The sequence below is a fragment of the Aotus nancymaae genome, unplaced genomic scaffold, assembly GCF_030222135.1.
Source record: "Aotus nancymaae isolate 86718 unplaced genomic scaffold, 86718_ANA_hifiasm-v0.15.2.pri h1tg000046l, whole genome shotgun sequence".
Classification (NCBI taxonomy): Eukaryota; Metazoa; Chordata; class Mammalia; order Primates; family Aotidae; genus Aotus; species Aotus nancymaae.
This window is the reverse complement of record NW_026988460.1, coordinates 6,703,376-6,847,554: the sequence shown is the minus strand read 5'-3', so window position 1 is coordinate 6,847,554 and position 144,179 is coordinate 6,703,376. Positions and strand designations below refer to the sequence as shown.

General features: G+C 39.5%; 1 protein-coding gene and 2 pseudogenes across 2 annotated transcripts; 2 read left to right on the top strand and 1 right to left on the bottom strand.

The window, feature by feature from the left end:
- The first annotated feature begins 5,003 nt into the window (after positions 1–5,003).
- LOC105732170 (26S proteasome non-ATPase regulatory subunit 12-like) lies at positions 5,004–6,362 on the top strand (annotated as a pseudogene).
- A 27,306-nt stretch (positions 6,363–33,668) lies between these two features.
- Positions 33,669–138,049, top strand: SHQ1 (SHQ1, H/ACA ribonucleoprotein assembly factor). 2 transcript variants are annotated; one of them, XM_012474185.3, is made up of 11 exons: positions 33,669–33,914; positions 37,208–37,272; positions 38,988–39,110; positions 40,155–40,309; positions 49,394–49,506; positions 58,081–58,208; positions 65,882–66,036; positions 67,840–67,893; positions 70,482–70,605; positions 91,509–91,629; positions 136,500–138,049. In XM_012474185.3, exons 1-11 carry the CDS (start codon positions 33,772–33,774, stop codon positions 137,041–137,043), a joined length of 1,725 nt encoding a protein of 574 aa, XP_012329608.2. In that variant the 5' UTR covers positions 33,669–33,771; the 3' UTR covers positions 137,044–138,049. The 2 variants fall into 2 exon arrangements, with proteins under 2 accessions (XP_012329608.2, XP_064217983.1); XM_064361913.1 differs by having other exon boundaries at positions 33,669–33,944.
- On the bottom strand, positions 109,180–110,448 carry LOC110567416 (U2 snRNP-associated SURP motif-containing protein-like; annotated as a pseudogene).
- Positions 138,050–144,179: the final 6,130 nt, after the last annotated feature.

Below are 144,179 nucleotides of genomic sequence, written 5' to 3'. Positions count from 1 at the left end.
AAGAAATATAGATTGATATTATAAAATATTTATTATATTTGTGTGTGTGTATATATATATACATATATTCCTATTTTTGAAGTTATAAATGTACTAATAGTAGTAGTCATCATTAACATTCATTATGTCTTACTAATAGTAGTAGTCATCATTAACATTCATTATGTCTTACTAAATGCTAGTTCCATTCTAAGAACTTTTTACCTGTGTTAACTCATTTAATCTTAGGGGTAGATACTAGTATGTCATTTTATCGATAAGGAGTTTAAGACACAGAAGAGTTACAGAAGAGTTAGCTAATTTGCTCAGCTAAAAAAAAAAAAAAGTAGATAGGACTTCTGGTTTTCAGTCTGGCATATGAAGAGTTTGTACCTCATTATTCTGTCCTAACAACAAGTGAAAAGTTGCACAAACTGCAATTAACAACTCTTTTTAGGTCCATCAGAGAAGTAAGGTCACAGAGCAAACCATTGTCTCAGAATTTGAAAAGCCAGGGAAACACAGAGAATTAAGTGCAACTTAACCCGAGTGGAAACCTCTCAGGAACCAGTGCTGGGGTAGGAAAACCTAAACTATAATTTGCAAATTGCTGAAGGCTCAGTGTGGATAAGTCAGAAAGTTAAGAACCCTGGTCGTTGGGGGTGCTCAGTCTTACGAGGCCCACACTCTTGTGAGTGTACCTCTGCCAGGTTCTCACAGTGAAAACTAGAGGAAAATCCCCTCCTGCTCTGGCAAGGGGAGGAAAAAGTAATCATTTTGAAATACATCAGGCCTTCTTAACAAGGCCTGCCCTCAAGAGGAATTATTTTTCATTAGAGTCTAACCTATTGGGGTTTATCAGAGCCTAACTGAACTGGGGAAGGGAAATGCCCAATTCAGCTCCCTTTAACCATCCTGTCCCACCCAGGGAGAGGGGACTGGGAAGCATTTGTGAAGTTTCCAGCCAAGGGGCATAGGCTCACTAAAAGACAGCAACATAGGACTATAGAATGCTTCCCCTCCCCCACACCCTACGGCCACATCACTAAAAGCCTATTTACCATAGTTTGTTTTCTCCGTTAGATCGTTAGATCGTGTACAGCATGTAACAAAAAATTACATGGCATACTAGAAGGCTAAAAAGACAGTTTGAAGAGGCAATGCAAACACTCAACTAGACTCGGATATGCCACAGATGTTGCAATTATCAGACAGAATATTTATTTATTTAATTTGTTGGTAAATAGATTTTGTTTTACTTTTTAAAATTTCAATAGGTTTTTGGGGAACAGTTGGTGTTTGGTTACATGAATAAGTTCTTTAGTGGTGATTTCTGAGATTTTGGGCACCCATCACCTGAGCAGTGTACACTGTACCCAATGTGCAGTCTTTTATTCCCCACTTTTTCCCCCAAGTTCTCAAGGCCCAATGTATCATTCTTATGCATTTGCATCCTCATAGCTTAGCTCCCAAATATGAGTGAGAACATACAATGTTTCGTTTTCCATCCTTGAGTTACTTCCCTTAGAATAATAGTCTCCAGTCCCATCCATGTTGCCAAGAATGCCATTATTTCACTCCTTTGCATGGCTGAGTAGTATTCCAGGGTATACATGTACCACATTTTCTTTATCCACTCATTGATTGATGAGCATTTGGGCTGGTTCCATATTTTTGTAATTGCAAATTATGCTGCTATAAACATGCATGTACAAGTATCTTTTTTGTACAATGACTTCTTTTCCTCTGGGTAGATAACTAGCAGTGGGATTGCTAGATCAAACAGTAGAGCTACTTTTATTTCTTTAAGGAATCTCCACACTGTTTTCCATAGTCATTGTCTGAGTTTATGTTCCCACCAACAGTGTAAAAGTGTTCCCTTTTAACCACATCCATGCCAACGTCTACTATTTTTAAATTTTTTTTTATGGCCATTCTTGTAGGAGTGAGGTGGTATCACATTGTGGTTTTGATTTGCATTTCCCTGATAATTAGTGATGTTGAACATTTTTACAAATGCTTGTTGCCCATTTGTATATCTTCTTTTGAGAATTGATCAGACTGGAAACTTAAAACAACTATGATTTACAATCTAAGGGCTTTGTCATAGTCCATTTACTGTTGCTATAAAGAGAAACCTAGCTGAATAATTTATTTTTTATTTTTATTTTTACCTTTTTGAGAGGGAGTCTTACTCTGTTGCCCAGGCTGGAGTGCAGTGGCATAATCTCGGCTCACCACAACCTCTACCTCCTGGGTTCAAAAGATTCTTCTGCCTTAGCCTCCCAAGTAGCTGGGATTACAGGCACCTACCACAACATCCAGCTAAGTTTTGTATTTTTTAGTAGAGACAGAGTTTCACCATGTTGGCCAGGCTGGTCTCAAACCTCTGACCTCAAGTGATTCACCCGTCTTGGCCTCCCAAAGTGCTGGGATTAACGGTACGAGCCACTGCTCCTGGCCTATTTTTGAAAAAAGAGGTTTAGTTAGCTTACAGTTCTGCAGGCTATAGAAGCAGCATGACACCAACATTTGCTTCTGGTGAGGGCATCAAGCTTCTTCCACTCATGGTGAAAAGTTAAGGTAAGCCAGCCATGTGCAGAGATCACATGGCCAGAGAGGAAGCAAGAGAGCAAAAGGGAGGCACCAGGCAGAAAAAGAAATGGAACAGAATATCCAAGAAGTGTGGGACAACTACAAAGTTATATGTACAATGACTGAGAAGTTCTTCAAGTTAATGTGAGACATTGTCTGAGTTTATTTTGTGCTGATACAACAGACTGAGGCTGGATAATTTATTTTAAAAAAGAGATTTACTTAGCTCAACTTTTTTTTTTTTTTTTTTTTTTTGAGACAGAGTTTTACATTGTTGCCCAGGATGGAGTGCAGTGGCATGATCTTGGCTCACTGTGACCTCTGCCTGCTTGGTTCAAGTGATTATTGTCTCAGTCTCCTGAGTAGCTGGGATTACAGGAGCATGCCTCCATGCCTGCCTAATTTTTGTATTTTTAATAGAGACTAGGAGCTGGGCACAGTTGCTCATGCCTGTAATCCCAGCACTTTGGGAGGCCGAGGTGGGTGGATTACCTGAGGTCAGGAGTTTGAGACCAGCCTGACCAACATGGAAAACCCCATCTCTACTAAAAATACAAAATTAGCTGGTATAATGTTACATGCTTGCAATCCTAGCTTACTCAGGAGGCTGAGGCATGAGAATCACTTGAACCCAGGAAGCGGAGGTGGCAGTGAGCCATGATTGTGCCATTGCACTCCAGCCTGGGCAACAAGAGCGAAACTCTGTCTAAAAAAATAAAAAAATAGAGACTGAGTTTCACCATGTTGCCCAGGCTGGTCTTGAACTCTGACCTCAGGTGAGCCACCTGCCCCTCAGCCTCCCAAAGTGCTGGGATTATAGGTTTGAGCCACTGGGCTCAGCCTGTTTAGCTTAATATTCTGTAAGCCAGGAAGTTAAAAGTGTGTGGTTTCTGGCAAAGGCCTTTGCGCTGTATCATCACATGGCGGAGAAAGTAAAAGGGGAAGTAGACACATTCAGAGAGAAAACCCAAGGGGCATTCTAGCTTTATAATAACCCACTTTTGAGGGAACAAAGCCATTTTCTCAAAAATGAATTTAGTCTCACCAGAGTGAGCACTGACTCACTACCCCAAGAACAGCACCAATCAATTCATGAAGGATCTGCCCCCTTGACCCAAACACCTCCCACTAGGTCCCATCTCCCCATGCCACCACATCGAAGATTAAATTTCAACATGAATTTTGGCAGGGACAAACAAACCATATTCAGACCATAGCAGACGCTAAGCCACAGATCCAAGAAGCTTGGAAAACCAAGCAATATAAGTGTGAAAAAGAAAAAAAGGGACTATACCTAGGCATATCATATTTAAACTGCATAAAATCAAAGATAAAGAAAAAAATCTTGAAAGAAGTCAGAAAAAAAAAATCTTAACTATAAAGGAATAAAGATGAGAATTACATCTGACTCCTCCTCAGAAATCATGCAAGCAAGAAGAGAGTAAGTGAAATACGTGAAGTACTGAAGAAAGAAAACACCAGCCTAGAATTCTGTATTCTGAGAAATTATCCTTCAGAAGTGAAGGAGAAATAAAGAGTTTCTTAGACAAACAAAAATTGAGGGAATTTGTTGCCAGTATAATTGCTTTGCAGGAATTGTGAAAAGAAATTCTTCAGAGAGAAGGAAAATGATGTAGGTCCAAACCTTTGATCTACATAAAGAAAGGAAGAGCATAATGTAAGGTCTTTTAGGCTAACTGGCTGCACCATAGGCCATATCCTAAGTTGAGCCATGGTGACCCTTGTGACCGCACGTATACCTTTGGATGGTCTGCTGAAACTAGAAAGGCTGAAGTAACTGGAAAACCACCAAAGAAGAAATGGTCAAGCCCTGAGGCGCCTAATTAACTTTGAGACATTCTCTATTGTTCCTTATTCCCGCCTCAAATGATGAGACACTTGGACTTTGTAACCAACCTTGGTCTTCCTTGTGACTCCAGACCTTAAGACCCCCTCCCAGCTTGCAAAAACCACCCTAAACTATAACTTCTGTAACTTTCCACTGCCTACTCCAAACCTATAAAACCAACTCCTATCCCACCACCCTCCACTGACTCTCTTTTTGGACTCAGCCTGCCCGCACCCCAGTGAATAAACAGCCATGTTGCTCACACAAAGCCTCTTTAGGGGATCTCTTCATTCAGAGCATGTGTTTAATACAGAAGAGAAAGAATAGTGAAGATAAAATAAAATGCCTATTTTTAAAAATTCTTAATTGATATAACAAAAAGTTTGCTCAAAATAGTAACAATGTATTTGATGATTAAAGCTTATGTATAAGTGGAAGGAATGATAGTAATAATACAAGGGATGGGAAGGAAGTATTAGGAATATTTTGTTATTATAAGACATTTGCAGAACAGGGGTGGGGGTGGCTTCTGGGGTGGGTGAGGAGTGGTGGCCCAAGCAGGGGACATCAAGGGACATTCATGGTGGATGGCAACTTGGAGTGGGCTGACGGGCACATGATCAAGATGGAGGTGGACTACAGTGCCACGTGGATCAGCGCCTACCTGCGTGTGAGAAGCTGGCCGAAGAAGGAAGACTTCAAGAAGTCATTGAAACCCTTCTCTCTTTGGAGAAGCAGACTCGTACTGCTTCCAATATGGTATCTGCATCCCGTATCTTAGTTGCAGTAGTGAAGATGTGCTATGAGGCTAAAGAATGGGATTTACTTAATGAAAATATGATGCTTTTGTCCAAAAGGCTGAGTCAGTTAAAACAAGCTGTTGCCAAAATGGTTCAGCAGTGCTGTACTTATGTTGAGGAAATCACAGACCTTCCTATTAAACTTCAACTCACTGATGCTCTACAAATGGTTACCGAAGGCAAGATTTATGTTGAAATTGAAAGTGCTCGACTGACTAAAACATTAGCAACTATAAAAGAACAAAATGGTGATGTGAAAGAGGCAGGCTCCATTTTACAGGAGCTACAGGTGGAAACCTATGGGTCAATGAAAAAGAAAGAGCAAGCGGAATTTATTTTGGAGCAAATGAGGCTCTGCCTAGCTGTAAAGGATTACAATTCAAACACAAATCATCAGCAAGAAAATTAACACCAAATTTTTCCAGAAAGAAAATACAGAGAAACTAAAGTTGAAGTACTATAATTTAATGATTCAGTTGGATCAACATGATTTGTCTATTTGTAAGCACTACAGAGCAATATATGATACTCCCTGTATACAGGCAGAAAGTGAAAAATGGCAGCAGGCTCTGAAGAGTTGTTGTACTATATGTTATCCTGGCTCCTTCTGACAATGAACGGTCAGATTTGGTTCACTGAATAAGGGTAACAAGAAGTTAGAAGAAATTCCTACATACAAGGATCTTTTAAAGCTTTTTACCACAATGGAGTTGATGCATTGTTCCACACTTGTTGGGGACGATGCAATGGAATTAAGAAAGGGTTCCCTTGGGAGTCCTGCAGCTGATGTTTTTGGTTCTACAGAGGAAGGCAAAAAAGGTGGAAAGACTTGAAGAACAGAGTTGTTGAACACAGCATTAGAATAATGGCCAAGTATTATACTCGGTTAACAATGAAAAGGATGGCACAGCTTCTGGATCTGTGGATGAGTCCGAAGCCTTTCTCTCAAATCTAGTAGTTACCAAGACCATCTTTGCTATAAAGTAGACAGATTAGCAGCAATTATCAACTTCCAAAGACCCAAGGAGTCAAAAAATTTGTTAAGTGACTGGTCTCAGAAACTGAACTCATTAATGTCTCTGGTTAACAAAACTACACATCTCATAGCCAAAGAGGAAGTGATGCATAATCTACAATAAGAGTCTTACTTAATACTTTTAGAAAAGAGTTAAAAGGCCAGGCATGGTGGCTCACGCCTGTAATCTCAGCACTTTGGGAAGCCAAGGAGGGTAGATCACCTGAGGTCAGTTCGAGATCAGCCTGGCCAATATGGTGAAACCCTGTCTTTACTAAAAATACAAAAATTAGTCAGATGTGGTGGTTCACCCCTACAATCTCAGCTACTCAGGAGTCTGAGGCTGGAGAATAGCTTGAACCTGGGAGACAGAGGTTGCAGCGAGCTGAGATCTTGTCACTGCACTCCAGACTGGATGACAGAGCAAGACTCTGTCTCAAAAAAAAAGAAAAGAAAAGGTTAAAATTGAGAGTCATTTAAAAAAAAAAGACTGTTGAGAAAAGACATTTGCACTACCAGTGAAATGATATAGTGTTATTTGAAAATGGGCTAGATGTAGTGGTTCACACCTGTCATTCCTGAACATTAGCAGGCTGAGGTGGGAGGCTGTAATCCTAGCACTTTGGAGGCTGAGGCAGGACGATCGCTTGAACCCAGGAGTTTGAGACCAGACTGAGCAACACAGGAAGGCCGTATCACTACAAAAAATAAAAATAAATTAGCTGGATGTAGTGGCTTGTGCCTGTGATCCCAGCTACTTGGGAGGCTCAGGTGAAAGGACTGCTTGAGTTCAGGAGGTCAAGGCTGCAGTGAACTATGATTGCGCCACTGTACTCCAGCCAGGGCAACAGAGCAAGACCCTGTCTCTAAATGAATAAATAAATAAATAAATAACTCAGTCTGTGGTATTCTGTTGTAGCTGCATAAAATGAACTAAACAGTAGAGAATAGAGTATATGGAAAAATATATGTGCAAGTGTGAGGCAAAGAGCAGATGAAAACTCTCCTTTCTACTCAATTTTAATGTGAAACTAAAGCTGCTCTAATATTTATTTTTGGTTTTTCACTCAGGTATTCTGGCTCCACTGTCTATGGGTTTTTTTTTTGGGGGGGGGGGCAGTCTCACCTCACTTTGTCACCCAGGCTGGAATAGTATAGTGGTATGATCTTGGCTCACTGCAGCCTCAATCTCCCAGGCTCAAGCAATCCTTGCACCTCGGTACCTGGGACCACAGGTGTGCACTACCGAGCCTGGCTACTTTTTGTATTTTTTGTAGTGATGAGGTTTTGCCATGTTGGTCAGGTTGGTCTTAAACTTCTCAGCTCAAGTGATCTGCCTGCCTCAACCTCTAGGTGTCTATGTTCATTTTTTTTTTTTTTGAGATGGAGTCTCCCTCTGCCACCAGGCTGGAGTGCAGTGGTGGGATCTCGGCTCACTACAACCTCTGCCTTCCAGGTTCAAGTGAATCTCCTGTCTCAGCCTCCTGAGTAGCTGGGACTACAGATGTGCACCACCATGCCTGGCTAATTTTTGTATTTTTAGTAGGGACGGGGGTTTCACCATGTTGGCCAGGATAGTCTCCATCTCTTGACCTCATGATCTGCACATCTCAGCCTCCCAGGTGTCTATGTTCTTAATCATGCTCCCCAGGGGGTGTGTGTGTGTGTGTGTGTGTGGTGTGTGTGTGTGTATTTGCTTGAGCAAAGAGAAGACTGTAAACTGACATATACGAGGTAGTAGTTAATGAATACCATGAGTGGGAAAATATTTTGGGCTATGTCTATATTAGTTAGAATGTTTTCAACTGCACGGAAGAGAATACTTGAGTAACAATGGCTTGAACTAGGGTTTTCTAACTTTACAGTATGGATGAATTATCTGAGGATCTTATAAAAATGCAGGTGGCATGACCTGATATTCTGTACTTCTGACAAACTGTAAGCTGTTAGATGCTGCTGCTGTTGTTGCTGCTGCTGCTGGTCCAACACTTTCATTAGCCAGGACTTAAATAATGAAGACATTTTTATGTTATACAGTAAGAAGCCCAGAGCAGATGGAGGACAGGGGTGAAAGGAAATCTCTTCACTGTATACCTGCTGTGTACATCATTGCGTTTGTCTTTTGGTGAAAATATGATGCATTTCTGTTGGGTGTATACTTATGAGGGAAATCACTGTGTCTCCAAATAGGCATATACTTAGCTTTTGTGGATGCTGTGCAACATTTTCCCCAAGTGATTACATCAACTTACATACCCATCAGCAGGGTATGAGAGTTGTGGTTGCTGAACATCTTTTCCAATATTTAGTATTATTCATCTTTTTTTTTAAAACCATTCTAGTGGGTATGTAGTAGTATTTCATTATGGGTTTAATTTGCATTTCCATGATGACTAAGGAAGTTAAACATCTTTTCATTTATTCATTGGCCAATTAGATTTTTTTTTTTTTAAGATGGAGTCTTGCCCTGTCACCAGGCTGGAGTACTGTGGCACAATCTTGGCTCACTACAACTTCCGCCTCCTGGGTTCAAGTGATTCTCCTGCCTCAGCCTCCTGAGTAGCTGGGACTACAGGTGCATGCCACCATGCCCCACTAATTTTTGTATTTTTAGTAGAGACGGGGTTTCACCATGTTGGCCAGGATGGTCTTGATCTCTTGACCTCATGATCTGCCCACCCTGGCCTCCCAAAGTGCTGGGATTACAGGCATGAGCCACTGCGCCTAGCCTGATAGCTTACTTTATTTTATTTTTTTGAGAAATAGTCTCGCTCTGTCACCCAAGCTGGAGTACAATGGCATGATCTCAGCTCACTGCAACCTCCGCCTCCCAAGTTCAAGCAATTCTCCTGCCTCAGCCTCCCTAGTAGCTGGGATTACAGGCGTGTGCCACCACACCCAGATAATTTTTGTTGTTGTTGTTGTATTTTTAGTAGAGATGGAGTTTCACCATGTTGATCAGGCTGGTCACAAACTCCTGACCTCAGGTGATCTACCCACGTTGGTCTCCCAAAGTGCTAGGATTACAGATGTGAGCCAACATGCCTGGCCTAGACATCTTATTTTAGCTCCAGTCATCTGCCCATTTTTCTTTTGAGTCAGTTCTCTTTTATTGATTTGTAGGACTATCCAGAATATGTATAAATGACTCATATCAATAAATACAGTTTCATTTTTAAATTTAAAGCTTTGATCCACTTGGAGTGTATCCTGATGGAGGTATGGGCCCAATTTAATTTTTTTTCCAGGTGGTTACTCAGTTGTCTCAATACCAATACCATATAGTCTGTCTTTCCCACATCAATTTGAGATGCCACCTTTGTCATGTAATACACTCCCATGTGTATGTTGAAATACCTCTGGGCTTTCAATCTTGCTCTATTTGCCTGTCTCCCAGATACAAATGCAATTTTATGTATGTAACATTTTTTTTTTTTTTTGAGATGGAGTCATGCACTGTTGCCCAGGCTGTAATGCAGTGGCTCCATCTCAGCTCACTGCAATCTCCACCTCTTGAGTTCAAGCAATTCTCCTGCTTAGCCTCCCAAGTAGCTGGGACTACAGTTGTGCACCACCACACCCAGCTAATTTTTTTGTGTTTTTAGTAGAGAAAGGGTTTCACCATTTTGGCCAGGTTGGTCTCGATCTCCTGACCTCGTGATCTGCCCACCTCGGCCTCCCTAAGTGCTGGGATTACAGGCGTGAGCCACCGCGCCCAGCCTGTACTTAACACGTTTAATGTGTTTAAATAATTAGTAGAATAAGTCCCATAGTTTTAAAGCTTTCCAGGCTATTTTGTTTTTCCATCTGAACTCAAAACTAGTCTGTCTCATTCCAAACTAAAAAATAAAAACAAAAAAAACTTTACTCACACTGAGACAAATTTATAAATTAAATTAGGGAGAATTAAAATCTTCCTGAGGTTGAGTTTTTCTGTTCAGCATAATTACACATCCCTTATTCGTTCAAATTTTAGCTAGTGCCCTTCAGTGGTGCATAAACTTCTTTTAACATGCATGACTAAGCCGGTGGGAAAGTGAAGAAAATCTCTGAGGCCAAGAAAATATAAGAAAATTAGAAACCAGAAAGGTTATTCAGCATTGAAGCCAAACTTTTCTTTGAACAAGAGTCAGCTTAGATTTCAAGCAAGGTGTGAGGTTAGAGTTGGGATACTTAAAATGGGGTCCTTCAATGATTAAGAATATAGAAAACAGGCCAGGCGAGGTGGCTCACGCCTGTAATCCCAGCGTGATTACACTCGGCCTTGGGAGGCCAAGGCGGGTGGATCACGAGATCAAGAGATCAAGACCATCCTGGTCAACATGGTGAAACCCCGTCTCTACTAAAAATACAAAAAATTAGCTGGGCATGGTGGCGCATGCCTGTCATCCCAGCTACTCAGGAGGCTGAGGCAGGAGAATTGCCTGAACCCAGGAGGCGGAGGTTGCGGTGAGCCGAGATCGCGCCATTGCACTCCAGCCTGGGTAACGAGAGCGAAACTCCGTCTCAAAAAAAAAAAAAAAAAAAATAGAATATAGAAAACATTTCACAGAAGATGAGAGAAATATTGTCTGTGTCACCTATGTTTCTCAAAGGAGGCAAAAGGAAAAAAAAAATTTGAGAATCCTAATAACCCACCCTCAAATGGAGTTGTCTTGAGTTAAAAAGAAAATCTACCTCTGTAAAAAAAAAAAAAAAAAATCAGGCCAGCTGTGGTGGCTCACACCTGCAATCTCTGCATTTTGCGAGGCCAAAGTGGGAGGACTACTTGAGCCTAGGAGTTCAAGACCAGCTGGGGCAACATAGTGAGACCCTGTCCCTACCAAAAATTTAAAAGTGAACCAGGCATGGTGACATGTACCTACTCAGATACTCAAGAGGCTAAGGTGGGAGGATCTCTTGAGCCTAGGAGGTCAAAGCTACAGTGAGCTGTGATTGCACCTCTGCACTCCAGCCTGGGTGACAGAGTGAGACTCTGAATCAAAACAAAAACAAAATGAAACCCCAGAAATAAAAAAAAAAAAATTAAAAAATCCCTCCAAACCAAAAGATTAGGTTAAAACAGTTCCAAGTTGTTAGTTCCTCCAATTTCCAAAAGCAAAAACAAATTTTCACAGCCCATACACATTCTGATCTTCATTGTAGTGGGTTGAAGTATGTCTCCTTAAAATGTGTGTCTACCCAGAACCCTTAGAATGTAACCTTATTTGGAAATAGGTTCTTGGCAGATGTAATTAATTAAGGATCTCAAGATGAATCATCCTGGATTTAGAGTGGGCCCTTATGACTGATGTCCTTATCTTTACAAGAAGAGGAGAGGACACAGAGAGTCCTCTCTGTGAAGAAGGCCATGTGAAGATGGACAGACAGATTAGCATCATGCTACCACAAACCAAAGAATGCCATGAACCACAGAAGCTGGAAGAGGCAAGGATGGATTCTCTAGAGAGCCATCAGAGGAAGCATAGCCTTGCTGGCATTTTGATTTCAGACTTTCTGCCTCCTGAACTGTGAGAGAATATTTCTGTAGCTTAAGCCCTCTGGTTTGGGGTAATTTGCTATGACAGCCCCAGGAAGCTAGTACACTAGGTTTCAAGGGACTCCTACATATAAAATTTCAAGGACCCTGATTTCATAAACTAAAACCATAGAACACATGAAGAAATAAGCCATAATAAGCAAGAATGAGCAGGGATAACAAACTGCAGAGAACAACCTCCAGTAGGGCTGAGAATCGCCAGTATGGAATATTAAATAAGTATGCTCAATAGTTCTAAAAAAACTAAAAGGTTATAGAAACTATGATGTAGGTATAAGAGATTATCAAAAGGGACAAAGAATAGAAAAAATATATAACTTCTAAAATACAGAATATGTGATTAAAACTAGAAATAATTAATGGGCTAAATAGTACATAAAATGTAGCTAAGGAGGAAACAAACAACTGGAAGATAGATCTAAGAAAGTTACTGAAAATAGAGCACTAAGAGATTTTAAAAAATTAAAAATCAAGACAGTAAAGATAGTGGATAGAGTGAAAAGATTTAAAATACTTCTAATTAGAGTTGAAAGACTGGGGGTTGGAGGAAGGGGAGGTGATACTAAAAGTAAAAATGGTTTGAGAGGTCTATAGAACTGAAAAAGATACAAATCCTTAGATTGAAAAAGCAAAGGCTGGCATGGTGACTCATGCCTGTAATCCTAGCACTTTGGGAGGCTGAGGTGGGCAGATCATTTGAACACAGAAGTTCAAGACCAGCCTGGGGTACATGGTAAAACCCTGTCTCTACAAAAATACAAAAAATAGGTGGATGTGGTGGTGGGTGCCTATAGTCCTCGCTACTTGGGAGGTTGAGGCAGGAGGTTCACCTGAGCCCAGGAGGTCAAGGCTGCCGTGAGCTGTGGTTGCGCCACTGCACTCCAACCTAGGCAACAGAGCATGACTCTGCCTCAAAAAAAAAAAAAAGAAAAAAAAAAAGAAAATGAAAAGAAAGTGGTAAAATACTTTGACAAATCTAAAAACCACAAAAAATATTTTGGAGGTGGTTTATAATCAACATGTGATGGACATCTATAAACTAAAACATGGAAGATAGGTGGGAATAATTCAGAGGGGATTTTAAAAAGTTAAGGCCTGGTGCAATGACTCATGCCTGTAATCCCAGTGCTTTGGGAGGCCAAGTCAGGAGGACCGTTTGAGGTCAGGAGTTTGAAACCAGCCTGGGCAATATAGCAAGCAAGCAACCTTGTCTCACAAAAAAATACAAAGATGAGTTGTGTGTGCTGGCACATGCGTGTGATCCCAGCTTCTCAGGAAGCTGAGGTGGGAGGATCACTCGAGCCCAGGAGTTGCAGGCTGCAGTGTCCTAAGATCATGCCACTGCACTCCAGCCTAGGCAACAGAGCAAGACCCTGTTACTTAAAAGAAAAAAAGAAAAGCAAAAAGTTAAGGTCCTGTTCTGTTTGGAAGTAAAATAGTAATATTAGTTACATTTTTCCTAATAAAATCTGAAGTTAATTGTTTGGTTTCTTAAACAGAATGTATAGCTAATGATAAATGGAAATATTAAAAATTTAAGAAAATAGGTGAATATAGGTATCCATTGCAATGTTCTTTAGATTTCTCTGTATGCTTGAAAATTTCTTTCTTTCTTTTTTTTTTTTTTGTTTTTTGAGACAGAGTTTCACTCTGCCACCCAGGCTGGAGTGCAGTGGTGCAATCTTGGCTCACTACAACCTCCGCCTTTTGAGTTCAAGTGATTCTCCTGCCTCAGCCTCCCGAGTAGCTGGGACTACAGGCGTGTACCACCACAACCAGCTAATTTTTGTATTTTTAGTAGATGCAGGGTTTCACCATGTTGGCCAGGCTGGTCTCGTACTCCTGACCTTAGGTGATCTGCCTGTCTCGGCCTCCCAAAACGCTGGCATTACAACATGAGCCACTGTGCCCAGCCAAAAACTTTCGTAGCAAAATATTGGGAGGCATAACCAATGACGACCTATCTTTCAGAATAGCAAAAATGAAGAAGACTGATAATATCTAGCATTGGTGAGATTGTAAAGCAACCAAAACTCACACACTCCCAGTGGGAGTGTAAACTGGTCCAACCACTTTGAAAAACCCTTTGACGGAATCTATTAAAACTAAATATGTGCACAGTCTATGACTAGAAATTCCACTTCCAAATGCAATATATATTTAATAGAAATCATACTTAAGTGCATCCAAAGATACACAAAAGAAGGTTTAGAATGACTTTATCTATGATATCTAAAAACTGGAAATTATTCAAATGCCCAACAAAAGTAAAGTGGATACATGGTAGCATATTCATGTGATAAAATACTACATGTCAATGAAATTAAATAAGCTACTGCTATGTCCAACTGTGGGTGAACTGCATTAATCTAATATTGAGGGGGAAAAGCCAAAGACAAAAGAGTGCACACTTCCTTATTTTATTCATATAAAGGTCAAAAACAGGTCAGACGAATCTTTGGTATTAGGTCAGGTTATTGGTTTTCTCTGGGAAGGTGGGAGAGAAAGCATATTCACTTTGTGATATGTACTCTTGATATGCTTTTCTAAATCTAAAAAAGATTATTGTTTTAAATATTTCAAGATAATTTCTGAGTCTATTAGCCTATGCTAATTTCAGAAGAAACACTAGAATAGTGGCTCATGCCTCTAATCCCAGCATTTTGGAAGGCCGAGGTGGGTGGATCACTTGAGATTAGGAGTACAAGACCAGCCTGGCCAACATGGTGAAGCCCCATTGCTACTAAAAATACAGAAAATTAGCTAGGTATAGTGACAAGTGCCTGTAATTCCCAGGAGAATCTCTTGAACCCAGGAGGGAGAGTGGGAGATTGCAGTGAGCCAAGATCATGCCATTGCATTCCAGCCTGGGTGACAGAGCAAGACTCTGTTTCAAAGAAGAAGAAAGAAGAAAGAAGAAAGAGGAGAAGGAGGAGGAGGAGGAGGAGGAGGGGGAAGAGGAGGAGGAGGGGTAGGGGGAGGAGGAGGGGGAGGGGGAGGAGGAGGAAGAAGAGGAGGAGGAGGAGGAGGAGGAGGTGGTGGAGGAGGAGGAAGAAGAAATGCTAGAATGAATCCCCACGGTGTGATGAATACTATTCCAGTTATTTTGGGGAAATGGAGGCTAAAGGACACTTGAACCTGCTTTGCTGCTGGAGCCCTGGAAGGTGTTGATCTCATAGGTGTTCCCCAAGCTCCACAGAGTGAGAATAATAAGGTGGAGTGGATGGCTGAGATCTTCAGAGGAGAGAAACCTGAGGTAGCCTCTCATGGCCCTGGAGCAGGTCACAGGATGGCCCAAATTTCTATGTCCCCTGGAGAATATTAGGTTTCTGAACCAGAGTCCTATCAGGCTCATCCGTAGTATTTACAGAGTCTGGGGCAGAAGCACAAATGAAGGCCTCCTACTATGTGTTTACACAGAAATTATAAGTCAAACTAACCATTGTCAAATGAGTTATATGCTTCTGCTTGACGAATATGCTTTTATAATGACCTTGAAGGCCAGAATGCACATTGAGTTCTACGTTTGTACATGGCCATGGTGGAAGGCCAGTCCCCAGTCCCCAGCCTTTGTGCTATCCCTTTTCCCTCCACCTCAGGAATGCATGGACACCCCTGTGCACATGTCCAAGTTTCATCCGTATCTTTGCAAACAGCTGTTATACACCAGAGGCACAGTTTGCCTTTAGGAGAACCAGTTGGCAAAGAGGTCAACACCATTTCTGGAAATAGACTCAGGATCACTAATGTATAGAATTATATAGGGAATTATGGGGTATTGGGTATCCACAATGTGTTCAAGAAGGAGAATGGGCTTGATCTCTAGACAGGAGGGCACTTCCAAAGTAAGGCCAAAGTGGGGAGCCGGTAAAACATAGGGTCCACTAGGGACCCTGATATGGTTTGACTGTGTCCCCACCCAAATCTCATCTTGAATTGTAGCGTGGGAAGGACCCAGTGGGAGGTAACTGAATCATGAGGGTGAGTCTTTCCCATGTTGTTCTTGTGACAGTGAATAAGTCTCAGGAGATCTGATGGTTTTATAAAGAGGAGTTCCCCTGCAAAAGTTCTTTCTCTTTGCCTGCCACCATCCATGTAAGACATGACTTGCTCCTCCTTGTCTTCCTCCATGATTGTGAGGCCTCCCCACCCATGTGGAATTATGAGTCCATTAAACCTCTTTCCTTTACAAATTACCCAGTCTCTGGTATGTCTTTATTAGCAGCATGAGAACAGACTAATACAGACCCCTCTAGCTAGGGTATAAGGAATAGTGTAGGTCTTTGTGCCAATGAGGGACTGTCTCAGCAGAAATTGGAACAGACTGTAGAGCTATGAAATAGGACTTTGGTTGCCTCAGCAAACACTAGTCTTCATGCCTGGAGACCACACGGGACTGGACATTCCTGCAAATGTCTGTGTAAGACAGGACTCCAAGGATCAGATGTCCTTTCAGGCTACCCCACTCTACTCAACTCTGTAATTCTTTTAAAACTTCGCAGAAGTGAAATGGCACCTTGGAGCGAATTATAGAGGAAGAAATGAACCTTAGCTTTTTGAATGTACTCCAAAGAAATAGAGTAAAAACTCTGAAGTGATGGAGTTTACCATGAATTTACTGGCAAACTGCAGTTAGAGAGAGAAATTAAGTTCAGAAATGGAATATCAAAGTTACTTTTTTGCACACCTGAGTTTTTGTGCATTGAAAGTTCATACTTAATACACATTTTATCCATGTTGCTTAGGTCTACTATGGTTTTAAGATTCATCCACTATTTAGAGGCTGGGTATAGTAGCTCGCACCTGTAATCTCAGCACTTTGGGGGGCCTAGGTGCGTGGATCACCTACAGTCACGAGTTCAAGACCAGCTTGACCAATATGGTGAAACCTTGTCTCTACTAAAAAATACGAAAATCAGCTGGGCGTGGTGGTGTGTGCCTGTTGTCCCAGCTACTCGGGAGGCTGAGACAGGAGAATTGCTTGAACCCAGAGGGCAGAAGTTGCAGTGAGCTGAGATCGCACCAGTGCACTCCAGCTCAAAAAAAAAAAAAAAGATTCATCCACTTTTTAGAACAATTTGACTCATAGTTCATGTCCCTCTCATCACAGGGACAGGGTAAGAAGTTCACCAGTTTTGTCTGGTTAGAAGATGATGGAGAAAGAGGGAGGAGAAAAGACCATGATTATGAATGTTACACATAGATCACCCAAGAGGTATTTCAACCGTGAACTAGTGAACTCAGTTGTTCATCTGTCACTGGTTCTTGTCATGGTGAACACAGAACTCAGAATACAATTTTGCCCCCAGTTGTTCACCAGTTCACCAGTTCTTGTCGTGGTGAACTCAGAATACAATTTTGCAATTAAATGTGTAAATTTTTTTTTTTTTTTTTTTGAGACAGTCTTGCTCTGTCACCGAGGCTGGAGTGGAATGGAACAATCTCAGCTCACTGTAACCTCTGCCTCCCAGGTTCAAGTGATTCTTCTGCCTCAGACTCCTGAGTAGCTGGGACTACAGGCATGCGCCACCATGCCCAGCTAATTTTGTTTTAGTAGAGACAGGGTTTCACCATGTCAGCCAGGCTGGTCTCAAATTCCTGACCTCAAGTGATCTGCCTGCCTCGACCTCCCAAAGTGCTGGGATTACAGACGTGAACCACCACACCCAGCCTAAAATGTGTAAATTCTACCCCAAATTCCCAGGATATACATATAACTAAAATTAGACATCTTGGGATTTTTTTGGTGGGAACTAAACAATATGAAACGGGATAATAGTGAAGGAAAACTGATATTGCTATGTGCTAGTAATGCACTTGTTTGCTACAACAATTAAAACAAGATGCTATTGGCAAAGGTAGCTTCATGAGATAGCATAAAACCCAATAAAACAGGCCAGGTGCAGTGGCTCACACCTGTAGTCCCAGCACTTTGGGAGGCCAAGGTGGGAGATCCCTTGGGTCTAGGAGTTCAAGACCAGCCTGCGTAACACAGCGAGACCCACCTCTACAAAAAGTGAAAATTAGCTGGGCTTGGTGGTGTGTGCCTATAGTTCCAGCTGCTTGGGAAACATAGGCAGGAGGATCTTGAGCCTAGGAGTATAAGAATGCAGTGAGCCATGACTGCATGGAGCCACTGCACTCCAGCCTGGGTGACAGGGAGGCTCTGTCTCCACAAGCAGCAGCAGCAACAACAACCCTCCGAAAAAACTCCCAGAAAACATTCTAGCCAATATTAATATGTGCGGTACAATAAAGAATGTTGCTTAAGTTGGTGTGGAAGGATAGATTTGGGGTAAACTAATGCCAAAATGCACTCAGGATGAAATAAAGAGTTGCATGTAAACAACAAACTATAAGATAACTGAAAGAAAATAGAACTAAATAATTTTATAATTTTAGTTTGGAGACAGATTTTGTGAGTATAGCAACAGTCGTTGTTTATAATGACAAATTGGATATAACCGAATTATCTAATAATTGGAATTAGATAATGGATTAAGGCACATAACTTCAATAAAATGTTACTGACATAGACATTTATGACATTAATTTAAAAATAAGTTACCAGCACTTTGGGAGGTCAAGGCGGGAGGATCATGAGGTCAAGAGATTCAGACCATCCTGGCTAACACAGTGAAACCCCATCTCCATTAAAAATACAAAAAATAGTCTTGGTGGCATGCACCTGTAGTCCCAGCTATTTGGAAGGCTGAGGCTGGAGAATCCCTTGAACTCGGGAGGCGGAGGTTGCAGTGAGCCAAGATCATACCACTACACTCCAGCCTGGGTGACAGAGTGAGAATCCGTCTCAAAAAAAAAGTTATCAAAAAGTATGTACAATTTAGTCTTATACAGACAGCATAGATGCTTAGAAAACAAATGTAAATGTTAGTTAACACGTGGTTATTTTGAAAAGCTGAATTTAATTACTTTTTTGTGCTCTCCTGTGTTTTTTTTTTTTTTAATTTTAATAAGAAATTCCCTCAGAAAACCCAGAATTCCTTCTTGTTTTAAGAGATAGGGGTCTCCCCATGATTCCCTGGCTGGTCTTGAACTCCTGGCCTAAAGTGATTCTCCTGTCTCGGCCTTTCAAAGTGCTGGGATTACAACTGTGAGCCACCAAGCTTAGCCAAAATTTCTATACGTGATTTCTCTTACTAAGCAATGCTTACCACTTTTAAAACTTAATGGATGCAGTCCTATGAATAAGACGCAAAAACTAGGAATAAGCCAAACATCCCTCAAGTAGCAAATGGATATACAAAATACAGTACATCCAACCACAAAATGGAATATGAGTCCTCAATCAAAGGAAATGAACTATGGGCACATGTTATAGCATGGATGGCCCCTAAAAATGTTGCTATGTGAAATAAGCCAGAGGCAAAATACCACATATTGTATGATTACATTTACATGAAATATCTGGAAAAGACAAATCTACAGAGACAGAAATTAGATTAGTAGCCTGCAGCTGGAGGCTGGACCAAGGGTTAACTGCTATGAGCAGAGAGATTTTATTGGAGTGATGGAAATGTTCTGAAATTGGAATATGTTGATGATTACACAACTTGATACTAGAAATCACTGAATAGTAAATATACCTAAAACAGAGTGAACATTATGAAATGTAAATTATATTTCAGTAAAGTTGTTTTAAAAAACTTAATGGAGAATTTGGTGAAAGTTCAGAGATCTAAAGGTTTAGAGGTTTAGTTTTGTTTTGTTTTTAATATGAAGGGAGTGGAGGAGGAAAAATTGATAGAGACTTTACAACTACAAAATTAGAGAATCTTACTTTTAACATGATAGTGCCTGTACAGATGTTTAGAGTGGCTATACCACAGTATTTTAACAGCAGGAGAGAAAACCTATCTAGATTTAGACACGGAACAGCGATGCTGTTTCCCTAAGCAACTGTGGGTTCCTGGAGGAAAGAAACCACTGTTTGGTCTCAAGTATTAACATCTCTGGCCAGGCGCAGTGGCTCATGCCTGTAATCCCAGCACTTTGGGAGGCCGAGGTGGGTGGATCACTTGAGGTCAGGAGTTCAAGACCAGCCTGGCCAATATGATGAAACCCCATCTGTACTAAAAAATACAAATATAAGCCAGGTGTAGTGGCATGCGCCCATAATCCCAGCTACTAGGGGAGGCTGAGGCATAAGATCGCTTGAACTTGGGAGGTGAAGGGTGCAGTGAGCTGAGATTGTACCACTGCACTCCAGTCTGGGGGCGACAGGGCAAGACTCCATCTAAAAAAAAAAAAACAACAAAAAAAACTCCCAGTCCCAGCTGAGTAACCTTCCAGAGTCACTATCTCTAGCTTTCAGTTTAATCTGTTTATTAAAAAAAAGTGGGTTGGACTAAATGATCTTTATGGTTTTTATAGTTCCGTTCAGCTGTAGAGTTATTTTCCTTGGCATTCACCACCCTCAACAATTTGCCCTAGACTCCTTTCCAATCCTATTGCCTGTTGCTTCAGTTGCTGTATCCTTTATATTGGATAAAGTGACCTGGTTCCACCCCATTTATCTGCATTTTTTTCTCCCCAGAGCCTTTACTCAGGCCCCAGATTTTCTTACTAGAAATGCAATTTTTCTAATTGTTTCAACCCTCAAGCATTTCTCTATCTCTGTATCTCTCATTAATTTGTTCACTCTGTTGTTTCTTGCCACTTTGCCATTTATCAATTGCTACATTGTAAACCTCCTCCAAACCCACTGACTTAAAACAACAGCCATTTTATTATGCTCACGAGTTTATGAATTAGGAATTAGGTCAGGCACAGTGGGGATGGCTTCTCTCTCATCTGACCTAACTGGGACCTCTGCTGGGGTGGGTCCAATGACTGGAGGTGGCTGGGATGGGGCCTTAAGCCTGGAGCCTTGTTTCCAGCTGTCAGCTAGATTTTCTCCACGTGGCATCTGCTAGGGTTTGAATGTCCAGAATGGTTTCTTTACTCACCTGAATGGCACCTGGGCTGATGTGGCTGGGACAGCTGGGATGGTGACATAGCCTCTCCACGTGGCTAGGTTGGGTTTCCCCACAGCATTGTGGTTTTAGGGTGGTTGGATTTCTGATACCATGGCTGGTTTCTGTCAGAGCACAGTTTCTAAGAGTCCAGTATGGGAGCAGCAAGGCCTTCTATGACCTGGTCTTCACAAGTGACACAGCGTTCTTTTCTGCTGCATTCTATTTGCTTCACAGGGCCAGCTCAGATTCATTCTGGGAGTGTACAACACAAGCAGGGGTAAGTGTTGGTGTAGTGCTCATCATGGGATGGGGCATCTTTAGAAACTGGCTGTCACAACTGTGAATGCTTCTGTTTTATTTTCATAACTAAAGTCTAAGTTATTTGAGATTAGGAAAGGTTTCTTTCCTCTTTCATTATCTTCACTCTCTCCTCCTTCTCTCTTCCCAGACCCTAAAGAACAGAAACACATGTTTTATAGACTATAGGCAGGATGGCTGGGTGCAGTGTATCATGCCTGTAGTCCCAGCACCTTGGGAGGCTGAGGTGGGCAAACCACATGAGGTCAGGAGTTCAAGACCACCTTAGCAAACAGGTGAAACTCCATCTCTACTAAAAATACAAAAATCAGCCAGGCATGGTGGTGTATGCCTGTAGTCCCAGCTACTTGGGAGGCTAAGGCATGAGAAAATCACTTGAACCTGGGAGGGGAGGTGGAGGTTACAGTGAGCCAAGATTGTGTCACTGCACTCTATCCTGGGCAACAGAATGAAACTGTGTCTCAAGAAAATAAAAATAAAAAAAAGAAGAAAAAGAAAAACAATAATAAACAATACAGTCAGGGGATGAGATAAGCTCAGGGGTCCCAATCCAGGCTGTGCTATTTACTAACCATGTGACTTGAGACAGTCACTCAACCTCTCCACATCGAAGTTTCCTCATTTACACAATGGTGGTGGTGGTGGTGACATAATAACACTTTTTCCCATAGAAATGATGGGAGGATGAAATAGTGATATTGTTAGCAAATCACTTAGGAAAAAAGGCTACAACAAGGAACCAATAAATACCAGCTGTTATTGTTGTTGATTTAATTTATACCATCAATTTATCATGATTTGGGGCAGCATTGCCCAGAGGAAAAGGAAGAATCTAAGCATTGTTTTTCTGAAATGAAAAAAAACAAATTATCCCATAAACTGTGATGATGGAGGCAACTGGCTATGCAGTGTCTGCTCAGGCACTGCCCCAGTGGCTGGAGACTTCTGAAGCCAAGAAGACATGTTTAAATTTTCTTGTTTCTTTATGTCTTATCTAAAGATTTATTTAGATAAGAGAGTATATGTAGACACAAAGGCCTTCCTCCATGCCTCAACATGAGACAACTCTGAAAAGGCTGTTAATGACTGAAGAAGAAAAAAGCTATCCCAGCTCCAGAGCTCCCGGTAGAAATGGTTTCTTCATGTCTTATCTAAAGAGAGTATATGCTTAATTGGCTATACATTACAATTTTAAAATCACAACCCAGGGAAAAAAATAAAAAAAGAAAAATAAATAAATAAAACAACCAAAAGGCTGTTAAATACTGAAATGACTATGAAAAACAAGTGTAAATAAACAAAACCTATAAGGTAAAAGAAAATAATTGATGTGAAACAAAGAAAATGTCAATGTAGAGAAAAGAAGTGTAAGTGAATGGAAGGAGGAACGAACACTTGTAGAGGATATGCAAAAACCAAAGTGGAGAATGGAGCACAAATTAAAAGGAGAAGATTAGAAGAAGGATCTGAAGGCATGTTTTGATTACGTACAATTGACAATAACAAAATTGCTAACTGCATTTTAAACACTAGGGCATCTTGTTGAAAGGATTGGTCCTTATTTTGGAAAAAAACAACTAATGTGAACTCTTCTGGGAAAACAATATAAGACAAGCCAGTTATACTATTTTAACTTTACAGAGAAGTGCCTTTAATGAGTTTACAATACATATAATCTAGAGAAATAGTTTCAAATTGCAGGAGGGCCAATTTTCCTCCTACTTAGAGCTTGTTTTGTTTTGCTTTTTTCTCTCAACAAGATTGGCTTTCTTTTGGAAGGCTGCACTAATCAAAAGACATTCAGGGAGATAGAACGCCCTGGCAATGGATTTTTTTTTTCCCTACAGACAGGGTCTTGTGCTGCCTAGGCTAGAGTGCAGTACTGCAATCACAGCTCACTGTAGCCTCAACCTCCTGGGCTCAAGCAATCCTCCTGCCTCAGCCTCCCAAGAAGCTGGGATTACAGGTGCATGCCACCACACCCAGATAATTTTTTTTTTCTTTTTTTGAGACAGAGTCTCACTCTGTCACCCAGGCTGGACTGCAGTGGCACGATCTTGGCTCACTGCAACCTCTGTCTCCCGGGTTAAAGTGATTCTCCTGCCTCAGCCTTTCCAGTAGCTGGGATTACAGGCATGTGCCAGCATGCCCAGCTATTTTTTTTGGTATTTTTTAGAGATAGGGTTTATTCATGTTGGCCAGGCTGGTCTCGAACTCCTGACTGTAAATGATCTGCACAACTCACCCTCCCAAAGTGCTGGGATTATAGGTGTGAGCCACTGTGCCCAGCCCCATTTAATATTTTTAAAATATTTTTTCGTAGAGACAGAGTCTCAATGTGTTATCCAGGTTGGTCTTGTACTCCTGGCCTCAAGTGATACTCCTGCCTTAGTTCCCAAAGTGCTAGGATTACAGGCATGAGCCACCACTCTTGGATGGATTTTTAAAGTAAAGTCATGCCTCATGTAATCACAGGGACACATTCTGGAAAATGTGTCATTAAGTGATTTTGTCTTTAAGTGATTGTGTGAACATCAGAGTGTACTTACAAACTCAGATGGCCTAGTCTCCTACACACCTGGGCTGTGTGGTATAGGCTATTGCTCCTAGGTAACAAATCTGCACAGCATGTTACTGTACTAGATAATGTAGGAAATTTTAACAGAATGGTAGGTATTTGTGTATCTGAATATATCTAAACATAGAAAAGGTACAGTCAAAATACAGTATTATAATCTTATGGGACCACTATCTTATTTGTGGTCTGTTATCGACTGGAAAGTCACCATGGGGTACACGACTGTACAGGCAAACTCATGGCTTTAAGACCCCTCAGTGAAGAAATGCTGGGAAAGGATACAGCAGGAAAATCAAGAAGGAGTCTGCAGAATTAATTTGGGGAATTTCAGCATTGAAGGGAAGGTCAACATTCCAGTGTAAGATTCTAAGAAAGAGAGTTGAGTGCAGATGGTTTTGGGGGATGCTTTTGGAGATACACCTCTATGAAGAGGGAGGTGGGACTGGACATTACAACTGCAAGCAAGGCCTCCACCGTTTCTACCAGGAGCTCTGGAGCTGGGATGGCTTTTTTCTTCTTCAGTATTTAATAGCCTTTTCAAAATTGTCTCATATTGAGGCAAGGAGTAAGGCCTTTGTATCTACATCGGCCCTCTGGGGGAGGGTAACTGGATAAGGTAGTTCTCTGTAGGTAAAGGCAGTGTCCTGTGAGTAACACAGCTGTGAGCCAGCAGCACCAGCCTCCCTTACCAGCATCCAGGGTCTTCTGTTGCCCAGGCGTCCACAGCTTCTCTTTTTTATTGAGATGTTACACAGAGTAAAGTGCACAAATATTAAATTCATGGCTCTATGAATTTTTATGTATGAATACACTCATATAATTCCCATTCAAATTAAGGTGGAAACCCAATTTTCAGTACCCCAGCAGGCTGTCTCATGTCCCCTCAATAACCATTCCCACAAAAGCAATCACATCTATGATCATTACTGGTTTTGCCAGTGGAAATATCTAATATATACTCTCTTGGGTCTTGCCATCCTGACTTAATGTGCCTAATGTGATTCATATATGCTGCTATGCATTGCAATAACTTATTGTTACTGCTGTGTAGTTATATTGAGTGAATATACCACAATGTGCCCATTCTACTCTTAATGAGTATTTGAATTATATCCAGTTTCGACTATTATGAATAATGCATCTATGAACCCTCACGTACATGTCTCTTGATGGAACATTACCTCAATTTTGTTATGTATCAAAGAGGAATTTCAAGATACAGAAATGTTTAGCCTTAGTAGATACTGTCGAACAATTTTTCAAGGTAGTTATATCAGTTTACAATCCCACCACAATCTTTCAAGTCAAAAAAGGTGCATTTAAATCATTTCTTCATGAGGGACTAAAAATATGTTCACCCCCGTCTGTACTAAAAATACAAAAATTAGCTGGGCATGTCCCAGCTATTTGGGAGGCTGAGGCGGGAGAATTGCTTGAACCCGGGAGGTGGAGGTTGCAGTGAGCCGAGATTGTGCCACTGCATTCCAGCCCAGGCAATAGAGCGAGACTCTACCTGAAAAAAAATAAAATAAAATAAAAATATGTTCTCTCTGAATCAAGGAAAATATTAGTTAAGCTAAGGATAACTAGACTACAAGAACTTTTTAAAAAGTAAGATAAAGACTTGAATCAGCTGTTCTCGATGGGTACTGTAGAAACTTTTCTGCAGCAATTTTGCAGGGTGTAAAGATTGTTTAAGGTGTTCCTCAAGTGTGATCATAGGTCAGGTTCCCTAGAAGCAGATCCTGAGAGATTTTTTTTTTTTGAGACAGTCTTGCTCTGTCACTCAGGCTGGAGTGCAGTTGCAGCATCTGTCTCCCAGGTTCAAGTGATTCTCCTGCCTCAGCCTCCCGAGTAGCCGGGACTATAGGTGTGTGCCACCCTGCCTGGCTAATTTTTGTATTTTTTTTAGTAGAGATGGGAGTTTCACCATGTTGGTCAGGTTGGTCTCGAACTCCTGACCTCATGATCTGCACGCCTCGGCCTCCCAAAGTGCTGGGATTACAGGCATGAGCCACCATGCCCAGCCTATTTATTTATTTTTTGAGATGGAGTTTCACTCTTGTTGCCAAGGCTAGAGTACAATGGTGCGATCTTGGCTCACTGCAACCTCTGCCTCCCAGGTTCAAGTGATTCTCCTGCCTTAGCCTCCTGAGTAGCTGAGATTATAGGTGCCCACCACCACACTCGGCTAATTTTTGTATTTTTAGTAGAGAGAGAGTTTCACCATGTTGGCCACGCTGATCCCAAACTCCTGACCTCAGGTGATCTGTCTGCCTTGGCCTCCCAAAGTGCTGGGATTACAGGCATGAACCACCACGCCTGGCCTATTTTTGTATTTTTAGTAGAGATGGGGTTTCTCCATGTTGGCCAGGCTGGTCTTGAACTCCTGACCTCAGGTGATCTGTCCATCTCTGCCTCTGACAGTGCTGAAATTATAGGCGTGAGCCACCATACCGGCCAGATCCTGAGAGATTTGGATGCATGTGATTTATGAGGAAGGGTTCTCTGGAGAAACTTATTAAGGGGGAAGTGAAAGGGAATGGGAAAAAGGGAAGACCGCCAAAGAAAGATGTGGGCTCAGGGAAAATCTAGCCTTGGGCTGATCCCACTAAAAAAACAAAACAAAACTCTGGAGCGTAAGTCATGCTGCAGAGTCACCTTCCCCTTTGAGGTGGTCTTCTGAACCCCATTATCACTTCTCACGATTGCATGCCTGTGCAGGGGGGTAGTGGTGGTGGTGTTGATTATCTCCCGGAGGTTTTTTCTATCAATCTAGAGCAGCTGTTCTCAGCCCTGGGAAATTTTGTCTCCTCACAAAGTCTGAAGACATTCTGTGGTTGTCACATCAGGAAGACGGTACTTGTATTGAGAGATTAAGGGACAAGGATGCCGCTAAACATGCTACAATGCATAGGACAGCCTTCTGCAACAAATGAAACCCTGGGCTAGGGTGCTGAGAAATGCTGAGTGTATGATAAAATTACATTGTTTGCTAAGAAGAACGATGGCAAGGAAAACTGAGTTCCCCTGCCCCGCCCAAATGGAAAGTTACTTGGGGCATTCTAAAGTAGCAAAACGGTATATGTATATGATATACCGGTTAAAACAATTCTTTAAGCACAGGATATGTGACCCTGCCCCCGTGGCTCCCTCGTGGAGAATACTTTCTGGTTTGTTCTTGATCAGTGGTAAGCAGGCACCAGCTGCCTACCTAGTTTAGCTTGGTTCTATGAGAAAACACAGAACATCTGTTTGTTAATAATAATCACCTGTTCAGAGAGCATACCTACATGGGTCAGAGTCTGCTCGGAATGCTGTCAGCCCCCTGAGGCTCTTAGCTCTGAAGGCTGTTGGCCCCCAGATAGTTCCACTTTGCTGTTTTATCTAGGAGTCTGCTTCTTAATGCCTTAAGCTCTGCCTGGGTGGGGGTCTCTATGGCTGAGCTTGTCTAGGTACTAGGGGAATTCTTTGGAGGGATCAGTGGTAAGCCATTACGTTCACTGCTACTGACAGATGAGCTTCCTGGTTACATAAAGGGAATCTGGGCTGGGCATCAGAATAGTACCTTTTGCAGATGTCTTTTAAAAATATGATGTTAAACAATGAAGGAGGCTTAAAATGCTGTTCAGTTAACATTCTTTTGTGATCCTACATTTCATTTAATGGGATGAGACTAGCATCTTGAAATATATATCACAAAGTCCTTAGGTACATTGCTCAGAAATCTTGTCAAAAAACATTATTATGGAAGCTGTAGCCATTCTGGATTTTCTTCAGAGCTTTATTGAACTTGTGTAAAATTGGAATTCGGCTGAATCCTCCCCGAAATACTCATTACTATGCTACATTACTGCTAACAATGTGCTCCTTAGCAATTTAATTCTAACAACTGTAATGCGAATGGGCTAAAGGACTGGAGCAAAGAACAAAAATAGCTGCACTTAAATCCAAAAGGGTTTGAATACCATTGGAGATCACCAGTGTCAGACTCATGGTCTGCTTAGTCTATATCCTGTTGGGACCATCCCTCAAACCTCTTTTACAGTCCTGTATTTATCTGTCAGTTACCCATGAATTTTCTGTGTCCTCCTAGAAGCAGTTTATAGCTTGCAATTGCAAACCTCAGGGTATCAACGGCAGGAAATATTTGCAAATTATGCCTCCAACAAAGGACTAATATCCAGAATTTACAAGGAACTCAAACAACTCAACAAGAAAAAAAAAAGAAACCCAGTAAAAAGTGGGCAAAGGACATGAACGGACATTTCTCCAAGGAAGACATACAGGTGGCCAACAAATGTGAAAAAATGCTCAACATCACTAATCAGAGGAAGGTAAATTAAAATAACAATGAGACTTTATCTAACAGCAGTCAGAATGGTCATTGTTAAAAAGTCAAACAACAGATGTTGGCATGGATGTGGAGAGAAGGGACTGCTTATGCACTGTTGGTGGGGATGTAAATTAGTACAACCTCTACAAAAAACAGTATGGAGATTTCTCAAGGAACTAAAAATAGAAATATAATTTGAACTTGCAATCCCATTCCTGGGTATCTACCCAAAGGAAAAGAAATCATTATATATATCATGATATATATATATATATCTATATATATATGCACACACACACATACATACATATATATAAATATTTGGCTAGGCACAGTGGCTCATGCCTGTAATGCTAGCATTTTGGGAGGCTGAGGTGGGTGGTTTGCCTGAGCTCAGGAGTTCGAGACCAACCTGGGCAACATGGTGAAACCCTACCTCTACTAAAATACAAAAAAAAAAAAAAAAAATTAGCCAGACATGGTGGTGTCCACCTGTACTCCCAGCTACTCCAGAGACCGAGGCGGAAAAATCGCTTGAACCCAGAAGGGGAAGGTTGCAGTGACCCAAGAATGCACCACTGCACTCCAACCTGGGGCCTGGGTAACAGCAAGACTCTGTCTCAAAACAAACAAAAAAAGCACCTGTACTCATGTGTATATTGTAGCATCATTCATGATAGCAGTCATGGAATCAACCTAAGTGTCCATCAGTGGTTGACTGGATAAAGAAAATGTGGTGACTAGGTTCAGTGGCTCATGCCTGTAATCCTAGCATTTTGGGAGGCTGAGAGGTGGGATGTATCACTTGAGGTCAGGAGTTCAAGACGAGTTTGGCCAACATGATGAAATGTGTCTCTACCAAAAATACAAAAAATTAGCTGGGCGTAGTGGCACACACTTGTAATCCCAGTCACTCAGGAGCCTGAGGCAGGAGAATTGCTTGAACCCGAGAGACAAATGTTGCAGTGAGCTGAGATTGTGCCACTGCACTCCAGCTTGGGCGACAGAGCAAAACTGGGTCTCAAAATAAAATAAAATAAAATAAAATAAATAAATAAATAAATGTAGTATATATACACCATGAAATACTATGCAGCCATAAAAAAGAATGAAATCAAGTCCTTTGCAGCAATGTGGATGGAGCTGAAGGCCATTATCCTAAGTGAAATAACTCAGAAATAGAAAAATCAAATACTGCAAGTCCTTATTTATAAGTAAGAGCCTAAACAATGAATACACACGAACATGAAGATGGAAATAGTAGACACTGGGGACTCCAAAAGCGAGGAGAGGGAGAGGAATAAGGGCTGAAAAATTACCTAAAGGATACTGTGTTCACTATTTGGGTGATGGCTAACTAGAAGCATGACCCCGTCATTATGCAGTATATCAATGTAACAGACCTGCACATGAACCCCCTGAATCTAAAATAAAATAAATTAAAAACTCATGCTATCTAGTCCCATTGTATTACAACTGTTATACCAAAGGATTTTTTTCAAACTTCAAAATGTGTTATTTAGTTTGTATTCTAACTTTTGTATTTTTATTCGTTTCATGATCTCTGTTTATGATCCTAGTATTAGTTTTATGTTTTTCCTTTCTCAAAACGAATCATACCATGTTCAATTCTGTTTTGAAGAGTTACAACACTAGGCCAGGAGTGGTGGCTCACTCCTATAATTCTAGTGCTTTGGGGGGCTGAAGTGGCAAGATTGCTTGAGGTCAGAAGTTTGAGACCAGCCTTGGCAACATAGCAAGACTCCATCTCTACCAAAAAAATTAAAAGTCAGCTGGGTGTGGCGGAACATACCTGTAGTCCTAGCTATTTGGGAGGCTGAGGTAGGAGGATCACTTGAGCCCAGGAGGTTGAGGCTGGTAGTGAGCTATGATCCTTCCATTGCACTCCAGCCTGGGAAACAGCATAAGACCCTGTCTCTGGAAAAAAAAAAAAAAAAAAAAAGACTACAAATAGTACAATTATGGATAAATTTATTCTTGACAAAAATGCATTCAAATGGAAATACTGTAATGCCACATATATATATATTTTATATATATATATATTTTGAGATGGAGTCTTGCTCTGTCACCCAGCCTGGAGTGCAATGGTGTGATCTTGGCTCACTGCAACCTCCATCTCCTGGGTTCAAAAGATTTTCCTGCCTCAGCCTCCTGAGAAGCTGGGATTACAGGTCACGCCACCATGCCTGGCTAATGTTTTTGTATTTGTAGTAGAAATGGGGTTTTCCCATGTTGGCCATGGTGGTCTCGAACTCCAGATCTCAAGTGATCCACCTACCTCGACCACTCAAAGCGCTGGGATTACAGGTGTGAGCCACTGTGCTTGGCCCATAATGCTATATTAAGTCAAGAAAGCACAATACAGATTATGGTATTATTTTGTCTAAAATTCTTCCCATACTTCTATAAACAGGAGTGTGAAAAGATATATGCCAAAATAATAACAGTGGTTAAGATGTAGTTTGCAAGTAATGTGTAAGATTCCACCACCTCCCCAAAATGGCTCTAAGAAAGAACTAGAGCTATAAACAACTTATTCAGGAAGCTATTTTTCAACATAGGTTAAAACTCCATTCTTTGAGATAACATTATTTTAATCACCTGTATGCATGCCACCTTCTGGAAGCAAGGAGTATTTCACCATTAAAAGACATAACAGTAGAACTTGGTAATAAAGCTGAAATTGGAATTGTTTATAAAAACCATTTTTAATTTAACATTTAATTTTGAAGCTTATGGATTACAAGCAGGGTTGTTAGACCAGTGGAGGGGCCAATTTAATATAATAAAATATGATGGGTTATATACTTATTCTAAATAAGTTGGTCATTGAAAACCTTCATCTTGTTATTGTATTTTATGTCCTCTGTAGGTCAGAAGAAAAAGCTATTTTTAAAATAGTGGAAGGCCATCCAAAAGTAAGCTTTCAGAAAATGAAAAAAGAAAAAATGCTGCAATATTTGAATGCTCAAACATGATGAAAAATTACATTCCTATTTTTCCCCTCTAAACCAGAGCTAATTTAAAATATTAAAATAATGTCTTTATTCTCAAGCAATGTAAGTATTCAGAAATACAAACTCAATTTGATCTATGAATCAATATAGCTATGTCTCAAAAATGAAGCAAAGTAGGAAAAAAAGCATGTTGCAGAATTACATTTATAGTGTGAGAATGTGCCCACATAAAGTGAGTCTCAGCACAAAGCAACAGGGTCCATAGAAATGGATGTAGAAATAGAAATGAAATGATAGCTAGAACGATTGCCTTTGAAGAGGCAGGAGAAAGAACCACAGTTGCATGGCAGCCAAAAGAAACTTTACGTTCTTAAGTGAGAATGAATCTATAACTTATATAATTTACCACTAATTAGAAATGCAAAAATAAGACAACTATTGCCTGCAAGAAAACAAAAACCAACAGAAACCCAAAACAACAAAACCTTGTTATATACTTGAAACTATCAGTATTTTGTGATTTAGCAGATGCAATATATATTTCTTACAATGACAGCAGCACTGAACTGTGTCATCTATTTTTCTGTGTTGCAGTCCTGTGTGTGTGTGTGTTGCCAAACACATAATAAAGTACGCAGGAAATGTACAGCTCTAGTTTGCGAAGTACTTTCGATTACCGTTTCCTCATGGATAGCATTGCTTGTCTTAGTTCTCTGGCATTAATAATTAAAAAATATTAATGCTTGTGACCTATAGGAATGAGGTCCCATGGTAGATGTAAAGATTCTTTCTTTTCTTTTTTTTGAGATGGAGTTTCACTTCTGTCACCCAGGCTGGAGAGCAATGGCATGATCTCCGCTCACTGCAACCTTTGCCTCCTGGGTTAAAGAGATTCTCCTGCCTCAGCCTCCTAGGTAGCTAGGATTACAGGCACATGCCACCATGCCTGGCTAAGTTTTGTATTTGTAGTAAAGATGAGGTTTCACCATCTTGGCCAGGCTAATCTTGAACTTCTGACCTCAGGTGATTCACTCGCCTCAGCCTCCCAAAGTGCTAGGATTACAGGCATGAGCCACCACGCCCCGCCAAGCTTCTTTCTAAAGAAGCTAACTTGGAATAATTTAGTCAAAGGCCTATCTCAAGGGACCTTTTGAGGGCTTTACTAAATCCAAGTTGGCATTGATTCACTGTCAATATTGAGTGCCTATTACTTGCAAGGCTCAGAATGGTCTAAAGCAGGCGGCCTGGCCTTAGAATGTGAAACAAAGGAAGTAGGTGGTAATAACAGAGGGAGTCAACTCTGTAACAGTTTAGAGCCTGGGCCTAGGAATCAGACTCACCTGGGTTTCCATTCCCATTGCACCACTTACTAGCTGTAAGATCTTGTGTAATCCAAGGGAATATATAATGCCTATTTCATAGAGCTGTCAGGAGGGAAAATAAGATCATTATAGGGTTTGCTGCAGTGCTGGCACATAGTAAGTATTTAATTAATGTTAGCTCCTGTTACTATTAATTTTTTTTTGAGTTCTCATGAAGTTTCAATAACGTTTCCTTAGAATCATGAAACAATTGGAGATTGAAAAGGGTTTTGAAGTTTTCTGGTTATCTCCACTGTCCTAGAAGACGACTTTCATCCCTTTCCCACTGATACTTAAAACCACGGAATAAATACCACAACTGGACTATTCTAATTAGCGGTGGAATAACAGGAAACAACATGTGTGGGAAGGCCAAGGAATATGTGGGAGAAGATCCCTCTCACTAGTGGGAGAGGCACCGAGAGAGTATAAGGAGCACATTCTAAAGGGAGAAAATACAGGGAAGACAAGTAGAGAAAAAAAAAGAAAAGATGTCCTCAGACAAGTGTAAGGACAACAGTGAGAAAAAGGAAAGAAGGGGAATATCGAGGGACCTTAATTTGTGAGAGAAATCACTAACACGATTTAAGAGTCAAACGTTCTGAGTTCTAATCACTGTAAAATGCATGGTTATAAAACATACTGCTTAACGTCTCTGAGCCGTTTTTCTTTAGCGTTTGCAGCGCAGATTAAATAAGATTAGTGGGACGGACGCCCTGTTAAAGAGAAAACTCTTCAAATAAGCGGTTAAGAATGAGAGACAAAGCTGCAGAAAAAGGGAAGTGGAAAGAGAGAGAGAGGAAAGGGAGAGTGTAAGAGGAATTGTTGACAAGGCAGGTGAGAACCAAGGGAAACCACTGTAACGGCGCCGCTGTGGCTACTGCGGTGACTACTTCAGCACATCAAGCGCGGACAACTTGCCAGGTACGTTATTAGAGTTCTACATGCACAATTTCATGCTACCCTCACAGCATCTCTATGAGGGTAGGTTCTCGTATTATCCTCGTTTTATATAATATATAGAGAGGTTTTGTAACTTTCACAAGGTCTTAAAGCTGGGAAGTTGTGGCAGAGAAGGGATTCAAACGCACGTCTGTCTACCTGCCAGGTGAGTGCTGTTAAAATTGTCTCTAAGAACCTCGAAAAAGGCTTGGTGGCTAGTCATCCCCTTGGTTCAACTCATGCGTCCAGGCACCACTCGCCACGTCCTCTCTCCTCTTGGCGGTTTTGAAAGTTCCACCTCTTCCCGAATGGCGTCCCGATTCCATGGAGATAGGCGTGGGGCGGGACTTCCTGCCTCACGCACGAGCACTTCCGCCTCGAGCCGGAAGCTCTGTGGCTTACAGCGTGGGTTCCTGAGCGTGGGGACTCGGAGAGTTTTCGTGGTCGGGCCTCGGCGGCAGTGAGAGCTAGAGGCGCCTACCCTTGCGTCCGACGTGGCGATGCTGACCCCGGCGTTCGACCTCAGCCAGGAGCCAGACTTTCTGACCATCGCCATCCGCGTGCCCTACGCTCGGGTCTCCGAGTTCGACGTATACTTCGAGGGGTCCGACTTTAAGTTCTACGCAAAGCCGTACTTTCTCAGGCGAGTTCCGGGTGCCTGGCCGCAGGAAAGGTGCTTTTGGGGGTTTCATTCGTTAGATAACTGGTTTAGAGGGAGAATGCAAGGACGAGGTAGCACTTGGCGCGAACTGCCTTTTCCCGACGTTTCCGCAGCTTCTCTTGGTGCCAGGGAAGTGCCCCCCTCTTTCAGGGGTGCGTTCTAGATTCTGTAGAAGCCTTTCTCTTAAGCTTTTTAAAATCCCACTTCACAGGGATTGTGGAATCACTTTAAAAAGTGGTGTTTGGACCGTGTCACTTTCCGTTTCTGCCCTGTAGCCCTAGTTCTCGTCCCGTCCTGACTTGTTCTGTTCTTTCCTTTGGCTCTCCTGGTCTCTCCCTCTCCGGGAACGGCGCGCGCTGACATCCCCGAGACTTCCCAGCCCGTCGATCCTTTTAACTTTTCCCCGGCCACCTTTTGTTCATTTACCTCTTGGCTGACCGCTCCCTACTTCCTGAAGTTCTTATCCTTTTTGGACCTCTTGACACCAGATTAGCCTAGTTCTCCTGCTTCCCTGCTGTCTGCTGCTTCTCTGGTTTCGCCACTGAAATGTGGTTGTTTCCCCCAAGTCTCCGTGAGGGGCCGTCAGCACTTGGTGTGTTTAAATTATTCTCCTTGCAGATTCATAACCTTAGTAGCAGCTAATACTGATCGCCGGCCGTGTGGTAGACAAGCAGTTCCATTAAGTGCTTTATGATGCTGTATCTCATTTAACTTTGACAGTGATCCTTAGGGATAAGCACTGCTATTTATCTCATTCCACACGACACGCTGCCACATAGTCTTCCTAAAACACTGCCAATTCCTGTCCGTCTGTTTATCCATCCTTCTAATTTTTCTCAAGTGTATCTCCAGCCTACCTTTCCTGCCCAAGTGCAAAAGTGATACAAACCTTCTCCACCAGTCAAGCTGGTTTTTTCACTGTTCCTGAGCCAGTTTTGCTCAGATTTCCATTAGACCATATAACGTACCTACTTGAATATACTGCACTTTCCAGTTTTTAAATTCACATTTCTTTAATTTATTTATTGAGTTTCAGTGTTGGGATTATTGTGCTGAACAAGACAAAGTCTTGCCCTCATATACTTTACATTGGGGAGAGGAAAACAATAAACTAACAGTGTATCTAATTGTGGTAAGTGTTGTGAGGAGAAAGCAGTGCACTGATACAGAATGAAAAGGGGCCCATATTTTATGCGGTGGTCAGGAAAAGCCTTTCTGGGGAGGAGATATTTAAGCCAAGATGTGAAGAATAGGAAGAAGATGATTATGGTGGTAGCAAATATTTACTGAAGTTTTACTCCAAGTTAGTGCTTTATGTGGATTATCTCGTTTGATTTTAGGACAGTGTTACGATGAGGTTTTATTAATTTACCTGTTACCATGGACAGAATATTTGTGGGCCCTCCCCACTCTTGCTCCCACATTTATATGTTGAAGCTCCAGTTCTGGCATCACTTCTGCTTTATTGTATTCATCAAAACAGTCCTAGACCCTGCTGAATTTTAAGGGGAAGGGACATAGACCTTCATGGTTGGGAAGAGTGCTGTGAGATGGGCGTTCTTTGAAAATACAGTTTGCTGCCAGATGTGGTGGCTCTTGCCTGTAATCCCAACACTTTGGGAGGCCGAGGTGGGTGGATTGCCTGAGGTCAGGAGTTCGAGACCAGCCTGCCCAACATGTTGAAACCCTGTCTCTACTAAAAATACAAAAAATTAGCCAGGCATGGTGGCAGGCGCCTGTAATCTTAGCTATTCAGGAGGCTGAGGCAGGAGAATCTCCTGAACCCTGTAGGCTGAGGTTGCAGTGAGCCAAGATTGCGCCACTGTGCTCCAGCTTGGGCTACAGCGAAACTCTGTCTCAAAAAAAAAAAAAAAAAAGGCTCACATTTTCTCAATGCTCACCTGCTGTGCCTGCCACTAAGCTCTGTTATCATTTCATGCTCGTAGTAACTCTTGGATAGTTACTGTTATTTCCTCCCTTTACAAAAGAGGTATTTATAATTCTTGAAGATAATTAACTTGTCCAAATAAATTTACACAGCTGGTAAATGGCAGATCTAGGACTTAATTCAGATTCTGACACTCAATGTTAGTGTTTGTAACCATTGTAACAAACTCACCCATAAACTGACTCCTTATTCTGGCTTAGAGGGATTTTCATTCTGAAAATGCATTGAAGCTGGAGGAAACCTTGGCATTAGAGGACCTGGGCCTTTTGGGACTGTCAGGTGTTTTTGTTTTTAATCATATTTAGTAGGAAACAAGGGAGAGGGCCATGGGAGGAAAGGAAGCTCTAATTTCAAGTTTGGAATGATATGGAGTGGGCCTAATATGCTCTTCTGATGAGTTTAAATTATGTAGGCAACATCAGGCAGGCATAGACGCTTTTTAAAATAGAAAAGTGACAATTAGATTTCTGTTTTAGAAAAGTTCTTTTGGGGCCTCAGTGAAAGTACTCATTGAACTAGGGTAAAACTGAAAGCAGGGAAATCACTTAATTTCTTTTAATACTAAAGAGGGGTAAATCCCCACCTAATAGTAATGAGATTTGACACTTTTGCTTTCTGCTTTTTTTAAAAAAAGTAGTAATTTGCCTGATATAAGCAATTGGTTTTGTGTTTCTTTTATTGTTTCCCCTTGGGTATCCCTTATCTGTACAGATTGAGTGTTCCCTATCTGAAATTTCAGATTTTCTAGAGTTTTGGAATATTTGTACATAGTAAGATATCTTGGGGATGGAACTCAAGTTTAAACATGAAATTTATTTTAAATACACCATGTGTATTTACTTCATGGCACATGGCCAGAAGGTAGTTTTATACAGTATTTTAAATAATTTTGTGTATGCAACCAAATTTTGACTGCTTTTTGACTGTGACTCATCACATGAGGTCAAGTGTGGAGTTTTCCACTTTGTGGTGTCATGTTGGCACTCAAAAAGTTTCAGATTTTGGAGCATTTCAGATTTTCAGATTAGGGATACTCAACTTGTATTATAAAATTGTGATAACCATTTATTGTGGCTTTTCTTTTTCAGTATCTATTTTATTGGTGACTAGGGGTATTCATCTAGAAAGATGAGTCATTTCTAATTTCTGCTTTCTTAGTTGGGGAAAGAATCTAACTTGTTTAGTTTGTTAAAATGTGAAAGAAATACCGAGGTTTTTTAAAAAAATGATTGATGTATTTTGATGGTTAAATGTGTACTAGTATTCTTGGCCACTTATGTTAACGTTATAATTTAAGGACTTCATGAGACCTGTGTTAAATCTGCAGATTAACCCTTCCTGGAAGAATTGTAGAAAATGGAAGCGAGCAAGGGTCCTATGATGCAGATAAAGGTATTGTCTTTGGAAGTTTTGTTAGTTTCTTTCTTGGCATTTTTTGCATTAGAGTATTTACGTAATAATCTTTCAAGATACCATGGGGACCTTTTGATGTCTTTCAAGTACAGTCTGTTCCTATCACTCTTTCTTGTTTCTTAATGTCCAATGCCTGTTATTGATGGTGGGTTTTTTTTTTTTTTTTTTTTTTTTTTTTTGACTATTATGGTTTCCCCAGTCTTTTAAAGTATTTCACAGTATTCTTTAAAGTAAAGTTAAACACTGTGGTTCTATATCCTAGGATACTTCCTCTACGTTTAGTAGCTATTTAAAAGTAAAAATTAGAACATGTGAAATGATTAATCATAAAAAATGTAGATGATTTATGAGCTTATGAATGGAATCATTCTTGTATAACTTTCAAACTTGAATTTTAATAACAGGTAGATGAGAGAGAAACTATGCATGGGTGGCATTTAAAGGCTAATTGAATTTTCTTCTCATGAGTGATAAGCCAATCATTTCAGCTAGCCACAAACCCATTTATTTTCTCTTTATAGAAGCCACTGGCTTCCTTTGTCATTGGATCTAGAACACCTTGTGTACTCTTGTGTAGTTTATTCAGTGAATATTTATTCACCTCAGTGAACTAGGTTAAGGGTGGGATATGGGAGCATGGGTTAAATGACAGAGATCTAACCCACCATAATGCAGTGTAATTAATGTGTAATGAAGTATAGTGAAACTGACTTTCTAGATAGTAAACTGGCTTTTGGTTATAGGTAAGTTGCATACTGAAACAAAATTATTAAATTTTCACATACTGAAACAAAATTATTAAATTTTCAAAGTACACAGGAGTTAAGGAAGATTGTGTATGTGGAGGCATTTGGACTGAATTGTATTTGATACATTGGAATTCAGTTCAGTATACTGAAAGAGGCAAAATGTTTTAAAATGTAAGAGTGCTAAATATTGTAGTAAGTTCTCAGGGAAGCCTAAATAAGATTGATAAACTCAGTCAAGGAAAGAAAAGAAGTACATATAATTTGAGTCTGCCATAGACAGACTTTAGGGATAGATCTCCTGACATGCCAAAAACCTTGTTAAGCTATAATGGTTGTATCTAAGATTCTGTGTATTTTTAAAACTGCTGCAATTCTCTGTTGGATTAGGTATTCTGATTTTTTTTCCCTCCTTTTCCAGAAATCTACTTAATTAGTAAGTCCTGGTTAATTCTTAGCTATTACCTTCTTAAGCTATTGATTTTTAGAAGTTTTAACTTGGGTTTTTAATATTATTAGTAAGTGAAGGTTATACTGCATAAGACTAAAGTATTCTGTAGCTTTAACAGATTTATAATTTTTTATAGAAATGACAGCTTCTGAAAAACCCTATTAAGAACCTTTTTCTATCTTGACTTGTATTCACTGAATCCGTGAGGGCATCGTTTTAGAGCTCTGTAAAATAGAATTACATTTTACCAAGACATGTATTTCTTAGATATATTGTAAAGTCTTTGACTATTTTATTTATTTATTTTTTAATTAAAAAGATTTTATTATTTTCTGTAGAGATGGGATCTTGCTATCTTGCCTAGGCTGGTCTTGAAATCCTGGGCTAAAATGATCCTCCCGCCTCAGCCTACCAGAGTATTGGGATGACTCATGTGAACTATTGTGCCCAGCTTTTTGAATATTTTAATCTAAACATAAAACAAATTTATCTTTAAGGAATTTTTACCATTCGCCTGCCCAAAGAAACCCCTGGCCAGCATTTCGAAGGACTGAATATGTTAACTGCTCTTCTGGCACCAAGAAAATCCAGAACGGCAAAACCACTTGTGGAAGAATTAGGTATGTTTATTAAGATAAATAGAAATATTTGGAATGCTGATGTTTCTAGGGGAAATAGGATATAGTGAATAGGAAATTGAAGAAAATACTTCAGTTATAAGGTGGTCATGTGAAGCCATAGGAAAATTAATTCTTTGGTAATTAAGGCATAAAATATCCTATTGAACCAGAGCAGTCATATTTTTGTACCAATTGAAACAGCATTTTGTGATTGGCAAAATATTAGTGTCTTGAAGTAAGATCAGAAGTGCACAGTTCAGTGAGTTACGTAAAACAGGGGTCCCCAACCCTCCAGTTGCAGATCAGTACTGTCCATGGCCTGTTAGGAACCTGGCTGCACAGCAGGAGGTGAGCGGAGGGCCAGGAGTATTACTGCCTGAGCTCCGTCTCCTGTCCGATTGGATTAGATTCTCATAGGAGCACAAACTTATTGTGATTACGCCTGCGAAGGATCTAGGTTGTGTGCTCTTTTATGAGAATCTAAAGCCTGATGATCTGAGGTGGAACAGTTTCATCCCTCAAAACCATCTCTTCACCCCTTTCATCTGTGGAAAAGTTATCTTCCTCAAATCTAGTCCCTACTGCCAAAAAGTTTGGGGACCACCGATGTAGAGTGAACAGTACCTCTGTCAAGAAATGGAGCATTTTCAACACCCTGGAACCCCATCCTGTATTCTTCTATTACTTTGCCCTCTCTCCAAGGTAACCACTATCCTCTGTTTTACCTGTTTTGTTGTTGCATATATAAGTCATACAGTATGTTCTTTTTGTCTGACTTCTTTCACTTAACATTATTTTTGTGAGATTTATTCATATTGTAGCTGAGATTTGTTTGCTTTCATTGCTAGGTAATATTCCATTGTGTGAATATACCACATTTTTGTTTTTTTTTTTTTTTTGGCTATCACGAATAACGGAGCTATGAATATTCTTGTACATGTCTTTTGGTACGTCTATGTGGGCATTTTTTCCCTATACTTTTTCTTTCCCTAGTTGTACCTAGGAAATCTAATACTTAAAAAAAATAATATTTAACACATTCAGGTGCTTCTGAGATTCCCGAGGAAGTAGTTGATGATGAAGACTTTGATTGGGAAATTGAGCAGACACCCTATGAAGAGATATCAGAGAGTGCTTTAAACCCGCAGTGCCACTATGGATTTGGAAACTTGCGATCAGGAGTATTTCAGCGGTTACAGGTATGTTGTCTTTCTGAAAGATCTTGGTCTATAGGGTTTTTCCATTTGAATGATTTCAGTTAGGCTTACACTTGGTGGTTTTTAAAAATAATATTACAGGAGGTAATGCATTTAAAGCACTTAGCAGAACTAGAGTACATAGATGTTTGTTCCCTTCCATTTCATTGGCTGCTCTGCCCAACTGTACTGCTCTTACCCATGTCCCATGGCTTTCTTTTTTCTCCCCTTTATTCAATATTCTAGACATGACATTTCCAAAATACAAAACAGAACTCCTCTCTCATACTTCCTGCAAAGCTTTATGTTTTGTATATCTGAAGAGTGAGATCATGGACTTATGGCATGATGTCTCTTCTATATGTAAATAAAATAGAATGCTCCTGATGAGAATGAGATTGTGTGTTTTGATCAAAGTGTTTAATTCTTGGTGTGTAGTAGGTACCATTGTCTATTTATTCTTTTGAGTCTCACCCTATTGCTAAGACTAGCAGTGGTGAGATCTTGGCTCATGACAACCTCTGCCTCTCTGGTTCAAGTGATTCTCTTGCATCAGCCTCCCAAGGAGCTGGGATTACAGGCCCCCACCATCACACCTGGCTAATTTTTGTATTTTTAGTAGAGGTGGAGTTTTGCCATGTTGGCCAAGTTAGCTGGGTGTGGGGTGTGTGCCTGTAATCCCAGCTAATCGGGAGGCTGAGGCAGGAGAATTGCTTGAACCTGGGAGGCGGAGGTTGCAGGGAGCCAAGATTGTGTCACGGCACTCCAGCCTGGACGACAGAGCGAGACTCCGTCTCAAAAAAAAAAAAAAAGAAGAAGAAAACATTTCTCTTGGATTGTTGTGTAATGAAAGTGTTTGTAAACTATTGACTTGCAGTATTAATTTTTCATTGTTTTAAGTGGAAGAAACAGGAATTAACAATTTCTTTTTCTTTATCCCTGATTTGAGTAGAGGCTATTACACCTGTTTAGAATGTAGTTTATTATTGCAAGACGTATATGAATTTACCAAGGAAAGGGAAAAGACTTAGGTTCTGGTCCAGCTCCTTCCTCTGTTTAGATTTGGGATTCCAGGCCAACTTACTTACTTATTTGACCACAAGTAAATTTTGTCTCCTCTTTGGAAAGTGGGGATAAATTTGCTTACCTACTTCATAAGGCTGTCTTGAAAATTTATAAAGATAATGCATGTGAAAACTCATTGGAAAGTGTAGAATGCTGTAAAGACTCCTGCCCTTGAAAAATATAAAATGCTCTCAAAATTCCTTAAAGGGAACAAAATTGAGATTTACTTAGGAGCAAATAATGCTGATGAAATAGCCTTCCTTCTAAAAACGTAGATGTTTTTCTGCTGAGTTGTGGTCTGCTCATATTCTCTCTGCTTGATCACATTCACTGGTGATCTCAGAGGTAATTAGAATAGAGTCAGTGTTGTCTATAGCAGGAACTATAGTGAATGGATCTCTGTTGTTTGGCCAAAATCTAGTTTGTGGTCAGTCTGTTTTGGGCTTGCCGGTCTAATGCTATCTGCAAATGATAATAAATGTCACACAGGCTAAGTACAGATTTTATATTTAGATTAGAAGTGCTTCCTGAGGCCAGGGATTGTTTCTTAATTGCTGCTGCTGTTTAGGGAAACTCCTTGTGAAGGATTTCTGACAAGTTGCTGAGATGCTGCAGGAATGCCATAATGTGAGCCTAGAATGAGTTCCTTTTAGGTCAGAAATTCTTGTATCTTGAAAATGTTCACTTAATAAATAATTTAAGTTGATTTTTTTTTTAAAGCTGCTATACTTTCTGTCTTTTTGGATGTCTTAACTAATGTATCAAATACCTAGATATCTGTTCCTTAGGTTAAAAGCATTAAACATTAACCAGTATAATTGAAGTTCTTGTCTATCCCTTCCTGTTTACATCCCTCTATTTCTCATCAGAAATGAACCACTGTGGCTAGGCGCAGTGGCTCATGCCTGTAATCCCAGCACTTTGGAAGGCCAAGGCAGGTGGATCACCTGGGGTTGGGAGTTCCAGACCAGTCTAGCCAATATAGTGAAACGCTGTCTCTACTAAAAATACAAAAATTAGCTGAGCGTGGTGGCACACACCTGTAATCTCAGCTATTTGGGAGGCTGGCAGGAGAATCACTTGAACCCAGGAGTCAGAGGTTGCAGTGAGCTGAGATCATGCCACTGCACTCCAGTCTGGGTGACAGAGTGAGACTACATCTCAAAAAAAAAAAAAAAAAAGGAAGTGAACCACTGAATTTAATGTTTATTATTCTAAGCATTTAAAATGGCTTGTCTAAAATCATTAAACTCTTGTTCAAATTTTAATTGCATGAGCATTGGTTTTCTAAACAATTTGCATATTCCCTAATGTAGGGGAAAAACAGCTGAGCATTTGGGAAAACTCTTAAGGGTTTTATAATATAAATAATATACTACTTGCAGTACAGGTTTATAACCCCGTATGTGCAATACTGGGATCACAAAAAGTTCTGAAAACTGAACATTTTACAGTATTTAATTTGGTGGCAAAACTTGACCTGAACTTCTATGAGTTTTTTAATCCCACTTAATGTACATATTAAAAAATTTCCAATAGAAGTAGTATTTGGTTATGGGTGCTGCCCCAGACTTCTTAAACGGTATTACCTAAAATATGGTGTGTGCACCATATTACCTTTCTAAACTCCGAAAGAGTGAATCCTGAAGCTCACCTTGCTCCAGGGATTTACTGTGCTCAGCACTTGGTGTGTAGCAACCAGACTTTTAGAAATCAAGTGTAAACCCAATATTCCAAAAGTTCAAATGTATCCTCCTGAAGATATTAAGGTAGATATGTTTTATGAAATATTGCCACAGAAATCTTGCATAATTGGTTAATTACTTGCAGAGTTCTGCATTCACAGCTGCTCTGTTTATGGCAGCTGTAACAAGTGGTTCAAAACTGAGTGATCATGTAAGTTTAACAATATGACCCTGTTTCTATGAGTAAAGCAGCTAGAAGAAACTAAATTGATGATTACAAATAAGAGATTTTAGAACATCTCTTCTAATTTAAAAAATAATTTTTAAAACCTCACCATTTTTTCAAATAGTATTTTCTCACAAGTTTATTTTTTCCAGTTCTGCCTATAGATGAAGAGAGGTCTATACAGTTTCATTGACTACGCATATCAGTATTTTTACAGCTTTTTCCTCCCCCCATGGATGAAAAATAGCTTTTTTTGTTTCTGATAATAAAAGCAATACAGATATATTACACAATATATCATATATAATTATATATTATACATTGTATATTGTATATGATATATGATATATTGTATAATATATAATTATATATTATATTGTATAATATATTGTAAAAATATATAATTATATTGTAAAATATATGTTGTAAAAATATATAATTAGATTGTATAATATATTGTATAATATATAATTATATATTGTATAATATTATATGTTCAAAGAGAATTTCTTTCAGCAAAAATATTTTATTTTCTATAAAATATAGAAGTTTGCAAGCAAATCCTGTCTAAAAATGTTATACATTATACAAAATATAATACAAAGAAAGTAAAAAAAATTCTTCATAATTTCAACACTCAGGGATCTTTTCGTCATTGAATAATTTAGCCCTTTACAGAAGTCTTTCATATTTTTTGCCTCCAACTTTTTAGACAGGATTTGCTTGCAAACTTCTATATTTTATAGAAAATAAAATATTTTTGCTGAAAGAAATTCTCTTTGAACATTCCTCCCTCTACTCCTCATACACACAGATATACTCCCCCTACCCCCTGGCTTGCTTTCTTTTCTGAAATTGTTGCCAGCCACCAGGGTGCCTTTGGAAAACTGCCCTGACTGCTCAAAGTCAGGACTTCACAACAAGCTTCTGGCAGTGGTGGCTGCCAGCAGCAACAATCCTAGTCTCTGGGCGCCAACCCAGCAAGCTCCTGGGACTGCTGCTGCCAGCACTGCAGGACGCCAGGCTTGCTGGCCCTGTCCTTCTCTTGGCTACACAGGGACCTGAGGCCATTGTTTCCAGGAGACTTACTAGCCAGATATGTTCACTGTTCTTTATTTTCTCTCTGGATTGCCTCTGCCTTACCTATGCCTAAACTTCCATAAGCCTAATTTAAATCCTGCATGATATTTTCTTGGCAACACCTATCTTTAAATAGCTCTGATATCTAGTGGCCATACCAATTGTTTCAAAGAAAAATGAACCTTTTTTTCCTGCTGTAGTTTAACACTTCTCATCCTTTTTCTTCCCTTTGGTTGATTGATGCCTTCTACTTCTAAACCCCAGGCTACCTTTGTTTTTAATTTGTTTCTTTTTTTTTTTTTGAGATAGAGTTTTGCTCGTTACCCAGGCTGGAGTGCAATGGCGCGATCTTGGTTCACCACAACCTCCGCCTCCTGGGTTCAGGCAATTCTCCTGCCTCAGCCTCCTGAGTAGCTGGGATTACAGGCACGCGCCACCATGCCCAGCTAATTTTTTGTATTTTTAGTAGAGACGGAGTTTCACCATGTTGACCAGGATGGTCTCGATCTCTTGACCTCATGATCCACCTGCCTCGGCCTCCCAAAGTGCTGGGATTACAGGTGTGAGCCACCGCGCCCGGCCTTTTAATTTGTTTCTGTTTCTTTTTTAGGGTCCAGTTTGAACAGGGCTGCTGCATGTGACTGTGTATAGAACAAGCTGGGGTGGGGCTTGCACTGCTGTGAACACTCATGTTCTGCTGTGTACTTGTTGCATCACTATATGTGGAGGCCCTGAATTTGGAGGCCAGGGGGATAAAGAGGGAGAAAGGAAAGAGAACTGCTTTCTTATTGGTCAGTTCTCCTTCCCAGGAGAGTAGAGACCTGGTCTTTGTGTTTATTACTGGATTTCCACTTCAGCACCCAGAACAGTGCCTACTGCATAGCAGGCCCTCTAGCACTATTTGCGGAATGGATGATTTAATATTGGACACCAGGCTCAGTGATGGGGATACAGTGAAGAAGATGATCGATGAGATCTCTACCCTCAGAGAACATTCTGGTGGGGAAACAGACAGTAATTATGTAAACAAATAACCAGTAGCAGGATAATGACAGATATTTATACGTAAAGGGAAAGGATGGGGTGAGGTAAAAGACTGGAGGTACTACTTTGGCTAGGATGCCCAGAGAAGACTCCTTTGAGAAGGTGACATTTGCACTGAGTTCTCAGTAATGAGAAGGGTACTGTAAGTGCAAAGGCTCAGGGTTGGGATTGATTGACGGGATCTAGAAATGGAAAGAATAGTGAGTGACTTGAGCATATTTGAGCCAGAAGAGGATGGTGGACATGCGGTTGAAGAACAACAAGATGGGCTAGATTATGCAGAACTGTGCTCACAATGTGGGTCTATTCTCAGTGCAGTTAGCATTTTATTTAAAGCACTTAGCACAGCTAAAGTTCATTTATCCCCTGAAATGTAGAGTTATCTACAAAGACTCACAGATTATACCCCATTTATGACTTTATTTCTGCTCCAGGTAAAATAATGAAGCAGAACATTTAAGTCTTTTTTAAAATTGCTATTAGCAGGTGAGGAAATGGAAGCAGAGGGAGGCTTTGTACTCAGTAGGAAGTTAACCAGTAAGTAACAGGGAGCAGCAGTGGAAGAGGCAGACAGAGAGAAAGGAGACTGACATTACTGAATGTATTGAGGCCTCTGCTTGTTCTTTACTTATATTATCTCATTTAATCCTCACGATAGCCTGTGGTACAGAAAATCGTCCCCTTCCCCCCAAAAGATGTCTTTGTGCTTATCCCAAAATATGTTATATTATGTGTCAAAAGGTATTTTGCAGATGTGGTTATGTTATGAATGTTGAGATGGGGAGAGTATCCTGGGTTATCTAAGTGGGCCCACTCTAATTACAGGGTCCTTATAAGAGGGAAGAAAGAGGGTCAAAAATGAAAAAAAAAAAAAAAAAAAAAAAAAAGGGTAATGTGATACTAGAAGCCAAGGGAGAGGCTAGGCACAGTGGCTTGTGTCTGTAATCCCAACACTTTGGGAGGCTGAGGTGGGCAGATCACTTGAGGTCAGGAGTTTGATACCAGCCTAGCCAACATGGTGAAACCCCATTTCTACTAAAAATACAAAAATTAGCCGGGCGTGGTTGCACCCACCTGTAATCCCAGCTACTTGGGAAGCTGAGGCAGGAGAGCTGCATGAACCAGGCGGTGAAGGTTGCAGTGAGCCGAGCACTGCTGCACTCCAGCCTGGGCGACAAAGTAAGACTATGTCTCAGAAAACAAACAAACAAAAAGAACCCGATGGAGTAATGGTATTATGATGTGAGGCTGCAAACCAGAGAATGAGGACAGCTTCTAAGATGGAAAGGACAAAGAAACAATCTCTCCTAGAACCTCTTGATTTTAGCTCAGGGAGATTGATTTTGGTCTTCTGAACTCCAGAACTGAAAGATAATAAATGTGCATTGTGTTAAGCCCAAGTTTGTGCACATTTGTTACAGCACAGGAAGCAAAGAGGAAGCTAATACCTAGTGCTATGATAGAGATGTCATTGGACTCTGTAGTAAAGAAGCTGAGGTTCAGAGAATCTGTGTGATTACACTGGATCTGGGATGTAGATGCAGAACTTGAGCACCAGCATGACACTCAAAGGAAAATACTAAATAATAATATTTCTGTAGGATAGTATAATACATTATAAGTCTCCAAAAAGTAAATTGCAAAGGAACTTTAGGATCGTAAATTTTTATAAGTTTGGAGATAGCCAGTAATCTGGTTTTTGCCCAGAACGTTTGTACTTGACAGTATTATGATGTTCTAGATGTTCCAGTGACTTTTTTATTTTTTTTAAGACAGCATCTTGCTCTGTTGCCCAGGCTGGAGTGCAGTGGCATAATCTACAACCTCCATCTTCCAGGTTCAAAGAATTCTCCTGCCTTAGCCTCCTGAGTAGCTAGGATTATAGGTGCATACCACCACGCCTGGCTAATTAGGGTTTTGCCATGTTGGCCAGGCTGGTCTTGAACTCCTGACCTCAGATAGTCTGCCCACCTTGGCCTCCCAAAGTGCTGGGATTACAGGTGTGAGACACCACACCTGGCCTGTTCCGGTGACTTCTAAAAAGGTCTCTGAACTCTTTTATTATATTAGTATGTGCTTAGATGAAATATTGTTGATACTACTTAAGCTAAATGGATTGTGATAGGGATGAAAGAATTTTAAAATTATTATATGGAAATGTTGATATATGGAGAGGCTCTATCCTATCTCTAACTGCTTCAGCATTGCTCACGTTTGTTGCAATGGTTTTTGCATTATAGCCATCAACTTTTTTTTTTTTTTGAAACGGAGTTTTGCTCTTGTTACCCAGGCTGGAGTGCAATGGCGCGATCTCGGCTCACCGCAACCTCCGCCTCCTGGGTTCAGGCAATTCTCCTGCCTCAGCCTCCTGAGTAGCTGGGATTACAGGCATGCGCCACCGTGCCCAGCTAATTTTTTGTATTTTTAGTAGAGACGGGGTTTCACCATGTTGACCAGGATGGTCTCGATCTCTTGACCTCGTGATCCACCCGCCTCGGCCTCCCGAAGTGCTGGGATTACAGGCTTGAGCCACCGCGCCCGGCTGCCATCAACTTTTAAACCTGCTTATTAGGTACCAACCTGTAATTCTGTTTATAAATGTCTTAACAGTTTGCTTTCTCAACTAAGTTATTTTTCTTGATTTCTTTTCAGCTAATATTCTTTAAACTTCTTCCAATATCTGTACTTCTCACTTGTGGTTGGTAGCAGGAGTAGTGAGACAGAAGAAAGAAACAAAGACACAGTTTTAGGAGTATTTCACATTGTTTAATGTTTCTTTGTTCACAATTCTGGTGAAAAGAATAAAGACCATATGTTATCCTAGGTAGTTTTTCTAATGTGCATTTATTCTGTAGGATTTGGCTTGGGAAACATGTTCCATATCAATGTATGCACATCTAGGTAAAGGCAATTATAGGAAAACTGATTCTTAGGATTTGTTTTTTACATTTTTCAATGGAAAGTCATATACTGTGTCGAAATTGCCCATAAAAATTATTGTTTTTTCTTATTTACTTATTTATGACAGGGTCTGGCTCTGTTGCCCAGACTGGAGCACAGTGGTATGATACTGGCTCACTGTGGACTCCATCTTCTTGGCTCAAGCCATCCTCCCACCTCAGCCTCCCAAGTAACTGAGACTACAAGCAGGAGCGGCCATGTCTGGCTAATTTTTGTATTTTTTTTGTAGAGATGGGTTTTCGCCATGTTGCTCAGGTTGATTCGAACTCCTGGGCTCAAGCGATCCACCCACCTTGGCCTCCCAAAGTGCTGGGATTACAGGAGTGAGCCACCATGCCCAGCCTGTATATAGTCTTTTACAGGATCTGAAATCTGAAATGGTCCAAAATCCAAAACTTTTTGACCACAAACATGACACTCAAAGGAAGTACTCTTTGGAGTATTTCGCATTTGGGATTATTGGAATAGGGCTACTTAACTGGTGTAATGTAAATATTCTAAAATTTAGAAAAATTCAAGATCCAGAACAAACTGGTCCCAAACATTTCAGATAAGGGATATTCAATCTGTATGGTAATGCCTCTTTAGACCAGCTGAGCTAGACTATAGGAAGAGAGAAAAGACTAAGTGTAGTTGTCTGATAATGAAGACACTCTACATTTAATAACTTTCAGATCTCTAGGTGTAAATGGGGAAATGGATGTTGAATTAAATGTTCCTGCTTGCCTGTAGGGGTTTATTCCATTCTGTTTTTTATGTTAAGCTTTTATAGCCTTTATATATGTCAATCAGCTTGTTTGTTGTAAGGATTAAATGAGATAATATATGAGGAAGATCTAACAGGGCCTACCAAGTAGTAGTAGGTGCTTAAACATTTGTTGGATTTGAATCTAAATGTCGCAGGTAACGTCATGGTTTACTGATCAGTTAGATTCTTCCTGTGCTTTGGCTTTTTGTGCAAAATTTGATTTTTAAATGATAAAAATAGGACATAGCAATTATTCTTTCTTTTCTGGGTGTCCACAGGATGAATTGAGTGATGTCGTTGATGTTAAGGATCCAGATTTCACCCCTGCTGTTGAACGAAGACAGAAGCGCCTGGCCGCTGAGCTGGCCAAGTTTGATCCTGATCATTATCTGTGAGTAATGAGTTTTTTTGGAATTAAATAATTTACTTGACATTTATTTTAAAATTTTTGAGTGTCTTTTTAACTCTGCTAGGCATGTGCGTTTTGGATTCCAGAAATTATTGATGACTGAAGACCTTAATGGACATTCGAATTAACCTATGACTGTTGTATCTTTGTGATCTTTGTAAGATGTTGCCTCTTATATCTCAAGTTGTTCATCTTAGCAACAGAGAACTCGTCTAACATACTTTTAAAAAGTTCTTTTTGCTTGCCAGGCTTAAAAATAGAACACCAAATTCATGAGACTATTACACTTCTTTTAAGTAAACTTTTGGTTGTGATAATGGTATGCATAAATGAAAATATGTTTTAATTTCTTCAGGAATTTGAGTGTACCTGTACCACCATTTCTTGGCTTATCCCAGGATCTTCCTGATACTTTCATCCATTAGCACTTGTAATCAATGATATGTTTCCAGTGAACAAAGAATTATTCTTTGTGGTAGAGCATAAATCTAATTTGAAATTTTACTGTATTTCCCACCAGCATTAATTGTGTTTTTGGCTATAATCTGTCTCCATCAGGCTTATATTTGCATAAAGAACTTATCTAATTAACAGAAAGGTACTTGATCACTTTAGAGATTGTGATACTCCCCACTGGCCAGGATAGTGCATTTCTTCTAAGGATTGTCAATTGACCTCTCTTGGACATGTGGCTCTACTAGGATGCGTGGAGAATGAGTATTTTATGTTGGTGTAGACCTCCATTATTATTCTAGGTCAACGTTTTCTAAACTGTTACATATATAGCTATAATCATCATGTCTCCTTATGTTTGTATAGTGCCTGCAGCTTATTAAGTGCCCTTGTGATTATTTCATTTTCACAACAGATGAGGAGAGGAGGTTAAGGGACTTGCTCAGGGTCACACTGCTGCTAAGTGGCTTGGCCAGGACTTGAAAAGAGTCTCTCCATTTGTCATTTTGTATATCCTTTTCATGTACACTATTTCAGTTTAACTGCTGTAGCTCTTGTGATTAACGTTCTATCTCCTGTGACACAGTAGGATACTAATTGGAATGGCAGGGATATATCTTGTGATGTGCAAATGGAATGACTGATGTGTGATGATAAATGGTTGAACTGTTCAACATCCTAAGGGAAACTGGGTAAGAGCAGGGTATGTTACATTTTGGAGGACATCTGAGAGATTCAACTCCATTTACATAGCTATTTCTAATTACCTTTATCTCTCCAATTGTGGTTTTAAAAGGTCCACTGAAGAGTAATTTGAAGAAACCCATTTAAAGTCATGCTGAATATTTAAAGTGGAAATTTCATTGTCAGCAGATTTTTCAGGCTAGCATAAAAACAGAATGAGCCTTACAAGACTGAAATTTCAAGTGGGAGGAGCTTAGTTAGTAGAACTGCCTATCTCTTCTCTTCTAAAACTAGAAGAATAACTATGGCCTGAGAGAATTAGGAAATTGGAATTTAAAATTAGCAGTGTGATATAAGCAGCTCTTATTTTTCTCCATCTTCTGTGTTTCTTTATCCAGAAACTCATTTTCTTTAATACTATGCATGAAATATTCTTTCCATTTCTCCAAGAACAGTTCTTCTTACAGGAATGGTTTAAATTTAGTCATGGGCTAAGTGAGGAGAGTGGGAGTCATGAGGTAAAGAAAGTTCTTTGTGACTTTTCTGACAGCAGTGAGACTTTGACTCAGTGTAATTTTTGTGTTTCTACTCATTGTTTATATTAGCTGACTGACTGACTTACCCAAATGTATTAATATTAAATGAAATGCAACTAAAATTCTTTTAAATTTTTAATTAAAAATGTTTTTTAGCTCAGTGCTTTTTTTTTGTTGTTGATAGTGGTTAAAACAGTGGAGAAAAAAGGCTCACTTTAAATTACTTTCTACCAGCAGATAATACATTATAATATATACGTGTAATACATAATGTATATAATATTAGCATAATATTACCTATTTGTAAGTTGTTGGACTTGTCTTTACAAGTCATAGTGTTTCCTCATGTCAGGATTTGAGGGGGCTTTAGGAAAACTAATTTTAATTTCAGCCTAAACAGAACACGGTGAAGTCAATTATTGTAAAGAAAAATTTATGCATTTCAAAGGCACATATGTGATTTTAGATTGTTATTTAAAAGTCTTTTTTTGTAGAATCTGGATGCTATTGTGGTATAATATATATATTTGCATGTTTTGCGGCCCAGTACAGTGCTGGGCATATAATAGATGATCCATAAATGTTTATTGTTTTTTATTATCCATTTGTTATCATTTGTAATTCTTCTTTTGGGGTATTATTTTTACATTAAAATATGTTGACAGCATCTTGAAGCATTCCTTAATAGTCATTCCTCTTTGTTTATTGTTATAACCAAGTGTTCATATTTCTCTTGCTGGGAGTGTTAGGTTTTCTTTTTCCCAAATTGTTTTTTAATTGTTGGCATACATTTTACATTAACCAATTTATAAAATCTTGCCTATTTCTTTATTTGGGAGAAAACACAAAAATTTAGTTAGTATTCTAAACATCTGTGACGTAAGAAAAGGAACAGAAATGATTTTATACCATTGTGGTACCATTTTTTTTTTTTTTTTTTTTTTTGAGACGGAGTCACTCTTGTTACCCAGGCTGGAGAGCAATGGCGCGATCTCGGCTCACCGCAACCTCCGCCTCCTGGGTTCAGGCAATTCTCCTGCCTCAGCCTCCCGAGTAGCTGGGATTACAGGCACGCGCCACCATGCCCGGCTAATTTTTTTGTATTTTTAGTAGAGACGGGGTTTCACCTTGTTGACCAGGATGGTCTTGATCTCTTGACCTCGTGATCCACCCGCCTTGGCCTCCCAAAGTGCTGGGATTACAGGCATGAGCCACTGCGCCCAGCCCTACCATTTTAAATTATGATAATTTTTCATTACTCTGAATTTGTGAAAGAAGATGTTATATTGATTTTAAGCTCTTGGATTTATTGAGTAAATCTTAAGGCAACAAATAATAATTGGAAGACTGGGAGCAATATCACATGCTTCTGATGTAGCTCTCAATTCAAAACACGAAACTTGAGGAAAAAACATTAGAATACAACTTTACGTATCCATTCTTTTATTTATGCATTTATTTGTTCAACAAATATTTGTCTGAATGAACCACTTGCCAAACAGTGTCACAGAGACCGTGCTGAATATGGCAAGATCTCAATCTCTGTGTCTTCCATGGGGCTTCCATAATAGTGGAGGAAGTAGACACTATTTTTATTGTGATCAAGTGCTGTGAAGAAAAAGCAGATTGAAGGGTTAGAGAGTGACTGCGCATCCCACTGATTCCTCTGTTTCAACATGTCCAAAATTAAACTTATCATTTTACGTCTCTAAAGTCTTTGTGAATTTTCTAACTTGGTTGATGCCCCATTTTTCATTCTAGTCACCCAGGTTAGAAAGCAGGGATTCATCTTTGCCTTCTTTCTTATCCCACACATTCAATCAATCCTGAAGTTGTACCATTTATCTCTGTAATTTTTTTTTTTCTCACTTTATCAATTTCTGGCCCTCATCTGTGTCTGGTTTAGTGCAGTACTCACTAACTGCCTAACCGGCATCTCTGCTTCTAGTCTGGACTTCTTCAGATCTATCTACCATGAACCATCAGTATGATGTCTTACGTACTGTAAAGGAAAATCGGCTTAACCCTGTCCTTGGTGCTCTTCTGCTTAAAGTACCTCACTCCTTGTGTCATTGCAAGTTCTCTGTGATTTGGACCCTGCCTACCTCTGTAGTTTCACTTTGCCACTCCTTACTCACGTTTTACACCACAGCGATAATGAATGTTTGCATTTCCCCACCTGTATCACACTGCTTTTCTCTTTTTTTTTTTTTTTTTGAGACAGTCTTGCTCTGTCACCCAGGCTGGAGTGCAGTGGTGCGATCTCGGCTCACTGCAGCCTCCACCTCCTGGGTTCAAGCAATTCTCCCGCCTCAGCCTCCAAAGTAGCTGAGATTACAGGCATGTACCACCGTGCCCAACTAACTTTTTTTTTTTTTTTTTTGAGACAGAGTCCTGCTCTGTCACCCAGGCTGGAGTGCAATGGCTCAGTCTTGGCTCACTGCAACCTCTAACTCCCAGGTTTAAGCAATTCTCTTGCCTTAGCGTTTTGAATAGCTGGGATTACAGGTGACAGCCACAATGCCCGGATAATTTTTTTGCATTTTTAGTAGAGATGGGGTTTCCCCATGTTGGCCAGGCTAGTCTTGGAACTCCTGACCTCAGGTGATCCACCCGCCTTGGCCTCCGAAAGTGATGGGATTACAGGCGTGAGCCACTGCATCCAGCTCTAACTTTTGTATTTTTAGTAGAGACAGGGTTTCACCGTGTTGGCCAAGCTGGTCCCGAAATCCTGACCTCAGGTTATTCACTTGCCTCGGCCTCCCAAAGTGTTGGGATTAGAGACGTGAGCCACTGTGCCCAGCCCACACTGCTTCTTATATATTTCCTTTTACTCATGGTATCCCTTTGCCATTTATTTTCCTGACTCCACATTGCCTGAATAGTGGTTGCTTATCTCTTTAGACTAGGCTCAGTTGTTGCTCCCATGCACCTGCCCTATAGACTGGCTTAGGAAGTCTACCTCAGGGCTCCCCTGTTAAAGTTTATCTTGTTTTCACCACGCTATTTTATAATGTTCTGTATTCACATACATGGTTCTCATTAAATTGTGGAGTCCTTAAGGGCAGAAAGTGAGTTTTACAGATCCTCATCTTCATCTTCCCCATGGTGCATGTAGAGGGCATTCAGTGAATGCTTGTTGAATCAGTGACCTTAAAAATCAGTAAAACATTAGTCACCATCTGCGCTTGTTCGAAACTCTTAATTCATGGACAATGTCAAGCATAAACCAGCACAGTTGAGATTACTAGGACTGTATTAGTGAAATTTTGCTCAAAATAATCAAACATTTTGGAGGGGTGGTGGATGGAGGTGGTAGAAGTACCATTTTACTAAGCCAGTTTCCTTTTTTCCTTTGTTGTGGCCCCTTGGGGAGGAAAACAGCATCTTTTCAGATGGTCTCCTCTACTCTTGCCTTCAGTGTCCTCTGCGCTGCAGTGTCCAAGGCCATTTTCTCTCACTGTGCCAGTTCTTCCTGGGCAATTTTGTCCTCTTCCTGATTTAAATGCTTAAGACTTCCATGTCTCTCTCTTGAGCGTCAGACTTGTATGTCCACCTACCTGTTGGACAGGTCTGTTGGTAAATCCTAAAAAAAAAGGCATATTCAGCCTGTCCCAAGTAGGAGTCATTATTTCTCACTCATGTCTGTTAGCTTCCCTCCTTTGTCTCTGTCTTGACGAAGGACACTGTTGTCCACTGAGTTGTGGAGCCCAGAATTTTCAGTGTCATCCTTCACTCTTTGAGCTCCTCATCCCCTGCCTTCTGAGGATTCCATCATCTACATATGGATCAAATCCATTCCACTTTGCTCCATGTCCACTGCTGCTCTCCTATTCTTGGCCACCATTATTTCTGCTTCTCCAGGTTTCTCCCTTTAAATCACTTTCTAGGCTGCAGTAAGAGTGATGTTTGTAAGCCATGCTAATGTCATTCCCCTATGTAAAAGCTTTTATGTGTTTGGTTTGTAGAGATAGCCTTTGAAAATTTTTTTTTTTTGAGACGGAGTTTTGCTCTTGTTACCCAGGCTGGAGTGCAATGGTGCGATCTCGGCTCACCGCAACCTCCGCTTCCTGGGTTCAGGCAATTCTCCTGCCTCAGCCTCCTGAGTAGCTGGGATTACAGGCACGCGCCACCATGCCCAGCTAATTTTTTGTATTTTTAGTAGAGATGGGGTTTCACCATGTTGACCTGGATGGTCTCGATCTCTTGACCTCGTGATCCACCCGCCTCAGCCTCCCAAAGTGCTGGGATTACAGGCGTGAGCCACCGCGCCTGGCCCCTGAAATTTTTTTAACATGGCTTATAAGGTGATTGTCACTATATTATTTTCAGCTTCTTTCAACTTTTTTTTCCTCCTTAAATGTGCCTTCTTGTTTTCTAGCCTTTGTCAACCAGTTTTTTGCACAGAATACTCTCTTCCAGCCGTCTGAATCTGGCTAACTGTTCATTATCATTCAGCCATTGGTTTAGATATTATTTCCTCCAGGGTCCTTGCATGTCATTCTAATTTATTTTGCCCTAGAATCCTGTACTGTTATGTCATAGCAATTTGCTGAATTGTAATTGCTTGACTCTCCCATGGGATTGGAAGTTGTGTGAAGGCCAGGACTGTCTGTGTCTTGTCAGCAATGGAACCCCAGTGTCTGACATGGAACATGGCACAATGTCAGTACTTTTTGTCAAATGAATGACTTATTTAGCATTTTAGCCATTTATTGTTATTGTTTATCCTTTTGAAATTTATTTCCTAGAAAAAAGCTCACATTCTGATTTGTGGATGAATTTATATGGGAACCTCAGTTCAAAAGAGTTTCTTCACTTTAAGGATAAAGAGATAGCTGATAAGAAAATCGACTTAACAAGATTAGTTTATGAAGCAGCTGTTTCGTCCTAGTCTCATATGTCTGTGCACCTGTCAGAAATTGCTATTGAGAATTCCCATTTCAAGATATTGGCTGTTCAGTTTTGTCTAAAATGTACTTTATTTCCTCATATATAAAAATGAAATATTTTTGTTGGTTAAGAGCTTGGAGTCTGAAGTAGGAATTAAGTAGGTCCACATTCTAGCTATGCTTTTTACTTGTTCTCTGAACTTAGCCAAGGTACAAAACTTTGCTGAGCCTCAGTTTCTACCTATGTAAAATGAGGGTATTAATAGTACCCCCTGCCCATAGTGATGGTGTAAGGATTTAAGGAAATAATGGATGCAAAACTTGTAATGCAGTGCCTGGAACATACAGAGAACTCAGTAAGTTGTCTGTGATTTTCTAAATTTTTAAATGATTTCAGTATCTCAGTTGAAAGGGAAGACTGTGTCTAAGGTTGTAAAACTGTCAGTTAGAAAATTCAATGTATCAAAACAACTAATTCCTTGAGTTTCTAGTTAACTAAAATATAAGTGAAATTTTCTCCATGAGTTATACTTTGTTATACTTTTCCCAAGAATACCAATTTCCGACTTTGAATGCAAGATAGAATCATTTCTGAGTAAGTGTCCTCCAAGAGTGAGAGATATATTTTGAATATAGCTGTTACTTTTCCAGTTAAAACAGGGAGTGTAGAGTACAGAAAAATTAGCTTTCTGTTCTCTACACATGTTGCTTTTATCTTCTTCAGTAGTTTAAGGAACTGTTAAAATTAGTATAGCTTAATAAAATAGATTGTATCTTGGTAGAAAATGTGAGTGCACATGCCAAAAATTGTGTGTGTGTGTGTGTGTGTGTGTGTGTGTGTGTGTGTCCTCTGTTAGCCTCTTTGAGGAGATGCAGTATCCTGAATTTCCTACTCATTTGCTTGTTTTTCTTTGCTGGTAGAGTTCAAAAATTTTTTCCTTCACTGAAATTTTACTAAAGTCTGTGGTACTTGCATACCTAGCACAAGTGCTAGATTTCCCGTGTGTCTTCAGATTTGCTTCATTTCACATTGTCGAATATGGGATGGGACTTTAGTGTAGGACTGGTCTTCTGTGTACCTTCTATTTAAAGAGATCAAAGGTTGGATACAGTGGCTCAAGCCTGTAATCCCACCACACTTTGGGAGCCTGAGGTGGGAGGATTGCTTGAGGCCAAGAGTTTAAGACTTGTCTGGGCAAGGGACAAGACCACATGGATGAACCTGGAAACCATCATTCTCAGCGAACTGACACAAGAACAGAAAATCAAACACCACATGTTCTCACTCATAGGCGGGTGTTGAACAATGAGAACACATGGACACAAGGAGGGGAGCACTACACACTGGGGTCTGTTGGGGGGAAATAGGGGAGGGGACAGTGGGGGGTGGGGAGTTGGAGAGAGATGGCATGGGGAGAAATGCCAGATATAGGTGAAGCGGAGGAAGGCAGCAAATCACACTGCCATGTGTGTACCTATGCAGCAGTCTTGCATGTTCTTCACATGTACCCCAAAACCTAAAATACAATTAAAAAATAAATGAATAAATGAAATAAACAATGAAAGAAAAAAAAAATAGAAATTAGCCAGGCACAGTAGCATGTGCCTGTAGTCATACCTACTTGAGAGGCTGAGACAGGAGGATTACTTGACTCCTGGAGGTTGAGGCTGCAGTGAGCTATGATCATGCTACTGTACTCTAGCCTGGATGATGGAGTGAGACCCATCTCTTTTAAAAAAAGTTAAAAACAAAAAAAAGAGATCAGAAATGTTACATATCCCTTTAGTCAGATACTTAGTTTTGTTTTACGGAAAGTAACTTATGTTTGTGGTTAGTAACAGAAAGTAAATATAGTGTTCATTCTTTCCTTGAAATGTACTTTGAATTAAAAAATCTGTAATTCTAGTACAAATAATGAGTTAAGATAAAATTTTAAAAAGTGAAAGCCAGTGAAATCCTATATAACCAGTTCTTTCAATATTTTTCCTAGAGCTGACTTTTTTGAAGACGAGGCAGTTGAACAGATTTTGCAGTATAATCCTTGGTGGACTGACATATATTCAAAAATGACGGCCTTTGTGGAAAAGAGTCAGGAGCAAGAAAATCATGCTGCATTAGGTAAGAAAACCAAATTCAGCTAATTTGTTTCATTTTAAAATCTCATGTTGTACCAAACTTTACTTGCCTTCCATATTATTAAGCATGTAATTGTGATTGCCTTATAATGTGAAAATACGAGTTTGAATTGCTAATTTTGGAAATGACATCTTTGCCATTGACTGGAAAATGCCACCAAATAATTAGGCTTATTTGTGTTGGAAAATTCTTTTGAAGTATATTTTCCTTTAGAATCATTGGAGTTCTTTTACAGTTATTTATTTTTTACAACCTAAGTTTAGGGATATTATCACACAGGACATTTGTAGTTTCTCAATAACCTGCTTAAGAGGTATGAATATTCTTCTTTGGTAAAGACATTTGAGTGTTAGTAATGGTGGGAAAAGACCTAGATGGACATGTTATTACCACCTTCTCTAAGTGGAGCATTGATACATTAAGACTGTAAATTAGAAGTATAACATTTGCAGACAGATCAAGAAGAGAGCACCCATATTTTCTGTCACACTGATTTGGCTTTTATTTACATATTAAAAATTAAATTTCAACGTTTAAATGAAGGGAATACATACATATATGTGCATTCTGAAGAATATTAAATGGAATATAGACTCTTCCCACCCCAAATTCCTCTTCCCAAAAATAATCACCATTAGCAATTTGGGGGATATTTTTAAAATACATGTTCCCACATCTAAAATAGTTGCTTTAAGAAATTTCTACACATAGACTCATGTATACCCAGTTCGTACCCCGTTTTCAATTTGTAGTGTGTGTTGCACATCTTCCATATCAGTATGTACAAATCTACCTGAAGCTTTTCATGACTACCTAATATCCTGTTGAATATTTTTATCGCAATTGATGGATATTTGGGCTGTTTACTACTGATGGACATTTGGTTTACTTCCTGTTTTCTGCAATTGCAAATAATATACATAGTGGCCTTCTTTGACCACTCATTCTGAAGTAGCTACAGGGTCTCTATTGTATCACACAGTTTTTTTATTTTCTGCATGGCAATGGAATAGCCTGTTATCTATTTTTTCAGTGTCTGGTATAGTGCCTGTTATATAAAGATAATGAATATCTATAAGTATTATAATAAATGTTTTAATGGTTAAGTTTTTTTTTTTTTTTTTTTTTTTGAGACAGAATCTTGCTCTGTTGCCAGGTGCCAGGCTGGAGTGCAGTGGCATGATCTCAGCTCACTGCAACCTCCCGGGTTCAAGCAGTTCTCCTGCCTTAGCCTCCCGAGTAGCTGGGACTACAGACGTGCACCACCACGCCCAGCTAATTTTTATATTTTAGTAGAGACAGGGTTTCACTGTGTTGGCCAGGATGGTCTCGATCTCTTGACCTCATGATCCACTCGCCTCGGCCTCCCAAAGTGCTGGGATTACAGGCGTGAGCCACTGCGCCCAGCCTAATGGTTAAGTTTTATTAAAGTTTAGGTGATTTCTACCAGATCAAAAAATTGCTACTGTAATATGAAACCCTGTCTCTACTAAAAAAAATATTGCCAGGCACGGTGGCTCACGTTTGTAATTGTAGCACTTTGGGATGCTGAGGCAGGCAGATCACCTGCAGTCGGGAGTTCGAGACAAGCCTGACCAACATGGAGAAACCCTATTCCTACTAAAAATAAAAAATTAGCCGAGCATGGTGGTATGTGCCTGTAGTTTCAGCTACTCGGGAGGCTGAGGCAGGAGAATCGCTGGAACCCGCGAGGCAGAGGTTGTGGTGAGCCAAAATTGTGCCACTGCACTCCTGCCTTGGTGACAGAGCAAGACTCCCTCTGGAAAAAAAAAAATAGAGGATTAACTTTGTTGCATAACAGAAGCTCATTATAGTGACTCTTGCTATAGATTTATTAGTTGTTTTCAACAAACAAATCCTGACTTACATTTGAGTTTAAGCAGCTTTCAGAGACATCTCACATTTTAGACAAATTTTCAGGTATAGAGTTGCTAACACATTTTAGATAGTTAACTGTATATGCTAGGTAGATCTGGTCATAAAGTTTGAGCAAACTTAAATCGTCAAGTATATCAATTGGTCTGAGTCAGTTTCCCTAATTTTAGCACAGTATCTTAATGAGGTGGTGTGGGAGAAAATTGATGGTTGTGTAGTTGAGTTTTCTGTCCACCAGGGTGAGCTAGTTACCCTAAAAATCAAGAGAAGGCATTCCCTTTGATTTAAATTCTCACTTGCTCTACTTTGATAAATTGTAGCTTGTTCTCAGTCCGGTTTTCTGTGTCAGCAATGCTTTGAGTTAGTCTTCTCTGTGTAATTTTAGCAGGAGATGAAGCCACTCAGTCCTTTTAACCACCTGCCCTCCTGACCCTTCATCTGACCCATGGCTTATAGCCAGGCTGGTGCATCAGGAACAGTCATAGTCTGCAAAGCCATTATGGTGATTCATTCTAAAAATCACCTTTAAAAATAGCAAGCACATGTGACCTAAGGTAGAAGAACTTGAGCTTTGTGTTGAACAGAGTGTCTCTTCTAATAATACCAAGTATAAGATATAAATTAAATGTAGGCTTGGGGTTGGACTTCTTATTCCACCACATGCTTGCGATATATGATGTTGCAACTTGCGGTTACTGTGGAAATCCTGTACCTACCTCAGAGTTGTCCTGAGATTGAATGAAACGAAGTATTTAACATCTTGTAAGTGTTAGAAATTATTATTGTAGAGTAAAATCAGTCACAGGAGAGCCAGGAGTTGTATGGTTTCTCAGTGAAATGACATTTTTTATACATTTAGAAAGTTTTTAGGGAAACTTCTTTGTAAACAAGATTTCTCTCTCATTTAAAAAATTCTGGTTCAGTTATTTGAGACACTCAGAATTAAAGGAATAAATTAAAAGTGTGTTGAGCCAGGATAAAATATGGGGGAAAAGAAGTAGACCAAAAAATAAACTTCAGTTTTCTGCTTACCCATGGTGCACACCGCTGTACCTTTTCTCCTACTTTTCCTTTTTGTTCTTTACCTCTCTGGCCCTCTTCCTCTTTGTGTCATAGCAGTGATCTGCTGTCTGTTTAATACCTCCTCATCAGATATCACCAGGCAGATGTAATAGTGCAGCTGAGGGGTGTACCTTTGATTCATTCTGCATCATAAAATATTAACCTAGATTGCTTTGAATTCCAGATAAGCCTTAGGTGGTGAACTTTGCTCTCTCTCTTTCTCCCTTGGTTGTAATTCTTGTCAATTTCATCACAGCCCTGAATTACAACAGGGAGACTTTTCTCCAGCTTTGTAGTGATCCAGATTTTCCTCCCCAAAGGCTTGTAAATGTAAGTGTTAAACGCTGTGCTTCCCCTGAGCTCTGGTTTCATGAGGATGAACTTACCGCATTTCCCATGTTGTCTGTCAGTGGTTAATCTGGAGCTCCAGAGTCTTGGCACGTTATTACTTGTTATGACACCACATAACATTTATAGTCAATGAACTTCCTAGCAGGGACATCCTGTTTGGCACCAGTGAGCCCTTCAGTGTTTGTAGAGATAACTGTCAGTGTCAGCTTTGAAAGTTGTAGCACTGTAGGGCTACTCATTTAGGGTGAAGGTTTGAATGCAGCACGTTTTTTTCTGGTTCCCTTGATCTGGTTCCAGTAAATGTACAATGTAATAGACAGATGTGCATTACTCGGAGAGCATCAGGATCCTGTGTGATTTAATTGTTGACCCAGATAAGAGGGATGTTTGGGAGGGGATTTAGAGAGGAAGGGAGGATTTAAAAGTAACAAAATTAGAAAATATTTGGGAGAAAAAGTGACTACCTTGTAGACATCTTTCCATTTTGATGAGAATCCCTTTGCAGCCTTCAGACATATTGGTGGGGTTTTTGATGTTGGGAGGTGGTCCTCAACCATTTGCTTCAATGTTAGGGCACCAGATTCCTCCTCAAATGTATTGAGATTTCGACTGACTTTTGTTTCACTGGAGATAATTTTTAAAAGTATAATTAACTGAAATCTTGTGAACTGTATAGCAAAGCTGCTTTGTAGCGTAGCTAAGTCATACAAATGCTTGACAAATGTTACTCATGGTGGCAATCATCCAAGCATTGTTGGCACTGCATCTGTAGTTATTTCCAGTACTGCTGCTAGGTTAGGCTTGATTGTGTGCAAACTTCCCCCAAGTTCCCCTTTGAGTGATATGATTTACAGCTCTAATAAAAAAGGCCTCAGGGAGCCCAGACTTTTGGTTTCTCTAGTGATTTCCTGGTTTGTTGTTACTGTTATTTATCATCTCTGATTTCTTTGCTTAAATTTCAGAATTTAAGTGCATTTGTGTATTATTAATGAAGTAGGCTACAATGGAACTTACAAATGCTCAGAAAAAGGTAGAAGTATTTTAGGGGAAAGTCTGGCAGTATCTAGTATCCATGAATTCAGAAGAATGATTCAAGTAGGTTTTTCTTATGCACAGTTACTTAAAATGGCTAATGTAGAAACACTTACATGTGGGTAATGTAGCATCAGAACCTGCAGTGCCCAGGTCAACTTTTACAAATGGTTAAACATCTATAGGTATGATTACATAAAAACGAAGGCATGAATGTGTAGAGAGTTGACATGTTACTAAATAGTTTCTGGGTATGCTTATATTGTGATTGAGAATTATGTGGAAGCAGGGATCTTTATTAGTCAACTAGGATATAAAGACTTTTCTCTAGTCAGATATCATGAACACCTGGCATTTTCCCATTAGCTAAATTAATGAACATCTCAAAGACCATACCTAAGGGAATACTGTCTCAAACCTTCTTGCTAAATACAAGGAGTCTTAAAATATTTTTGTCAGGTATGCTTTCTTCATGCATTGAGTATGTTCCTTCATGCTATTTCCTTAAATCAAATTGCTTTAAGTGAACTGAGAGCTTTTATTTAAATTAAGGAATCTTCAGATGTGTCCTCCAATGAGGCAATCAACACTCAGTTTATCTGTCTTATTAATTAAGTCTAGTAAGTTTTAAATTAAATACAGTTGACCCTTGAACAAAACGTGTTTGAAATGCATGGGTCTGCTTATATGGGGATTTTCTTTTGCCTCTGCCACCCCTGAGATAGCAAGACCAACCCTTCCTCTTCCTCCTTTTCCTCCGCATACTCAGTGTGAAGACCAGGATGGTGACCTTTATGATGCTGTACCTCCACTTAGTGGATAGTAAAGAGACTTCATATACAATTCAAGTATTGTGGAAACCTTAACTAAAGCTATAAATCCAGAGTCTGTCTTAAAAAAAAAGGACATATTTGACATTTTTACCATATGGCAAAAGGTACCATAAAGAAAGTCAGTAGTAATATGGCAGCTTTAGAAAGATGATTGCATTTTATAATATACAGGGTTCTTAATTTGACAAGACAAGCCAACCGATAGAAAAAACTGGACAAAACACATTCGAATGGGTCACTCATAAGAGTGCAAATCCAGATTGCCTACAAACTGATGAACTAGTGCTTAAAGTTGAGCAGTTGGAGACATACTAAGTGAATAACAATGATAAGTCATCGTTTTAGTTTTTTCTTGCTGTGTAACAAATTACCACAAGCTTCATACAATGTACGTTCATGATCTCAGTTTCTGTGACTAAGAAGTTGAGCCTGGTTTTGCTGAATCCACTGCCTTAGGGTCTTGCAAGGCTGTAGCCAGAGATGTCCTTCTTATTTTTTATTTTTTTTGAGACGGAGTTTCACTCTTGTTACCCAGGCTGGAGTGCAATGACGCGATCTTGACTCACCACAACCTCCGCCTCCTGGGTTCAGGCAATTCTCCTGCCTCAGCCTCCTGAGTAGCTGGGATTACAGGCACGTGCCACCATGCCCAGCTAATTTTTTGTATTTTTAGTAGAGACGGGGTTTTACCATGTTGACCAGGATAGTCTCAATCTCTTGACCTCGTGATCCACCTGCCTCGGCCTCCCAAAGTGCTGGGATTACAGGCGTGAGCCACCGCACCCAGCCCCTATTTTTTTTTTAAAATAGATGTTGGAGGCTGCGTTCTTTCCTGGAGCTCAAGGTCTTCTTCCAATCTTACATGGTTGTTGGCAGAATTTAGTTCCTTGCAGATATAGAACTAAGGCCCCTACTTTGTTGCTGGCTGTTAGCTGGGGGCCACTCTGAGATCTTAGAGGCCGCTACAGCTTCCTTCCACATAGCCTTCTCACAGGCTCTCTCACTTGATTATGTGACGTCTTACTTCTTCAAAACTATCAGGTGAGTCCCTGGCTTCAGTCTGCTAATAATGGAATGTAATCATGGGAATGACTGTCCCATTGCCTTGGCCATATTCTGTTGGACAGAAGCAAGTCATAAGCTCCATCCTCACATAGTGATAGGAGTCATTGGAGGTCATCTTAGAATTCTGCTTACCATGTTCAATTTATCAATCTGGAAATGATTATAAAAAAGCTATTACGTTTCTTGCTGGGGGAGGTGGGAGGTATGTGTAGGAAGTGGAACTTGTATCCATGACTGTGAGAAAGGTGAGTTACTGTAGCCTTTAAAGCATCTTTCTAAAACAGATACATTTTTAAACCAGTCAATCCAGTCTCGAGAGTCTACTTTATGGAAATAAAGCCTCTAATATCCAAAGACATAGGATAAGGATATTTATTGCAGCATTATTAGCAGTGGTAGAAAACTAGGAGCAAAGTGAATGCCCATCAGTAGGGGGAGTGGTTGGATAGAGCATGATACATTTTGGAATATTATACTCCTTTACAAAAATTAGCTACACACCAGTTGACTTTTAGGGATCTGCCAGAGGTAAGTCAACTTTGTTGAGTGAGAAGGCCTAGATGGAGAAAAATGACCTAGTTCTTTGGGTAAAGGGAGGTTATAGGAAGTATAAACTCCCTAGTATGTATGCTTGTGTGTCTGTATATGATTACATGTCTGTAGAGAAAGCGATATATACTAGATTTTTTAGTGTGTGAGAGGCTGTTGACAAATATTCAGATGGAACTCCCTAGTATGTATGCTTGTGTGTCTGTATATGATTACATGTCTGTAGAGAAAACGAATGATATATACTAGATTTTTTAGTGTGTGAGAGGCTGTTGACAAATATTCAGATGGAGAGAGGGTGACAAGCAAAAGAAGAAAAGGAAAAAGGAACTGTGTTGTAAACAGTCTCTTTCCACAAGTCTAATGAATGTGATGTGGTCATATGTAAAACGTAATTTATATAGATAAACACTATGAGAAAATACTATACCCTTAACATTGATTAATATCTGGGAATATTCCTGTTTCTTGGTATAAAACTTTCAAAATGGATAATGAATATTTTCAGAGTGCTTTATTTAGCACTTTCTGTTGTCAAAATGTATTATCTTAGTTTTAAAGTCAGTAACTGGCATTCAGATGCCTTAAATACAGAACAGTGTAGCAAAAAAGGAGGGTCAGGAATTAAGGAATAGATGTTATTTAGAAAAGTCGTCTTTATTCAGCCCTATTAGGATTTGAGCAGATTCATGGCTCTTACTGAAACTGTAAAGTCTACTTAAGAAGTTATTTATATATCCAGAGTTGAGTAGAAATAACTTTTATTTCAGTTTCTAGAATCAAAGTTCTAATTTTGACAAATCTTCCACTTTGGGAGTTTTACAAAACTGAATGAAATATCTAATTTTTAAATGCATTTTCTTCTAGTGTCTTTTTCTGAAGAAGAGAAATATCAGCTAAGAAAATTTGTCAATAAATCTTATCTGTTGGACAAGAGAGCCTGTCGTCAGGTGTACTACAGTTTGATTGATATCCTTCTGGCATATTGCTATGAAACCCGTGTCACTGAAGGAGAGAAGAACGTAAGTGCACGTGTGTGTGCATGTTGCCATAGATTACTTTGCTGATGAGTAAACTGCATGAAAGCATCAGTCTCTTGTCTAGAGTAGAACCAGTCGTGATTAGTTATTTAGGGGATGCCCCCCGCAGAGTTGTGGTGGTGGTGGGTACCCACATGCAAGCATACGTTGCTTAGTTGGTCTTTTTTACTTTTCTCTTGGCATTAGTCTCTGCAAAATAGCAGAGTAGGGAAGTTTAAGGGAGTAAAGGTGAGAGTAGAGAGGAAGGCCACCCTGAGCTGTCATCTCTTTTAGGCCAGAGGAGTGCTCTGTCACATGACATTTCACATTGGCAAGGGGGTAAACTACCATAGCCAGTTATATTCTTTCTCTCAGCCAGAAGTCAACAGATGCAAAATATGGCATTTTACAAAATAAATCTTAGTATTTACCTGCAAGTGTCCTCATTTCATAGAGTATGTGTACTTCTGAAAATTTTTATGTAAAGCAGTGTTTTTAAAACCTGAATTATATCTTTTTTTGCTATTTAAAGGGATCATATTATAAAAGTAAATCGTTTTGTAAATTCTTAAACCATGTTTTAAAAAATAAGACTTCTTTTGTATCTCTTCTTAAACCATATTTGATTTTGTAAATGAAGAGCTAAACATCCTTGTCACCTATACCACCGACTATATTTTAAAAGGCTGGAAACCAAAAAACAGGTTTTTGTTAGTGTGGCCATGCAGCTGTTTATAATCGTCCTTGCTCAAAAGGTTATTTTTGATCTGAGCATATGCTTTCCTTTTTTGAATTACGCAGATAATTCACATTGTAAAGGAAAATATACACACGAAGAAAATAATTAAGATTTCCTGTAATTTTAGTCATCAGAAATAACTGCTGTTACATGGCGACATATCTCTTTCCAGTCTTACTTCAGTGTGCAAGTGTGTCTATATTGTGTGTATTTACTTTGGGTTCTAATGTATATACTATTTAACCTGCTTTTTTCTTTCAACGTCATAGCACTAACATAGTATTAGAGTTAGAATTTTCCATGTACCAATTGTTTTGTTGTCATGACTGAAAATTTCTAGGGTGACTCTTGACGTTTGTGTCTGACTCTAAGGTGACTGTTATTGAGTGCGTTAAGGGCATAATCTATCTGAAAATACTTTTTGTTTTCACTCATCTTTTAAAGATACTATAATTGGAGAAAATGTTTTCCTTGACAAAAAAAAATGCTTCATATTAAATCTTGAAAACATGAGTGTTTAAGTATACTTGAAAAAAATTTACCATTTTTTATTCTTGTATTCGTGTATTTGAAATCATGAAGTCTTACAACTTGAGACCTTCTCTGGAATGTACTTATTCTCACCAGCATTCTCTGAAAAGTCACATTTTCTAGCAGCTTCTTAAGTGCCACAGATAATACTTCAACTTTGTCTTTGATTCCTTTGATAGAATATTTGTGGATTGTTTGGGAGGCATGTAGCTTATTTCAAAAAGGATGGAAATTGAGCAGGCATTACTTTGCCTTAACTTTTAGTTTCAAAGCCCCTGCTTATTTGCTCTTGTGTTCTGCTACTCTTAGCAGTAGAAAAGTTTTATTGGCTAAAATCCCGAGGAAAGTGGGCAGAAACTTCCCTCTAATAGACTGTGCATCAGCAAAACAATTATTTTTCTATATTTGTGAACACTTCTTTGTTCTCATATGTCAGTGATCCTCAGACACTGGTTGAATAAATGGATTTGTTTGGTCTATTTTTAAATGACTTTACCTCTAATGTGATGGTACTCTTTTCTCCAAAACAAATGAAGGTTGAATCTGCATGGAATATCAGGAAACTGAGTCCAACACTATGCTGGTTTGAGGTATGATTTCCAGTTGCAGTTGTTTAGAGTTTGTTGTTCAGAAAGTTATTTTTGTTGTTTTTACTTTATTTGGAGTAATTAAAGCAATTCCTTGAATTTTTAATAGTAAAAGCTCTATTGTACAAGTTTGATTTCTGTCTTTTAAATACAGTTCTGTTAATGAAACCAGGTAGAGTATTTTGGAAGTTGGGGGAGGGAAACACACTTTGGAGAGAGGCTGGAGACATGGATTGTTGGGGGAGAATGTGGGGCAGAGTGAGAGGTGTGTTTGTAAGTTGGCATTTATTGGGACTTAAAGCTTAAAGATGGAAGCAAACCTAGGTGATAAGTGACCATTAGAGTCTGTGCTAAGCATGCACACATACACACACACATAAAATAATGTTTTTTATATGATTTTTTAATATATGTGTATATATATAAAAAAACTTCACCTGTTCTCAATAAGTCTGTGAGGTAAGCATTGCAGGTTTTACAGGTGAGGAAACTTAGATCATGTAGCTTAAATAACTTATCCTAGGTCCTATAATTCAAATGTAGTCTGGTTACATTTGATAACTCTTTTAGTATAGTTGTAATTGTGTTTCTCTCTGTTTTCTGAAAAATAGTTGTGCAGGTCTCACCAAAAATACCAAAGGACAATATCTTTATATTTGTACATTTTGAACAAACTTGTACATCAAAACAGTAATTAGAAGCAGAAATTTTTAAAAAGTATCAATTTAAATAATTGATGATTAGTCCGGGTGCGGTGGCTCACTCCTGTAATCCCAGCACTTTGGGAGGCCCAGGTAGGCAGATCACAAGGTCAGGAGTTCAAGACCAGTCTGGCCAATATGGTGAAAACCTGTCTCTACTAAAAAATACAAAAATTACTGGGTGTAGTGGTAGGTGCCTGCAGTCCCAGCTACTTGAGAGGCTGAGGCAGGAGAATAACTGGGACCCAGGAGGTGGAGGTTGCAGTGAGCGGAGATCGAGCCACTGCACTCTAGCCTGGGTGATAGAGCGAGACTTTGCCTCAAAAAAAAAGAAAAAAAAATTGATGATTGTATTGTCAATTAAAGCAAACAGTATTTTTTAAGTTGTAAAAATCAAGGCTGTTTCATTGACATCACTTTGTTGAAATAATAGGTAAGATGTAAACAGGAACTGACACACTTACTTCATTATAGAATCTTACTACTCCAAAAATGGTCCAAGGACCAACAACCTGACAAGCAGCTTCAGCTGGGAGCTCATTAGAAAGAGTTTCAGTCCCACTTCACTCCCATTGAATCAGAACTAGAATTTGCAGCAAGATCTCGAGGGGGTTTATATGCATATTGAAGACGAAAAGTGCTGCTCTCTAGGTTTCGTCGGAGTTCCCCGTGTTGCCATGATCGGCATATAATTGAGGAATGAGTTTCTGTGATAGCGTTTATTAATATGTTGAAAGTAGTTGGTGACTAGATAATTTTGTGGTGTAGTTATAAAACAAAACATCTACATGAAAATTCACCTGTTTATGATTTGATTGTGACATTTTTATTGATAAAATTGTTGGACATTAGCTATGTTAAACTTTTGTTAAGTATTAGTTTTTTGCTAGAATTTTTTTTAAGTTCATGATTCTCTTTATGTCAAATACTCAGTGTTCTTAATCAGATCTCTCATAGCTTTAAGGATTAATGTACATGTAGATTATCTTTCTCCCTTGGTTTTAAGTTTTACATGTGGTTTACATTTTTTATATGTTATCAAAGAAACAATTTTGTGGAAATATTTCTGTTGTCTAGTATTTTTAGTAAGTTTTGAATTGCTAATGTTATCAATTTGATACCATTCAAGATAAAACACCTTTTTTTTTCTAGAAATTAGTTCAATAAACAAGAGCAAATTACTCAAGTAAATATCTTGTATTATTCATGTCCAATGCAAAAAAAAAAAAAAAAAGGTGGGGGAGACTGAACATACTTCACTAAGGAGTTCTACATTTGTGTGTGTGTGTGTGTATGTGATGGAGTCTCACTCTGTCACCAAGGCGGAGTGCAGTAGTGTGATCTCGACTCACTGCAGCCTCTGCCTCTCAGGTTCAGGTGATTCTCTGCTTCAGCCTCCATGTTGGTCAGGCTGGTCTCGAACTCCTGACCTCAGGTGATCTTTCACCTCGGCCTCCCAAAGTGCTGGGATTACAAACATGAACCACTGCACCTGGCGAGTTCTGCATTTTTTATCTGTGCCATCTTGAATGGCCCTAGAAGACAAAAAAAGAAATATAAATTATTTTAAAATGTTCTTTATGTGCATCTGTATTTTGTTAATGCCATGTGTTTTGGATTCCTATTTGTAATCTTTAGGACTTTAAAAAACTTTCTTGCGACATTTGTGATGTATTGACAGTGTGAGAAATTACAAAGACTAAGATTCAATGTCCTATTGTAAGGTATACAAAAATAATCTTAATTCATGGTTTTATGTTTCTCTTCTACTTGGCTTCACGATGATCCAAACTTACAGCTTTTAAATGAGAAAAGCTTCCTATTTCATTGTGTGCTTTGTTTGTGTAACATGTTATGGAAATGACTGCTTATTAAAATGACACTTCACAGACTTGGACTAATGTTCATGATATCCTGGTGTCTTTCGGAAGAAGGGTGTTGTGTTACCCACTCTATCGCCATTTCAAGCTGGTGATAAAGGCCTACAGGGACACTATAAAGATATTGCAACTAGGTAAGATATTACTCTGCTTGCAAATTTGGGAGGGAAAAAGTTGTAAGTTTTTAGTCTGTGAAGATATAATCATGATTTTTGCTTGTTTTGTATATAAATAAGTAATGAAAATCCAACCACTTTGAAAGTATAAAATTCCTGTGTAAAAGATATATGTAGATATGTAATTGCATAGAGGCATAATAAAAACTCTTTTCCCAGAGGAGCAGGGAAGGTAAATAGAGGAGGCACAGATAGTGTTGCAAACCATTTTACATTACAATAGCTTGCATCATTCATTATTTTTTGGCTGCCTATAATCTTCTAGACTCTATGGTGGGACTGGGGGTCTAATAATAAAGAAAATAGAAAAGTTCCCTGCTCTGTTGAAGTTTACAGTTTTGTCAGAGAGACAGATGATGAATAAGTAAGCGATTCCAAAGAGAGAATGAAAAGTACTCTGCTGGGAGAGGTCCAGGGATCATTTAGGAGAGGACATGTAACCTAGATTTGGCATGTCAAGAAAGGTTTTCCAACAAAAAGCACAGCTACTTAGAGCACTTTTGACTTGCTAAATTCAATCTGAAAAAACAAACACTTGCTAGCTTTAGAACTGTGGAACATTCTGGGCTCTGAAACAAATTCCAAAGTGCCCATGATACCATCATTAGAATAAGTATATAATTTCCAAGATAATAACTTTGAAGGGGGCAGCATTCATTTGTATGTATTAGTTCTGGCACATTTATTTAAAAGTCACTTTTAGTACTTTATGGTCATTTCTTATATTCTCCACCTGGGGAAACCCATCATTCCTTTGCCCTTAGATAAAAGTGTTTCTTGGAGCTTGGTTTTCAGACTTCAGAATAAGAAGGGGAAAGAAAGGAATTTCTTCCCTCTACATCCAGATGACTTCACTGGCCTAAAGAAGAGAATCACATCTCGAATGTTTCATCCCACCTCGAGGTGTACTTTGCCTTCTGTGTAACCTCTAGTTTTCTTGCCCTGGTGGCAGGGATGGGGGAGGAAAGTCATGTTTGAAGTAGATTCTTTTAAAATAGACAATAATTGTAAATATGAATCATGGTTAGATGAAAGATGCCTTTTTATTCATCTAGTTGGTTTAGACTAGCTGTATTTTATTTTGAAGGACTGTTGATTATAGGATAAAAGAGCTATCATTGAGGAATCTATCTTCTTTAACTTAACAGTGGGAAACAAACTGCTTTTTTTCTATGTGTTATTTCTTCCTGCCTTCCATCCAAGATATTTTTTGAATTGCTAAAAGTACCTTGGAAAATCAGTCTACTATAAATGACTGATTGTGTGAGCTTCAGTTACACGTCACAATTCATTTCTTTTTTAAGTCATGCTAGATTATCTGGGCATTATTCATGGACTTAAACAGTGAGAATGCAGTTTGCGATTATCCTGTTATATCATGGCTTCCAGATGGAGAATTGGCAAAATCTCCATGTGCCTGTTTGCACACACACTCACACTCTCACTGTCACTCTCACATACACAAACTACTACTTGTTACTTTTTATTCTGGGAAGTAATCTAGTTCTCTTGATTTTTATTGGAAAAGTAATCAGTTCTGTGATTCCATCACCAAAAATAAATTTGATTGCCTTGACTTAACATAGGAATCAGTTACCGAAATCATTTTAGTAGGTCAGAGTTCAAATTGAGACTTAACTTTTATTCATGATCACTCTGACAAGAAATAGTTTTATCAGCTGTGTTATGATAGCAACATAAAACTTGATGTAACACACTGGAGTCCTCTCTGCTAAAAATGAACCTGAACCCTCGAGGTACCATGTACCCTGTGTTCTGTGACTAATTTGGGTTGTGGCTAGTTAGTGCTAAGACTGAGGGCTGGTTGTCTAGAATTTATGCTAGAAGCTGTGGAGATGACATGCTCTGGATGAGAATTGTCACCTGTGTTTGTACAGGTGGATGGCATAGGGATGCCATTATTGCCGCTGAAGAGGCTCATTTGTTTGAACACCCATAATTTAAATAGAGGCAGCTGTAGTTTGGCATTTAGTATTTTCCAAGAATGAATTTGTGCCTACTTATAATTCAAAATGCAGTCACAGTGTTCACACTTTTTATTATAAAGGTCAGTATAGTGTTCCATAGTTGAAAGTAATGAATAACTCTGCCTCCAAAGAAGGATTGATCTTAAATGGAATGAGCTTCCAAAACCAATGTAGGAATGCTTCAGAAACTACAGAATATTTCATTATAACTGATAGACTAAGATATGAGTTTTCAAAGAGCCAGGAATTGGCTTCATCTGACTTCACAGTAGCCTTTACCAGGATTCTTTACTAGGCCTTTGGCTCTTTTCAGTTTTGCATTTCTTCTCATTCCCTCCCCTCCTCCAGAAGACTGTGTTTATCTCTGGAGTTTGCTGTTGTGTTTCATCCAAACTCCTTAAGGGCAGGAAATCCTGCTTTGCCCCTTAAGTACTATTTTAGTGCTTAACAAAGGACCTTGCACATGTACTTGCTCTCCTTGGATCAGTCATCTTGGGGCACATGACTCCTTTTTTCCTCTCTGTCTCTGTCTCTTCAATTTTTATTGCCTGTTTGTTCCATTCTTTTGGGAAGAATGGGTAAAGTTTTTCATGGAGGCATTACTTAGTTGCTGTTAGTCAATTAAAAATAAAAGTAAAAGTAAAAGCAGCTTTTCTAACGTATAATCAGGAGAGTTATTCTCTTTTTTTTTCTTCTTGAGACAGAATCTTGCTCAGTTGCCCAGATTGGGAGTGCAGGGGCGCAATCTTGGCTCCTGGAACCTCTACCTCCCAGGTTCAATCAGTTCTCATGCCTCAGCCTAGGTAGCTCGGATTACAGACATGTGCCACCAGTCTTGGCTAATACTTGTATTTTTAGTAGAGGGGGGTTTTGCCATGTTGACCACGCTGGTCTCGAACTCCTGGCTTCAAGTGATCTGCCTGCCTTGGCCTTCCAAAGTGCTGGGATTACAGGCATGAGCCACTGCACCTGGCCCATTCAGAAGAGCTATTCATTTTAGAAGTGACAAGTCATAGTTTAATACCTGAGCATATATTATTTATATAATTTAGTGAGTGTTGGTACTGTCTACATCTTATTAATGTATAGAAGATAGTCCTTACTTTCATTAGAAGGGTAGGATGGAATAGAAGGGAAACATCAACTTAATTTTTGCTTCCATTTCCCCCTTTGAGCTCATTCTGTGGGTTCTTTTTTTCCCTCCTTGTTGGATGGACTATATATCCTATAAATATCATTATCATATATATGTTTCCTATAATATATATCCTATAACTTTTTTCTATCACGTTAGATTTTAAAAAAGTTCTTTTACCGTTTATAGTCACAAGAACAGTCTAATTTCGGCACTTAAAATGTCCACTTTGAACTTCATTCCAAAAGGAAATCTTCCCTTCCCCAGCTGGGACCTGCCTCACAGTGGGTGACCAGCGGCAGGGAGGAGGACCCCTTTCACCGTGGCAGGACATGCCACTTACCTCCACTCGGCCACCTCATGCTGCTTCTTAATGGGGTCAGACACCAGTCTTTGTACTCTACAGATAGAATTTCCAGGGCAAACAGGTTGTACTCTCTTACGGCCTCTCTTAAAACCTCCTTTCTCTTGGTTTAAGGTAATAGAAAAGCACCTCCTTCCCGCACCCATGTAGGGTGGTAAGAAACTTCACAGCACTCCACCACCTTTATCCATGGAGATTTTCTCTGGACCTCTTTACCCTTAAGTTCCTGATGGTGAATATTTGGCAAATGAATTACAAATCATTTTTAGTTTCTCTTTCTACAAGTTCAGAATAGAGAGGTTAGCATCTCTTTAAAATATCTGGATATTGATACCAGTGATTTTCTTTGTGAGACTCATCAGAAAAGAGAATTCTGTCTTGATGTGTTGATAATACGTACATGTGGGTGGCACAGGGATGCCATTATTGCTGCTGAAGAGGCTTGTTTGTTTGGACACCTCATAGTTTAAATAGAATTAGCTCTTATTTGGCTAGTTTGTTAATAATAATCACAGCTGCTGTGTATTAGTTACTTTTTGTGTGCACTAGGGTCAGTTCTTTAGATACTTTATCTCGTTTTGCTCATAATGCAATCCTGTGAAGCAGGCATTACTATCCCCATTTAGCAAATAGAAGACAGGCTCAAAGAAGTGAAGTCAGTGGCCCAGGGTCTTACAGCTAGTAGATGGGAGAGCCTGGATTTGACTCCAGATGTGTGTAACTTAGAGTCTTTGTGCTTATATATATTGAAATAGTTACAAATGAAATTATATGAAGTCTGGAATTTGCTTCAAAATAGTCCAGAGTGGGTTGTGGGAAAGTGGGTGGGGTGTAGCTGAAACAAGGTTGGGTACAAGTTGATTGCTGCCTGTGATGAGTATGTGGGATTCACGATACTGTCTTCCCTATTTTTGTACATGTTGTGATTTTCCTTTAGACAGTCTTTTTTTTTTTTTTTTCCTTTAAGTCTGGACTCTTAACCACCATACTACTGTGTTTTAAATTTATCCACCATTTTGTGGAAAACATGATTTCTATTAGTATTTGGAGAGTTGTCTAAACAATTTTTGGCTGATTAAAAACATGTACAATTGTTCTTTCTATTTGTTGTTTTGTTTTTAAGGTTAATAGAAAACTACTTTTTAATAACATGTGAAGTGTGATGTATAGTAGCTACCTAGCAGGTAGTAACCCAAGAAACAGCCTTCAGGAGTCTAGTTGTTTTCACCAATTAAAACCTGGTATTACTTCAGATAATTAATAGCCCTTACATATCAGTAAAATTTTCAGGAATTACTGCTTTACTAACCTGTTCCATAGATAAAATAACACAGTCAATGAGAAAGAAAAGAAGAGCTGTGGCACCAAGCACGGGGCTTGTGACTGATCAATTTTTTTTTTTTTTTTTTAAAGAAAAATGGATGTTTAAAACATTGAGGTTTGGCAAGTGTATTATGTGAGCTCCTAGTTTGGAGGAGATCTTAAGGGTGAATTTCTTGTTAAAGTTTAAACTTTATTCCAAAGTCAGTTTAACAAATGACTTAAAAAAAAATTGAATTGTAGAGGAGGTATCGCAAACTCGAAAACCAAAAGATGAAATCACTGCAATTTTCCAATGTTGACATTTATCTGTATTTAATTTCTGTAAGTTCCCAGTTCTGGACATTTTAAAGAATTATTAGGCCTTTTAATTTTTGCTGTGTAAATACTTTATATGAAACTATTTCGAGATTTATTCAATAAGTATTTGTTGAGAATCTGCTGTGTGAGGGTGCTGAGCTGGATCCTGAAGATATAATAGTTCTAATGGGGGCATAGGACACAGAATTATACAACTACCAGGGTTTTTGAAAAATTGCATTTGTAATAAGTAGCTCAAAAGGGAAATATGGAAAGTGAAAATATAAGCCAGGGAAACTGACCTACTTTTAAGTCATTGAAGACATGTAACTTCTTACTGTGGAAGCCTCTGCCTTATTTGACCTCTCATTCTCAGCTCCTACTAGTTTCCTAGTGGCCTCAAGTACTTGTTAATTGGTTGATGAGTTCATCTGTTCATTGATTTGTTCAACACATATTTTGAATGTATACCTACTCAAGAGCTATTCCATACAAAGCACTCTGTAAATATAAAGAGCAGTAGAAAAATAAATTAGATGTGTGAGCTGTATTTGAGGAGACTTTTCACTATCTAGGGAGCTAAGATGTCCATCAGTAACATAAAATACATAGTTGACAGTGGTAAGTGCCTTACAAGAAATGTGGATTAGTAGTTCAAAAAAGAGAGAGATGACACATTTCACTAGGGGTCAGGGATATTTTCACAGAGGCTGTGAGATTTGAATTGGGACTTGAAGGATGGAGGAAATGTTCTAAACATTGTTAGTAAACCATGTGAGGAGGTTCATAGGATAATACAGTTTCCACTATGAAAATCCAACGTGTTTGTTGGAATCAGATGATGAACCATCGATATGCTGTCTGATGCTGAGATTTGCTCTATAGCCTCTAAAACTAGTTGATAGTTTCTTTCCTATCTGAGTTAACTGGTCGCTGGAATTTGTGTCTGTACTTTAAAAATACTATTGCTTAATTCCCTGCTCCTCACCTGGGAGTTGGTAATTCCTTGTGTTTTCTTCCTCCTTTTCTAAATTGTTCTTGAATTTTTTATTTCTGACTTAACTCCGCATACCAATTAATATTTCTAAGAACAGGACAGTCACAGTGCTCTCAGGAACTTCAGCATGACATTAAAGTCAGATACTGAAGTAGCATTTGTACCTGTTTTTGCTGACCATTTTACATACCAACTAATCCAAAAAAGGAGAGAACGTCAGAGGACAGCAGGAGTTAACTCCTAGAAATCATGAACTGCTGTACAGTGTTTGAAAGGGAGAACTCTGGATTCTCCTTCCATGAGGCGAAGTGAATTCCTTTTACTCTTGTCTCTTTCTTGGAGTACAAGTCTGTGTTCCTAGTCTCCTAAAATAGTACATTCTTCCCATTCATATATATTACTTAACCTCACAGCATTGTGGGTTTATACTTACAACCCTTTGTAGAAGGATATTGTATATAAGTATAAACATTAAAGGAAAGGATATCAAATTCCAGTCATTGTCATAGAATCCCTTTTCCCCTAATACTTCTAAATATTGTTAACCACTAAAAATGTTTAGATTGCTCTTATGGTAATTTCTGGGTCACATTTATATAAAAAATTCCTGGTTCTCTTAAAATGCACCGTAGAGGGAAGCGTTTCCCATATGGCTGACAAATAATAAATTGCCTTTTAATTGCCACAAATGATGAACAGCTTGTGGTTTTTTGGCTTCAGAAATATCGCTTACAATATTTAAAAATGTTAGAATTCTTTGAAAACTGGAGTTATATACAAATGCTTACTGAGAGGTGATAGCTTCAAGTCAGCTGACCTCTTAAATATTATGTACAGTTTAAATCTACATTATATTTTCTGTACTATTTATTTAAGGTAGGTTTTGTTAATTTTAGCAGTTTCTGAGCTGAGCAATGTAAAAATCCCTGGAACTTAGTTACGTGGTTTGAATGTATGGCTTAAAGAAAAACTTCTATAATTAGTGCCTCTTTAAATAAATTTAAAGTCAGTTTTGAGATTATTTTTATGGAGCTGAATTTTTATGGAAGTAGCTTTCTATAAGAAAATAGAAGCAGAAAATCGTATGTATTTAAGACAACTTAGGGGAACAAAGAGAAAACCTTTTATTTGACCCTAATGAATCAAGGTCCTATTGTATATTAATACTGAGACCTCGATGAAGTGAATTGAATAATACTTTATGTGTTATCTGGAAAACAGGTAGGCATTACAGTTATGTACCACGTAACATTTCAGTCAGTGATGGACCACATGTACAACAATGATCCCATAACATTGTAATACCGTGATTTTACTGTATCTTTTCTTTATTATTAAATTTTTTTTTTGGTTTTTCTTTTAATCAGAAAAGAGCTAGAGTATACTGTACCTTTTCTGTGCTTAAATATGTTTAGATACAAAAATACTTAGCATTGTGTTGCAATTGCCTACAGTATTCAGGACAGTCATATGCTATACTGGTTTGTAGTCTAGGAGCAATAGGCTATACTGTAGCCTACATGTGTAGTGGACGATACCATCTAGGTTTGTGTAAGTACATTCTGTGATGTTCACATGAGAGAATCACCTAATGACGCATTTCTCAGAACATACCCATATCATTAAGCAACACCTAATTACATACTTAGGTAATTTAGAGTTTCATTTCTTTTATTTTTTAGAGACAGGGCCTCACTCTGTGACCCAGCCTGGAGTACAGTGGCATAATCGTGGCTCACTGCAACTTCAAACTCTCAGGCTCAAGCTATTCTCCTGCCTCAACCTCCCAAAGTGCTGGTTTACAGATGTGAGCCACTGTACCCCACCTTAATGTTTAAGTAAGAAGTTAATGTTGGAATATAGCAAGTGGCAGACATTTATTTATTCAACAGACATGAATCAAATCTATTCTCTGTGCAAAGGAGTATAACAGAATCAGCGAAGAGTTACAAGGATATTTATGACTTGGTCTTAACTCTTAAGAAGTTTATTGTGTAATAGGAATGATAGGTCAAAAGCTAAGGCACAAAATCTAAGTATTTATGATGAGAACACATGGACACGGGCAACAATACCCATTGGGGTCGCTCAGAGGGCGGGAGTCAGGAGGAGGGAGAGGATCAGGAAGACTAGCTAGAGGATACTGGGCTTAATACATGGGTGGTAGGGTGATCTGTGCAGTAAACCACCAGGGCACACGTACCCCTGAACTTAAAAGCTGGAAACAAAAACAAAATATAAGTATAATATAAGATACAAAGGAGAGACTTCCTTAAAAAAATACCTCCTTAACGGCCAGGTGTGGTGGCTCACGCCTACTCAGCACTTTGGGAGGCAGAGGTGGGAAGATCTCTTGAGGCCAGGAGCTTGAGACCAGTGTGGGCAACATAGCGAGACCTTGTTTCTAGGGAAAAAAAAAAAGTTTTTTTAAATTAGCAGGGGGTAGTTTTTGTGTGCCTGTAGTCCCAATTACTTGGGACCTTAAGGCAGGAGAATTGCTTGATCCCAGGAGTTCGAGGTTACAGTGCTATGGTCACAACACAGCAGCCTGGGGAACAGGGTGAGACCTTGTCTTTAACAAAAAAAGAAAAAATATTACCTGGCCTGGTGTGGGGGCTCATGCCTGTAATCCCAGCACTTTGGGAGGCTGAGGTGGGCGGATCACCTGAGGTCAGGAGTTGGAGACCAGCCTGGCCAACATGGTGAAACTCCGTCTCTACCAAAAATACGAAAATTAGCTGGGCGTGGTGGCAGGTGCCTGTAATCCCAGCTACTCGGGAAGCTGAGGCAGGAGAATCGCTTGAACCAAGGAGGTGGAGGTTGCAGTGAGCTTGAGATTGTGGCACTGCACTCCAGCCTGAACGACAAGAGGGAAACTGTCTCAAAAAAAAAAAAAAAAAAAAAAAAAAGAAATTGCCTTAAGGGCCATCCATAGGCCAGATCCATCTTGTATTGCCCTTCAGCTAACAGTGCTTTTTACATTTTTAAATGATTGAAAAAAAAAATATTTTGTGACTTGGGAAAATTATTTGAAATTCACATTTTAGTGTCCATAAATAATGTTTTATTGGAACACAGGCTCATTCATATTATCTATGGCTGCTTTTGTGAGAAAATGACTGAATTGAGTAAGTGCAACAGAGATTGGCCTGCAAAGCCAAAATATTTACTTTCCCTTTACAGAGAAAATTTACCACCTCTGCCTTAGGTATGTATGTGGAGGTTGGAGAGGAGCTCTTTTGTAGGGAGCCGAGGTCTTTGGCTGCTTGCCATTCCAAATAGTGGCCTGTACTGGAGTGCGGATCATTTCATCTGTTTTCTCTGGCTTTCCCTTCCTATAGGATGAGACGTAGTCGATCTAGTTGGCTCACATTAGAGTAGACTTCTGTACAGTAGGAGAAGCAAACTGAGATTCCTACTTCACCAAGCAGGTAAATGAAGAAGGGTTTAAGGAAATAGGGACCAATGAGGCCTGTGTGAACTGGAGAGAGATATGGCTCACCTGTAGCCTACTGTTGCTGTGTGAGTATGTAGTATTGCCAGTTTTAGAAAGAAGTAGAAAGTAAAATCGTCTTTAGTGTAAAATTTTTTAAAGTTTAAATATGAACAAAGAAGTAGAATACTTTGAAATCATACTCTAAGAGCCATAGCATGTCTGAGAGCCCAAGTCAGCCTGGGAGGGCCTCCAGTTTTCAGTCTCTGCTCTAAAACCAGCTAAGTGCCAGCCTATCTTTCTCGTACCCGTCTTGGACCTGCCAGTTTCTAGGTGCGGTGAAGGCTTGTACCAGGTCTTTGCTCCTTCAGTCCTAGCTTGAGACTAAGTCTCAGCCCGAGGCAGGTTCCAAGATTGGGGCAGGCAAAGGAGGTAGGAGATGTCCTGCATTGTCTAATATAATTAACAACAGAAAGAAAAGTGGTTGGATCCCCTGCCTCTCTTTTGACTACTTTGTATTGTTACTCTTGTCAGCCAGAGCCTGGTCAGGATGGAGGAGATGAGTGATAGTAAGATTTCAGTACCTCCAGTACCGCACCTCACTCTGACCCTGATGGAGTGCTTGTTAGTAGTCTCCTCCTGCCAGGGGGAGGAGATGGGATTAATAGGGAAGGAGCAAACAGCATAGACCTAATGAATGATATATAATGGTAGTTATTAAACAATGTCTAGGAGTTAGAAGAGAAGATGTGGAGGAAGGATATTCCCTGAGAAAGCAGAAGGCAAAAAAAAAAAAAAAAAAAAAATCAGAAAAAGGAAAATAAAAGAGTTCCATGTCCAAGAGATGGCAAATTCCCATTTATCTGGAGGGCAGAGGTGTGAAGGGGAATGATAGGATAAAGGTGGAAACAGTGTACTGGGACTGGGCTAAAAGGAACTCACAATGGCTTGCTGAAGAGTTTGGATCTTATTCAGGTAAGAACCACTGAAGAGTGTGGCATTGGAGCCTGTGAGAGGCTCATGAAATCTGATTCATCTGGCAGCAGCATTTAGGATAGAGTCATTGACAAGCGTGAGGTTAGTGGGTATGGAGAAGAGAGGAGACTTATTCTTGCCTAGACCCAAGGTAGTCTGGGGACAGTAAGTATGGTCTGAACTAGAGCGCTAGCAGCGGCTCTGAGGAGGAAGGAACATGCAGACAGGTGCTTCACAGGTTAGTGGGGCAGGGGCCAATAATGAGAGTGCCAGGGCTGATCCATACGACCTGTTGTCCTCCTTCCCTTTTCATACATAAAATACTTAGGCCTTTGTTGTCTCATTTAATTTCCACAGCGATTCTTAAGAATTTTTCTTCCAGCTTATCCCTGTGGAAACAGATTCAGATTAAGTACCAGACAGCTAAGAAGTGATACAAGAAGCAAGCAAACTCTGGGCTGCACAGCTGGTCCACAGGGGAACTGTTGGGATTGTTACCATTTTTACTTTGTGAGAAATTAGTTAAGAACTGCATAAGATTATTTATGTGTAGCTTTTTAATGATCTTTCCTTAGCATTTTAGAATTGGGGAACATAGTTCTAACATCTTAATTTCATAGTGAAAATTTTCATGCATCCTTTTCATATAAATTAAACTGACATGTAGAGATAAATATCTAATCAGCTTTTCTAAATTATATTTATTATCCATTGATTAAAATATTAAGCATAACTCAGTTCTACCAGTATGCAAATCATTTAGCAGTAAGCAGACATATTCACTGAAACACAGTGAGTCTTTCAAAACAGTTTGGTTTTTCTCTCTGCTTTTTTTTTTTTTTTTTTTTACCTTGACATGCTTATCAGTATTTGAGATCACCAAAAGAAACTCGTCAGTGATAGGATTAAGTTTAGGTTAGTTTTATCTTTTATGGGCCATTTGAGATATCCAGTTGTCTTTCTTCTTACATACTCCTATTTCTTCTTTCTGACTTCATGCAGTTTTAGTTTTTTTCATTTTGAAATGAAACTAATTTCAAAGAATTAGAACTCTATTAACTGGTATCTGTTGGAGAAAATGAAGGGTAATTGTCTTAATTAAAACAAAACACTTTAAATTGGTCATTGAAATATATACTGTAATTCTTAAGATGGAATAATTGAATAAAAATGTTACCCACAAAATTTTAAAGTTTTCTATGTCTATGGGTTTTTTTAAAGTTCATGTTTAGATTGCAGCTGTTTCAAATAGCTTTTTTCCATGCATCTTCAACTTCTTTATCTTCCTACTTTTCTCTTTACTGTGTAGACGTTTTTTTTTTTTAATGTTCCACCTTGAACTTGGATGCCTCATTCTTACTTGTCTAAAGAAATTGAAATTAGTCATGTTACCATTATGTAGTTTTGATTACATCTGGCCATGTATTTCTAAACTGAAGCAATCACTGTTTTGACAAGTGACTTGAGGAGGACAGAGCTAATGTCAAGGCTGTCCTTCCAAACTGGCAAATCTTGCAGGGATTGTTAGAGCAGGAAAAGCAAAAAGCAGCCTTGGGTTAAACTTATTATTTGAACTGATCGTGGTACAGTGACGTAATAAAGTTGTTCCAGTTACATTCTTTTCTTGTCGAGAAAAGATATAAGGGAAGGAGTAAACAAATTATATATGCCACATTTGTCATGATGCAAGTAACGTAAAGTAAATCTGCAGACCACAGACATGTTATAACTACTACATGCTAACTGAGCAGTTTGACTGGGTGTGTTTAAAGTTAGATTCTCTGTACTCCAGATTGTAGATTAACAACCAGCGTTTATTGAACAGGATCATACGATTTGCTGGACATTGTTCTAGCCAAGGAATAAAGATTAAAAGTCATGTCCTTTTCTGTCAAGGACTTCATCACACATGGTGATAAATACTGACAATGGATTTATTGCATAGTGGCTGAGGGTGAGACATAACTTATTTTCCAGTTCTGATTCTTGCTTCCTAGCTGTGATCTTGGCCAACCCCTTCATATCCTTGAGCCTCAGTTTCTTCATTTATGAAACAAGGAAGAAAGTACCTAACTCCTAGGGTTAAATCATGTAATTATATAAAGTATCTGGTGCAAAGCAAGTGGGTACCTCCTAATTACTTAAGTCTGTTTTGTGCTGCTATAATAGAATACCATAAACTGGGTTATTTATAAAGAACAGAAATTATTGCCTCATGGTTCTGGAGGCTGGGAAATCTAAGATCAAGGGGCTGATGAGGGTCTTCTTGCTGCGTCAGAACATGGCAGAGGGTATCACATGGTGAGAGAGAGGGCAAGAGATTGAACTGGCAGCCTCAAGTCCTTTTTAATTGGCATTAACATTCATGAGGGTAGAGCCCTCATGACCTAAATAACGCTCATTAGGCCCCATCTTCCAACACTGTTGCATTGGGGATTAACTTTCCAGCAGATACTTTTTGTGGGGTGCATTCAAACCGTAGCACTACTATAATAGAAGGGTATGCCAGGCATTGTGAGGGAACCCTAAACCAGCTTAGGGAAGAGTTGGAATCCTGTTCCCAAAAACAGTAATGCCTGATTAGAGACTTGGATGGATAGCATATTAGGGGTTGAATTGAGGGCTGTATATTCCAGGCAGAGGGGACATCTACAGAGTACATGTTTGCTTCATGTTAATTTTGTTTGTGAGTATACAGATAATATATGTAATTTTAATAACAGAGTACTTTTTCAATTGACAGGACTATAAGTTTGTTCTCAGAATAGTAATTCATTCCTTCAAGTATGTGTTTCTTAATACAACTCAGAAATCTGAGAGCTTAAATGGCATCTGAGGAATTTGAGGATAAAAAAAAATTACGTAGACCTAGAAGTCTTCTTAATGTGAAATTTAATGTGTATGTTTGTGTTATTTGTTAGGGACTTGACTTTATTCTACTTCCTGATAGGGCCCAGTATTGAAGCAAATTACCCCACTTTGGTTCTCTTAATTTAGATTAATTTGACACAATTTTTTTGCCTTCTCCCTTTTCATGGTCAAATGACAAATGAAAATTAGTGTTGAAATACTTTATAAGGTATCTGTTTTGATAATACGGTCTCATCAGAATTCCAGAAGTCTAGCCAATTTCTAGCCAGGTGTCTATTATACTAAGTTATGTATTTTAAATGATAGTAATGTTGGCGGTTATTTTGAGGTGATTTTACAAATAAAGACTAGGCAGTGCCTTCCTGCAGATGTTTTGAATAACCACTTCTTTTTCTTTACTTATTATTTTTAAAATTTATATATATATATATTGCAGAGATGAGGTCCCACTATTTTGCTCAGGCTGGTCTCAAACTCCTAGGTTCAAGTCATCCTCCTGTTTTGGTGCTTCCCAAAATGTTGGGATTATAGGTGTCAGCCACCACCATGCCTGGTCCCTTTACTTATTTTGGCTTTTTATCTTGATAAGAACAGATATGACACTTGGTCTTAGCCAAAAGGCCAGGAAGCAATTGGCTTCTTGTTTTGGGTAACTCAGAACTTTAAAGGGCAAAATAGATACCCAGAAAACCACAGCCACATAGCTATAATGTACCAACAGTTGAAAAGAAATTTAGCTCTTACTATGTAAAGTTAGCAACTTATATTGCAAAAACATCCACTACCCTGCTCATCTCCTAGAGATGGAAGCCATTTCTTATGTGCCTCTAGCCATGAGCTGTTCTGTCAGTGAAAGATTATTCGCAACCCTGATCTCCTAATAGGAGGATTTCAGGAAGCCAAGGGATTCTGTTTAGAACAGCTCAATCTTGTCTTTGTATTAAGATGTATTAACCTGAGATACCACTTCTGTCCAGACAAGAAATCACATTGTTCTTAGTTTACCTTCCCTTTAAAGGAAAGCCAGGGAATATGTTAAATCCTATTTACTGCCCACCTACTTATTACTGTCATCCATATTTTCTTTATCTTGTCATTACGTTTCTCTGTGTTGTCATTAGTCATTCCCTGAAGTAAAACATTCATGACTCTTGTCATTTATGATACCAGGATGCTAGTGTTAAACTGCTTTCATGAGTGAACAAGAGTTCTTGGTCTTAGAGTCATTTTTCCAAGGATAGGGTTGGCTTACTCAACCAAGTCCATCCTAGAGAATCCCTAACTCTTGGGATTTAACATCCTGGAGAGAGTTGTTAGTGCCTCTCTGCAGTGAAAATAGTTACCGTGGTTACTGTGCAAGGCACTGTCTTTTTTTCTGCTTTGAACCAGGCAGTGAACTGCCTAAAAATGGTCACTTTCCTGCAGTGCCTTTGAGCAGAAATGATTCTCTTGGACTTAGGCCTTAGCAATTTTTTATGCCTATCATATGTGATGAGCCCACGACTGGATAGAGCCCCACAGGAACCGTGTACTTTGAGTCCCCATAGGCTTCTGGCCACCGGCCATGTGACAACCTGGAAGAGGGCCAGATTTTTCCTTTGCTCATAGCTGCTCGATAAGTGGCTGAGGGTCTGATAGAAAGAGCAGTCAGTACAAAAGAGACTGAAAAAAAGCCCAGCCGCATGCTTGGTGAGTCTCCTGGCTGTGATGCTGCAGTCATCTACCGTGACATAGTTGGAACAAAAGAGATCAAGTGTGACCTCAGAGTAACAATACATATTGTTGCGGGGAGAATGGTTTGCATGTACTTTTTATTCTAGATTGTCAACTGCCAGTAGCCTGGTTATCTTTTACCATATTTGTCAGCATCACGTACTATGAAAATAGTTTAAGGCTTACAGTTAAAGCACAGCTTGTGAAGAGAACATATAACTAACTGTCCCTTTCAAAACTGCCTTGCATATAATTTTTAAATATTAATCTAAATACTGCTTCTCAGTTAAAAAATATAATTTAAAATGTGAATTAAAATTTGTGACCTTCATTTGTCAGTATTTCAGGGGTTGGCTGTGTAGTTGAGAATGTCTTAATTTTTGTTAAATAATGAATGTTTCAGACGTATTTATTTATCTTTTGAGATGGAGTCTTGCTCTGTTGCCTAGGCTGGAGTGCAATGTAATTTCTTCTCTTTAAATTAAAATATTTTGACATTTCTTAGTTTTCATTATTTGACATTTCTTTTGTTTGTTTTTGAGACAGTCTCACTCTGTAGCTCAGGCTGGAGGGCAGTGGTGCGAACTCTGCTCATTGCAACCTCCACCTCCCGGGTTCAAGCAATTCTCCTGCCTCAGCCTCCTGTGTAGCTGGGATTACAGGCGCCAGCCACCATGCCTGGCTAGTTTTTGTATTTTTGTAGAGACGGGGTTTCACCATGTTAACCAGGCTGTTCTCAAACTCCTGACCTTAGGTGATCTGCCTGCCTTGGCCTCCCAATGTGCTGGAATTACAGGGCATGAGCCACCATGCCCAGCCTATTGTTTGATATTTCTTTTCAATATTCTTATTATTTTGTGATAGCTGGAAGATGTAAATTTGCCTGTGGCCTTTAGCAAGAGAGTAGCCTCACTTAGGCATGTCTGTTAAGTGAAGCTGTATATAATTTTATTAGGTAATGGCTGCTATGGATCCTCATTAAATATGTGACCTTAACTCCATACCTTTCTCATTACGATCTCTGGAGTAGAGTCCTTTATTCCTACTGCCCACACTTAAGTTTAGAGACCTTCTCACTCAGTCTGTCTGAGTGCATTCTTCTCTTCCTCCTTGTTACCATCTGACTTCTACCAAACTCAACTGCTTACTCTGCTTTTTTTCTTCCATGAACTCCTCCAGTCAAATGTTTTTTTCTGAATCCTGCATTTTCTGTTAACCTGTTTGTTTTAGTAGAGTGCAGGATCTTGAGAGAGAGTATTCTGGAGGTGTCACACAGCAGAGAAGCTTATTCAGGTTCTAAGATAATAGTTTGTTTTTCCAGTAAAGACTTATGATTGACGTTTAAAACTCTTACAAAACTAACTCCTTCTCTCTGTACCCTCCTTCCCCTAAAAAGAGAGAGAGAGAAGGAAAGCAAAAAAGAAATCGGTTGTCATATGCTTACTGTGACAGTTGTCTTCTCTGTGGCAATTAAAACTTCAAAACCTTCTTACAGGTCAGTTGTTCCTTGATTCTTTGGGTAACATGGCTAATGTGGCAAACATGGTTTCATCATGCCTGCAAATTTTGATTATATTACTTCCTCCTTCTGTCAAACTCTGCTTTCAACATTACCTGGTTTGTAATTAAAACAGACTTGTGGTGGGGTGATCCACACTAATAATTTGACATAGTTAACCTGGGCCACTTTGATAAGTCATAGCACTGACCTTGACTTAACCAAATGAACTTGATGTCTTTTAGCTTTAGGCCTTCTAAGTGTTAATTTATCTTCACCATCAGTCTAGCAGTGGAGCTTCCACTGAAATTCTTAATTCATTCTTTATTCTATCTGCATATGAGGAAGCCACCAAGTTAATATTTTTTAAAAAGGCATGGACTCTGTTTTCAATGACTTATTACCTACTTAGGGGTTAAAGTCACTAATAAGTCCTTGAGTAGTAAAAATGTGATGTAGACTGAATGGGCCAAGAACATACAGGTAGTATGGCACTGTGGGTAGCCTCTGTCTGGAGCCATTAAAATTGGAATTTGGACCCTGATTCCTCTGCTTGGTGGCCCTGTATCCTACCCATACTGGAGCCTCTGGTTTTCCTTCTGGGAATTGAACGGGAGAGGTTATGGGGAGGATCAGCTGAGTTTCCTTTCTACTTCTTTGCAGCATTTAGTAAAGGACTGTGAAGGCTAGGGAAGTCAGCCCAGAGCTTCCTGAATGAATGAAGACTGGAGCTAGATCTTGACAGCGAGCGAGGTCACATGGAGAAGGGAAAAAGGCATGGGGACAAGTCCATAGAGAGAGCACTGAAAGCATATTCAGGGAAGAGACTCCATGAAAGCAATGCATTAAAAAGTGTGTGTTAGACTTAAAGAGAGCCAAATCAAGAACTAACTGCCATTCACAATTGCTGCAAAGAGAATAAAACACCTAGGAATACAACTAATAAGGAACGTAAAGGACCTCTTCAAGGAGAACTACAAGCCACTGCTCAACGAAATAAGAGAGGACACAAACAGATGGAGAAACATTCCATGTTCATGGTTAGGAAGAATCATTATCGTGAAAATGGCCATACTGCCGAAAGTAATTTACAGATTCAATGCTATCCCCATCAAGCTACCAATGATCTTCTTGACAGAACTGGAAAAAACCACCTTAAACTTCATATGGAACCAAAAGAGAGCCCACATAGCCAAGTCAATTCTAAGCAAAAAGAACAAAGTGGGAGGCATCACACTACCGGACTTCAAACTATGCTACAAGACTACAGTAATCAAAACAGCATGGTACTGGTACCAAAACAGATACAGACCAATGGAACAGAACAGAGGCCTTGGAGGCAACACAGCATATCTACAACCATCCGATCTTTGACAAACCTGACAAAAACAAGCAATGGGGAAAGGATTCCCTGTTTAATAAATGGTGTTGGGAAAACTGGCTAGCCATGTGCAGAAAGCAGAAACTGGACCCCTTCCTGACACCTTACACTAAAATTAACTCCAGATGGATTAAAGACTTAAACATAAGACCTAACACCATAAAAACCCTAGAAGAAAACCTAGGCAAAACCATTCAGGACATAGGCATAGGCAAGGACTTCATGACCAAAACACCAAAAGCATTGGTAACAAAAGCCAAAATAGACAAATGGGACCTAATCAAACACCACAACTTGTGCACGGCAAAAGAAACAGTTATTAGAGTGAATTGGCAACCAACAGAATGGGAAAAAATTTTTGCAGTCTACCCATCTGACAAAGGGCTGATACCCAGAATTTACAAAGAACTAAAACAGATTTACAAGAAAAAAACAAGCCCATTCAAAAGTGGGCTAAGGATATGAACAGACACTTTACAAAAGAAGACATACATGAGGCCAACAAACATATGAAAAAATGCTCAACATCACTGGCCATTAGAGAAATGCAAATCAGCTGGGCGTGGTGGCTCACGCCTGTAATCCCAGCACTTTGGGAGGCCAAGGCGGGTGGATCACGAGGTCAAGAGATCGAGACCATCCTGGTCAACATGGTGAAACCCCGTCTCTACTTAAAAATACAAAAAATTAGCTGGGCATGGTGGCACGTGCCTGTACTCAGCTACTCAGGAGGCTGAGGCAGGAGAATTGCCTGAACCCAGGAGGCAGAGGTTGCGGTGAGCCAAGATCGCACCATTGCACTCCAGCCTGGGTAACAAGAGTGAAACTCCGTCTCAAAAAAAATAAAAAAGAGAAATGCAAATAAAAACTACATTGCAATACCATCTCACACCAGTTAGAATGGCGATCATTAAAAAATCTGGAGACAACTGATGCTGGAGAGGATGTGGAGAAATAGGAACACTTACACTCTTTTGGTGGGAGTGTAAATTAGTTCAACCATTGTGGAAGACAGTGTGGCGATTCCTCAAGGACCTAGAAATAGAAATTCCATTTGACCCAGCAATCCCATTGCTGGGCATATATCCAAAGGATTATAAATCGTTCTACTATAAGGACACATGCACACGAATGTTCATTGCAGCACTGTTTACAATAGCAAAGACCTGGAACCAACCCAAATGCCCATTGATGATAGACTGACAGGGAAAATGTGGCACATATACACCATGGAATATTATGCAGCCATCAAAAACGAGTTCGTGTCCTTTGTAGGGACATGGATGAACCTGGAAACCATCATTCTCAGCAAACTGACACAAGAACAGAAAATCAAACACCTCATGTTCTCACTCATAGGCAGGTGTTGAACAATGAGAACACATGGACACAGGGAGGGGAGCATCACACACTGGGTCTGTTGGGGGGAAATAGGGGAGGGACAGTGCGGGGTGGGGAGTTGGGGAGAGAGAGCATGGGGAGAAATGCCAGATATAGGTGAAGGGGAGGAAGGCAGCAAATCACGCTGCCATGTGTGTACGTATGCAACAATCTTGCATGTTCTTCACATGTACCCCAAAACCTAAAATGCAATTAAAAAAAAAACTGTGTGTTAGAGGGGAGAGAGACTGGAATCTGAAAGATGGGGAAGAAGATTCTTAAAATCTAGGCATGAGATGAGAATGTGAGTGAACATAGGAGCTCAGGCAATGGCAGAGAAAGGGCAGATACAAGGAGCATTTCCAAAAAGAAATCAGGATTTGATGGGTGAGACTGTAGAATGAAAGAAATTTTAAGAGTTTAAGCTGGGTGATTACTGTGTCTTTCATTTATTCATTCATTGAGAATACTTAAATGGAAAACCTGCCGCTGCAGTTTTCTGTTCTAGGTATTGGGGATTAACCACTAAATAAAACAGAAGCCCCTGCTCTTTTGAAACTTACTTTCTAGTGTTAATTATGTTAGAAAATTTAGTGTCAGTGATTTTAGTATCTTGGGATATCATCTAGCTCATGATTCTTTTATGATCTAAAAGTTAAATAGGAAATGTCAGTGAAAGCACATCCAGTATCTTCATGAACTCAGTATACGGTATTTTCGTGTTTCAGAACTGTAAAGATCAGAATGAAACTGTTAAACTGAAAATGCTGAATTTCATAGATCAAAGAAAGTGGTACTAACCTAGATATAGTGTTAATAGTTTGCCTTATAATTAATAAATTTCAGGGAATATCATGAAGTTTGGAACACCTAGGGAATTGTTGGGTTGTAAGAGGCTCCTTTTGTAGACTTTTGTTGGGTTAAAATTAGGTACATTTAAAAACCAGGAGGAAGTAGTTAGGTTGAACAAGACTTTAATACTTGATGGCTTTTGTTCATCTGAGTTTTGTCAGCTTATTTCTGAAGTAGTGCTATGATATTTTAGTGTTCAATCTGAGTTTTCTTCAATTCTTCAAGGTAAAATAATTTGTTACTAGTAGATAATTCATTGACAGAAAATGTTGACATAAGAAATAGAAAAGTTTAAAATTTAGAATACAGTTTTCCATTTTATTTTGAAAGCTTAAATTAGAAGAACATTATCCAATTAAAATTATGATGCATTTAAATATTCACTTGGTTTAGAAACCTTTCCTGCCTTTCATTTAATTGACCTAGTTGTATTTCATGGCATTTTAATGATAACCACAACTAATCAGCTGTAACAGTAGAATATAAAGATTATATGTAATTCTTAAGGAAATCAATAGGACTGATAAAGTTTTTTGCATTTAAAAATATTCTAAAGAAATGATCAGGACTCTGAGCTGCTTTAAATATATTACCTCTCAGAATCTGAATTTCTTTTTCTTAAGGATGATTTTATGTTTTTTCAATTTTCTTCAGGTAGAAGTGCAGTTTTAAAGTGTCTCCTGGATATTCACAAAATTTTTCAGGAAAACGACCCAGCATACATACTGAATGATCTCTACATCTCCGACTACTGTGTGTGGATTCAAAAAGTCAAGTAAGTTTTGAGTTACTTACGAATTTTTAGATATTCACATTGCTGAAATACCTATTTACCCAGAAGGAATAAAATGAAATAACTCGAAGCAAAAGTTTTTTTTTCTTTCCGAGATGGAGTTTCACTCTTGTTGCCTGGGCTAGAGTGCAATGGTGTTATTTCAGCTCACTGCAACCTCTGCCTCCTGGGTTCAAGCAATTCTCGTGTCTCAGCCTCTTGAGTAGCTGGGATTACAGGTGCGTGCTGCTACACCCGGCTAATTTTTGTATTTTTAGTAGAGACAGGGTTTCATCACGTTGGCCAGGCAGGTTTCAAACTCCTGACCTTAGGTGATCTGCCCACCTTGGCCTGCCAAAGTGCTGAGATTACAGGCATGAGTCACTGCGCCCAGCCAGGAATAAGTTTTAATGAGAAAGAAACCCATAGATCTACCAAGCACTGAAAAGTAATTGGATTAACATGGGGAGCTTGGAGAATTTGCTTAGGGAAGGAGGTACAGATGGTGAAAAGTTAGTTTTATTAGAAAAAGTTGGTATTGTTATATCCTGGAAAAGAGGTATTAAAAGAGTTGTGATATTTATTGCCTTGCTATTGATTGTCTAGTATGAATTGTCAAAACTGAGTATCTGAAGTTGTATCTGTAGTTCACTTACTGTAGAGTGTGTGTGTAGAGTGTGTGTAGATGTATGTGCATTCATGTTTGTGTGTGCAAACATTTTATTATGCAAACCGTATCAAACGAATGCAGATAAAAGCTCTGCATTCATTGGCTAGCCACTGGTTTACCACCTGCAGAGCCTAATAGCATGATTCTTGATAATGCATGCATGGAAGGGTCCAAACACTCACAAATGGGCTCCAGCACATTAGACATGGCAAAATTCCATTTCAGTAGCAAGAGACAATATATTAAGAACCTATAAATGGGTGGGCATGGTGGCTTATACCTGTAATCCCAGCACTTGGGAGGCCAAGGCTGGAGAATTGCTTGAGTTCAGGAGTTTAAGACCAGCCTGGGCAACATAGTGAGACCCTGTCTGTATCAAAACAAAACAAAACAAAACAAAACCTATAAAGGGAACTCTTAATTGGAATGATTCCTAGGTGCTATAGAAAATGATAGCTACAGTGTCAGTTGTAACTTAGGAGAAAAATAATCTTGATATTTTTGCTACTGCTGTGATTGATAAATGCTTTAGTGTGGATTTTAATGTCTATTTTGAATGAGCCATTATATGGGATTTATTTTTTATTTCTGTTCATGGGGAAGCAATTACATTGTAGAATGAAATATGAAAAAACTTGAGGCTATACCTGTTGTAGGGAAAATGCTTAGGGATTGCTCAAGATAACGCCTAATAATATACAGCAGGTGGTGTCAGCATTTGTGTTGGAAACCTAGGTTTCGCCAGATGGAAAATTGAATCTTTAACCCCTGAGGTCATAATGGCATGTCATCACTTCATTTGATCCTCCTGCTAATTGATCTTATCAAATACCCTGCTGCCATATCCTGTTGTTACTTTCATTTTCATAATAAAATTAAATGGGAATAGTCTATCTGTGTGGGTTTTTGGTTTTTATTTTATTTTTATTTTAGAAGCGATGATTTTGTAAACAGGTAATGAATATTGAGGTTTATGCCAGGATCCCATTTCTATGAGTGCTTATTTCCCTCTTTGTGATATTCTTTATTAACTAGAGAAAAGATTGTTTTTCATTGAAGTAGAACGATACAGGCTCTCAAGTAGATGTAGGGATTATCAGACCTTCTCTGAAAAAACTTTTTTTCTCGGTTTTAAGCTGTGGGAAATGAAGTGAAATTCTTAGGTTCTTTGTAATTGTTGTGCTAATAGTAATTTTTTAAACAAGGGTAATGTACCGGGGAGTGAGGTACGAGAGAGAAACCAGCAGGAACTTGAAATTATTTTGTAAAAGTTCCTTTTTCAACTTCAGCAATTTGATCATAACTTTCTTTTCCCTAAATAGGCAGTGTTGTTTTCAGTTTATATGTTAAATTTAACTGTAGCCCCGCTGTTTTTTTCCTCTCTTTTGAAATAAAACATTTGTTTATCTGGTTTTTATTAAAATTTTTAGTTTCTTTCTTAATTTTACAAGCACAACATGATTGAGCTTTCTAGTATTTTCTTTACTGTGAACTTCTCAGCTCTAAATAATTCTTATGCAGTGTAGATTCATGATTTTTAAAAGTAATTTTTTCCCTTTTACCTTCTGGTTTATTTCTTCTCCATATAGTTTATCAGTGAAATCTAGCACTTTATGTTTTAAAAGAGCTGTATATTTTTCTTAGTTTAGTTTGATGTTTTTGATTATAATAATAAAAGCTGTGTAAGATTTTATTTGAAATACCAGGTAAATGCTAAATTCTGACTAGCACAAAAACGGCATTCAATTTTTACAGATACATACTTTGGCAAAAACTTATTGAAATATAGGTAGCAAAGTCATTCTTATGTTGAATTAATGAAGTTATAGCGACATCTGTTGTTACTTCTTCTTTTGTACTAGGTTATTTTTCCTTATGATAGCTGTGTCTCGTAGAGCATATTTGCAAAGCTGAAAATCTGAAGCTCCTGGACTCTCATTCTGAGTTACAGACTTTCCGAATTGTTTTTCTGAAAAGAACGCTCCCTACCACCCTTCCCTATAAGCTTCACTGGAAGTTTCCAGGGTAGTGCTCACTACAGCAAATGTTCTCTGGTTGGTAGCCTTAGAAAGTGATTTGCTTGAGGTTATATGTCTTATAAGAGACGGGTCAAGTCTTCTGGTTCCAGATTGACTATTTTTCAGGATATGACACATACGCAACCAGTTGTCTCCACCCATAGCATGTGGTAGAAAAAAGATAAAAGCCTTTTCTTCAGAGAGGTTTTCCTATAGGAAAAGGAATAAAATGTTTTTCTCATGGATGTTCCCATAACACTTGGTTGAGAGATCACTGGGCACTTCTCAGGCCTGCCTTATGTTGTAGGAATCTAAATGCGTATCTCTTTCCCTTCTAAAATGCTAAGGTCTATGTGAATGAGCACCTATTTGGGCCCATCACAATTCCTTGTGAGCACAGTCAGTGTTACTCGAATACCTATTAGACTGGATTAACGGAACATTTTCCATTGTTTTTTTTTTAATGTAACAGTTTAAAAATATAAATCAATTCTAACTGATTTTTATTGATATTTCAGCTACATATACGAGTTCCCTGATTCTTATTCTGGTGGACTGCCATCATCAGTAGCAGTGATAGTTCTAACCCTCTGAAAGTTTAACAGTTTCCATGGGTATCCAACCCTTTGGCTTCTAGGAGACACATTGGGAGAATTGTTGGGCCACCCACAAAATACACTAACAGTAACAATAGCATGGACCAAAAAAAAGATCCATGCATAAATTTTGTGATATACACCACCACAGTAAGCAAAAAAGTCCTTACATTCAAAGAGTTGGTACTTTTTTATATAAGGTGGGATAGAAAATAATGAACTGTAATACATTCCAGCTCTACTTCTCATTAGCCATATGACCTTAACAAGTCACTTTGTCACTTAATCTAATTCAACCAGTATTAGTATTTTGATATTTCCTCTGTTTGTCTCCCAATGCATTTTTAAACCAGTGGAAGCAGTACCGCACATACGATTCTGTAGACTGTTTTATACTTACGATAATACCCTGTAAACCATTTTCCTTTATAGCATAATATCCATTACAGAGTATTTTTAAAGTAACTAATATATTCCTCATTATAAAAAGAGTCCATATATGACCACTGAAGAAAATTTCACATTAAAACTTTCTTGTAATATATAGGACATTTTGAAATGACAAGGGATCAGGAAGGGTATTCTTTTGTTTTTGCTACGTGGAAAAATTTTATTGTTTTTAATTGAAACTAAAATCTAAAGTCCTGACTCGTATGAGTACAACTGTGAACTTGTCATTAAGATGTTAGCTCACACTTTTTCTGTCTAGTTTTTTAAAGGAGGTAGTTATGAGGAAAAAGAAAAAAAGAGAAAAAAAGTGTTTTTGAAATTCTAAACCCTCTTAGCATTAAACTGATTAATAGTTAATTAACTCTGATACTCAGTGCAATTACTTTTTTGCTGAAATCTTATGACCTTTTGGACACTCATGTGGGAGGTTTGTAGAGGGAAACAGCTATATCACTAAATAGTTATCTGCTATTTGATAAATTGTGAACCTCAGTTTCCTTAGTTATAAGTGAGCCTAAGCTATTTCAGCACTGAAGTTTTAAAATTTAGAAAATTTAAGACCTTATGTTTGCTTTAGATTGCTTGAGTTACTTTCTATGAGTGTGTGCTTTTCAAGGGGACAGGATTATGCTAAGAACAGCATAGATACATATATCTCTTCCTTTTGACTCTCTGTTATTCCTGGTTCATCTGCCAAAATGAGGGAGTGAGAGAGACTCATCTGCAGAGGTACATTGCATATAACAGTGGAGTCATGTATTTTTTTTCAGTCAGTAGTAATTGAGCTCTGTTATGTGCCAAGCGCTGAGATAGGTGCTGGGGATACTGTGGTCAACAAGAGAGATATGTCATTGTAAAGCTGGTCTTCTAGTGGGAAATACAGATGTAATATGTTATACCTGATAACGGCTACAATGGGCAAGTATGGGTGCTGTGGAAGCACCTAAGAAGACACAGGGCTGTAGGAAAAAGCTTCCAGAGGAAGAGCTTAGGCTGAGAGCTGAAAGGTTGGTAACAGGAGTCAGATGCAGGTGGGGAATTGAGGATAAAGAATATTTCAGCCAGTGGACATAAGAATATGACCCATTTGAAGGGCTTGAAAATTCAATACAGAAGGGAGAGGAAAGAAATGAGGCTAGAGGTTCATATAGAGGCTTGGCCACCTAAAGATGCCTGGCCTTTGCCCTGGGAGAATATGGAGCATCTGAAGAGTTTTAAGTGATGAAGTGCCTGTGCCAGTGAGGTGATGAGATTGACATTCTGGGAAGATCCATCAGGTGACATTGTGGGGAATGAATTGTGGTGGGCAGAGCTCAGAGCTCGAGACTTAAAGGCTGATTAAGAAGCATGGCAATCCAGGAAAAATAGCCTGAGCCAGGTGAGTGAGAATGGAGAAGGAGACTAGTGGTCAGATTTGAGAGGCAGATTGGACGCTGCTGGGAGAGAGAGAAGGGGAGGAGTCAAAGATGAGATGCAGGCTTTGAGTTGGCCATCTAACTGGCTATTGAAGGTGCATTTGCCAAGATTACATAATACTGAACAGGGTGTAGTTTGGGAGAAAAGGTAAGTTCAGTTTTAGAAATGTTGATTTGAAGCCTCTAAGGAATATCAGTAAAGAGGGAGCCAGGAACACTTGGAGCACTGCTGGGAAGGATGTGAAAAGAAGAGTTTAGGCAAGAAGGGAAATGAAATAAGCTGCAAAACATAAAAAATGTTCTCTGGTTACATGGTACTGTGTTACCTGTGAGTATAATAATGATCGGAGTAGTTGCATTTCAAGCTGGGAAAATAACATGCAGAGGAGTAACAGAGAAAAATGCATGCAAAATGGTGAACAAATTTTCTGGTTCTAGCTATAGTGTATATATAGGTAGGACAAAAGTGGACGTGAGGCTTTTTGTGTTTGGATCATAGTGTATCCTTACTGTCTCCCTTTATTGTTGAATAAGAGAGTCTACTGTTAACATTTTGAGGTCACAGTGTTTTAGTAACAGGGCCAGATAAGAAATCCTATCTCTCTAGTCTATGTGCTAGAGCCCCTCAGTATTCTTGACTCATTCTTTCTGTTTTTAAAGAGATGGAATTTCACTATGTGACCTCCAGCTCCTGGGCTCAAGTGGTCCTCTTGCCTCTGCCTCTGGAGTAGCTGGGATTACAGGAGCACGGTTCTTGACTACTTCTTGTCAATTGGTCACGTAAGAGAAACTCAACTCAGACTTTTACAGTAAAATAGGGGGGATTTATTGGGTGACTATAGGTTATCCTGTGGTGCTGTACTTCCAGGAGTACAGCTGGACACCAGGAAGTCAAGTGATGAGAAAGTGAGGCATCCGGCTTGCTCTTGCATGTGGTCTCGCATGGTGCTGCTTTCTGCAAGGCACTGCCACTCTTCTCTCTCACTGTTCGTGGAGGAGGATGGCCACTCCACAGCTCTGAGTTTACATGTCTTTATTTTAAGTGGGGATAGTTTCCCTGGTTTGTAATTACAGGGGAGGAAGAATGTGATTGTCTTAGCAAGGGGTAAGTGTGTTTTCCTGGTCCTGGGATCAGAGGTAGTGAGTGGCATTTCTAAGAAAGTGAAGGTGGAGGACATGCAGCCACCTCATGAAGACATTGCTGTAATTTTACTGTGCCATTTTGAGCCATAGCTGGGGGAAAGCCTGATACCTACTACCACCCAAGTCACTGATGTTTATAATAAATCTACAGTGTGGAAGGTGATTTCAGAGATCTGTTAAATTCAGGCATGCAGAGTGATAATCAGACACTCTAGGTGGTTTTACATTTGTATGGGAAGTTACTTCTCTGACAAATGGTGAAATGCTAAGTGTTACATTAGCTGCTAATGATTAACATGTAGAAATTTAAAGAAACAATTGTGCGTAATTTCAAGCAAGTTAAACCTCCTTTGGATTAAGATCATTCTTGGTAAGGTGCTTATTCTGGCATGTCAAGTTGCTCTTTAGTTTTACTGTTTATTTTTAATTAAATCTACAAATTCATCCTGGATGGAAGTGGGTTTTAATCTCCATAAGAAAAGATTAGTACAAGGCAGTATCCATTCACTTGGATCCATTTAGCATGGTTTCATATAGAAAGGATTTACTTAATGGTTCTGTACCTTATCACCAGTGGTTCAGCAGTGCCCACTGGGGACTGTTGCTCTTCATTAGACTTCTCTTACAAGAAATGTGCCAATAAATCACAGGATTACAAATGTTCCTACAGATTTAAGACTAAAATAACCTTTTATAAAGATATGAATGCTTCTTGTGACTAAGTATATTGAGAAAACTAAGAAAAGAATCACATATTTGAATGTTAAAGGTTTGTGGGATATTTTTGTTGTTCATTTTTTTTTAAATTTATAATTTGTATCCTTTTTTTTTTCGGGTAAACTTTTTATTTTAGAATAGTTTTAGGTGTACAGAAAAATTGCAGAGATAATGCAGAGTTCCCATGTACCCTACACCCAGTTTTCCCTGTTCACCTCTTATATTAGAATGATATATTTGTCACAATTAATGAACCAATATTGATACATTATTGTTAACTAAAGTTTATTTAGATTTTATTAGTTTTTACCTAATGCCCTTTTTCTATTCCAGGAGACCATGTTTTGTTTTGTTTTTAACCAATGAACTGGAAATTGGGTAGTGCTCAATTTCTTGGACATTTTGTCATTCAAGAACTTAAATGCTGTGAAAGGTAGTAAAATATTATTGAGATACTCAGATACCTGAGGAGCTTAATACACACAAACATTCTAATCATCATGAATCCAGACTTGGAAAAAAATGGGTTTGATATATTTGAGAATTTTTAGAAATTTAGAAACATAATTCATTTATCATTTTTACTTACACATGTACCATGGACATCATAGTTATGATACACTGATAAAGTTTAGAGAAAGTTTAGGGCTGGGCATGGTGGCTCGTGCCTATAATCCCAGCACTTTGGGAGACTGAGGTGGTAGGATCAGTTGAGGACAAGAGTTCGAGACCAGCCTGGGCAACATAATGAGACCCTGTCTCAACAAAACAAAACTTAACTGGGAGTAATGGCATGCGCTTGTAGTCCCAGCTACTCAGAAGCTGAGACAGAAGCATTGCTTGAACTCAGGAATTCAAGGCTGCAGTGAGCCAAGATTGTGCCACAGCACTCCAGCCTGAGTGACAGAGTGAGACCCCATCTCAAAAAATAAATAAAGATTTTAAAAATAAATTGGGCAAGTCCTTTATATTTTCATCTTAATTTTCTTAAGGTGAAGGAGGTTGGAGGAGAAAATGTGGAGATATATATGAACCATTTTCAGAAGTGAATAAGCATGGAAAATACTCTTCCTTTATCTAGGGAGTAATATGTATATCAAGCCCATTTTATAGCTGTGGCTGGGTGGCTGTGTTATATCTGTCTCTGTTCTTTCTTGTTTTAGTCCCCGATACTTGCCTCTAGACTTTTCAGGTTCTTGGTTTTGGCTTGCTGGAGCCATGGCTTTTTAGAGAGTAAGCAAATTGTTATTTTCCTTCATCTCCTTGTTCTTGTGTATTTTTGTACCTCAAAGCTCTTTGGAGGAGACCCATGGGATCAAGTGATTTAGGGTGGTGATTGATTTAGTCAGGTTTTGTAAACCAGTATTCTCTACTTTACGTAGAATTTTCACTGTGCTTGAATTGTCTTAACTTCTTATTCAGAGAAGAGTCTTAACATTCATTAATGTGGCATATGTATAGTTATCATATACTTAGAAAGTGTTCTGTTTAAGGAGAGCTTTGTCAAGAGCATTCTTTCAGTGGAGTCACAAGAAAGCTTTTTTTAAAAAACTGACAACTTCAAATACAATTTCCTTTTTCTTCTATGTTATGATTGAAACCCAATCTTTGTTATAACATAATTATCTCAGCTGAAGCCAGCAGGGAGTTGCTGCCTTAATGTTAGGGGTGTGAAGTCCCCTAAATAAATAGAGGATTAATTACATTCCCAGCATGTTGTGAAGGTGATGAGATTGATTGTGATCATTTGACTTGTCCCACTTCCTGCTCCGACTACTTTCTTGAATAAATAGAAGCTGGGAAAATAATAAACAGAGCCATGAAACATATTGTTGGGCATGGAGTGTTGGAAAAGGATCTTCTTGAGGTATATTTCTAGATTTTTAAGAGGTTTATATGACATTTATTTTATAGTATTTTTTCATTGATTATTCTTGTATTGTTTCAGTTTAAACAGCTTTCAAGGAAATTTTGTTTCAGAAAACATAGATATTAACAGTGTTGAGAGAATTTGACATACTGTATTTTAATGGATGGATATCAGCAAATTTCTGATCCAGTTTTAGATGCTTTCATTTAGTGTAGCATTATGGAAGGTTTAAACTAAAGGAAATGTTAGCTGTTATATATTTCTACTATCATTTTCACATAAGGGTTTCATACTTCTGTTAAACTTAAAGTGGTAAATTAGGACTTTCATGAGGCGGATCATCTTTTTTGTTGTCTTACTGTCTTTTCCTGGAGAGTTTTATAATATCCTGAAACTGTGGTTTAGAGTATATATTTATTCTCCAAATTTTCTTTTGCTGTGGCTTCCTAAGGAGGTCCACTTTTCCCAGGTGTTACATAAAATAATCTTTTGGGGGGGTGTAGGAAAACCATAAGAGATGTTCTATCTATGCTTATTTTTTGAGAATGAAATTAAGCTTCATTTGTATTTCATATATGGATTGATGGCAAAAATAATTTTTAGCCACTGTGTACCATACATTTTTTAAATTGATGTGATACTTGATTAGAGGCTTAAAAGGCCACTGCTTCATGGAACAACCATCCCTATTTTCAGAGAGAGTCGTATACCTTTTTTCTCAAAGCGTAAGTTATGGCCGGGCAGGGATTGCCTCTACTAGGAAATTAGAATTGGGGTTCAGGAACTCTTGTCAGTCTCTGCCAATTAAAGACTCCTAATGATATGGTCTCTTCTTTTCTGCTCTGTAATTTTTTGTAAATAATAAAATGGTGCACTAAAACAATGAGAGAAACTCTGCATTTGTAGTGTCAAATTAACTACCTGACTTAAATACTAAGTTCATATTTGGGAAAACTCCAGCACTGATGAATTATCTAATTATTATGTTTATTTCATTTCATGTAGGGTATAAGGGCTTTCTTTTTTCTGAAATGCAGGCCCTTCTTGAAAATTTTGCCTGAGGCTGGGCACAGTGGCTCACACCTGCAATCCCAGCACTTTGGGAGGCCAAGGCAAGTGGATCACCTGGGGATGGGAGTTTGAGACCAGCCTGGCCAATGTGGTGAAACACCATCTCTTCTTTAAAAATACAAAAATTAACCAGGCATGGTGGTGCATGCCCGCAGTCCCAGCTAGTCAGGAGGCTGAGGCATGAGAATCACTTGAACTCGGGAGGCGGAGGTTGCAGTGAGCTGAAATTGTGTCACTGCACTCTAGCCTGGGTGACAGAGTGAGACTCTGTCTTAAAAAAAAAAAAGAAAAGAAAGTTGGGCCTTGAGTGCAGACCACCATACTTTTTAGTTTATTTACTTCTATATTCTGCCTCTACTAAAAATACAAAATTAACTGCATGTGGTGGTGGGTGCGTGTAATCCTAGTTACTCGGAAGGCTGAGGCAGGAGAATCGCTTGTTCTCTGACTTGTACAGCACATTAGGTGATGGAGTACACCTCTAATATCATGACATGTTTGTCTTTTGTTTAGTTTGCCTGATTTTAGGCTTGTGATGAATGAGATATCACTTTATATCCCAGATTTATAATTATGTGGTGTGCTTTAAATGACAAAGGTGAAAAAGTGATATCTCCTCTGATGATCATCTCTTCTGACTCCTGCCGCTTTGGGTGTGTACATGCCCTGTAAACCCAAAGACATATACAAACCCAAAGTTGTTCTTTGTGGATGTCACTTTTGAGACCTTATTAGAACCCAGAGTCAGTTTCTTTTAGCAAAGAATAAAACAACTTCTTACATATGATATTAAGTTTGTGCCATTCCAGATAAGCTTGCTAGCCAATTTAGATTTTATTTCTATCCTTAGACTATCCTAATGCTTCAGAAAAATAAGGGTTTAGTTTTTACTGGAAGAAATTGACTTCATTTTCAACTTGATATTTAAAATTAAACAGTTGTCAGTATTTGTCCTATCTACCTGTTTTAAGGGACATAACAGTTAAAAAGACTTCACTTATGCTGTATAAGCTAGTGATCTGAGTAAAACTATTGGCAGAGGATCTCCACTCTATATTAAATACTGGATTAATCATACAGGTCAAAGCTTTCAAAATTGTAGTTGTGAAGCTTGGGTTCTGAATGTAGCAGCACTACACATCCTTATGTTTCAGAAGCTTTATTATGATCCATGGTTTCAGATGCAGATTTCAAATCCAAAAATTTTACCTGGTAAGTAAGGCTTATCATACCTTTTTTAGAATTAAATGTTTTTTAAATAGTAGAGGCGGGGTCTTGCTGTGTTGCCCAGACTGGTCTTGAACTTCTGACCTTGAGCGATCCCCCTGCCTTGGCCTCCCAAAGTGCTAGGATTACAGGCATGAGCCACCTTGCCTGGTGTTGTACCGTTTTATCAGAAAGATCCAACCTTGCTCCAGGTATGTGTGAAAACAGTTTTGCTTTTGTTTTTAAACCAGAGCCACATAGATCTTTCCATCTTCTGTATAGGTCGATGTTACTTGTTTCTATTAGTCATATACTGTTGCAAAGCTCCCCTGCCATTTTAAGATGGGCTCTCCTCTTGAGGCTTGGGCATGAGAGTTATGGCAGATACTGACTTTGTTTCCTATCTTTTGGGGTCTTGTTATCTTATGTGATGGTAATGGTGGTTTTTAAATTGTGACTGCCTTAGACTTGAGTATCTGTTCATCAGTCCATTCAACAAATAGTTTATGAGTTCCTACTTTGTGCAGGGTTCTCTGCCAGGGACCTGCCAATGGTAAACAAAAACTTGGCTTCTGCCCTCCTGGAATGTGTGGTCTAATGGGGAGAGAAGTATTAATCAAATGCTTGCATGCACAAAAAGTAAAATTAAAACCTTGGAAAGTGCTTCAAAAGAAAAGATTCACACCGCCATGAGAGATGGCTGACCTCATCTGGTGTGGGGATTAGGGGGAAAGGGGGATCCCCTGGGGAAATGTTTGGTTTGAGTACTGACATACAAATGGGAGTTAACCTAAGAAGGGCAGTGGACTTTAGGAATATATAGTAGATCCATCATGTGCAAAGGCTCTGTGGCAGGAGGGAATTTTATATATTTTCAAGAAATTGCAAGAAGGTCGAGGTGGCTGGAACACAGAGAAAGGGTGTATGTTAAGAATTTTTATCCCTGTTCTAAGAGTGGTAAGAAGCCAGAGAAGAGTTTTCGGAGTATGGTTGGAGATCATTGGTGTTATAGTGTGAAGAGCTTTTTAGGCCAGCTTCAAGACTATTAATGGTGTCCTTATGAGGCATGAGTATAGCCTGACTAGGGAATTAGGATTTTAGGAACTAAAATGGATTTAGAGAATGAGGAAGAAGGCAACATGAAGGATGATCCCTGGGTTTGTAGCCTGCACAGCTGAATGAATGATAAAACCTAATTTTGGAAAAGTAATCTCAGGGTTTTGGCTTTTATTAGAGGAATTCTTCTGTGTATAGAACTTAAACTCTGGTGGTGATCTGTACTTCTAATTCATAATTCTGGATAATGGCCAGTTTTCTTTATTTGTCTCTGTTATTGTTGCCTTTATTATTTAATTAACTACTGGGCTCAGTTAACTATCTATGGAGGTTTGCCTTCTGTGTGTCTTTTTTTGAACTTTTATAGAGTTTAGTTATTTTCTTAAAATATTTTCTTATGAAATATACAATAATATATGAAGCATATACATGCAGATTAAAGAATAGTAATGAACTGAATATTTATGTAACTACCACTGATTTTTTTTTTTTTTGAGGGACAGGGTCTTGCTATGTCACCCAGGCTGGAGTGCAGTGTTGTGATCATAGGTCACTGTAGCCTCGAAGTCCTGAGCTCAGGTGATCCTCCCAGCTCAGCCTCCCAAGTAGTTAGGACTACAGGCATACCCAGCTAATTTTTTATTTTTTGTAGAGATAGGGGTCTTGCTCTGTTACTCCAGGCTGGTTGAACTCCTGGACTCAAGTGATCCTCCCACTTCAACCTCTCAAAGTCCTCGGATTATAGGTCTGAGCCACCATGCCTGGCCTCCAATCTTAAGAAATAGAATATCACCAGTTTTCTAGAGATTCCTTATGGGCCCATTCCCAATTGTATTTCCCACCTTGTTTTCTGGTAACCACAACCCTAAATTTTATGTCAGTCATTACTTTACTTTTCCATATACTTTTACCATTCATGCATATATCTCAAGTTTAGTTTTTAGTTTTGTTTGCTTTTGGAATTTATGTAATGGAATCATACTATATGTGTTCTTCTATTACTTGTTTCTTTTAATTTTAAAAAGATTTGTCCATGATGATGCATAGAGTTATAGATTGTTCTTTTCTACCCTACAGTATACGATCCCATTGCTGGATATACTGTGGTTTGTTTGTCTGTTTTTCTGTGGCTCCACTAATAAATGGTTTCCAGTTTGGGCTGTTTAAGAAAATGCTAACAGATGTCCCTGTACATATTTCATGGTGTATACTTGTGCAGCTTTTTGAGTAAGCTCTATACCTAGAAATGGAATTTCTGGGATTTAGGGGACAGTGATAGGCTGGACTTTAATAGGCAGTGTCAAACTGTTTTCCAAAGTAGTCGTACCAATTTATTTCAACGTACACTTTAACCAGCAAAGTATAAGAATTTTTCTGATTTCACCTTCATGTCGATACTTACATGGTTAAATTTTAAGATTTGACAATCTGAAGTAGTATGAAATAGTTTGTTATAATTTTAATTTGCATTTTCCTAATTACTAGTGAAGCTGAGCATCTTTTCATGTATTTATGAACCATTGGTGTTTCCTCTACTATGAAATGTCTGTCTGTTGTACTCCCTATTTTTCAATAGGACTTCCTTTTTTTAAAAATTTATTTTTCGGTTCTTTGAGTATTCTGGATGCTAGTCCTTTATTGGTTAAATATGTTACAAATACTTTCTTCCAGTTTATAGTTTATGTTTCAGCCTCCTTGTAGTGTCTTCATAAACAGAAGTTTTTAATCTCATTGAATTTCTCAATATGTTCTTTTATGGGTGTGCCTTTGGTTCTTGTTTAAGAAAGTTTTTATTATTTGGGTATCATAAAGATATTCTCCTATAGTATCTTCTAAAATTTTTATTCTTTTGCCTTTTGTATTTAAGTCCTTAGTCCACCTGGAATAGATTTTTTATATGTTATGCAATAGGGGATCCAGTTTCATTTTTCCCATATGGATAACCGAATCCCAGCCTTATTTATTAAATAGTCTATCCTTTCCTCATATATCCTGCAGTGCTCACTCTCACAATCAAGTTACCATGTATGTGTGGATCTGTTTTTAGGTTGTCTGTTCAGCCCAACTGATTTACTTGTCTATCATGTGCTAGTACCATGCTTTCTTAATTACTGTAGCTTTATATCTTAGAATCAGCTTGTCAAGTTCCATGAAAAACATTTTGATTGGAATTGCTTTGAATCTGTTAATCAGTTTGGAGAGACTAAAACATTTTGTATCTCTTTCCAATAATATGGTATGACTAAGTTTTCTTTAATGTGTTTCAATAAAATTTTATAACATTTTTCCATTAAACCTTGCACATTTTTTTGTTGGATTTATTGCCTGATATTTGGTTTGCTATTAAAACTGATACTGTTTTTAAAAAATTACTTACAAACTGCCTGTTTAAAGTACAGTCATGCATTGCTTAACAATAGGGATACATTCTGAGAAGTGCATCATTAGGCAGTTTTATTGTGTGAACATCATAGAGTGCACTTACACAAACCTAGATGGCACAGCCTACTACACACCTCAGCTGTATGGTATAGCCTGTTGCTCCTAGGCTACACACCTTATAGCAGGTGACTGTCCTGAATGCTGTAAACAGTTGTAACACAGTGGTATTTGTGTATCTTAACATATCTAACTATGGAAAAGGTACAGTAAAATCAAAGTGTTATACTCTTATGGGACCACCATCATATATGTAGTTCATTGACCAAAACATTGTTATGTGGCACATTACTGTATATAGAAATGTAATTCACTGTTTAAAATTGATTTTATATTCAGCTACTTGGCTAAACTCTACTGTTATCTTATGTATCATTTCTGTTCAGTTTTCTATACAGGCAGTAGCAATGCAAGTAATGACAGCTTGGTTTCTTCCTTTCCATTCTTTATATTCTTCATTTCTTTTTCTTTTTCATTTTATTGCACTGGCCTAGGTGGTGGTAATATATTTCTCTATCTTTTATCTTTAAGAAAATGCTTTCAACATTTTATCATTAAATATGATATTTGTTTTTGTAGATAGCCTTTATCAAGTCAAGAAAAATTCCTGTTATTTTTAGTTTGCAAAGAGTTTTTTATTCTAAATAGTTTTGGATTTTGTTGCACTTTTTTCCTCATCTAGGGTGATCTTAAGATTTTTCTCCTTTAATCTGTTAATGTAATGAATGGCATTTATAAAATTTCTAACAAATTTTGCCTTGCATTCCTGGGATAAACCCATCTTGATTATGATGTATTATTTAAACATGATGCTGAATTTGGCTTGCAAACTCTGTGTGTGCCTACAATCAGGAGGAAGGTATGGGAGGAGGAGAGATTGGCTTATAATTTCCTGTTGTTGTACTGTCCTTTCCTGATAATATGACTTGGAGAGCATTGCCTTTTCTGTTCTCTGAAATAGTGTATGTAATACTGAAATGATACATTCCTTGAATCTTCAGTAGCATTCACCCCCCCAACCAAAAAAAAAAAAAAAGGCATCGTGGCTTGGTTTCTTTGTGAGAAAATTCTTAAGTATTCAGATTAGCTAATTGACAATAGGACTGTTCTGGTTCTTTATTTCTTTTTGAGTCAGTTTTGATAGATTATATTTTTCTAAAACTTTGACCTTTTTTTCTAAGTTTTCAAACTTTGTTATAGAGTTGTTTTTATTTGCTCTTAATCTGTTTTCTCCACAGCATCTGCAGTTGTTGTCTTTTACATTCTTAATATTTGTGCTATCTCTCTTAGGTTTTTTGTTTTTAAATTATTTTTTGTTAGAGGATATATTTGATTACTTTTTTTTTTTTTTTAAAGATGAGGTCTCATTCTGTCACCCAGGCTGGAGTGCAGTGACACAATCACTGGTCACTGCAACCTCTGCCTCCCACGTTCAAGCAGTTCTGCCTCAGCCTCTTGAGTAGCTGGGATTACAGGTGCCCCTCATCACACCCAGCTAATTTTTTTATTTTTAATAGAAACGGAGTTTCACCATGTTGGTCAGGCTGGTCAACCCATCTCGGCCTCCCAAAGTGTTGGGATTACAGGTTTGAGCCACTGTGCCTGGCCCATTTCATGTTCTTGATCCTCTCTATGTTTGTCTTCAATTTCATTACTTTAAGTGCTTTTATCTGTATCATTTTATTTCATCTACATTTTAGAAGTTTGTTAGATTCTGCACATAGATGTTAGTAACTTATTAACATTGACCCTTTCTTCATTTAAAACTAAATTTTCTTACCGGTATCTGCTTTATATTTCTCTCACAGGTTTGGAAATATACTCAATTTTCATTACTGATTCATTCTACATATTTCCTGATTTTACTCGTGGAATGTTGGAAATTTGTTTCTCCTTTCCAAGCATATGGATTTTTATAGGAAAGTTTTTGTTATTGATTTCTAACTTAATTGCATTTCTGCCAGAGAATTATATCATTGTTGTGAAATTTGTTGAGATTAATTTTATGTCTAGAATCATCTCTGTTTTCATACACTTTTGGTTTTATTCTTAAAAAAAATGTTGATTTTTGAACTGTTAGCTACTGTGTTGTGTGTCTGTCCATTGATGAAACTTGTTGATTGGGCCGTTTGTTTTTTGTGTCTTTACTGATATATTTCATCTGTTTCATCTGTCCATTTTGAATTGAAAGAGATGTGTGAAAACCTCCTATGTTGTTGGTCTTGTCAGTTTCTTCCTGTAGACCTATCAGTTTTTACTTTATATTTTGAGGCATGTTATTTGGTGTTATTAGTTTATAATTGTTATATCTTCTTGGTAGATTAAAATGTATCACTAATGATGCTTTTTCCCTTACCATCTATTTTGTCTGATAGTAACATGGCTATCCTAGCTGTCTTTTGATTAGTATTGTCCTGGAATATCTTCTTTTTGTCCTTGGAGGATTTAATTTTTGTGAACATCTCTTCAATAAATCTTTGACTGGCTTCCAATAAATTCCAATATCACTACAAAAACCTTATATTTGGTGTGTGTGAAAAATATGCTCTGAACATGTGATGTAAGGCTGTGATGAATCAGTAATTTGGGAACCAGTTGTGACTGTAGATGTTTTTGGGTTTCTGGTCTTGTCATTATGCAGGTTGCCATGTTTGGGTTCTCTCTCTCTTTTTTCCCCCCCCCCCCAAATCTCACCTTGAATTGTAGACATGTTTGGGTTCTCTAAGTCATGTGTTTCTGTCTTTGATTCCCTACTCCCCCATTGACTCAATCAGCAAATCCTTTTAATTCTTCCTGTACAGTTCCTTTCATATAAATCCCTCCTTTTGGTCTCACCACCTTTCTTTGAATTCAGGCCTCTGTTTCCTGATCTCTTGTCACAGTGTCCTCTCTGTTTTCTTTGCTACCACAACCTCACTCCCCATCTTGTTTCTTTGCTATAGTAATGCCAGTCTGACAGTTCTGAAATGCCATTTTGATTAGGGCTGTCTCCTTTGGAAGTTTTTTTTTTCTTTTTTTTAAGCTCTCTTTCTGAACGCTCTGATCACTGAGATTTCGGTGAAGGGGATTTCACTCATGTACCACTGCTACTGCAGTGTGGGCTGGGGGATGTACTGTGTCGCCTTTGCCTTTCCTGCCTTGTTTTGGAGTATGCTCATCTTTTTCCTTCTTGTCTTTGCAGCAAAATTCCAGTTTTTCTTTATTTTTCTTGTCTTTTTCTCATTCTCTTTCTAACTCTTACTCTTTTTCTTACTCTCATTGAAGAAAAATTTATCTCTGTAATTTTATACTTGCTCCTGAAAACTCTGGCCTGGTGTTTTAGGTCTTTTTCCGGATTCCAATTCATTCTGAAAGTTCATAACTTTAAGCTCAATTTCACTAAGTTTGGCTTGTTTTTCCTCACTCATTTTCTGAGTACTTAGAGAACTTGAACTCAGTCATTTCTTCTTTGATTGGATTAGAGTACAAATGATGTTCTTCAGATTTGGCACTTTGAGTATCTTCTTCTTGATTTTGATTTTCTTTTTCTTCTGATTCTTCATGCTGGTCAAATAACTCCCATTTAGAAATTGTAACATCCTGTGCTTCCAATTCAAATTCATCCACAGCTTCCCATTTTGATGAGGCAACTTTAAATGTAGGCTCATTCTTCTTTTAGTTTTCAGTTGCATCCAAAACACTCCATCAAGATCATTATCAAGACTTTTTATAGGGGACTCTATCAGGATCTTCGATGGGATTATCATCAATAGGAATTCCATCTACATCTTCCAGAGGTGCACCATCAAGCTCTTCCTCATTGGGGACATCATTAAGGTTATCTGGTACACTTTCTGTTTCCTTTTCTATATAATATGTACAACTCCTAAGAAAATATTTTTTACTTTACTCAAAGATGGTTCTGGATAAATTGCCCAGTCGTCCCATGCTCTGAAGTTTTGGTTGTGTCTGACTTGGCATATCACTGTCTGAGGGTCCAGATACATCCATATGTGCATTTGAAGATCCAGATGAATGAACAGCTGATGATCTTATCTTTGAACTGGCCTCCTCTTAAGTTCTTGTTGGTTTGCTTACAGGACAAAAGCCTAAATGCCTGGGCTGAGCTGGATTCCTGACCTTCTGCATGTTTCTCCTCATCTTCCGAGCTTAATCCCTTATTCCTGCTCATCAGGCACTCCCTCTCTCTCCTGCCAAGTAGATGTACTCACTATTTCCCATTGCTGTAAACTGCAGCTTTGCTTTGCTTTGGTACATTCCACTTTCTCTACCATATATATTACATTTTGCTTTAAGCTTTCTCTAACAAGCCCAACCAAATTATCTCTCTATTGTAAGACTTGAAGTTAACACTGACGTCACTTCTTTTGGTGATGACTATCTGTAATGCAACCAGTCATAGAACTGAAAAGTATTGCAAAATCTTCTCTTTTGTAAGCCTTTATTCTGTGAATTAATTCCCCCTGCACTGTCGCTGCTGTATGATTCCTTAGCCGTGGCATGGATGACTTTGATACTTGCAAATTTATTCATAAATAAGAACACTTCTACTCTGAAGCAGCTTAGAGGGCTTAAAAGTTGTCCTTTGGGGCCAGGCGCAATGGCTCACGCCTATAATCGCAGCACTTTGGGAGGCTGAGGTGGGCGTATCACGAGGTCAGGAGTTCAAGACCAGCCTGGCCAACATGGTGAAACCCTGTCTCTACTAAAGATACAGAAAATTAGCCAGGCACCTGTAATCCCAGCTACTTGGGAGGCTGAGGCAGGAGAATCGGTTGAACTTGGAAGGCAGAGTTTGCAGTGAGTCAAGATTATGTCATTGTACTCTAGCCTGGGTGACAGGGCAAGACTCTGCCTCAAAAAAAAAAAAAAAAAAAAAGTTGTCCTTTAAATCTGATTGAAATCTGCTTTCTTAATTTTAATTCTGGACCCATATAGAATAAGTTCTGTTTTCAAATGTCTGCCTTCAGCTATCTGGAGGATTACTATTGTATCCCTTCTCAGTCTTTCAGATCAAACTCTTCTGCCTTTAAATTATTCTTATAGGTCCAAATTTCCAACCCTTTGTCCATCTTGGTCTCTTTGGGGAGACTACTTTATCAGTGTTCCCCAACCCCTCCCTTTATTTTTTTGGTCCAGACCCTTTTAAAGTATCCTCCAGTTCAAATATAATACTTCAGGTTTGACCAGAGAGTAGCTATTACTTTTGTTTTTTGTGGATATTACTTTGTCAGTCATCTGCTTATCATTGGAAACCTTAACTCACCACACATTCTTAGTTTATGACTAGCTGAAACTCTTCATGTTCGTCTTAAAGTATAATTCCTCTTCTGTGCTAGCTAGTTCATGATCTTTGCGTTTGTCCCTGTTTAGTTTCACCTTGTTAGATTTGGCATATCCCATCCACCTGTTTTGAATTTTTTGGAACTGGAATCTGTCATCCAAGTTATTTCCTGATCTTTTTTCACCTTGGTAACACTGCTTGTATGCTTGACTCCTGAAATCTAATGAGCAGTCATTTTGGAGCAAGCACAAGGCTCTGTGGAACTAAAGCAGAGTTAGATACGGCTTCTGGCCTTAAGGAATTAGAATGAGCGTTCTCTGTTTTCACCTAAGACAGTGAATAGAACGTTGAATGAGGAAGGCTGAGGTCAGGACTTTGTACTCTTCCACTAGATACCTTTCTTCAGGTTGAAACCAGTCTCACCTTCAAGGTCAAATGTCAGTCTAGACAACTGTATAATCATACACCCATACTTTGTATTTTGCCCATAGAGACCACAGGAGATTGTCATATGCTTTGTTAAAATCCAGACTCAGTCTTTGCACAGGGTTCCCAGGTGCAGAATAGTCCAAGGGATGGCATTAGTTTGTGAATCCATAGTAACTTCTGGGGATCACCTGCTTCATTTATCTACCTACGTGCAGTTCACGTATCTTGAGTTCATGGTCTATGATTTCATCACTTTCCTTCTTCTTTTCAAAACTTAAGGAAGACACGTTTGCCTCTTTCCTGTCTTCTGTTGGATATTTGAGACTAGATACATTGTTCAGATTCCCTCTTCAGTTATTCTGTGATCAGCAGAACACCTTTGTCATTAGTATATTGATCTATATCACAGTTTTTGCCTTCCATAATAATAGATATGATCTTGCACTTTCTGGGCATTTTTCTCCTTTCCTTATCATTGTTAGTTTATTGAACAAACTAACAGCCGTTGGTGAAACTTGCAGAAGCAAACATCTTCCTGGAACTTCTGAGATGTATTCTGGCTCAAACCAGGCCCTGATCATTCTGTCACCTTAAGCCATGGTCCACAAAGCCAAATCCTGTTTTTGATTTGGGAGGGCTGAGAAGTCAGAAAGCTGTCCCCTGCCATTAGAAATGTAGCGAGGCCATAGAGTACTATGGTTAAGAGTATGGGCTCTGGAGCCAGCTGGCAGCTTCAGATCTCTGCTCTCTCTGTATGGCCTTGGACAAGCCATTTAAACTCTCTCTGCTTCTGCTATCCATAAAATGGGGGAGAATTAGGAAAATTAGATGAGCTAACAGATGCAATTTGTTTAGAACATGTTAACACAGAGTAAGTGGTCAATAATATTTGCCAAGAACAAAGCTCCCATTGATGCAATGGTCAACAGTGGGCATCAGTCCATAATAATAATAGCACTTATCAATAGCTTACTGCAACCAGGCATTGTGCTAAGTGCTTTATAGAGATAATCTCTCTTGATGATCTCACAAGCCCCATATGAATTTGGGTTATGTCCTCGTTTAGTTATTACCCCAGGATACAAATAGGGAAACTGAGGCTCAGAGAGATTTAAGTTAACCAAGGGCTGCATGACTTCAGAGCCTGAGCTCTTAACCTCCTTGCTGTGGTCAGTCAGTCGTTTGTTGATTTCTAGAACACAGGACATTTTCTTGGTTAAGCAGCCAATGTGGTAAACACAGGACATTTTCTTGGTTAAGTAACCAATGTGGTCTCTGTTACGGAGCGTTTAGTCTAGTTGTAGAGACCCAAGACAAGATATGTAGAGGGCAGAATTAGAGGACTGCTGAGCAAACCCTGGCCTGGTTGCAAGAGACGTAGTGATTCAAAGAAGAGGAGCCTAGGCTGGTCTGCAAGGCTTAGTGGAGTAGAAGTCTTGAATAGGAAGCTAAAGATGGGTGGGATCTGACCAGGCACAGAAAGCAAGCAGGGATATGTGCTAGGCAGGGACACAACTTGAGGCAAACCCCAAAGTTAAAACAATTGTTTTCTTGTCTGGAAGCAGTGATACACCGGGCACATTGGTGTAGCAATTATGTATTGAGATATATATATATATAGAAGATGTTAGGGAACTGGGGAGATGGAACTAAGTCTGTGAAGGTAAAAGTTGCAAGCTAGTGGCCCTTGGGTCACTTTTGGCTCTCAGTGAGTTTTTAGAGACTTTAAATTGGTTGTCAACACTTAAAAATTGGAAGATTTTAATGTAAAAGTCTGGATTTACAGCTGCTCTTGAAATAACGGAAGTTCTGGCAGTTGCTGGGCCCACATCCCCACATGGTAACAATTGGCTAGAGCTGGGGCCAGCTGTCTCCATTATGTGGGACAAGTGCTCTCCATTCTGCCACAGACCCCCACCTGCCTACTAGACTCCATCTGTTTGGCTTCTGGGGGCAGCAGTTTGTGGCCTTGGCCTGACATATAAGGGCTCTGCTACTGGATCAAAGGACTTGCACTTTTTTCCTGCCAAACTGCAGGTCCCATGCAAGCAGGAGCCATGTTTTTCTTGTGTACTGCTGTATAGCTGGGGCATCGCAAAATGCCCAGCAAATGCTGGGCACTCAATAAATGTGGCACCTGGATGGCATCAGTGACCATATTACAGTGGAATCAATTTTGGAAGCTGCAGTGGGGTTCTAGAATGCTTAGGGGAAAACAGACTGGGGCATACACCATTTGACCTGGTGGCTCATGTTGAACCCTGTTCTAAAGACACACTGTGGATGACCATTAAGCAGCAAATAGGCTGCTTATAAAGCAGAGAATAATCTGTGTTTGTGCTGAGGAAAAAACTGCTGGCCATGCAGTGCTGTTTCCAGCTCCCCTCACTAACATGGATAGCAGCCCTGTTGTTGTTTTCTTCTTTGGACTCGCACTAAACAACAGGAATAGAAAATGCGTAAGTAAGGCTTATGGCACATACTTACTTGCCTCACTCAGCAGGACAACAGCATGACAAAGATCACAGCCATAGCTCTGGGCTCTGTGTGTTTTAGCAAAAACCTGTAAAACCGAGTTGCTTTTGACTAGGGATATGATCTTTCTTCCTAGTTGCTGATGGCAGCTCTTCTCCACGGTTTAGCCTGTGTTCTTGTTTTGTTTATTTATTTATTTCCCTTTCTTCTGCACTTGGTATTCCTCCAGGCTCCATCTGAATGTGCCTTGCCATAGGGAGCACTAGGAAAGAAGAAAGTCAAACTGCCTCTCCCTCAGGCTCAGGCTTTGGAAAATCAAAGCTGAGCAGAGGCAGCTCTTCTCTGCCTGCAGCAGGGTCAGCGATTTGTGTAATGTTTTCCCTGTCGGCTTATCTCTGCTGATTTCTTCTGTTTTTTTGAGCAAGGGAATGAAGAGTTGTATCATTGCTGCTGCCTTTTTAAGCAGGTGGGATCTGCAGCTGTGATCAAAGCCAAGCTCTGTGCTCCCTGCTGACAGCATTCCCTGCTTTTCTGTAAACTACTCCTTATAGGGCTGGATTTGTGTCAGTGGAATGAGGTGGCTCCAAGAAAAAAAAACCACCCAGACTCCCTGACAAGGAATGAAAGCAGTGAAGCACTTATATGTCCCGCCCCACGAAGCATTTTGATAGCATCATTTGAATCAAACCATAATTAGGCTTTTGCATCCAGTTCTTGTAGGAACATGAAATGCTAGGCAGCCAACAGGTTTGGTTCTGGCAACCACCTAACTGCGGAGGATTAATTTGTACTGTGTATTCCTATATTTAGTAAAATAGTATCTCACAGACCCTTTTTCATTCTTATTTTTAGTAATCAGTAATTTTTGAAGATAGTAATTTGGGTCTGATTGGGACATTTGGCAACTCTTCACTTCTAATTATAGAAGGGTTTTTGCCAGTAAGTCTTGAGGACAGAGTGAACATAGGATTTTAAAAAGGTATCTAGCAAACTAGTTGAGTCCTAATTGTTGAGGGTCATGAGCACTATAATAAAATATATGAGATTAATTGTAGCTCCCTACCTGGTAAAACTATTCTAGGAACTTAATTTGCATAAATGTTTTGTCGAGGACTGGTCCCAGTGACATAGGACAGATTCTCCAGTGGTTCTGCTGGCAAATGCCGTCTTCCAGCATCTTGTTCAACTTATATGTTGGTAATAAACTCTTTAGTTACCCAGATGGTGTCCCTACTTCAGAGCATGAGCCAGCACAGCATTGTGCATAGTGGGTCTGCATATGAGGAGCTCTGGCTAATCAGGGATGAACTCTCTGGCATTGGGCAAGTGTTTGCTTCTGAACATTGGTGGAATTTGGAGAATTGTACCTGCTTGTGCGTCTGATGAAAGGATTGGATGAGCTCATACATGTGAAAGCAATTTGGAAGCCCTCAAGTCTAATAGCATGTGGAGGATTAGTGCTTGGGTTTGTGGCTAGCCCTGTGGTATACCTATGTCATTGAAGTCTCTAGGCTTCATCTTTGTCAAACAAATTGGGGCTTTAGATTAAATCTGTGTGGTCTGATTTGGTATTCGTTGCCACATGTGGCTATTTTCATTTAAATTAGTTCAAATTAAATAAAATTTAAGGTATAATTCTTCAGTCGTGCTGACATTCCAAATGCCCAGTAGCCCCATGGGGGTGAATGGCCACCATATTGGACAGCACGTTTGCATCATCATGTGAAGCCCTACTGGACAACCTGGACTCAGTTATCTATCAGGTTTCCTCCAGGGGGATTGATTGGACTTCGACAAAGTGGCTCATGAAGTCCTTACAAGAGGCCTGTGCTTTCACTTCCCCACTCCCTTCACTGGCAGACCCGCACCAGGGGCTTGGATATGCTGAAACTTTCCTCCTTGTTTGCCTGGGGTCGGAAGTGTGAGCCCTTACTGTGATATCTTCTGCAATGAGTTTCTCAGAAGAGGTAGGTTGTAGAATGACACATTCCTGAGCCCTCAAATAGTTTTATCTAGTTCACATAAAATTCTGAGTTGGACAGAATTTTCTTCCTCTTTAATTAACGTCTAGGTCATCCTTTTCAGGAACAAGATGACCTGTTGTCATTTTCAGTGTACATGGGACAACTTAGGCTCAGTGTCGGGCTCAGGCATCAGCGGTGCAGTATGAACTTGGGCAAATGGGACTTGGAGGTACAGGTTGGCCCACAGAGGTAGATGGACAGTATGAGAACTATGGTCTAGGGATGGATACGTGATCTGGAGACTAGCAATAGCCATGTCATAATTGACATCCAGATGGCTTTTAGGATTGGGAGCAGCGGTTGGTCATGAGCGTCTTACACTCAGCTTAATAGACTGGAGGTTCAAGCTGGGAAGAAGTGGAGTAGCTGAAAACAAAAATAAGCTAGGTCCCACAGTTTAGGCTGTTCAGTGATGTATAGGGTCCCCAAGGTCAACTTTCAGTGAGGCCTTCCCTAAATACTCATAAAAAAATTGAACACCCCTTTGCCCAAGCACTCCCTGGCTACCTTTTTAGTTCTTTTTTATAAAGGCACTTTATAAGTGCCTTTTTTCACGGCATTTATGTTATCCAGCATACTCTGTATTTTACTTAGTTTTTATTATCTTTTTTTATTTTAGTATTTTCTTACACAAGAATATAAGCTGCATAAGCACAGAAATTGGTCGGTTTGTTCAGGGCTTGAACACATAGTACTTTCAAGAAGCGTTTGTAAGGCCGGATGTGGTAGCTCATGCCTATAATTCCCGCACTTTCGGAGGTCGAGGGAGGCAGATCACCTGAGGTCGGGAGTTTGAGACCAACCTGGCCAACATGGCGAAACCCCATCTGTACTAAAATACAAAAATGAGCCAGGTGTAGTGGCTCACGCCTGTAATCCCAGCCACTCAAGTGGCTGAGGCCTGAGAATTGCTTGAACTGGGAGGTGGCGGTGGCAGTGAGTGAAGATCGTATCACTGCACACTGTACTCCAGCCTGAGTGACAGAGTAAGACTCTCTCAAAAAAAAAAAAAAAAGAATCGTGAATCTGGGAAGTCGAGGTTGCAGTGTGCTGAGATCATGCCACTGCACTCCAGCCTGGGTGACAGAAGGAGACTCTGTCTTAACAACAAAACAAAACAAAACAAAAAAAACAAAGTATAAAATGAATGAATAAAAAATGCAGCCCTGATGCACTGTTTCAGTGCAGTCTAGAGGTAGAGCTACTCTTGGGAGGCTAGTGCCATAGAAGGAGATAAGGAAATAATGGGTAGAGGTCTGGGAAGACAGGCAAGTGGTGGCATCTGAATGGACAGAAACCGGTTCAGGGGCAGGCATGTGGACCCTGACTTCAGGCAAGGTCCCTGTGAAAGTTGAAGATCTTGTACAAGAAGGCAGCTAATAGGCAGAAAACCTAGCTTTGCAAAGTCAGGGTTGTGAGATAAAATGTTTCTGAGACTGGGCCTCAGGATCAGTCTGGCCTAGAAGAGAGGATAAAGAGAGAACTCTTGAGCCATGGAACCATCAGAGTAGGGCCCCATTGCATCTTTTTACTTAGAGCCAAGATTGGTGAGTAAATGTGAGGTGGAGATTCATACTCATGCTCTGGGTGCAAGAGGCATGGGGCAGAGTCAGGCTGCCCTGTACAGAATGTGTGAAGTCAGCAATGCTTCACCTCAACAGTCGACCCAGGAACAAGGGGAACCTCCCACCATTCCCATCCCATTGTTTGATCAGCTCCAAGAGTCCACAGTATTGAGAGTGAATAAAAAGTGTCAGCTGGTAATAATGACTTCAACATAGTCATAACTCGCTGGGGCATTCCAGACATCATGGTGCATATGTATTACCTGGAAGTCTCGTTAAAATGACTCTTATTCAGAGATCTGGGATGGGGCCTGAGATTTTGCACTTCTAAGAAGTTGCAAGATGTTGCTGCTGCTCCTGGTCCAGGGTTATGCTTTCAGTAGCAAGGCTACTGAAAGCAAAAGGGAAGAAACTAAACATTAGCCATTGAAGTCAATTGCCTTTATTAAAAGTATTTTAAAATTCCCCTTGGATGGTCTAGGGGCTGTCATTTAAGGTTGTCCTGGTAGACAGATGCTTTTCGCTTCAGTTTGGTTTTTAAGAGACTATAAGTAAGCATAAAATATACTTTCCCCTGTTTGATTTTCTATAGAGGACCACTTGCCAGAACTGCTGTCAATTCTGGCTTTCAGATCTCGTGTTTCTTGAGGCAGTTGTTGAATACTTGAAACCCTGTTAGTCTGGGCACTGTGGCTCATGCAAAATAATCCTAGCATTCTGGGAGACCAAGGCGGGAGGATCGCTTGAACCTAGGAGTTCTAGGCTGCAGTCAGCTATGATTGCGCCACTGCACTTCACACCTCTCCTACTTGTAAGTGGTTTTGCATAGTGTGGTATGTAGGTACTGGGTAGGGCACCAAGCCACAGATCATGCCGGACCAGGGTCGGAAGTTTGTTCTTGTGATGTGGATGAGGTGGCAGCATTTAACTCATTCTGAGGGTTTCCAGTGCTTTTATAAAAATTACTGTCCTAGAAGTTTTCATGGGAATAAAAAGACCCCACATCATGGACATTTTGAAATTTGTGTTCTGATAGTCAAGGTCTGACGTAAATAGATGATCTTACATGCATCTCTCCTGCTTGCCACATTCCCAGATAGAATGTATAGTCCTGTGGAATGCAGTCAGCATGTCCTTGCAGGCCTGGGATATGGCCCTATACCAGGCTATACCAGACCTTGTGCTGTGTGCTTCCACAGTTCCTATGTCACTAAACTACTTTTCTCCTCATAGTCCTTATAAAAGTTTCAGTTTAGATTACTCCTTTTCTAGAACCTCTCTACTTTTCTTCTCTCTTCCCCTTCCCTCATTCCAAGCCTGAAATGGCTGCCTGTTCTCTCTGCTCATGGCCAGTACTAAAGTACACTCAGTTTTTGCTATTTGAGGTGGTTATGGTCTATGTCACTGTGAACACTGAATTAATTAGTGAACTCTGAACCATTGCTCCCAGGGGAAATACAGGTTAGGTTTCTGTGAGTCTCTGGTCACAACAGTTAACATTGTTTTATGTGTGTTTCTGCGTTCAGTTGCCTTATTTAATATATATTGTCAATTCATTAATATTGAACCCACAGCCAACAGCACTAAAACTCATGCCTGAACAAAGCGGTCTCCATCAGGCACATCTGAGCCTCCTTCCAATTAGGAACACTGGACAGCACTTCAGCATTATGCTCAGGGGCTGCTTTAAACAATGAAACCACCAACAAAAAGTACAGAAATGAGAAAAACACAGCACTAAGTAGGCCATGTAGAGGAACCTTGTTTAGAGTGTGAAAGCCGACACAAGAAGGCAGAATATTGTCACCTTGTAGGACCTCAGCTGGAAACATGCATTAGGGAACTCAAAATTTTCTCCCTTCTGTGTGTGTCCTCAAATGACCGTAAAAACAACTGTAAGTATTGATTTGGGGGTTACTAATAGATTTTACTGAGTAGCTAAATTCACAGATACAGAGTTTGTGAGTAATGAGGCTTGACTTTACCTTATAGGCAATTTCACAAGGTAAAGTTGGTAGAGGGACCGACACAGTAGGGCAAAAAGGAAGAAAAAGGTACTCTGTTTTTCTGTCAAAGAATTTGAATCTTGAAAAATTTTAAAAAGCACTGAAACAGTCAACCTGGGAAGAAGTAGGACTTTGGTGGACTTTTCCCCCTTACTTTAAGATATAGAATGGTTTTCATTTAGAATTATATGTGCAAAGAAAGTGTCTTCTGAGCACTCAGGGCACCGTATACCCATCCTTCTCATAGACTTACTGCACTGTGGTATTGTGGCTTGCCCCTTGCCCACCACACACTGATACTATATGACCTTTTAGGTCAAATGCTGTGTTTCATATTCCCCATTGGATCCGCTAAACCTAGCACATAGTAGTAGGTAGTCAGTAAATATTTGTGGAAAGACTGACCTTGGACGTTGGGCATTTGAGCTGAAAAGCTGCAACTCAGTCTGATTGCTTCCAGTCCTGGTCCACAACACCTCATCCACAATTCTGAAATCCAGAAAACAAAAGTATTTTCAGGGCAGTTGACATAGAACCTGACTGACATGAACTTGTTTGGTCACATGAGCTATTTACAATCTTGAAGTGACTAGTCATACATTTTCTTTCAGAAATATCAAGGTATTTGCTTAAAAGATGCTGCTGAGAGTGCTGGGCAATATATGGCATACGTCATTAATTACTACCTTTCTAAAATGCAAAAAAAAAAAAAAAAAATCAGGGTTTTGAAACTTAGCTAGGTCCAAGGGCTTCACATAAGGCATTGTTGACCTGTGGAAAAATTTAGGGATTTTCTATAGAAATTTTATTCAAGGAAATGGAAAGTTTGGGAGAGAATTAGCTAGAGGCATAAATGATTATAGTCTCTGGCTGATAAGAGTAAAATTAAGTCACAAAACTTGATGGCATAACTCCTGAAGGTTATGTGTAGAGTAAAAAGCCCCTGGGTACTGAGAACACTTCTCTTATTATGAATAGGAGGCTTGAACAATGAAAGCAAAGGACTGGATTAATCTTAAGTTTCATTATAAATACAAAGAAATATATACTTTGAGTGTACCATGTTGGCTGGCGTGGTGGCTCATACCTGTAATCCTAGCACTTAGGGAGGCTGAGGCAGGTGTGTCACTTGAAGCCAGGAGTTTAAGACTAGCTTGGGCAACATAGTAAGACCTCATTTAAAAAGAAAGCGTCTACCATATATGTCTACATACGCATGTGTCAACAGGTACATGAGTAGACTTTATTAGAAAAAGCGATCCAAAGTGCCAAAAATTGAAGCAAAACAAGCCCAAGCAGTGCTGAGGTCTACCAGAGAAACTCCCCCACCTCCTTTCCTTACAGCAACAATGAATGAAGCACTTGTCTTTTCACAACTCCACCCCAAGGGAGAAGGGTTTCTTTTTTTATTGTGTACATTTTACTTGTAATTATAGACATAGAATGGGGGCCTAGTATGCCCATGTTTTAAAGCTATTTTGATTTTTTTGGTTTTGTTTTTTTTGAGACAGGATCTCTGTCACCCAGGCTGGAGTGTAGTGGCTCAGCCACAGCTCACTGCAGCTTCAACCTCCCAGGCACAAATGATCGTCCTACCTCAGTCTCCTGAGTAACTGGGACTACAGGTGCACACCAGCAGGCCCAGCTAATTTTTAAATTTTTTTGTAGAGATGGGATCTCACTATGTTGCTGGTCTCAAAATCCTGGGCTCAGGTGATCTTCCTACCTCAGCCTCCCAAAGTGCTGGGATTACAGGCTTGAGCCATGACATGCAGCCTGTTTTGAGAAAGTAAGCTTTACTCTGTAGTATACAACTTAGAAAAACTTGTTCACCTTGAGTAAAATATTTATACTGGTGGTATAAAGATTCCTGGTACCTCATGTTCAGATTTTTTATTGTATAAGATGAAGTGTTAGATAGGCTTGGAAGTAAAGTAAAAATAATGGAAATTCTTGTTTTATACTTAGCCCAGAAGGTACTGAAGTTGGTTTGTAGGCCAGAAGTCTTGGGGGAAAGAATGCCTATAAAATGATATTTGAAATGACCCATGACAGCGGTTTACTCATACCTCAGAAACAACCTCAGTAGCGAAGAACTGTGTGTTCTTCTGCAAAGAAAAGCTTTCTGCGTATAGTGTGCACATTGAAAGAGATGGCTAATGGATCTTTCTCTAGGCATATTTTTGAAATTCTTTTTGTGTTTGGTAGAATGCTCCATGCCTTAGAAAAGGAAGTTTGAGATGAGGGTGCAGTGTTGGTGGTCCTTACAGTTTTCAAGGGGAAATGGGAGCCATCCTGAGATTCTGTCCACCCTCAGGACTGTCCTCCTCTCTCTCTCGCTTGAGCTTTCCAGAACTCAAGGGATTTTTAAGGTAACGTTTATTGTATACATAGATAATAAGTATATAAATAATAAATTCTTATAAAGGAAAACACCATGTAACCACCACCCTAGTCAAGAAATGTGCCTTAAAGACACTCCTTTAAGGGGCCCGTTCGTGCACACCCTCTCAACAGCACCCCTACCTTGTGACCACTGTTCTGATCTCTGTCACTAGCCACTGGCTTTGCCTGTATTTGAAAAACTTTGCATGATTGAGATAATAAATACAGTACATAGTCTTTTGAGTGTGGCTTCATTCACCATTATTTTTGGAGCAATCTGACTCTCAACATCAATTCCTAAAAGTGTCGTTAGGGCACCTTAAAAAAAAACCTCCCAAAAAATTGACCTAAGACCATTATACCCTAAAAAGGAATGCAGCAAGTAATGTAACTCTGTGTATGAGTGAGGATACTGGGGAGGGTTGGATATTGAGTAGATTATAGATGGGCATGTTTTCTGAGCACTTTCCTTTTGGCCTTTGCTGATCAGACCTAAGACGCAGCCATCAGGACTCCCCGCCACCCCCAGCACAGCCGTCTCTGTTCCAACAAGGACCTGCATTCAGAAGGATCTCTTGAATGCTGAATGCTGCAGCTCCTAGGCCTGGTTCTCCTAAAGAAGAGACACAAGTTAAATAGCTGTTCTTGCTAAATCAGTGAATTATCCTGATTGGCGCAGTGTGTGGTTGTTTGTGTAGGACTGTGGGACAGTGCAGCAGCTCTGCCTGGGGGATGGACACTCCATGTTGTAACTGGCCCTGTTCCGCGCCTCTGTGCCATAACTATGCCCTCTTGTGCTCATCCCTGCTTTCTCCGTAGGAGAACAAGGGTTACAGACACTCTTTTAGAGAGCATATTAACCATGGTTCAGAGTGATTGGGAAGAGGCAGAGCTTTTGTGATATGTCAGTCATTTAGTAATTCCAGAAAACTCAAACTGAGCCAGCGGGCATTGCATTGCTTTCATTCATTTCGTAGAATAGGATTGGGCATTAAGAAATCATAGAACGGTTCTGGGTTAACTGGTTCATGCCATTGTGGCATGCATTTAAGGAGACATTTCTTTGCACGTCATAACAGTGACTGCATAAATATTCTGAATTTTTGAAGTTTTTGCCTCCCATCATATTATAAAGGCTGTGTACTTCCACTTCTGCATAACGTGGTAAACACACCAACACTTGAGTACTTTGTTGTCTTAGTACTGTGAAAGCAGTATAACACACATATTTTACATTTTGTAGCCAAAGAAAAATTAGCATTTAGAACAAACATCCAAAGAAATCAGCATATAAAGTCACTTGACCTTGTCTTATTTTCTGGGTATGCCAGGAAATTTTGAATGCAGTCATTTTTTATTCTGCTTTCGAAATGGGACAGTGGAATTAAAGGAGATACCATTTGAAAATTTAGCCAGGACTTCTACTTCCTTAAACCTCAGAACTCTCCTCAAATGTCAGACACATAATAGTGAATGTCAGTATAAGAGGTTGGAGGGCAAAGGGCAGAGCAACCCGGCTTGTGGTCCAGGGCACCACAAGTAGGTTTCAGGTGAGTATGGATATTGCCCCTCAGCCCTTGGGATGGCAGGTAGGATGTGGGCCAGCCTGGTGAGTTTACTCCATGCACCATGCTGGATAGACAGTTTTCTGTGTGTTCCGTGACACGAAACACCTTGGGAAGCATTGCTTTAACTAGACTGCTCTTGCTTTCTGAGGTAGCATTTTAGTTGAGTTGTAGATGAGTAGGAGCCAGCATGGGAAGACTTGCGGAAGAGCATTCCAGAAAAAAGGGAACAAGTACAAAGCCCATGTGAGAATTTATTGGTGTGTCCTTGGGACAGAGAGAGCGCAGTTAGTGGAGTTAGCTCAGTGACCTGGATAGGAGTCGTGGGAGAGCCAGAGTGGTGGGGGCCAGGTCTCAGAGTCTTGTCTTAAGTGGGGAGTTTGGATTTTATTCTGAGTGTTTGGGAAGTCATTGCAGCTTTTTCATAGGGGGAACATTGTGATCATAGTGTAAAAGCATAGCATTTTAGACTTGGAGGGGAATTAGAAACAAACTAACCTATTCCCCTCATGTTATTATGCAAAGAAAACTTTACTATGCCTTGCTGTTACTTTTAGTGGTGTCTTTTTTCCCCCCATTTGTAAACTCAGGAACATACTATGCAGTGCTTTCTAATTTCTGTTCTGCTCTAAAGATCTTGATCACTGATGCCCTTCTATATTCATTTCCTAAGGCTGCTGTATCAAATTACCACACACTGGATGGCTTAAAACCACAGACCTTTATCTCTTACATTCCTGGAGGCTAGAATTCCACAATCAAGGTGTCAGTAGGGTTGGTTCCTTCTGTGAACTCTGCAGAAGAATCTGTTCCGTGCCTCTCTGCTGGCTTCAGCAGTTGTTGACAACCCTAGACGTCCTCTGGCATATGGACACATCATACCAATCTCTGCTTCCATCTTCACATGGCATTCTCTGTTTCCGTGTCTTTACATCGTGTTTACATTGTGTTTTTATAAGGACACCAGTTGGTGGACTGAAGGCCCACCCTAATCTAGTATGACCTAATCTTGATGGCATCTGCAAAGACCCTGTTTCCAAAACAGGTGACACAGCTTCCAGGGCTTAGGACACCAACACATCTTTGTGGGGGACACAGTTCAACTCACAATGTCTTCCTTCTGCCACCAGCTTTATAGTGGTACCTTCTCCATTTAGTTGACAGACCTCCGCTTAGTTTAATTGAATCCAAACAGCCATTTCATTTGAACAGTTAACAGGTCAAAATACTACATCATTAAACAACACTGTTTGCCATTTTTTCACAAAGATAAAATGTAGGAATGTTGTCAGAATTGTTCAAGTCTAATGTGCCTCAATACCATTAGACTCAAGTCTAATGTGCTTCATTGAATAGTCATAGAGAAGAAAATGGATTGGAGACCTCTGCTTCAGCCTTCAACTTGTAGTCCCCGTTTCTCCTGTCCTTTTCTATCCTACAAAGGTGTTCTTTACTTAACCAGATAATTGGTTTCATTCATGATTTATTCTCTGCCTTGTGCTAGAAATTATTTAAAGCATTTCTCTCTCTCTCTCTCTCTCTCTCTCTCTCTCTGTGTGTGTGTGTGTGTGTGTGTGTGTGTGTGTGTGTGTGTAAAACAAGATAAGGATTGTGAGGCGGGCGCTGTGGCTCACACCTGTAATCCCAGCACTTTGGGAGGCTGAGGTGGGTGGATCACCTTGAGGTCAGAGGTTTGATACCAGTCTGGCCAACATGGTGAAATCCTATCTCTACTAAAAATACAAAAATTAGCCAGGGTTGGTGGCACACATCTCTAATCCCAACTATTTGGGAGGCTCAGGCAGGTGTATTGCTTGAATACTAGAGGTGGAGGTTGCAGTGAGCCCAGATTGCACCACTGTACTCCAGCCTGGGCGACAGAGCAAGACTCTGTCTCAAAAAAAAAAAAGTAGAAACAAAATGAAACTGGAGGCAAGAAGGAGCTGCAGGTACATTCTGTCATGTTGAGTGGGTCACAGATTCGAATTCCCCAGCAACCCATAGGGAAAGGGAGACCTTGCGAGGTACACAATTCCAAGAGGTTCATGGGGCTGTTATTTCAGTCAGCCCTGAATACCAGCTTTTGGGATCACAGTGAAGCACATTTCAGCAAAAGCAGTTCTGCTAGGGAGTAGAGAAAAATGTGGCAAATTTATGAGACCCACATTTCCATCTCTGTGAATTTGGTCTGGCAAAAATGGAAAACAGTTTCAAAGGTGGGGTGAACTGCATTTCTTTCAAACAGTTCTTTATGGACATTGTACTTTTCATAACCAATTTGTCACCCTCACCCTTGCATTTCTTAAGTGGCGGTCGGGGTTGAGCCAAATGATGGCTTCTCTGCATTTGGACAAACCTTATGAAAGCCGTTCTTTCAGTGTTTAGCATTGCCATAGTGAGTTTTTTTTTTTTTTAAATAAAGTCATTTATTTTGCTCAAAAAATGGATGTGTGTCTGTGTATGTACTAATGTGTGTGTGTGAGCACATGTATGTATGTACTTATTTATGTGCAGACTGTTCTCAAAAGGAACTGCTGGAGCCAGAGCCTGTCTCCTTGCCTTCAGCTCCCCTGCTTTCGCCCCTTCTGTGCAGGAAAATAATTCTGATAGAGGACTTTTTAAACATGTAACCCACCTGTTTATTGTTTGAAGATTAAAGTAAATGGTTCTCTATATAATCGTGAACCAAGGGAAACTGTATGTGAATTCACGAACATATTAGCCTAAAAAGAGGTGTTCTGCTTGAGGCCTTTAGAGTTGTCTTTCTGTGATAATATAACATCTTTGGTCCTCTATGGCCCAAAGAAGGTGTCACATTATTTTCTTATTTTACCAGTAGGGATAATAATGGTACCTGTCTCACAGAGTTGCTGTAAGTACTTCATGAGTTTACCATGTGAAATACTTAGAAAGCTTGCACAGAGTTATTGCACGGGAAGTACAAGCCTCTTCTATTAATGGATGCCATCAGGAAACCTTTGTCTCTTGTGTAGCATCCAAGAGGTGGTTGAGTCTTTATTATAGCTATTTGCCATAGTGATTTGACTATGTTATTCAAAGACATCTAAAAATCTTATTCCTTGGCCCAGCGCAGTAGCCCATGCCTGTAATCTCAGCACTTTGGAAGGCTGGAGCAGGGGGGTTGCCTGACCCCAAGAGTTTGAGATCAGCCTGGGCAATGTAGCAAGATCCTGTCACTACAAAAAAATTTATACATTAGCCAGGCATGGTGTGTGTGCTTCTTACCCTCGCTACTCAGTAGGCTGAGGTGGGAGGATTGCTTGAACACAGTAGGTTGAGGCTGCAGTGAGCTGTGATTGAGGCACTGCACTCCGGCCTGGGCAATGGAACAAGACCCCATCTCTAAAAAAAAGAAAAAGTGAACAAAATAAGTAAAAATAAAAATTTTATTTCACCCACCTTCTTGGAATCTGTAGTTTAGTGTGTCAGATATATATTAATGTGTTCATGAATATTCTCTACTTAAGCACTAAGGACTAGAGCTCATAAACTTTAGTTGTTGAATTGTTGGAATTGTCTTGAGAGCTTTTATCAATCTAATTACAAGGAAACCTACAACTGGCTTTTCATAAAAGGATATGAAGGTCTGTTTTGTGATTTTTTAAATCTTGATATACTTTGTAACATTTCAAGAAGACAGGTTATTTTCTGCCAGGACTTTAGAGAAGTATGTACAGGACTTTCTAAAAGTCACTCTCGTTTTCTTAAGGAGTGATTTGATACTGATTATTTTCTAGCTCCATATTGTATTTTTCATAAGCTTAGTACATCACAGTCAAGCTGCCTTCACCATAGGAATTAAGTAGCACTGAAGTTTTCAACAGTCTTTTTCAAATTAAATAATTTATGCTACTGTCATAACAACTACCCTTTAAGCAGTTGAGAGAGCAAGTGAGAGAAAAGAGCCGTTTAAGCTTGGAATGTTGGGATTAATATCTTGTTGCAACACTTCCAATTTAAGTCACACAAACTTTCAATCTGCATCAAAGTAGCCAATCATGTCAACTGCGTTTATAAGGTGGAAGAATTGGAGTAGATGACTTCTGTGCTCTCTGTAAAATGAACTTTCAGTGGATCTTTCTAGTACAGCCACCTATATGTGTCATGAATATTCATTGAGTTTCTGCACTTAGGAAGTTACAAAAAAAAAGCAATGGTAGTCAAAACTCAAAAATATTCACTAATGAGCAAGCCTCTTAATAAATTTCATTCCCATTCTACTATATTATTTCCTTCCTAGCATCTTTCCCAGCCATCTTGCCAGTATTTTTGTTGTTTGGCTTCTTGTTGATCATTGATATCGTACAGTGTGAATAAATTGCAAGTCAACCAAAAGATCAAAGATTTCACGAAAACATAGGAAGTAATATGAGATGTGCTTCAACCACATGAAACCACTGACCATAGTAAACAATTGAAGAAGAAAACTCCACATTAATAGTGAAATTAGTGGAAAGTCCTTATTTTGAATATTGAAGGATTGATTTGAGCTTTACATGATTGAGAGGCCCTTGAGGAAACTGATAATACCCTTGATTTTTTTCTGTAAGAATTACCTTCTCTGATTCTCCTACAAGAAGACCGACATGATGTAATGAATGTTAGATGGTGCTATAATATAATTTTGTTAGAACAATTACAAATACAATTAATATTTGGTTCATTTTTTGCTGTTTTTGAGAATCAGTGCACAGTTGCAGTTGTAACCTCATATTGTTAACATTGTTAAACATTTAATCAACTTATTTTTGTAGTTTGTAGTTTTGTTTGAAGGTAAAGTGTTTGGTTTTTGTTGTTGTTTTTTAAGACAGAATCTCCCTCTGTTGGAGTGTAGTGGTGCAATCTCTGCTTACTACAGCCTCCGCTTCCCAGGTTCAAATGATTCTCCTGGTTTAACCTCCTGAGTAGCTGGGATTACAGGCACCTGCCACCACGCCCAGCTAATTTTTATATTTTTAGTAGAGACAGGATTTCACCATGTTGGCCAGGCTGGTCTCAAACTCCTGACCTCAAGTGATCTGCCCACCTCAGCCTCCTAAAGTGCTGGGATTACAGGCTTGAGCCATTGCGTCCAGCGTCAAGGTTAAGTTTTAACCTTATCATTATTTACTATTAAATTTTGGTCTCCATTTTAAGTTGATTTACTTTTTTCTGGTCTATTATCCTGTATTAATGAGCATCTCCACTATCTATTTATTTCAGCTCTACAGGGTATACTGTGTTAGATAGTGTCCCTCCAAAATTCATGTCCTTGCAGAACCTCAGAATGTGACCTTATTTGGAAATAGAGTCATTGCAGATGTAATTAGTTAAGATGTCATGCTGGAGTAGGGTGTACCCTTAATCCACCGTGACTGGTGTCCTCATAAGAAGAGACACTAGGACACATACACAGTGAAGATGGCCATGTGAAGTCACAAACACATAGGGAGAACACCCTATAACAACAGAGGCAGAGCTTGGAGCGATGCATTTACAAGCCAGGGAACTCCAAGGATTGCCAGCAGCACCAGAGGCTAAGAGAAGGGCACAACGGATTCTGCCCTGAGGAGGAACCAACCCTGCTGATGCCTTAATTCTGACTACTAATAGTAGCCACAGGAACTGTGAAAAAATCAGTTTATTTGTCTCGTTTTCAGCTACCAGTTTGTGGTAGCTTTGACAGCCTTAGGAAACTAATACAGGGAGTTTTCAGAAAATTATTCTGCTGATCCGTGGACTAGATGTTGTTTCTCAGAGCCTAAGCCCACAAAATGGTATCAAAGTCAGTTGAAATTTGTTTGAAAAGTTGTTTTATTGACCCAAACTGTGTATGGTTAAATAACTTTTTATCTTACAGCCTTCCTTATATTAAGTTAGTCATTTCTTGTTCATAGAGATTGAATGGTTTTGTTAATGGCTGAGAAATGCTTTTCACTGTTAGAGAATAAGAACTTCCGTGTTCCTCTGTGCACCCATTGGTATTTGTTTTCCATGGCAGCTCTCAGATTCAAGATAAGAATTTCACTAGCAACTTACACTTAAAGCCAGTGACATTACCTTTAGATCAGGCTACATATGTGTGTTTTGGGCCAAGGATTCTAAAGTTTGTAACTGGTCCTTTTCAATAGAGAGGAATGATGACATGTCATTATCATAAATGCCCTTTTTAAAAATTTAACTTTTAAGTTCAGGGGCACATGTACAGGTTTGTTATATAGCTGAACTTGTGTCATGGGAATTTGACATACAGATTATTTCATCACCCAGGTATTAAGCCTAGTACTCACTAGTTATTTTTCCTGATCCTCTCCCTCCACCTACCCCCACTGCCGCCACCCTCTGATAGGCCCTGGTGTGTGTTGTTCCCCTTTATATGTCCATGTGTTCTTATCATTTAGCTCCCACTTATAAGTGAGAACATACGGTCTTTGGTTTTCTGTTCATGCATTAGTTTGTTAAGGAAAATGGCCTCCAGCTCCATCCATGTTGCTGCAAAGGACATGATCTTGTTCCTTTTATGGCTGCATGGTGTTCCATGGTGTATATGTACCACGTTTTCTTTATTCAGTTGACCATCGATGGGCAGTAAAGGTCCTTCAGAAAGAAAGTTGAAGTTGGGCTCAGTGGCACTTACCTGTAGTTCCACCTAGATAGGAAGCTGAGGCAGGAGGGCTGCTCAAGGCCAGGAGTTCAACACTGTATTGTGGTGTTACTGCTCCTTTGACTAGTCACTGCTCTCCAGGCTGGGCTATGCAGTGAGACTCCCATCTCTCTTAAAAAAAAAAAAAAGAAAGAAAGAAAAGAAAAGAAAGAGAAGAAATTTGATCTACTATTTGGTCTCAGATAGAACCTGAGATTGTGTGTGTGGTATGATATGAAATTAAAAGGCCAAATTAGTCAGTAACATCCAGTCGAACTATCTGGAATTGCCTCACTGGAGTCTTGTCCTATGTGATCAGTTGCGGGCTATAGTCTCAGTATGTCTTGCCTCGAAGGCTTCTAGGTTTGGGCATAGGAAATGAAACCTAGTCAGTTACTATGAGATTTATGGTAGACCTGCTATTGCAGGAAGTGGTGAAAAGTTGATGGATAGTTTGAGACAAAACTCTACAGCAAAACAATGCTTTCCACTTGTACCAGTTTCTCCTGCCCCCTACATTTCAGGCTCTTTTTGCATTTTGTTTTGGTTGCTTCATAAGGCTGTGGAGGCTTTTCCCCTCCTAAATACAGTCACCAAATGTAAAATAATTGAGGAAATTTTATATCAGCTTAGCCATACTAAAGACATGCCCTTTCCACTGTTGCTCTTATTCTTTCATGGTAGTTACGTGTAGCATAACTTGCCTGCAGTCTTTAAAGAGAAATTCTCCAAATAGGATATCATTTCACATATGCAAAAAGAATGAAAGGTCTTTTTTTAGTTACATGGTAGGATTACATTCCCAGTAACTTTCTAAGAAAAATCTAATTTGAGTGTGATTTTATTAAAATATGACAGTAGTAGTATCCAGTTGTCTCTTTTAAATGCAGAGTCTCTTCATTCTATAATAAATACATTCTTAACAGGTAGGTGATTCTCACTTAGATATAAAACATATAACTGGTTGAGCCTGGTGGCTTACCCCTGTAATTCCAGAACTTTGAGAGGCCAAGGTGGGTAGATCACTTTGAGGTCAGGAGTTTGAGACCAGCCTGACCAATGTGGCAAAACCTTATCTCTACTAAAAATAACAAAAATTAACTGAGTGTGATGGCACATGCCTGTAATCCCAGCTACTTGGGAGGCTGAGGCAGGAGAATTGCTTGAACTTGGGAGGTAGAGGTTGCAGTGAGCCGAGGTCACATCACTGCACTCCACGTGCCAGACTGGAAGGCAGGGTGAGACTCTGTCTTAAAAAAAAAACCCAATGAGACAAACAAAAAACATATACTGTAACTAGTAACTCAGCGTACGTGTGTGTTGAGAGTATCCAAATGTGCCATGGCCAGGCCGGCAGCTCACGCCTGTTATTGTAGCCCTCTGGGAGGCCAAGGTGGGAGGATCACTTGAGCCCAGGAGTTTGAGACCAGCCTGGGCAACATAGGGAAACCCTGTCTTTACAAAAAAATTTAAAAATTAGCTGGGCGTGGTGGCATGTGCCTGTAGTCCCGGATACTCAGGAGGCTGAGGCGGGTCCGTCACTTTGCCCAAGGATGTCAAGGCTATAGGGAGCTGTGATTGTGCCACTGTACTCCAGAGCCCGGGGAATAGGGTGAGACCCTGTCCCCATACCCCCCCAAAAGAAAACATACCTAATGTTTGTAAGAGTGGTTACCTAATAATGCCATTTGGCCAAGCTTTTGGACATGAACTAGCCTAGTCTGTTTTGAGTATGACAGAGAAAAACCACTACCTACTTTAAGTGAACTGCTTTCTGAAAAGGTAAGTCTATTACAGAAGTAGATTCTAGAATTTACAAGGAGTGGCAGATTAGAATCAACTCTAATCGTACTAGTGGTTGAAAAAGCAAAACAGATACTCTTTTGTGGCTTAATCCTTTTGCCCTACAGGAATATTTTCCCTTTTTGTGAACAGAGATTACTAGGTTATCTGTGCTAAGCAATTGAATAAAATAAAACCCAACTTTGATTCCTCAGATTGTTGGGTCACATTCTACACCAATGCTATTTTGAAATTTTAATCATTTCTTATCCTAGCATTCTTTAAGAATGGGGGAGAGTTGAGAATGTTTCTTTTATTAAAGTTCCAGAACTTTATTATTAATTTAGAAAGCTAACCAGCTTGAGGTAGTAAAAGTGAGATAATAAAATAGAAATGAAGCTTGGTGAAGGATTAAAAATGAAAAACAAGATATGTGTGTGTGTATATATATATATATGCACACACACATAAATATATATGTGTGTATATATACATACACATGAATATATGTGTGTGTATATATAGGTACACTTATTGTATAACCTGGTCATTTTAAATATAATATATTGCTGAAAGTGAGAAACTTTTTCCTGAAGGATAAAAATTCACACCAGCTGGTTACAGGCAGGAGTTCCTATTACGGCCCCTGGACTTGGCTTCACCACTTTTCTGCCTGTTACACTTGATACTTTTATTCCCACTGTGTGTGGGGTTTGTTTCTTGAGAACAGCCAAGATTCCAGGGGAGGGGCTTTGGAATTCCACGTTTATACTGTTGCAAAAAACAGGACACAATATCTGTATCATAGACAATAACAAAGATCCAAATAGTATCAGCTTGAGAATTGGCATGTTTAATATCTTGAGCAATATTCACAAAAATAATTCAAAATTTCCCCTTCTTTTCTAAACCTCCAAAGATGAAGCTTATATGGATATTTCATTTAACATCGTTAAGCTAAATATGTTAGTCACAGTTCCTTTGGAGGATTCTGGGCTTTGTGCAAGTCAGAACTTGATCATTTGGAAGATGCTGAGTGGAGCTCAAATTGGAAAGAAGTAAAGAATGTGGCCTTAAGAAAGGACACTTTGCAGAGCCTGTGTATTCATGGGAGGCCCCTTGTTAGCTGAGTGAACCTCAGCAGCTCTCCTACCCCTACAAGCTCCAGTTTCCTCATCTGTAATGTAGGGATAACAATGGCACTGATTCACAGGGTGGTTAATGGAGCAAGTGCAGTGATGTCAGTGGAACATCATTCTTTGTATATTGTTGAGAAGTATTTGTCATGACTATTAAAATGAGATACAGAGTCACTGAAGTAAAAGCTTTTAAATTTTTATTTCTAGTATTATAGTTAGAGGCAAAATCTTCTTTCCCAAATTTATCACTCTCTATTTTTTAAGCTGTGTGTCACTCCCCAGAGAGAACCTCCCCTTCATGGAGAGTGGTGTACTAGTTCTTAGGCTGACTGAACCTTGGGCCAGAGATGTTTTAAAGTGATTCAGCAGCTCAGACTGAATCCTTTACCACTGGTAGTCAAGGTTCTAAAATATATAGTGGACATCATCTACAACTATGTTGGGTATCAATGCAAATTATGTTGCAGCTGTCATATTCTATAACTGCTTTTAAAAATGCCTCAGACTGATAAAAGATTAGCCAGGGGTTATAACGCTTTGGTGAATCATTAACTGACTCTAGTGGATCTCACCTTGGTTTTCCTCTTCATCCTAACTCCCTCCCCTTTTCTAAGCACTCTGGAAATTCTGGCACTGAAACCCAGGGCTTTCCTTACATAAGAGAAAGCTACCTGTCGACAATGGCTGACAATGGCCTTCTCCCACTCACCACACTGTGCCTCCTGCTCACCTTGGACACTGCAGTGGTGTTTCTGTGGCTTGATTACATGTGTGAAGGGGCAGCAGGGGGTGGGGGCTGCAATCCCTGCACAATCTCATTATTGTGCTAAATATTTTGAGAAATAGCATTTCAGATACACACGGGCACCCAGATGAAAATACTTTGTTCGGTATTTCCCATTGTACCATCCGTTTGCTTCAGCTCCACTGAAATGAAGCTTCATTTTCCCAATATTATGGGACGAACTACACTTTTACAAATGAATTTATCTTGTAAACTCACCCTCATCCCGTTTGTCTCAAAGCCACTCCATGTTTTGTACGTTCATTTAATCTTTGGAATCAGGGAAGCATAGAAACCATGTCAGTGTGTTGACCGCTTGTACTCACCGCTGCCTTTCTTCAGTCACCACATCAGATTTCCCCTTTAGAATAATAGTCATCTTTGGAGAATGGCAGTTCGTGTCATTTTGGTTCTTTTAGAAACCAAAACAAAGCAACTAAATGCATCCAAGTTAATAATGGAAGAGTTTATTTACTCGATACAATGTAATATTACAAATCTAGTAGGTAATTTAGAGGAAAAAATCTGAAAAATATGAAATGGTTTCCTCATGAAAAGAAGAAAACACTCTATGCTGCTCTCTGATATTGGCTTTCCCCCGGTACAGTTTAAGATTGTGAACATTTATGTAGGTTTAAAAATAATGGGCAGTGAAAAGGCTCCATCACACCATCATCCTGTGTCATCCGCCATGTTTCCAGTTCCCACCCTGTCTCCTTTACAGAAGTTACTGTTTTCTATCACTTTGGAGAGTTTATTGAGAATTATACAAGCAAATAGAAACATCTGTTTTGATATCTTTCTTGTTTTTTTCCCCTTTTACATATATGTAGCATATACATATGGTGAACCTTTTGTGTTGTTAAGCAGTAAGTCTGGATTGGCCCATGGAGAGCTTCATTCATTGTACAGCTGTAGGCTGTTTCTTTGAATGGATATGCCATAACTTATTTAACCAGTCAGCCAGTCTCATATCAAGGACATTTGGTTGTTTCCCATTTTTAGGTATTAAAAAACAATGTCACAGTAAACAACCTCAGACCTATGTCATGTAGCTTGTGTGCTACATGTGTTTAATTTCCAGACATGGGGCTTGCTGGCTTCAGGGTATATACATTTGCCATTTTGAAAGTTACTGCTAAGTTCTCCTTCTTGGGGGTTGTAGCTATTTAATCTCCCTCCATCAGTATATGAAAGTGCCTTTTCTTTTGTAGTCTTGCTAACAGAATAATATTAAATGTTTGGGTATTTGTGAATCTGACATGAAAAATAGATCTCCAATAGGATTTTAATTTGTATTTCTCTTATTTGACTAGAGTTGAACATCTCTTAATATATTTAAGAGTTACTTGTATTTCCTTATGTGAAAATTGTCTGCTTGTATCTTCTGTCCATTTTTATGTTGGATTGTTAAATACCCATTATTAGGAACTCTGTTAGAATTAGGCTTTATTAGAATATATGCACACACACACACACACACACACACACACACACACACACACACACACTTATTATAAATATATTGCCCAGAAGAAATTAGTTTTTTTTTCTTTTTCTTTTTGAGATGGAGTCTCCCTCTGTCACCCAGGCTGGAGTGCAGTGATGTGATCTTGGCTCACTGCAGCCTCTGCCTCCTGGGTTCAAGTGATTCTCCTGCCTCAGCCTCCCAAGTAGCTGGGATTACAGGCACCTGCCACTGTGTCCAGATCATTTTTTTGTATTTTTAGTAGAGACGGGGTTTCACTATGTTGGCCAGGCTGGTCTCGAACACCTGACCTCAGATGATCTGCCTGCCTCAGCCTCCCAAAGTGCTGGGATTACAGGCATGTGCCACCAAGAAATTGATTTTTATTTAGTTGAATTTATCAGTCTTTTCTTTTGTGGCTTCTGAATTGAGTCATAGTTAGAAAAGCCTTCCTCCTTCTTAGGGTCATAAAGGAAAACTGTGTTTCCCTGTAATACTTTCAAAAGCTTCATTTTTTACATATATATATTGGATCTCTTATGGTATATATCCTGGTGTGCCATGTAAAATATAGAGTCAATTTTATTTTTTATTTTTTTGGAAGCTGTATACCCTGTTATCTTCAGGCCAATTAATAAATAATGCTAATCTTTCTTCTTAAAATATTTTCAAGATCCAAAAAGTTGGCAGCTCTTGCAGAAGCCTTAAAGGAAGTCTCCCTTACAAAGGCCCAGCTGGGGTTAGAACTGGAAGAACTAGAAGCAGCAGCGCTTCTTGTCCAGGAGGAAGAAACTGCATTAAAAGCAGCCCATTCAGTTTCTGGGCAGCAGACACTTCCCTCCAGCTCTGAAGCAAGTGATTCGCAGGACTCAGACAGCACCGTGTCATCTGGAAATGAAGACTCAGACTCAGAACAAGATGAACTCAAAGACAGTCCGTCTGAGACAGTCAGTTCTTTACAAGGTCCCTTTCTTGAAGAAAGCAGTGCCCTTCTTATTGTTGATGATGGAGCATGCAGAAACACAGCCATCCAGGAATCTGATGTCAGTCAGGGAAAGCCGCTTGCCTCTTGCCGGCCTCTTGGACCATCTGGGCCTCTGATAGAGGAGCTTGGGGAACAACTGAAGACCACAGTTCAGGTTTCTGAACCCAAGGGCACCACTGCTGTAAACCACAATATGCAGGAGGGAGACAGCCGTCAGACACCAAATAATTGACTTTTAAGTGGTTTTACTCATTGTTGAGAAATATGTTAGATTTGGTTTCGTTTACTGAATGAGAAGTCCTCATTTTCACTTTGTAATTTTTCTTAGTATATACAGTCAGCCCACTGTATTTGTGGGTTCCACATCTGTGGATTCAACCAACTGCAGATCAAAAATATTTAAGAAAAAATTGCATCTGTACCAAATGTACAGATTTTTTCTTGTTATTATTCTCTAAATAATACAGTATAACAATTTCCACAGCATTTACATTGTATTGGGTAATATAAGTAATCTAGTGATGATTTAAAGTATACAGGAGGATGTGGGTAGGTTATATGCAAATACTGCACCTTTTTTTATCAGGGACTTGAGCATCTGAGGATTTTGGCATCCTTGGGTCCTGGAACCAGCCCCTCACAGATACTGGGATGACTTTATGACATTGTTTTTCAATCAGTGGATGTTTATACCTTTTGGTTTCCTTGCTGCAGCTGTGAAGATAAAGTTCAAAAGTATTTATACCAAAGTGTAGCTAATATTTCAAGCTGAAAATAATAGTTTTACTGCCAGTATCTCCAGAATGTAGAGCCCACTAATATTTTTATTTTAGCTTTACTGAGCTATACTTGACACCCAATAAACTGCACATATCTAAAGTATGTATGTGTTGGCATAAGTATACCCCACGTAAAACTATCACCGTGATCGAGGTGAGGAACAGGCCCATCATCCCCAAGTACACTCTTGCCCTGTTACTAGTTTGCATGTCCTAGAATTCTATGTAAATTGAATCATACAACATATATCCATTTTTGGTCAGGCCTATTTTACACTGTGTAATTATTTTGAGATTCATCTGTGTGGTAGCATGTGTCAAGACTTTTTGTTTTTGTGTTTTTCATTACTGAGTACTAGTTCATTGATTAGATTTGTTCATTGACCTATCCATGGACACCTGGGTTGTTTCCAATTTGGGGCTTTTAAAAATAAAGCTGTTACGAACATTTTTATACAAGTCTTTGTGTGGATGTATGCTTTCATTTCTCTTAGGTAAATATCTGACAGTGGAATGACCAAGCCATATGGTAGGTAAGTGTTTAATGCTTTAAGAAAACGCCAAACTGTTCTCCGGCATGGCTGTACCATTTTACATTCCCACCAAAAGTCATAGTTTATGAGAGTTCCAGTCTTGCACCTGCTTGTCATTGATATGCTCAGTCTTTTAAACTTTCACCATTTTTATAGATGTGTAGTGGTAATTCATTGTGAAAGTGTCTGTTTAAATCTGTGTGTGTGTGTGTGTGTGTGTGTGTGAGAGAGAGAGAGAGAGAGAGACAGGGTCTTACTGTGTCTCCCAGGTTCGAGTGATCCTCCCACCTCCTCCTGAGTAGGTAGGACCACAGACTTGCTCCACCATGCCTGGCTAATTTTGTAGGTTTTTTTTTTTTTTTTTTTTTTTTTGAGACGGAGTTTCGCTCTCGTTACCCAGGCTGGAGTGCAATGGCGCGATCTCGGCTCACCACAACCTCCGCCTCCTGGGTTCAGGCAATTCTCCTGCCTCAGCCTCCTGAGTAGCTGGGATTACAGGCACGCGCCACCATACCCAGCTAATTTTTTGTATTTTTAGTACAGATGGGGTTTCACCATGTTGACCAGGATGGTCTCAATCTCTTGACCTCGTGATCCACCCGCCTCGGCCTCCCAAAGTGCTGGGGTTTCGCCATGTTGCCCAGGCTGGGATGTCATTTTTTAGAGTTCTTTTTGTTTGTTTGTTTTTGTTTTGTTTGTGGGTTTTGTGTGTGTGTGTGGTTTTTTTTTTGTTTTGTTTTGAGATGGAGTCTCACTTTGTCACCCAGGCTGGAGTGCAGTGGCGTGATCTCGGCTCACTGCAACATCTGCCTCTTGGGCTCAAGCAATTCTCATGCCTCAGCCCCCCAAGTAGCTGGGACTACAGGTGTGCACCACTATGCTGGGTTAATTTTTTTATTTTTGGAAGAGATGGGGTTTTGCCATGTTGCCAAGACTGGTCTTGAACTCCTGAGCTCAAGCAGTCTCCCTGCCTCGGTCTCCCAAAGTGCTGGGATTATAGGCATGAGTGGCCACTCTAAGCAATTTTGAGAGCTTTTAATAAATTCTGGATACAAGTCTTCATCATTAGTTTTTTTTTTTTTTTTTTTTTTGGCATGCCTCATAATCTTTTATTGGATGCCACATGTAGTGAATTTTACCTTCTTAGGTGCTAGATATGCATTCTTTTTTTTTTTTTTTGAGACGGAGTTTCGCTCTTATTATCCAGGCTAGAGTGCAGTGGCGCTATCTCGGCTCACCGCAACCTCCGCCTCCCAGGTTTAAGCAATTCTCCTGCCTCAGCCTCCCAAGTAGCTGGGACTACAGGCGCGCGCCACCATGCCCAGCTAATTTTTGTATTTTTAGTAGAGACGGGGTTTCACCATGTTGACCAGGATGGTCTCGATCTCTTGACCTCGTGATTCACCCACCTCAGCCTCCCAAAGTGCTGGGATTATAGGAGTGAGCCACCGTGCCTGGCGATATGCATTCTTAAATACATTCTTTAGCTTTGTTTAGGGATGCAGTCCAGTGACATGGAAATAGTTCGATCCTTATGGATCTTGCTTTGTAATTTGTTAGGCAGGTCTGAAGCGGTGCTCAGTACTAGGACAAATTATTCCCCAGTGCTGGTTTTCCTGAGTGTTCTACCATGCCTTATGAATTAAGAGCTTTCTAGCCTGGCTGATTGAACTCACACGGTTCCCTGTGCGCATACTGAGGACTTTTCTCTCGTGTATGTGTGTGTGTGTGTGTGTTTTCTTGAAATAGAGTTTTGTTCTGACGCTTAGGCTGGAGTGCAGTGATGTGATCTCAGCTCATTGCAACCTCCACCTCCCAGGTTCAAGTGATTCTCCTGCCTCAGCCTCCCGAGTACCTGGGATTACAGGAGTGCACTTAGCTAATTTTTTGTATTTTTATTAGAGATGGGTTTTTGCCATGTTGGCCAGGCTGGTCTCAAACTCCTGGCCTCAGGTGATCCGCCCACTTCAGCCTCCCAAGCTGCTGGGATTATATGTGTGAGCCACTGCACCTGGCCCCTTCTAATTTTTTCAGATGGTTCTAGAAGAGGGTCTCTCTCTCTCTCTCTCGAACTCTCCTTCTCTCTCTCTCTCTCTGGAGCTCTGTCCTCCAAGGTTAGCTGCCTTGGTATCCCCAAGTCCTCAGTTCTGTCTTTGAACTCCAGAACCCACTGGATTCTGCCTGGGTTGTCCTTCGCTGCACAGCATGGAAAGTCTTTCAAGGCAGTGGGTAAGGCAGTCATAGGTCTCACCTTGTTTTCTGTCTCTCAGGATCACTGTCTTTCATTGCCTGAAGTTCACAGTTTTGAAAGCCATGGTGTTCTGTATTGTTCCCGTTTCTCTGCTTTGGTTATGTCTTGACAGGAGAATAAATCTGGTCCCTGTTACTCTATTGGGACTGGAAGTGTAAGTCTCCATTAACAGTTTAAATATGAATTTTCCCACTTGAGTTGAAGCTGCTGGGGAGTTAGGGTCTTGTTAACACTGAATCATCAATGTCCATATTCTCAAGCACTCCATAAATATTTGTTAAATGAATGAACAAATGGGATAAACCAATTTGCTTTGAGGAAATGAAATCTGATCTATTAATCTCAGTAGCATCATTAATTTCAAGAAAGGGTATGAATGCTTTTTACTTGGGGTTTGTGAAGGTTGTGAGTATTTGTACTTTTTGAGTTTGTATTAACATGATCCTGGGGTGACTATGGCACTTAAAATGCATGTGAACTCCTGAACACTATAACTGCTTTGTTGGAATGTGTTCAAGACTTCTCTCAGCCTCCCTGGAGAGCTTCCAAATCCTTATGACCACTGGAAATGCATTTCTCCTCACTAGAACATTACCTGAAACCAGTTTGAAAAAGTATTATCCGTAACTTCCCTCATTTACTTCCACTGAAGTCAAGCCAGTTAAGCAAATCCACTCTTGTCTAAAAGTTTAAAGCCATCGAAGTTTTCTTCCTTCCATCATTTTCTGTCCTTAGGAATCTTGACAGGATCTGCTTCAGTGAGACTTGTCTTGGGTAGAAAAACGTGTTATTCCCTTCCTCAAAGAATGAGCAAACATGATCCTTCCCGGACATCCTCAAAGCCAGGGAGCTCATTAAACAACCCTCATGAGTATTAAAGACAACGTGAATGAGCTCCTTAATTTCAGAGTCCATGTCGGCAGTGTTTCTCTTACCCTTTCTTTGTTCACAGAGGTTGAAGCTTTGTTATATCACATTACTCTGTCTTTGTTTAAGATGGGCTGAGAATACTATACTACATTAGCTTAGTAACCCAAAACACATCCGAAGGTGCTGCCTTTTATTATTTTAAACTAGACAACCTGCCAGGCAACTTTAGGGATCTCCTATAACTATATGGGTATCCCAAAACCCCTAGGTGATGGGAGAAAAAAAATAAGTTGAGGAAAGAACAGGGAAGAGACCCAGTGACTGCCTAGTCTCAGCTCAGTGGGAAGAACCAAGACTTTGGGGTTGACAAGATGCAGCCTCCAGTTCAAGCCGGCTCCGCTGTGGCTGGCTCACAATGGGGATACCCCAAACTCTACACCTTTCCCTTCATCTTAAAAATGTGGCGGAGTGCAGTGGCTCATGCCTGTAATCCCAGCACTTTGGGAGGCTGAGGTGGGCAGATCACTTGAGGTCAGGAGTTTGAGACCAGCCTGGCCAATATGGTGAAACCCCATCTCTACAAAAAATATGAAAAAAAAAAAAAAGTAAGCTGGGCATGGTGGCTGGTGGGCCTCTGTAGTCCCAGCTACTCGGGAGGCTGAAGCAAGAGAATCACTTGAACCTGGGAGGTGGACGTTGCAGTGAGCTGAGATCGGGCCACTGTACTCCAGCCTGGGCGACAGAGTGAGACTGTCTCAACAACAACAACAAAAAAAATGGAATAGATGAGATCTGGCATGTTCAGGGTGGTATGGCCATAGAAAGAAATGGAAATAGAACTGCTTTTACTGCTTGCCTTCCAGTGCTAGGAAACTGGATGTTCAAAGCACCTTTATAAACTGGAAAACGTTAAACCAGCGTAAGGGTTTAATATTATGGTCTGACTTCCCAGAGCTGAACAGGGCTCTATTTAGCTACCTAACAACAGGTTGCTCGGGGAGCTGGCACTGTGAAAATGAGTCAGCCCTGTTAATCGCTACAAAGGCAGACTAGTGGTAAAAGTCTACACAGTTCAGCAGATTAGATAGAAATATTAATTATGCCAATGAATCACAGCACTGCCTCATCTTCTAAGCTTGCATTATCATTGACCTATTTTTCTATGTTCTGTCTCTCTTGTCCCATTATCCTTGAAGAATAATCAGAGGCCTTGCTGTGGGCATGGCCTGTTTTAGGTGCTGGTAACTAAGGTGGTATCATCTTTCATTGGCACAAGATTAATCTGCAAATGAGACAAGGCTGCTCCCTGCCACATTCTAAATTGGTTGACAGCTGGGGAGTGGTTTTCACACCTGCTAATAAAAAATCCACTTGGGTTACATGGATCAAATTCTATTATTAATACCAAGAATTGGGAGGAGCAGAGAGAGGGCCGGATTTTAAGACTTTATAAAATTATTAAGGAAAAAAAAAAAGACTCCTGGATATCTATTTTGTTAGAAAGGGATTTTTATTACTTTATATCTTGCAACTGGAAATTGACCTATATAGTCAATGATGACAAAACAGATACCTCTAAAAGAAATGGAAATGAGTTTAAAACTTAGTATAGGAATAAAACTGTAAATGTAAATACACATCCAATTCTAAGAATGTATCGATTATAAAATCGTTAAAGATGCAGAAACCCCCTGTGTATAAAATGACCTGTCATTTAATGTCACTGCATGTCAGGTAAATTCAAATTAAGCTTCATAAACACACATCTCTGTTTAGTCAGGGGTCTCCATTAGGGCAAAGGGAAGATTGCAAATGTTTCTTTAACATCATTCCATCTAAATCCCTGATGGAATTTTTGTGATCTGCTTCTTTTTGCTCCTGTTTTCTGAGTGTGTTATATATAGTTTCAATCCATACCAAATGAAGGAAGCATTGATTAGACTTGATTTAAGGCAGCAAGTGATAAATGCAGCTGGGAAATTGATTCATGTCTCTCAAGTGACTGGGGCACAGCCATCCACAGTTGACACAACTCTTGTCTCAAGGCTGGAGAAAACAAACAGGCAAACACATGTCAAACAGATAAATGACTCTGCTGTTTTGAGCTCTCCGTGGAGGCCATTTGTTTCCTAGATAAGGAAGACTGCTCTCCAAAGTCATGAAAAGATAAGTTAGAGGAAAAGGATGAATGTGGAATTGGATGCCCAAGCATTGAGAAGAAAACAACAGAATTTACCTCCAGGAAGGATCTTGCTTCATTTCCCTCCAACATGCTGGGAGCAGCACTCCAAATGCTCTTATCTCCATATTTTAAGTGTTCATAGTGGTATGCTGGTGTCTTGGAAGCTATTTCCAAAGAAAGATTTCTTGACCGCTCTTATTGGAGTGAGCATTTGGAGAAGAATCAGCAAGAATAGCTAAGACTTAAGAGCCCGACTTACTGTCCTCTGGCCAGGGCCAGATGGTCTGAAATAGTGATAGTTCCAGTAGTTTGGCCACCAGCCCAGAAACCCCCTGAAAACAATAGTCCCATTGGAATCCAGTGCCTCTTTGTAGAGCCTCACCCATAATACAAAGTATTTACTGCATTTGTGTTTCCTCTACATGCTTTGTGTTTTCCTGCCTCGATGTTTGCTCCTGCCTTGCTCTCCCTTTTCCCTTCCTGTTAGTTTGCATGTTTACATCTCACCCATCCTTCAAGGCCCCCATTCAAATGCCACTTCCTCCAGGAGGTCACCCTTCATTGCTCCAGACTAGAAATAAATTCCTTCCTCTGAACTCCCAGAACAATTTGTAAAAGTCTTAGAGTATTTATTGTTCCCTGCAGGGTAAATATGGATCTCCTATCTTCTTTTTTGGGAGTCAGCGGGGGGACAGAGTCTCACTCTGTCACCCAGGCTGGAGTGCAGTGGCGCAATCTCAGTTCACTGCAACC

Coding starts and splice junctions, on each gene's coding strand:
- SHQ1 (XM_064361913.1), top strand. CDS start 33,772: ATGCTGACCCCGGCGTTCGACCTCAGCCAGGAGCCAGACTTTCTGACC. Junction 40,310..49,393: donor GAGTATTTCAGCGGTTACAG/GTATGTTGTCTT, acceptor GGGTGTCCACAG/GATGAATTGAGTGATGTCGT. Junction 49,507..58,080: donor TTTGATCCTGATCATTATCT/GTGAGTAATGAG, acceptor TATTTTTCCTAG/AGCTGACTTTTTTGAAGACG.